Source organism: Magallana gigas, chromosome 1 (genome assembly GCF_963853765.1).
Source record: "Magallana gigas chromosome 1, xbMagGiga1.1, whole genome shotgun sequence".
NCBI classification, from domain to species: domain Eukaryota; kingdom Metazoa; phylum Mollusca; class Bivalvia; order Ostreida; family Ostreidae; genus Magallana; species Magallana gigas.
This window is the reverse complement of record NC_088853.1, coordinates 67,736,458-67,851,223: the sequence shown is the minus strand read 5'-3', so window position 1 is coordinate 67,851,223 and position 114,766 is coordinate 67,736,458. Positions and strand designations below refer to the sequence as shown.

The following is a 114,766-nucleotide window of genomic DNA, read 5'->3' as shown; positions in this document are numbered from 1 at the left end:
CCCTGCGGGTTTTTTTTAGTGCCGTAGTGTTTATTTTATACAGATCATGCATGGAAGTGCCTTATGATGTGTGCAACACAAAATGAGAAATAAAAAAATAAAAGTTCTTTTGACTCATGGGGAGATAAAGACCATGCCTCCTTATGATGTTCGAATAACAGTTGCCATAGGTAAACACTTGGACCAGATGTTCATTGAAAGATCATAGAATATTGCTGATATAAAAATGCAGGTAAACTGGAAAAACTCTGTAAAATAATAAAGCTGTAAACAAAGATATCCGTATCTAGTGCATGGACGAAGGTTTTGAATCTGAAAAAACTATTAAAAACTGTCAAAATTAATCATGATGCATTAGCGCATAGGCATCGGAACCGGGGGGTAAGCACCCCCCTCCCACTACTTTTTTTGCATGTCAGGATTTCTGAAAAGCCTAGCCCCCCCCCCCCCTCCACACACACACCCACGCATTCTCTCTTTCAATTTGCTTCCGACGCCGCTGTAGCGTATAGTAAAATATGACTCGTCACAAGCGACTGTTTACAATATTCACTTCTCTTTTATAAAATACTTACTCATACCAATCCTAAAAAGTATTATTATCTAAATATGCGCCATCAGATATATTATGCTGTGAAAAATAAAACTTTGATTAATTATTCTACATGCAGATCGTTTAGTCTCCTACGTTGCGATATAATTTCTAGAGAAGGCATTAAGTTCATAAATAACGAAGTTGTGTTTATTTATATCATGATTTTACATCACTGTTCCACACTAATATGTAATATAAGAAGGAATCTATTTTTAGTAAACATTTTGTTTTGTGTGCTTGCAAGCGTCCGACATTCACAGGTACAAAGCAAAATCAAGATCTCCAAAACGTTTAATGTAATTTCTCTACACAAGGCTGGCCGGTGGGGTAATACTGGATGACTTAAAATTAACGGACTACTTTTCATTCAGAGCTTCATTTGAAAAGCAGTAAATATCAGTTTAATTGGATGGAATTCTTGACATAAATAGACCGTGCTTCTACACGTGGCTTATTAAAGCAACAACAAATTAAAAACCATAAACTATATTTGGGCAGGTTGTTTTTAATTATATTTTTCAATATTACATACAAGTCGCGTAGGGTTTTCAAGCATCAGGAATGGAATCGATCTCTATTCACACAGAGCAGGTAATATGTATTATTTCTATTTTATGAGTCATTTTACACTGTACATGGCTTTACAATTCTCACTGTATGTCATAATTTTTAAACGGATGGATCAACCTTTGTAGAAATATATACATACATACATGGGCTTATCGGTGTTTTTTCTTTTTTTTGTTGCAAAGATATGCATAACCATAAACAACCTCCCCCCCCCCTTTTTTTGGGGCTTGTCAAGATCTTTGATAAGTCTCTCTCTCTCTCTCTCTCTCTCTCTCTCTCTCTCTCTCTCTCTCTCTCTCTCTCTCCCCCACCCCACACACACACTTTAAATTTGCTTCCGATGCCACTGTAATAAAGTACTTCTGCTACAAACCTTATGATGATCTACTAAATTCATTTTTTTATAACTTCAAAAAGACACTTTTAAATTCCAATCAGAACTGAATTATTTTTTTTTATTTTTTATGATTTAACATAATAATAAAATGAAAGTGTTACTGAATGCATACCTCTTTTGAAAAATGATAATTAACAAATCAATCGAGAGAGAGAGAGAGAGAGAGAGAGAGAGAGAGAGAGAGAGAGAGAGAACGATCGCCCAATATCATATCGTGTGGAAGATTCTGGTAGTACTGATTGTCGTCTGCTGTAATCATCGCGCGCGGTTCTCCGGACACTGTCGTCTGCTGATACTCTGGAAACCATTTGGCGCCGTTTTAGTTTAGCGGAAAATCGATCGCTTGTAGTACAGACCAGGATATTACAGCGGGCGGGATTCCATACACATCCAACTCTCGTTGTAAGCCTTGGTGAATTATCGTGCTTTAAAAGGTTAGTGTTAGTTTGTTTTTTTTATTTCCAAATTATTTATTTTTTCTGTTAAATATCTATTATTCATAGAAATAATAATGTGCTTGCGGGCTCTTAACTGCAATAGTATAATGTGATATTTGTTGTAGATTTGCTAAATCACTGATTTGTTTTGTCGGGAAAAAACATGCAAATAAACGCCTTAAAAACAACTAATTATTGGACAAATCCTTAAAAAAAATTACGTCTATTTCCTTCTTGACATCATCATCATCATCATCATCATCATCATCATCATCATCATCATCATCATCATCATCGTCAGTATTATCATCACCATAATCGGCATCATCTACAACGAAATTTCTTTTTGTAAATAACTGTACAATCAATAGAAATGATCGAAACACATATATTTAAAAAACACTCCACAGCGTATCGAACGCATGAATAATGCATCTGTTGAAAACATTTATATAATCCGCGCGATACATTTTAGATTAATAAGAGAAAAGTAGTAAAACGTCGATATGTTTTGACTTCGTCAAGGTAATTTTAAAGAGGTTCTCTGCATATCTTTCCTTATTGGAGACGATTCCTGTTATCTTTGTGAATTTTTATTAGTCCTCTGCCGGTGAAACCGGGGGGGGGGGGGGGGGGGGGCTGTAGTTTTTATCGCGGTTTGGCTATCCTTCTGTTCGTCTTTTCAAGAATATTTTCGTTATAGTTTGGCGAAATTATTTTAAACTTCCTTTGTAGTTGAATTATGATTCTATACAGATAGTTGTTACTTTTAATCAATAGGTATTGGCGTATCTAATTTCAAAATGGGACTTATTTACAATCGGGTTCGGATTATATTCATTCATTTCAATCTCAAAACCACTTTATTATGGTATAAAGAGATTATGAAATTTATTAACTTTTAAGATTTTCTAATTAAAAAAAAAAACAAAGACATACGTGAAATACAAGTAAAAAAAGAGGTAGTGCAAGGCACAATCATGAAGGTGAAAAAAGAGGCCGGGGATTCGATTTACCCAAATGGACCTAAATAAAACCAAACTCAAATGGATCCACGGTGATAAAGAAATTAATTTTAAACGACTAGCTCCTTTTAATTGATAATCTTCCTGGGGCCATAAAAGTTAGATGAGCTCACTTTTGATCTCAGTCTCACTTTTACAAAAGGAACACATAGTGGAAAAGTAAGACTGAGATCAAAAGTGAGCTCGTCTAAATTTTATGGCCCCGGGGCCTGGTTTGTTCTTTAAAAATACCGAATTTTCTCCTTACTTATTTAAATTAAGCACATCAAATGAGAGAGAGAGAGAGAGAGAGAGAGAGAGAGAGAGAGAGAGAGAGATTGCAGCTAATAATGAGCTTTATCTGACAAGGGAATAATTTTTCCGTTTGTTGTTAAATAATACGTGTTATTTGTCCTAATCTTTAATTTTGTCTTTGTGTTTCAATCTTTTGTTAGATAATAAGTCAAAGGTTCTCCCGTTGCATGTTCTAAGGGCGCGACAACGCTAATGATGTAAGGGGCGCGACAACGCTAATGATTGTAATAAGCGGCTTGAAGGGAGCTTAAGCCGTGGTATATATTCTGTCTAGATCTTCTTAACGCTTGAACAATCGATGAAAGGTTAACAAGACGCTTTGTCTTTGGGAATGATGAACGATAGACAGTTTGTCAATAAATGCTTCTTAAGTATGATGTATAATGAAGAGCTTAACGACTATAATCACAGGGAAGTCTCAAGTCTTTAAGATTATCGCAAAGAAGTTTTAGCTAGTCAATATAATCGCAAAGAAGTTTTTAATCTGGAAAAAAAATCGTTTTTCTACATGTACATGTAAGTTTTGAAAATAATCGAGAGTTTAATAATTGAAGAAAATCGTAAAGACATCCTACGCCTTCATTGATCGCATAAATAGTCTGAAGTTTACAAGATCATGAATATCGGTTATAGTTTAACGTTTTTCATTGTCATTAAATCCGTGATTTTTTCTCATAAGACTTTGTTATTGTTATGTTATAAATTTTGAATTAACTGGGTGTAACTAGTTGTCATGTCGTAAATTTTGTATTTACACCCACCCAGCGAATACAATAGCTACAACATGACAATGTCACATTTTGTCTTCCTTGCAATCTTTTTTTATTAGAACACAGCATTTTTTATAATTGTTCATTTTTTTTTCGTTATTTGATGAACAAATAAAATATACAGTTAGATCGAATTTAAATCGTAAAAGTTAAAAACATGTCCTGCTGGAATTTTCGAGAGATTTATTCATTATGCCTATATTTAAAATATAAAAAAATCAACAGTGAGAATCCAACCGATGAGTCGACAATAAGAGGGATAATTTATACTGCATGTTGGGAAAGCAACGGAAATCGATCGCCGTGCGCGCCTGCATATATATGTCATTCAGCAGAAATGAATAGGAAAACAAAAGGAAATTAGGTCGAAAGAAACACAAAGCGCACAATCTGAAAATACAATTACATCAACTGATTGAATTAATTAATGTCCGGGGGAAACGAGCAAGCTCGAATTTCCTCAGCTGAGACGCTTGCAGTTCGGAATAATAAAAAGCAGTTCCGCTTTGTGATGAAATCGTTGTGCATTGCTCACCGCTACAAAAGGGTGTCCTATTTACTTAGATGTTAATATAGATTTTACATTTCTGAACTAACATGGGTTGGATTTCCGCATTAGCATGCGGTGATGCTATGTTCTCTGTAAAAACAAACAATTTTCTACGACAGTTCTCGATTTTAAAACCTTTCATCTATTTCACTCAATCTGCTGTATTTTAAGTGATAAAAGGCAAATATTTAGAAATCAAGAATTTAAGAACATATGTATTTAAAAGGGAATATTAAAAAAAAAAAGATTCATTACTCTTCTCAAAAAGAGATCACTATTCCTTGGGGAAATTAGTTTAAAATGGTTACATTTAAGGAAGTATCAAATAAATTGATTACAAAAATCCTCAAATGGACGATCGATTTTATTTAAGTAGCTGTGCATTACTTGCAAATCATATTGAAACCCCAGCGTTAATCATGCATGCATTTCAGATAAATTAGCTTTTACAGATAATGGTTTCTTTGGCACAGTGAACCCTTCCACTATTCAGTATAGAGAGTGAATATTCTTATTTAGAATAAATTGAAAAAAATGTATATTTTCACATAGGCCTTGCATCGCTTCATGGGCGCGCACAAATGCGTACGATTTTCTTAAATCATTTCGTTAGTAGCCAATTTTAAATAATTTAACATTAAATAATGTTACATAACATACAAAAACATATTGATTTGCCTTGAATGCATGTAAAAAAAAAAAAAAAAAAAAAAAAAAAAACCCTCGTTGATTTTGTAGAATTTACATTGAAGTTGTTCAAATAAAGTCGGTAAAAATTGTATATTTAAGCATTGAATGATTATTTTTTGAAAGATGTGGTCTCATAACTGCAACGGTGTGTGCATACAAATTGAATAACGCGCGCTAGCAACATTTACATTGAACAACTTCAATGTCAATTCTACAAAATCAACGGGAGGTGTTTATTTGCAGGTATGAGACCACATCTTTCAAAAAATAATGATTCAATGCTTATATTTACGTTTTTAAACATTTATTTTCTTCTCGCAAATATGATTTGTTTTTAAAAAGCTTTACTTATTCAAAGAGTAATGCGAAATTAACAGAAGAGCCATTGGAACAGCCGAATTATGCTGACAAAAATAGTGCCCAGCGTTTTAAATTCTAATAACTTAATTTTATTTTTCTTTCTGTGATTTAATGAATTTACTTTTGGTACACTAAGATATTAATCAATTGAATTCATTTAACCGTCAAAATATATTTACATCAATAAAATATTAATCAGCGTAAGTATAATATTAGGTCGTGATCCGGTTTGAAGTTCGAGAAATACTGAAGGAATACTGAATGCATTCCTACGCAGCAGATTTGGTGATTGGGTCTTCTGTGTTATGCGTATATATCACTCAAATCTGCCAATGCAATTTAATAGAGGGAAAAGAAAGAAAATGTAAATATTTATATGTATTTCGATAGATAATTTAATAAAGTTTGGCTTCAAATTTAAACAATGATAATGATTTTTTCTTAGATGATAGACTTTATAAAATTCCCATTTCATTTGCTTTCTTCATCCTTCTTAGTTGTATTTTCAGCGAACAAATAAACATTTGATTGATTTTGCAAATGCACAGTTGTTTTTTTAAATTCCAATATCCCTCTTAGCTATGGTACAGAAAATTCGTTTTCGAACAATGACAGTTATTTCAAAATCAATATCCGGATTAATTTCTTTGAACTTCAGTGTCGGAGATAAAACCAACAGTTTTGACAGATCAATGGCTTTCTCTTTCCATTTTCATGTATTTGTTTTTCTTTAAATGCTAATAAATTACAGGGTGCTTCAAATTATGACTTCAAAAATTGTTCATTTACAGGTGCACCAATTTTTTTTTCAAATTATTTCGTTATAAAAATACTAATACCCATGCATTTATAAGACACCTTCCGAATTATCTCGGTGCGTTTTGAGAAGCACTTACTTTAAGGGTATTCTTGACATTTGGAAAAAATTGTGCAAACAAGCCCAAACTTCTATATTCCTGAGAATTTAAAATTCTACAAAATACTTTACTTAAAAATGACAGAAATATCTACAATTTGGGTGAAAAAATCAACTTCAAAAAATGTTTCGCCATTCATAAGAACAAAAGTCCCTGCTTTTTTTAAACTCGGGACCTGTGGGTCAGTTGTCCGAAGCTTTAGCCATAAGCTACACACATTCGATCATGAAGACAACTAAATTTTGCGAAATAGCAGTTGGGGTGAAATCGCCATGTTGTGACATTAATGTCTTTGAAAGTAAAATTCACGGGCATAAAGAAAAATAGTTATAAAATTGACTTTATATTTGTATTTTTCTTTTACAATGTCGTTGTTATGTATCGGTGTGGAGAGCCCTTAGGGTAAGTGCTTCTCAATATGCACAAAGGGAATCCGGATGACGTAACATAAACGCGTGCGTATTAGTATTTTTATCGAGAAATAATCCCTCTAACGTGTGTGGATTGATTTAAAATAAAATGAATATGAACTGTTCAAAATAACGCTCTCCGTTTTGATAATAAAGCCACTGCAAGTTTCTATTGAATTTATGTTAGAAATTGTTATTACATATTACATTTTTACATATTACACTGTTTTCATATAACCAAAAATAAAATAGGTGGACAATTTGTACAGATTGCGCTGATGTTATGGCATTACTGATAATATGGCATAGCTGATTTACTTAAAATATTCATTTTGCAAGTTAGCCGGTAAAAACAGGTTTCCATTTACAAATATGTCGGCCTAAAGGTAAACTTTTTATTTAAAAGAGGATTAGCATATTAGTCATCTAGAAAATGCAACAGAACTTTCATGTGCATGTTTTCTTTTATCACTTGTTGACCTTTTTTGACCTGTAAAGAATCGATCACGTGTCACTGTTCTCTGTTGTTCTTGGCAATACACGTCCTGTTTGTCCTGCAGTCGGAGTATCTGTATTCCACAGATCTATTTTAAAATGATTTATCTATACTTGTGGTTTCACAGACCAATGGATCAATGCTAAATGCAACGACTTCATCACTTCCTTTAAAGATAACCCAAACCCCAACACTCGAGTTTACATGAAAACTGTAAACTGTATTTTGTCAAAACGGGAAATTGTCACGTTGTTTGCATATCCATTATCATTGAATGACCCAAAACACACAACGCACGCGATCTGTTTGATTGTATTGTAATCATTTTCATTTCTGTTTGATTGACGTGTACAACATGACCAATGAGTTATCCGTAATCCTGCTCTGCCTCATCCAATATATACTGCACATGAGAACATTGACAATTTCGATTCCAGATTTTTATTATATATATTTTGCCCCCCCCCCCCCTTCAATAACTTCAACATAACTATATAGAGTAACTGTATTGATTAAAGTACTCAATGTAAATTAAAGGGTCAATATTATGTCATTTGGTTTCTGATACGCACACCACTACATAAATCTGTTTTTTTTTTAAAGGAAAAAAGTCTATAAATCTTAGTAATATCAGGAGTAAATATTAAGTGCAGTAGTTACTTAATATTCTTTAAAAAGGCCAAAGATCAGTTAGGGATGGAAATACGTTATGTAGCTACCAGCTAGACTAACTGTGTTCATTAGCATTTCTTTCTTACTTATGATACCAACTTAACCTGTTTTTCCAACACAAAACATCCTTCCCCTTATAACAATTTTAACAAGAGCTTGGACTTTAGGTAGTTGTGTCAAACAGCAATGTGACGTAGGTCTGTCTATATCATTGTAGGCACTCAGCCATGGCTCTTTGAAATCAACAAGATTTGTCTGGCGTTTGAGCCAGAACTACGCAATCGCTTGAAACCAGAGTCATTTTAACTTGTTTTGACGCAAGAAATAGATATCTACGTCCTACTGAAAGTCCAAGGCTTTGTTAAAATGGTTCTAAACCCAGAGTTCAGATCGGTTAAAACACACTCCTCTGTATGTCCTTAAGACCTCAAAACATGACCTAGTTAGATGCAACAAGAGTCAGGTAAGCGACCTCCAATTACGGGAGTAAGTATCTTTGTACGACATCAAATTCCGCAGGTAATGAAGCAATAAAGCCCCCGTAAAGACACGACAAAGAAAGGAGTTGCAGAAGACGGCAATAAAAGAGAATCATATAAACAGGGCAGTTGTATGTCTTTGCAATAGAGCCAGGAAAGCCTTGAAATTTAAACGATTTATTACCGAGTCGTGTGTCTACGTAACGTTTATGATAAAAAAAAATTCCGAGTCCTGTACCATTATCTTTGAGGTCAAGGTCTGTGAGTACATATGTACCTCCTCCGGTCTTTTCGAGAACAATACGTACAAGTAAACATCTTAAAGCAACGATTTTTTTTAGCCAAAAAAAACCCAAAAAACAAACAAACAAACAAATGGAGAAAATATTGAATTATGTAACAGTTAACGATCTAATACATAATTATACATGTAAACATCTAAAATCAACGCCTTATTTCTATTAATAACAAATACAGGAAATATATTCAATTCATAGTAGTTTAGAATTTACATTTCTTATTGCAACAACGGTAAATTTGAAATTTGGAACAGGAATCAAAATTCCCAACTGATAATTCAAGCTGGTGAACAACTTTAAATACTGGGTGTGACTGTCTTGACCAGTATAAGATTATGTGGGTTTTTTTTTTTTTTTTGGTTTGGATTGGTTTGTCTTGTTTTTCTAATAACATTATTATGTCTACTTTCTGACCTATCTAGGTGAATTCATTTTTTGTCCAATATTCTTCAATTATGTAAATACATAAACGATGTGTTCATTCAAAGCTAGTCTGAACTTGCATTGTGTGTTTTATCAACTCCTTTTATACATTTTTTTTTAATTTCATGCAATACGCCGAGAAGAAAACAAATTGTTTAATCAAAAATTTATAACAAAGCTAAAATGCTATTGATTTATAAGGTATCTAAGGACCTTTAAGGAGTTCCAATCTCTGAAGAAATATCAGAGATACATGTCAGTTACGAACAAATGAAACGATGTAAGAAAATAGACCCGTTTTTTCTCATTGACAAGTTCCTTTGTTAAAATAGAATCTGTATTTTTGATCCATGCAGAAATTCTCAAAACACATTGAAGAATGTCTTTACTTTATCATCCTGGCACTTTTACGTGACGTGCAATGCGTAATTCCCAGAATGTCTATTTTTTTTAGCAATGTATTTAAAGATGACTCGAAACAGTGAGCGTTCTAAAATAGAGTTTATGAACTTTGTACATTCAAGTAAATTAGTTAGTATCCTTTTAACACGGCGATTTTAATGGCTTTATAAATATTGAATAAGACAATCTGGAAAAGGAAACCTTGGATTGCTAAAAAAAGAATCATCAAGCTTCTGGGTTGCTGTTGGCTCTACAAATCTAATGATAGCTTTTGTTTAATTTACAAACAATTGCCTATTCATTTATTTTATTCAAAGGGGGGGGGGGGGTATTAATTAATTTCTATCTTGGTGGTTGCCGGGAGGGGTCAGTATTTTATAGCTTTTTATAATATCGTTCTTACATTCTGCATTAAGAATTTCGTGTAATACAGGTCAACAAGTTATTACATTCTGCATTAAGAATTTCGTGTAATACAGGTCAACAAGTTATTACATTCTGCATTAAGAATTTTGGGTAATACAGGTCAACAAGTTATTACATTCTGCATTAAGAATTTTGGGTAATACAGGTCAACAAGTTATTACATTCTGCATTAAGAATTTTGTGTAATACAGGTCAACAAGTTATTACATTCTGCATTAAGAATTTTGTGTAATACAGGTCAACAAGTTATTACATTCTGCATTAAGAATTTCGTGTAATACAGGTCAACAAGTTATTACATTCTGCATTCAGAATTTCGTGTAATACAGGTCAACAAGTTATTACATTCTGCATTCAGAATTTCGTGTAATACAGGTCAACAAGTTATTACATTCTGCATTCAGAATTTCCTGTAATACAGGTCAACAAGTTATTACATTTTGCATTAAGAATTTCGTGTACAATTATAAGTGACCTTTTTTGGTGCAGAACATTTTTTGATCAGTCAAAGAGCGCTTTGTAGCTTTGCTGTTTCACAGATAACACAGCTTTAGAACAGTTTCATAGAGAAACTTGTCGACAATTTTGTGTGAAATAAATCGCTATTGGATAGTAGATTATCTTCTATTTATCCTAATACTTCATATCTCGAATTTTATTGAGTTATAATGCTTCTTTCTGCAATAACCACCTGATTATAACCCGTATGATCATAACTAATAATTGCGGTATTTAACAACCAAAAAACACGTAACATGAAAGAACGTTATACCATTAGATATACAAGGCAATGTATCTTAATTTGATGGGAGATTATATTTTATAGAGCCTCGCTCAATAACCATAAACATTTCAGGTATATCAGCCTCGATCTGGATTGGCTCAGTGTGCAATAGGTCGGAAGGTAGAAATGCGAAGAAAGAAACCTCAAGCGCTGTGATCGCCCAACAATTATAATCATTTAATTCGATCTCCTCCACATGCAATCAAAAAATTTCGTTCCAACGATCTCGCCTTTAATAAGGACTCCCTTTAACTCTCGTCTGGTAATTGATACGCCTGTGGACTATATCGGAATCGATACCGTGTTCAGTTCTAATATTATCTTACCAGTGTAATTATGTCGTACTGTGACTATTCATCATTCTCCGATGAAAAACGTTTTAATGCGTTTGGTCTGTAGATTACAGCACTCTAGGTTTTTCAGGTGCTTGAATCTGTCTCTTAATGAACAAAACTTCCCATCTGTAGCATTTGTGATATCATTTAGACGTTTAGACTGTCAATTTTAGAAGTGGCCTCGAGCCTTCAAAAATGGCGGCTGTAATGGCCTCTGTAATGCACTCGCCCCTCTTAGGACGTCTTATCAGAGTTCTATTCGAAGCGCTTCAGGGATTTTCTATAAAAAGAGTACAAAAGACCGATCTTTGATTTGTTTATCGAAGCTCGACCGAATGTCCCAAGAGGATTATACCTTATCTCAACGCCAAGGGAGGTATCGGTGTTAGAAATACCGACTCTGGTCTATTTCAGGATGAACCTGTTTTCCTTGTGCTCACGGAAAACTTAGTCTATCAGTGCATTGACAGACTATATAATTTATTATTCAAAATATAATACACATGCCAACAGCTAACACGTTTGATTCTTATTGTTTAATCTTATTAATATATACATATATATTATTTAACTAAAACATATCTTTCTTTTTTTCTGTTATGTTCTTGGTTACAATTCCTAAATCATTCCTAAATCATTCCTCAATCATCTCATTACCATCAGCAAAAAGTGACATTGGATTGACTTTGTTCTTCAGTGCGTATGAATATTGAATCATTAGTCATTGTAAAAGAATAAGTTCAGATGCTCATCTCACAACGCTCGATTGATTGATCGATTGATTGATTGATTAATTGATTGATTCTAGTCGGTTGGAGAATAATGATGCGTAGTTTATCGATGTCCAACATGTATGAGCGTAAAACGTCATGGAATTTATTGCTAATAATTTTATGACCCAGTTCATCACAAGGAGAATATCTAAGTTGCTTACCGTGTGTGCATTTTCGATTACCAGAGTTTGTGGACAACATTCGTATTGAAAACATTGAATGTTGCATACTTCTAAGTTATTAAATTGTAATTTGTCAAAATTTAAGTCATTATTATTGTATTGTTAGGTATTTTAAAATATCTATATTATCGAGTAAATACAACAAAAATAATGAATAAGTTACCTGATTAGTAGCACGAGGCATCTTTTTCTTGTGATAAGTTAACATTTAGTTAACAAAGTTACATGTATATGGAATCCGGATAGGGGCATGTCGTTCACTATCGCATCATCGCACCATCGACGTTTGAGTTGATAGTGCGATGACGATGATGCGATAGTGTGATGTCGATGATGCGATACCGCAACTCAAGCGTCGATGGTGCGATGATGCGATAGTGAACTACATAGCCCTATCCGGATTCCATACTGTAAATGCCTTATTTTAGGCGAGTACTTAATTCCGCGATTCCGCTGTTTTGCATTAAATCGCGAGAATATAAAATCGCGAGCACCAATGTCTTTTGTCATGATTTCATATAGCTCAAAACTGTCTGAAAAATAAGAGTGAGATTTTAAAATCAGCGAAGACTGCTTCTCGCGATTTTACGCGGAAATTAATTCTTCGCGTTTAATTAGGAATTTACAGTATAGTCAGCCTAGGGCGTGTTTTTGTGTGGAGCTTTGTCTCTACAATTTCCTCTGCTCTCATTGAGCAAAACTATGATTCACTTAAAACTTAAACTTAATACTACCTCTAGGGAAAGTTTAAAGATTTGTAAACTCTCCCATATTGTGTAGGGGGGATGCTATAATTACCACTTCATATTTTCTTAATGTTCATGATTTTTTAGCTTTGCAAATCACCACTAGACAATGCCCTGCTTAAAGTTGGCAGTGCGTACCATGGGGATGCTGCTGCATGCAATATTACTTGTCTGTAGTTTACAATCATCCACCCACCTTCTTTTCCAGTTTACATTCCTTTTGTAACTTGCAATTTAAAGTGTAAAGCCAACCACATAGTCATAACCGTACGTTTTGCATGTAATTCACACGGTAATCTATGTCCAAACTTAGGTACAAAAATTAGGGGCCTTCGTGCTGCATACCACTCTTAAGGTGGATCTCTACACCAAATAAGTGTAGGAGATTTTTGTTGCATGCATTTGTTACCAATACTAGGCACAGTATTCAACAATAATAGACCTCAAAATACAATACACTATTTTCTAGAGAATTTTTAAAATATCAGTCTGGTTCCAGATAATCCCTTATTTATCAAATTTTTAAACATTTCTGTTTTAAAATTCTTATGAAAGTGAAATGTTATTAAGTTTAGAAATGAAAAACAAAAAAATCATGAATGAAGTTTGTATGATTTTTATTGGAATCCACATAAATATGAAACTAAAATATAAAAAAATTCTTTTTAGGCAAACTGCTGGACAAAATCCCACAAAAACCTGAAAACATAAACAATATTCGTTGGTGAATGGGATGAAGAAAAGAAATTGAATGAAATTGAAAAATTAAAGGAAATACTTAATTATTGCAAAAATCTTGGTATGAAAGATCCTGTTTAAGAGTCGTCTTTCTTTATTTTACATGGTCTCAAATATCTTGGGATCAATGTTTTAATTAATAAAAATCACGAAGAGAAATTAAAAAAGGAACAAATCTATGCTAAATATGTAGATATAAGATAAGTAGTGCTTATAATAATGTTTGAAGCTGAAAAATTATAGTATTGATGAATGCATTATATATATTTAACTCTTCAGAACAAAATATTAATAGTTAATTATATTATAAATTGCCTTTTACTTTTTTATATACAATAGCAATTATAAACAACAGCCATACGCATATTAATACATACATTAGATGTCCATAGTGAAACACTTGCATGTGTGGAAATGAAAAACATGCTCCTTTTCAGAATTCTGTCTTTCCCTCATTTGGCTTGCAAATCCGGGCTTCCACTGCTATTGCTACCTAGCTGTATCTATTTTAATCAAAATACATTAGTTTAATGTCAAAGTTTCAGTGAAAGTCTTTTACTGCAAATGTTTTTTTTTTAATTTGGGAAGTTAGGATCAATTCAAGAGATCGTACTACGGTACTTTCGTTTTATATTCATCATACATATATAGTTTGAATGAAAATTTGACATCTGCTTACCTATATCGATAATCCGCCACATATATATGATCGTCTGTTGCAGATGACATGACAAAAATGTATTGCCAATAGCAGCAGAGCAGGGAAACGGTATATTATTTAGATTCCATGTTTTCCGTACAAAACAGCTGATAATCAATGTTAGTTAAAAGCTTTAAACAGGAAGAAAATTGACATATTTTCTAAGCGTTTTGCTGATTTCATTCCTATCTCACCTCCTTAGTTAGAAGAGTTCAATTAAACGGTGTATAGCTATTTTGTACCACGACATAATGTTATCAATCCGGAACACAATGGCGTTTCGAACGGAAGTCAGACATGTTTTGACGATGTAGCCTTCCACCTTAAGAGGAAAAATCCCTTGAACTAATGACAATCATTAAAGTTCAATCTAGATTTATTCTATGAATTTTAGGAACCTATCGAAACAAAATTGACTCACATTATGTGTGTCTTTTCCAACGCAACAGGATAATCTTATCTTTGAAGAAATTTACTTTGATTCTTTATTTCATTTTTCAGGTATCATTCGCTCAATTATGGCAGAAAATCAACTGTCCGATTTCCAAACAAAAAAAGTTCTTCGAGTCTTCAATATTCTTTATGGTAAGTGTTCGGAGAGAGAGAGAGAGAGAGAGAGAGAGAGAGAGAGAGAGAATAATGATATAATTTGCTGCTTCAAACTAAGCGGATTAAGTCCGTTATCTTTCTGTGGTGCACGCACTGGATCAGTCTGTCCAACTTATCGTTGAGCGATCTCTCTAAAGGCGGGACTTGTTTCCTATGCCGGTGACAGTGACCTTTCAAAGATCGACCAGCAAATACACGAAGATCGTGGTATTGCGCAATAAATACGATCGAGTCAAATCCATTTGTTTCTTTGATTCTTGGTTAATTGAAAGTAAAGAAATTCCATATCGTAAATAAAGGGCATTGAAAAACGTTAAGTACATGTATTTCCATTTGATAACACAAAATTAAACAATTAAAGATAAAAAGAGTATGCTTACTTTCCTTAACTAAAATCAATTTCTATATTCAGATATATTTTACTGAAAAGAAAATAAGCAAGCAATTTCTTGCAAATATATTAATTTACATGCTGCCCATTGAGTTTTCGTGTTCATTCATTTAGGTTTTATGAATTACAGTACAAGATCGCGTTCGGGAAGTGAATCGTTTCGTTGTGTGATATATAGTTTCTTCAATATCCCAAACCAGTCAAATAAGATATTACAGAGAGCTGTAGAAGCTTATGATAAAAGCAAACAAAGAAACGATTCATCTGTCAGAGTAATATTTAATCGGAGAGAAACGAGTCGTACACACAATCACAATAGCACGGAAAATTCTACTCACATAATCAAAGTATCGCAAACTGAAGATTGGAGGGAAGATGAATTCTCCAGATCTGATTTATTGTTAAGATTGAACAGTGACGGGGAGCGGAGACTAAGACTTTATTACGAAGCTCTCACAACCGTAATTACGATCAGTACAGGGAAATATTATGCTGTTCATTTCATTATTTTTCTCCTCGATTCGTCTTTGTAATTAATTGGCAATATTTGCAAGGATGTCGGACAACAAATGAAAAATCTCTGATAGATGTAAATTCTGAATCATCTTTTTTGAGTTTCACTCGGATTTGTTACGAGCTTGACTCGTTCTTTTCCTGAATTCAGGGATAGATAGAATCCTTTTATAAATTGCTGCAGAGATATTAATGTTTGTATAAGAACCGTTAAAATAAGAGCTTGGACTTTCTGTGGGATGTTACTATCTAGTTTGCTCATCAAAACAAGCTGTCAAATAATGACCTGTTTTCTTCTAATTCGCTAAGTGAAGCTCATTAATATTCATAGACTGTAAAAACCGGAAAGTTGTTTGCCAAGATCTCTTCTGCTGTGTGAAATTGACGCTGTTTCAGCAAAATATACATCTCTTGGTGAAGTCTGCCGAGTGTCATTGCCTTCAATATATTCATATCTACATGTATTAGCCAATGACTGGACAGTTAACCGTGATTAGACCCCGCCTTCGTAAAAATCGGAGTTGGTCCCGTACTACCCACAGTACAAGCTCTTTTTAAAAACGGTTCTAAACAGAGCCTCTTTGTTTGTACTTGTTTTGAGTTAAAATAACCTTGGATTTCACTTTCTTGTATATTAAAGGTCAATGTCATTGGTAGCGTTTGTCCGATCAAAATTAAATCTGCCAGGCCCATAACGGAACCAATTTCAGAACCTGGTAAATAATTAACATTTTATGAATGTCATATCCTGTTTGTTACGTAAGTTGTCGAAGTTACCGTAGCAATAAAATGTTGGGATTTTCGTTTAGTAAATACACGTGGCATTTAAGAACGAAAACACCCGAATTCGTGGCTTATTTTTCAGTTTATCTGATTGATAACATAATTAAAGGGTCGCCACCATATTTCCTTGGAGACTGTACTTTAGGAATTTAATCGAAAATGACATTCAACAGAACCATGATATAATGTAACCGAATACTCAGTAGTCTATGCATTTTTACATAGATTTTGGCCTTTGGGTATTTCTAAAGTATTTTATGGCGGATATTTTATACACTACCAGCTCTGAAAGAAAAGTTATATTGAAATATATGGTAGGAGAACGGTATATAACGAGATTAATATAAATGATTATAGCCTGTCCGTAGATATTTATGCAGCACATTAGGTTGATTTTTAATAAAAAATATACATACCTGTGAAAGAAGTGCAATTAAAATGGACGAAAGGGAAAATTTCCTAGACATCTTCATTGACACATTACCAAATTTACTTGAAAAAAATCATAGGATCGAAAATATATATTTTTACGGAGAATTTACAAAGGGGAATGCTTACATCTTTTTTCCATTCGGAAGTCACACGGAATACCTCGCGCAATTTTACAACGTTATCATCCGGGCTTACTGCAATACGCACTCCCCGTAGACATAATATTTTTAGCCGTGTATTGAAACCTGATAAGCTAACAGGGGCGTTTCAACTAAGAAATCTTTAAAAATTTTCATACTTTTGAATGAATATCGTTTGAACCCTGAGGTGTTTATAAATATAGAGTACTTAAGTTACATGGGAATCGAAGATATCTTGGGACAGGGTATGGAGCAATTTACGTCACATCCCCCATCTGTGCATCACGTTCAGGAAACTGGATAGTTAAGTTAGAACCATTATAAAAAGAGCTTGGACTTTCGGGCAGTTGTGTCAAATAGCAATATGACATATCCTTGTCTATTTCATTGTAACCAACAATATTTGTCTGACTTTTGAGCAAAGACTGCACATGGTTACATCACCTCAAACCAGCCTAATTTTTGACTTGTTTTGATTGAAGAAATAGATAGATACGTCCTTCAAAAAGACCAATTTAAGGTTTTGTTGAAATGGTTTTCTTCGAAAGGAAAACGATTGACCACGAATACCTTGCCCTTTTAAGACTTAAGTTTAGCCTTGAGCGCAATGTCAATAAATTCTGGGGATTATTCTGTATATCGTGCTAACGACGGCATTGGCATCAGATCACGGCTTTTACGGAGGTATTTACATGACACGTCCTTATGATAGCAACAAGCGCCGATTTATCATCACCGCACGATGGATGTGCTCGAGTTCTGCGGTATCCAATGTCACTCGGTTAATTCTAAGTAATGCGTGGACGATAGACATGGAATCAAAGCCAGTTTTTTATATGTTGTCGGATTCTTTAAATGAAATGATCAGCATCACACACTAATCGCAAGTGATACATGTACATTTCATGAAAAAATTCCGTCTGTATTATCTACTCAAGTAGTGCTTAGTCCATTTGTCTCCAAACTCAAACTCAATATGGTGGCGTAGATTACATTGTGTATGCGTAATAACATTAATGGTCATATCTAATTAACATATCGTGACAGAGACAAACGTTTTATTTGTTAACCTTGTAGAAGGCCACGTCCAAAGGACGATTTCACTATACCTGTACTCTGTAGATCGAATTCTCGTGGAGCAAAAACAGTTGAAAACGTACACTTTTTTTAGTGTATGACTGCAAACTATTATAGTTTCTGTTGTTCTGTTTCATATGCTATTTAATTTTTTAAACTCAGGGGTCAAGGTCGTAATCAACTATTGACCGGTGACCAGTTCTCTCTAGTATTTTTTATGATAAATGCTGACATTATTTTAAGGATGCACTGTATCAACTGTACGTAATATGTATGAAAATGAATATTTATTAAATCTGATCATGACATGGCAGTACTCATAACATTGCATGCTTCTTCTCATTTTCAAACCTATTTTTTCTTTGATTGAGTCGTCTTGGAAGCCATTCCTATGTTGTGACATATGTCTTCAGACATTATGTCACGTTTTCAAGCTCCCGTCAGGCGAGATGACAGTTTTTAAGTAGTCTGGGTCTCTTGAAGGCTTTGAATTATGATGGTAATAGCTGCGACCATTGTAGCTTATTGATCCACGGGAAGAACTGACAGGTCTTCGTGTCAGGGAAATTCTCACTGGGATTTTGTTTGTAAATAATGTCTTTTATTTTTACTCTGAAATGTTGATCCACAGTGAGTTGTATCTCTGTTTTTATTGACGATGGAATCAATGCAGTGCAGTGATACGGCGAATGTTCACCAGGACTGAGCAAAAAAACAACATTAAAAGTTTATTTTTATCCCTCGAATTTAAATGTTATTATAAATACGCAAGGGATTTTAAAAGAGCATATCACATATTTATTCATATGAACAACAAACTGATGATCTCCAAAACTGGTCAAAATATTGCATGCACGTCTATAAAATTTAGGGTTTGTAAACATAGCTCACACTATGGAATGAAAAGAATAATTATTAATTTGAACATGCAATCCTTGTGTTTCCTAGTGTGCCTAATGTATACAGGGAAATATTAGGCCCCGTTTAATTTTCGCCATTTTCGCCCTCGTTGTCAGCGGGCGAATTCAAGACTTGGCGAATTCAAATATGTCTAATTATCTCTCTTTAAACACAACTGCTTCTGGGCAAATTCCATGCAGACGGGGCGGAACTGTTTGCAATTGTAGAAGAGCGAAAATTAAACGGGGCGAAAAAACCCTGTATATAGTATATACATGTACTGCTTTCTGTCTCTCACTGTAAACATTGTCATACCAAAGCTTTCATGGCTGCAGCCACGTTTAGGTTCGGGACCATCTGGAAATAAATCACTGTATATTATTGGCAATAGGATCAATGCAATGCAGTGATACGGCCAATTTTTACCATGATTTAGCTGAAAACAAAATCGAACTTCTTAATGTAATTGGCTATTGCTAATACGCAAAACAGAAAAAGAATTATTTTAAAAGAGCTTATCACTTTTTTCATTTCTTTGAACAATTAATTGATAAACAACAATTTGAGGATTTCTTTTCATTGAACATTAAATCAAGGGTTTCATATCTATGAACAAAAAATTGAGGATTTCATTTCTTTCAGCCGCAGGATTACATTTCTATGAAAAGCAGAATAAGAATTTTACTTCAATGAACAACAAATTGAGGATTTCCAAAACTGATGAAAAACACATTCTGCAAAATTAGGGGTTCACTAAATTAACAAACAAATAAAGACAATAATTTCGAAGAAATTATCATGATTGAAAAAACCCTTATTCATCCGTTTTTAGAACGATATTTGATAATTACTATTTAATTACATAATTAAAATTTTAAAGATTATAATAAAAGAGCATATCTTTATATATTTTTTTTTGAACAACAAATTGAGCATTTCTAAAACTAGTCAAAATACTACATAGTTATTACCTAGTCTGTAACAGTAGCGGTTCTAAAACTAAACTAACAAATAAATCAGATCGGTAATATCGTCTGAATGATCTTGATAGGAGAAAAAACCCTACCACTTCCTGATTAGAACGGTCTTCAATATTTACGTATGTGACCTCTCCTTTTTGAAAATAAATATGTATTTTACAGAGATAATAATCCACAAAACAACCGTGTAACATCTTGATAACAGTAAACATCAAACACTCTAAGGAACTATGTGTCTTTTTATCGTCCTTTTTTCAATGAGTAATTAAACAGATTTCCCATAGTTCCCCTGATATCAGCCGATGGCGTGGACGGGCCGTATAACGCTATAGAGCAGATCCTTATCGCGATATTTTCCGCGTGCCTGTCATATAGTGTTAGCCAATATGTACGAACTGGGCCTACTCCCACGCATTTGATCTAGTTTTTTGTTCTCTTTACTTTTCTCTTTCTTCGATTGTCAGCCATGCACACTCTCTTGCCAAGAACAATATTATATAAACAGCTCGTTTATTATAGTTTTTTTGTGACTGTCCGGAATCTAGGACAGAGTAGTGATAAACATTTGTAGATAAGGCCATCACTGCCGGGAGGTCTCTAGACTCAGGAGGGAGGAAAGATTTTTTTTTCTCAAACGTGAAGTTTAATAAATTAATAATTGGTAAGAAATAAAAATCTCCATATGAAAAAAGTTCTTCATGTTTGTTGATAAAATTCACCTGGGGTATCACCTGGGGTATTTCAATGAGGCTGGAGGCTTTTCTAAACGAACAGTAATTTTATTTTAGTCTTATGATAGCTTTAGCAGCTCAATTGGGTAATGATTCACATTAAAATTTAATCATTGTTTTTACATGCAACCCTTTTGGTTTTTTCCTGTTGTACTTCAAGATATATATATATCTCTCACCGCAAACATTGTCATACGAATGTTTATATATTGTCAGTCACTTTTCTTATTTTCTGGAAAGAAAGCACTCTTTGATATCGGCGATGAAATCAATGCAGTGCAGTTTTCGTACCATTTGGGAAATAGACTCTGTATGAAAATATACGACGTTGTACAAGTTTTAAGCTTATGCTGGGTTGTTTTCCATTATTAAATATGTGAAATGTTTATATTGATTGTCGAACAAACTAAAAAAACTATAATAAAGAGCTGCTTTGTTTACCATATTAAAGCAATATGAGCTGCAATTTTCATGAATTTTTTTTAACGAAAATGTTATTTTCTACTACAATGACACAGTTTTGTATTACTTGTACTTATCTTTACTGCAAACATATTTTAGTAAATATCACTGACAAGCTTATATACCAGGTAGCCTACTTAAGCCCTTTCAATAAGAGACAAAGTCCAAACCAATGGCGTAATATTCTTTTAATAATATGTCTCAGAAGCGAAAACTACAATTTTAATATTTTACAAGATAAAGGGTTAACAAGCACTGTAGACTGCATGTTTGGAAGGCTGATAAAGGTAAAAAAATATCTACATCAGCATTCGTAGCTTTGTATATCAAAATATTCGATTTCAGCGATGCATTCGAGTTTATGACACTTAAAAGATGTTGAGACAAACAAATCAAATATCTAGACCACTGGTATAGTTCTCTCTAAGTGAGATGTCTGGGGTGAACAAGAGGTCAGCCTGTTCAATGCTTTCTAGCTATCCGTGGATCTAGAGAAAACTCAAACTTGTTCAATCCACATAGTAGAGTTACCGATTTTGAGCCTTCCCCGTTGCAAACAAAGTCATCCCTTGGACCCCCCCCCCCACATTGAAAAAAAAATTCTGGACACACGCATATTCTAGCTGGGGTTTTTTTCGGGGAGGGGGGGGGGTGGGGGATGACAGTACTACTATATCTGATAATTGTATTAACCCCCAATATCTAATAACTGTATTAACCCCTATATGTTGATCGATGATATAATTTTGTCATTTAGAATACTAGTATCTGATCCTTAAAACAACTAAATCAATGTTTGGACGCCAGCTTTTTTTATGTGTAAGTATACCAAAATGTAACTGTCAGTCAGTGGTACCTAGATTATGGTAAAGTGCCTCAGTACCTGTACATGCGTTTTATTTTATCCTGCTTTGTTTTCCAGATAGAAATGATGACGGTGTCATTGCTAAAGACGACTTCCTCATAGCCATAGACGTGAGTTGTTTTCTTTCTTCTTTTTTTAAAGATAAACACGATATAAAGTTTGTTTACATATCGCATCTTTAACTTCCCCACATTTCCTCGTCATCATTCTGTCTTTCAATCTACTTTTTCTCCCTCTTCCCCCATTTCTGTTCTTGTCGATCTGCATCTCTCTCTCTCTCTCTCTCTCTCTCCTCTCTCTCTCTCTCTCTCTCTCTCTCTCTCTCTCTCTCTGGCTGTCTCCAAAGTAACTGTAGGCCCAACTTAATTCATGTTTGCTTCAGTGAACGACATTAAACAAATACTAAATCTATTAAATTGACAAACGGTCGATACACAAGCGCTGATAATTAACTCAATGGAACTTTATCCTTAATGGCGTATTTAAAGAAACAAAATAAAAATTTCTATAAATAGATGGCAAGGTGTCAGCAGCAAAATTGTGTTTACTACCCCTTACCACAAACCGCAAGCAGAAATAAGATATGAATTATTAACAAGCCATTACGACGATAATTCGATGGAATGTCACACCTTATTCTCAAAGGATAGAAAAATAGAAAATTCAACCAAGAAGATTTTTATTACTATACTATTATTTGCTTTGAATAGATCAGCGAATATCGTTTTTATTATAGATTTTTGTTTGTTAAGTTTTATAAATTAAATTAAAATCTGCTATAAAGAAAAAAAGCTCATTGAGATTTTCCTTTCTCTTTCCCCCTCTCTTTATCTCTCCCCATATTTTTAATTGTTTTTTTTTAATCTTCATAAATTAAGTTAAAATCTGCTTATAAAGAAAAAAACTCATTTTAAATATCCCCTCTCTCTCTTGCTCTCTCTCTCTCTCTCTCTCTCTCTCTCTCTCTCCATCGTTTTTGTCAAGTATTTGTCATTACTTTCCCTCTCTATGTCTTTATGCATTCATTTAAAATAATGGATGTCTAAAGAATAGTTTAGTGAAAAGATCCATATTCTTTATACATTATCTGTCGTACAAGATATAATATAAGTTATCTAATATTATAACTGTTAATATTTAGATCATTGACTTTAAATGTTTTGAACAATATCCAGTGCATGTTTGTAAGCATTGATTATTTTGAAATGGTTTCAGATTAAAAAAACAAGAATATACGGTAGAAAAACTTTTTGGTTTTAATTAGGAATCCATTATTCCTTTAAGCCTTTATTGCAATGTGATCTAGTTACATTTAGTTGCATGCCGTATAATTGTATGCCGAAGTCGAATTCACATGGGAATTCTAGTCATTAAGAGTTCTGGGGTTTTTTCTCGGGAAGTCGTTTTTATCTCTTTTAATAAAGATGGTTTATGGCTCTTGGTATTGATCGATTGACCTATATTTCCTCGATTTTTGCTCATTAATTCCGGAAAATTGAGAAGCAAAATTCGTAATTAAAAGTTTTATTTATAGTACTGTACTTTGATATTAGTCTCAAAGAGAGAGAGAGGGAGAGAGAGAGAGAGAAGGGAAGGAGAGAGGGTGAGACAGAAAGAGTCAGAAAGATAGAGAAAATACAAATATATGAAATGGATGTTATACAATGTACCATTAACTATGTGTAATACCGAACGCCATCTCTATTTCACTTAAATATATTTTTTGAAGTTTCTACAAGTCTATTCTTCCCTCTCTTTGAGTCGTAATATGCATACATAAGTTAAAAAAGTGACAAGGTACATATATCCTAATACAATAGTATATGTTTGTAGACTTACACAGACAATTTAAAGTCATCTCTATAAAGACAATACAGAAAGTAGAAGTATGAATGAAATGAAGTGAACAATGAACTGTTTTATTATGATTGTAGAAGTTCGTCAGTGTCCTTGGCTGGCCCAAGGACGGGGACCAGTATAATAAGGGCAAGGACACACTGTTACTGATCTGGGACGACCTAAAGAAGTACGCAGACGAAAACCAGGTCAGAGTTCACAAAGATCGCCCTAATTACCGAAACTAGTTTTAAAAATCCTCTGGGATTTTTGATAAAAAATTCTAGATCTCTAAATCCCCCGTCTTTCATGTACATGTAGGAACTGCTTTTTATATCGGTACATACATACTCTATACAGGGAAATATTCATCCCTATTTTTTTTTCGCCTCTTTCGCCCTCTTTATCAGCAGATGATTTTAAGACTGGGCGAATTCCAAAGTCTCATATTATCTCTTTTTAAACACAACTTTCTATGGCCGTATTCAAGACGGAGCGAATCCGTTTCCAAGTGACGAAAGGCAAAAATACATGTAACATGGGGAAAATTAACCCAGTATACAGTATTTCTTTCTACTTGTTTGTTATTTTTGATGTTTCAGGATGATAAAGTCTCCAAGGACGAGTGGGTCCAGATGTGGAGTGACTGTCTGCAGTCGGTAAAACACGGCAAACCTTTCCCGGAGTGGCAGCAGAGGTTCATGCAGTTCATGTTTGAAGTCAATGACAAATCAGGCAAGTGATAACAAATGTGTATCAACATAAGTCAACTTCTGTTTAAAAAGCACAATTTGATTGGTTTAAAGTATTAATTATCACAAAAAAATAAAGTTGTTTTTGTATAGTATATTATATTCATGTTCGAAGTCAATGACAAATCAGGTACGTGTTAACAAAAGTGTATCGATATAAGACAACTTGTATTTGTAACGCGCTGTTTGATTGGGTAAAAGAATTACTTTACACAACAATTAGATATTCTTATCGTATGTTATATTAAGTATTATTATGCTTCAACACTGTTCTTATTTTTAGAGGATAAATTATTCTATGGCTGCTACATTAATTCTTATTATTCGTTGGTTGGAATATTCGACGTATTTAATTTATATACTCCATAATTTGTGCATTGAAATGCGTTTACTGTTGAGCATAATGGGATAAGTCGGTCCTGTTAAACGCATTCCTTTATATAAAACCCAATATATGCCTGGAAATAACCTTTAACGTAGTGTAAATGGATAGGATCCTTTTTATTAGACAGTTTTACTCGAACAACGATGAAAATATAAAGCGTTTCACAAAATTATACGTACATTAGTGTGATTATTTCATAATTTTGAGCAGATACTATATTTTGGACTCTTGCAATGCAAACTGCGTTATCAATTTTTCCAATTCCAGATAATATCCTTATTGCATCCTAATCCATACTCGAGAGACTATGATAGAAGTAATCTTTGTCTGGATCACTTTAACGCTTCCCTAGAAACTGTCAAGATTCATAAAACAAAACGAACACATGACACTTATTAGAAATGATATAGAGGGCGCGATTTTTAAACAGCCAAGATAGATAAAGGTCGAATATATATCTATATATAATCTATATTTTAGAATAACATGTAAGTACGATTACTTGTTCGTAAATTGTGAATTTGGATGATACTACAATTTTTTTTAATCGAGATTTATCACAGAATTTCCAGGCAAGGAACGTGTTTGTGTGAAGGGGGGGGGGGGTTCTTCTATAAAATCTTATCCCCCATCCCTCTGTATTGATCCGCGCATGATATATAGGGCGCGCTTGATTTTGCTGAACTTGGTGTACGCCGGTGTAAACATTTTGTATTGTATATCAAGTGCACTTAATGGTGTAGTGTTCATGGTGTAGGGAGTTAAGAATAAATACGGCGGAAAAGCATGCAGATTTAACAGATAATATGATGTTCAAGGACATTTTGTTCCTACAGCAATCAATAACTTAAACATTTATTTCAAATTTAATAGCTTTCATTTAAAATTTAAACTTATATATGCGACTTCCAATATGTTATATAACTTTCAATCATTTTTTTACCCCCTGACTCAGTGTAGAAAAGTGTACATGTACACTCGGTGAAATCATACTAGTAAACATTACACGACTACACTTAATTTACAAAAGTGTACACGGTGTACTCTTTTGGAAGTTCAAGCGCTCCTGTAGACGAGGACATGTATATTGTACTACTGGCGTCGGAAGCAAATTTAAAGTGGGGGGGGGGGGGGCTAGACTAATCCTCAGAAATATTGAGGATAAACAACTAATTCCCAAAATCATGGAAATCCTAATCCGTGGGGGGGGGGGGGGGTATACTTCCAAAAAAAAAATCTTACCTACCTAAAAAAATTTTCCTCCAAATTCCTAATCCGTTGGGGGGGGGGGGGGGGGGGGGTATATGCCTATGATTTCAACTTCTCAATCTTTTAAGGTAAATTTACAAACAATTATCTTTCCTGCGAGACTGGGGGCTGAACCCTCTATGATGCTATGTCCCTAATGGTTAGGTCTAACTTTACCAAAAAAAGTGGGGGGCTAAGCCCCCCCCCCCCCCCAGCCCCCCGGTTCCGACGCCTATGTGTACTACACGCATGAAGGAATATTAAAGTAAATTTTTTGCCAGTCAAATCAGTGTCCTGAGAGCGTTTTATATCATGTTGATTTCAGGTGATAACGAGATTGACATAGACGAGTACACCACGGTCTGGAACAAGTCGTACGGGATCCCAGTCGAGGAGTGCAGGGAGGCCTTCCATAAAATCTCTGACGTAAGCAGGTTTTATTAAGACCACTTCTGAAATGTTATATCAAAGTACATGTATACGATATCTGGGAAGGACTAGAAATTAATTTTGTGGTTGACAAAAATGGGGGATGTTGAATATATAAGGATAATACAAAGAAGGATAACTTTCAAGATAACTTTAACGTCGAATGTAAAGCATGCCATTTGTTAGTTTTAAGTTTACAGCTGATAATATGTGTTTTATATAAATTTTAGTGGAACAATGATCAATGTAGGCGTAAATTACATTATGTATAATAATTTCTCCTTCCGTCGTTGCAATTAGAGAGAGAGAGAGAGAGAGAGGAGAGAGAGAATTCTTAAAATATTGTATTTTTTTTTTCAGGGTAAAAACATTACGAGAGAAGTGTTTGAAATGCTATGGATAGAATATTTTGTTTCTAACGAGAGAGCCGCCCGGGGAAACTACTTGTTCGGAATTCCGGATTTTATCTGAAAATTGTTGAATTTAGATCAAGAGTTTCTCCCCTTTGGTTACCGAGAGAGATCTGACAAAGTTTCTCCTAGAGTTATCGTTCTTTACAAAGCAAAAGCCGCATCTTTATGTATTAATTTTAAGCTTATTGACATATCTTCATTAGTTTTAATAATTCTGAATTGGTTGTGAACTAAAATGAAAAATAATATATATATTATGCAGCTACAAATTGAACAAGCTTTAGTCTCAATGTGCATTTTGAAATAGTCTGCATTACATATTTTATAATGTATATGTAGATTACACCGCCTGTAAAAAAGTATAAATATAGCAATTTAATAATAATGAAAATAATTTATAAACGGTTTTATGTTTTTATTTTAATGTAAAATTAACTATTAATATTTTTGCTATTAAGCTAAGTAGATATTTGCATAAGTTTGGACTGAATGTTTAATGCAATGTGAGTCTGTACTGGCTGTTTAAAGAATTGTGGATGGGTATTTAAATGATTTAGCTTAAAAAAAAAGAAGGGGCGTCAACTCTTGGACAGGACCGTGAAGTCCGAGTTTGTCATTTTATGTGTTATCAATTCGTTGTAAGAGAATATTTCGATGTATTTAGGTCTTTTTACTTTTATACGTTTGGTAAATTTGTGACGGTATGTTGTAGAAATCTAATTAGAATAAATTTTGAAATATAGAATACTGTGTTTTTTCCTCCTTTTATTTCATTTTCGAACAAAGGATTTCAAGCTACTACATTAAAAGAAATTCCAAATCCTATACTGCAGATACACATTATCAGCCGATATAAACCAAACAAGAATACACGAAATTGCACGAATCTGGAATAAATGCACGTTATAACGAAATGCATAACCCAGATTTGTTTGTTGGTGCAGATACATTAATCATGGCGCACATGCGTTAATCATAAGAGCAATCGATAGTTAGAATCTGAAAAAAATGGGAATGTAAGATTACAATCATGTCAGGTATAGGCATAGCCCATCGGCTGTCATTTTTATTACTTACCTTATCAGCAATATAAATGATGTGGAGATCTATGACAAAGAAACAAGCGCGAATCTAGGAATTAAAACGGGAATCCTTTGATATTTAAAATGATAAACAATAAGCTCGTGGAACACCCATCCACAAAAACCATCCTTGGATCTGCTTCACTCCTCATCAGGAAATATAGGTAGTACCCCCCCCCCCCCCTCCTCCATCATAGTAAATATACAGTCGTTGATGTTTCGGAATCGCTATCGCATAACCTACATGTATATCAATAGTGTACAGAGCTTCTTGAAGGATGGTGGGAGTATGTTATAGACCATCTAGATCTTGTGGGTATATTTAAAATCAAAAGAACCCGATATTCTTAAAGGGGCGTGGTCACTACTTTTGTCAAAAATTAGTCTTCCGATTTTAATGTTTACACTGCATCAGTAAGGCATTTATAACAGGCAACCAAAACTTGAGTGTCATTTGTTGAGTTATAAGCGAGTTACAGAGCTTACAATTCCTCGCTATGTAAACAAAGCCTTTGTTTACATTTTGAATGTTGAAGTGAAAATTCCAGTTTTAGAACTAAAATGAATTCAGTAAACTTAGGAACTGTTTTTTTTATGCTTAAACTGAATAAGAAGATAGACACACCACCTTGAAAGAGATTTTTTACTGGTCCGTTGACCTTATGTACAATTCACATGCACATGAAATTAATGCTGAAAATAGGCCTTGGACCTTATCTCCTTTAAATTCCTGGCAAACAAAATTATCCATCGGTTTTCGTCGATCGAGTTAAAAAAAAATGTCTGGATCCGCGTATGACTAGAATATCAAAATGTTGTGATGCTTGCAATAAGCTGTCTGACGAATTACAACACCCTTATCAAGATGTTCAAACTTTACGGGTTTAAAAAAAAAATAAAAAAAAAATAAATCTTCGCCAATTGCAGAGAGAAGAATGATTTACGAGCTTTAAAAACAAAATGGCAAATCAATCTCGTAAATACAGAGCCAACATGCACGTCATGTCGACTATATGCAAAGATAGTCTCTTGTTTCTACATGAACGACGGTTTAACTCAGAGAGAAATAGGTCGGTTTAAAGGCGTGAGTATTCGTTTAAATTAGGTCATGAATTTTTTCTTTAAAAATCTGAATTCTTTCGGAAAAATCCTTGAAAGTTTCACTGTGTGTGTATCAAACAATTCATCTGTCCTTTTATATTAATTTTCCATCTAAATATCTTTGTACTAATTTATTAAATAAATTCACAGATGTATTATTTCTATTACTTTTAAAACTTTTTTTTAACACTTTTTTAAAAATTTATACTTCACATAGTATATATGAATGGAATGATTGATTTAGATGTAGCTAAAAAAAATTTGCATAATTTTGCATTAATACATATAATTAAGGACTATCTAAGACCATCAATAAATACATCAATTGATAAATCAATCGATATTCTATCTATAAATACAAGTGAAAGTACTTGATACAGCTCCTTAAGATCCAAACTTAAGGTTCACAGGTAACTTCTGCAACTCGATTTGAACTTGAATATATAGAGTAGGTAATCCCCATAGGTTATAAAATCACCTGATTGTGTATACCTTGACATTTGGAAATATACATCTAATTAACAACAGGTAAAGGTTACTAATTAACATAAGCTACAATTCAGTGCATTCACTAGACAACGTTTGTGTGAATTTTCTCAGATAGATACAATCTTTAAAAGAGCTTTTTAAAAAGGTGTTTAAAGTGAAAAAGACCTGAATTCACTTTGATGTATTGGGATTACGATGCTCGGGTTGTAAAACTGTGCTTTAACTTCAACATTTCTGAAATAGTTTTTTCACTGTTGGATTATTCATGAAATCTATCATTTTAAAAGACATTCGCAGTCGTGTTAATAAAACTTAGATAGTGAAGAAATCAAAATCTCAAGACCTTATGTAAATCAATGTCGCGTCCATTTTGAAACCCCCACCACGAAACCCTTTTAGCCCCTGTTGAGTGAGCTCGGATCGGAAACGGAACAATTTGGCACAATCGGATAAAACTTTCGCTATGGGCAAAGCGGAATCGTTTGATTTCTCAGACATGGCGAAGTACAACAGCGAGGCAGAACTAACTCCGGGTAGTGGGAAGAAGGGCTGTTTTATTTCAATATTCGTGGGCGTCCTGATTCTCTGTCTTGTCGTCTGCTTGGTCATCGGCGTAGGACTTCTGGTGTACTTTGCCGGAAAGGGGACAACCTGCTCCGATGCCCCCGCCGATACCGACAGTTCCACTGCGGGATTAATTGATAAATGCAAGGAAGTTATAGATGATGGAGACACAAGCATATGTAAGTGTTCTCTCTCTCTCTCTCTCTCTCTCTCTCTCTCTCTCTCTCTCTCTCTCTCTCATTTTCACCTCATCGCAATGTTATGAAATCATTTACAGTTTCCGACCGTATATTTTTGTTTTACCTACAATTAAAAGCAACTTTAATGAGGCATTTACGCGAGGTTGTTCATTTGAATACAACCGTACACAAATAGCACTTAATTTGATACACATCTTTCCCTCCTACTAGCCGATACACCGGGGGCAAATTAGTTCTTGTTTTCAACAAAACTCCCTTAGGTGCAAGTGCATAGATCTCTCTTCTTCTCTCCATCTTCCTTTCTCCTTTTTTCTATCCCTCTTTTTCTATCTTTATCTCTCTCATACGGTAAATGCATCCACGGTTTAAAGTCAGTTTTTCCTTAACTCTCTCTCTCTCTCTCTCTCTCTCTCTCTCTCTCTCTCTCTCTCTCTCTCTCTCTCTCTCTCTCTCTCTCTCTGGGGAACTTGTTATATAATCCAGATCCTTACCAGCTCGCGATGCTTCTAATTTTCTGCCCCATAAATATGTCATATCGAATTAATTTCTCTGATTCCTAGTCTTTTGTTGTAGTCCGTTGATGCAATGCAAACTTCGTCTTATTTTTAAGAATTAAGAGCTGATAGTGGTTGCATACTCAAATATAAAACAAATCTTAATAGACACATTTGCACTTTGGCAAATTATTTGAAATACGATAGGAAAAACATCGTTACTTTTCGCCCATTTATTCTTAAGTTTCGAGAACAGAAATTTCATCTACTTTAAACCATTTCAATTCTTGTTTAAAAACATTTTTTTAAAATAATAAAATCAATGTTATTGTGTGGAGGAAATATTTGGCAATTACAACCATTTTAATAAGACCTTGGACTTTCGTTAGTATACGTACACTATCTATTTCTTGCTTCAAAAATGAAAAATGGCGCTGGTTTGAAGTAAAATATACACTGATTGCGTAGTCTTAGCTCAAAAGCCAGACAAATCTTTTGATTTCAATGAGCTATGCCCTAGTGGCCAGCAATTGCGCTTTGACACAACTACCCAAAGTCCAAGCTCCTGCTAAAAATGGTTATATCAATGAACGCTGCTTTTCAAGGACGATAATGCGACAGTAAGTATTGTATCATGAACAGTCGTGAATGTATGAATGCATCACACTACGGAATATTAATACAGTGTATGTCGAATCTAGGTACATTGTATTTGTACATAACTACTGTCTAAAACAGATAAACTAGCGTATATATCAACAAATACTGAAATATCTTAAAGCAAGTGTTCATTATCATTTTTTCTTACTGAACGGTTATTTGAATTGTTATAAAGGTAAACGTCTCTGTACAAATTCCCATACATGTACATATGCAAAGCGTTTGTGATCGTGCATTTATACGGTCTTTAGAATTTAACCTTTTACCTTGATCATTTTATTCCCACGTGAGGTGTGTGTGTGTGTGTGTGGGGGGGGGGGGGGGGTAATATTCATCTTTCGTTCTATTTTTTTGTCGGGGGGGGGGGGGGGTTAACATTCATCTTGCATTCTATTTCTTCTTATCAGAAAAGATTCAAAATACAGAAATCCTGAAAATTAAAAAAAAAAATGTATCCGAGTTAAAAATTCACAGACTGCGTATATCTGAACTTTACAAATAAAACACTCAAATAAAGAAAGCTTGTAAAGTGATATGCTAAGGTACTTGCTAGAAGCTTAAGACTTTACAACGCAATATATAAATCAATCGGTGATAAGAATAATTTACTACAGGTAGTAAAGGCATCGCAAGGAGGGAAGCGATTGAATATTACGACTGGCATATTTCGGATATGATAATATATATTCTGTTATCCGTCTTAAATTTAACAGTATACATGTATATACGGGGATTTTCCCCGGCAATTTTTGTTCTAATAGTTTGTGGACATCTGATAAAATGAAATTAATGAGTTTCTCCTAATATCTTCAGCAAACCGGATTTTTGTTAAATAATATGACGTCTGAATTATTTAAATTTTCTTCTTTTTTTTCAATTTATCGTAATGATGGTTTTTCCCCAATCAATTCATTTCTCGCACAACATTTATATGCAGTCATGTACTTTAGACGCTAACAGTCTGCGAGGTAAAACTAATTATTCCCATTCACTTTTAAAAAAAATATTTGTCAGGATAAGCAATATGTGTGCGTACAATCTTCAAACCTCATCAATCAGTGGCCATAATGCACATAGGTGTAAAACACTGTCGCTACCTTGCTCTTAAATTACAGTTCATTCCATTTCTTGTTTCTGCTTAAAGCATCAACACTGTAATTAAATCTACTTTCCAAATCTTTCTAAAGAAAGATTATTAATTTTACTGATTGAAACATTTGCTGTTTGATTTTGAATTATTTTTCAAAATATATATATATATATATATATATATATATATATTGTAATGCAGTGTACTTTTATATAGGCGTGTGTTCTGCTTTCTGTAAGCAAAGAAATGAAGCTATTTCATGTTTTCCCCCTGTACGGTTCTTGTCAATTCCTATATGATTTATAGATAGGTTAGATTAATAAGTCAGGCTGATATAGACTTATACTTCGTTATTGCAGTTCTGTGATATCAGTGGAGATTTCTATGATAAAGTGATTACCGTTGTGATAAAATGTACATGAATGCAGAAGTTCGCCTCCAAGACACAACTGGTTAGAATATAATTAATTTAAACATCATATCAATGTATAGATCGTCGGCTTCTCGATAAAATTTTCCACGGTGAAAATGAAGCAGAATACAGTGATGCGTTTGTGTCAACTGTGATAAAATTTTCTGTTTTTTTAATCGCTAATCTCTATTCGGATTTTTCCAGATACCTAGACACTTCATCATTTTTACGTTTCCGAGATAGTGAAAATGTATTGATAATTCCATCATTTATTAATAAGATATTCTTCATTCTTACCTAGTCTCTCTCTCTCTCTCTCTCTCTCTCTCTCTCTCTCTCTCTCTCTCTCTCTCTCTCTCCCAAAAATGAGGATTTCCTTTCTCACAAAGGTCAATGACCTATTTTTTTTTAACAGTTCGGTTGTTAGACCCAATTCACCTTATTTTAAAACATTTAAATACATAAGAGTTTATATCGTTTACTGCATCAACGTGTTTGAAAATAAAATAGAAATGGGTATCATTGTTAAGTATTAAAAACAAGTGGAATCTGAATAAAAGAAAGCGAAATTGTAGAATTCAAATTATTTTCACTGTTTTGTTAGATAAAGGTTGTAGATAAATTATGATTGTAAATACATGTATGTGCTTTAAACACTATAAAACCACTGCAAACTTACAAATCTATGCATAGAAAATACAATATAACTTTCCGGATTTAATAGTTAAAAATATTACGTGTATAAACCTAGGGCCAACATTAACAAATAATGACATTTTGTTTTGTGCAAGACACGCATAAAAAGTAACAAAGAAACGACTGTTTTCTTCGAACAGTGATTTAAAAATGTAGAAATTAAGAACCATATAGCTATGATAATCTTTTAATGGGTAAATTTAGTAATGCTATCATAATTAACAAAAAAGGTGTCATTTTAATACAAGTCCCGAAATAAATGAAGAAAAAGTTTCCAAATCTAAATCTATGCAATGCATGTGTTTATGGTTGAATTGATGGTTTGTCTCCTTAACATGCACCTGCATTTTTATTTTTGACTGTACAAAGTCCAATGATAATTACTATATGAACTCTAGTCTAGTATGTATAAAGTCTGTTGAATCTAGTCTTCATTTCATCATTGACATGGCGTCTCTGAATAACTTTCTGTTGATGGTTGTTTCGATTTTGGAATCGGTTGATTGTAAGTACTGTTCGTTATATCATTTGAATCAAGTAATATTCACAAATATTTTTTTCATCCAGAGCATGCTAATGAAATGTACTTTATTTCAAATAAGAACTTAATGACCGAAAAGTGGTTTAACTCGTAGCACAGATTTTTGTTCACTCTAACACCTCTTTCTGGTGTTAGAGAAATTAAACAGAATTGCCACCCTCCAATTTTCAGAATCACTAAACGGACCCATCATCCTTTTTTTAACGTTCACATCTTAAATTGCACTTTCTCCTGTGGTAGGTGATTTTTAGTTCTAATTTCCTTAAAAAACTATACTTACAACAGTTTACAATTCAGGTCTTTTTCGAAGTTATTTTATAGAGCAATTGGATAGACTCGTTATTATAGTGAAAAAAGAAAACATTCACAAACAGAGGATGCAAAGCGATGCCAGTTGATATCTGATCAAGATAAGACATGGAAACAGATTTATCTGATGCAGTATTCCTACGGTGCAACACGCGCGAAATATTACACGTGCCGTGTTTTACAAGATTGCAGGAGAACTAGAGACAGCTTGCATAGGGTTAAAATAATAGTATTAGCGTTATTACGCGGTGATGATAATACACCTAAAGTGTTCGCCTATTGATATAGGGTGAATATTTGATGTATGTAAATAATATATATTATTTGTGAGTGAGATAATCAGAAGACTAAACAATAAGTATATCAAGGTAAAATCGGAAGTCAGTAATGTCTGCCCCATTGCATCAAAAAGTCGATCTAACGACTTACCAAGCCACTATGTTAATTAGGTAATAAAATATGTAATTAGCTACGCAATACACGCATTTTTTGGAGAACTGTATTGTAAAGCCTTATTCTAAACTCATAAATAAATGTTGGTGTTTAAAAAACTCTCACTTTTATCAGTTTGTACATGTGTAACATAGATTTAAAAGACCTTGAACATTTGTATGTCATGCGGTTGTTTCATTATGTTCATAGTTTTAACCAGTTCTAACCGGATATATTAGTTTTAATTGGATGTACTAGCTTACAGTTATTTAATGTTTGAGCAAACGATAGACCCGAATATTTTTCCCGAGGTCAGGGAACAGCTCAGTATGATCTATTGCCCGAGGCTAACGGCCAAGGGCAATAGATCATACTGCATGAGCTGTTCCCTGCATAAAGGTTAAAGTTCAGGTCTATTGACTGTTCAGGCATTAAATAATTGTTTTATTACCTAATTCTGTTTCTAGTATTTTGTGTTCATAATTATAAATTACAGAAGGTTTTCATACCATTATGCAATCATGTCATTGTTAATCAATAACAAGATGACCTAAAAGATAAATTTTAAGAACAATAGTAAAATATACATGATAAAGTTATTTTTTTAATCTTGTAGCAATTAAACTTTTTCTAAAATACGTTGCCGGTCCAATAGATCGCAGTCTATTGACCAGCGGACTAATAGATCACAGTCTATTGACCGGCGGTCTAATAGATCGCAGTCTATTGACCAGCAGTCAATAGATCACTTTCAAACCTGAATACACATACAAAATAAACGAAAATATTTAATATGTAATAAAACAACAAAATCCCTTTAATTGATTAGGTAATAAAATCCAATATTCAGCTAAACACACCTTAAACCCTTAATAAGTGAAAGGGCGGCGATATTATTTATCTATTTTATGATATCAAAGTGGATAATTTCAATTTGTGTGTAATTGATGAATTAACGATGACAACTTCATACATTTTGCAATTTTTATTTGTAATTTTATCAAAACTTATATTTTAAATGAGCAATACCAAACTATTGATTTGGTACTGAAAAATGAAATCACAAAACTAGAAACACTCATAGTTTTTATTAGACAAATACAAATTGGAACTATTTATTTTACGTGCAATAGACAGACGTGTAACTTATTCAAACAAATAATTCAACCTAAATCAAATTTGTTCAAACACATTTTTGTAAAAGTTGGAAGTTTTAAAATATCTGAGATAGTTTGACATAAACGTCTTGTAAAATAGGATTCTCATAAATTTGATCAAATTTTGAATGTCTGATATCGCTTTAATATCTTTTATTTTAACATTCTCGCAAATTCATTTAAATACGATATTTTTTGTTGAGTGTGCACTTTGCCTTGACATAAAGACATAAGTTATTGTTTTCATATTATGCGAAGAAAATAATTATCATACTTAAGCATCTAACAGTTTTTTAAATATTTTATTTAATGTCAGAAATTTTTCCCCCTCCCGTATATTTATTGAAAACCCCATAAACTAATATCATTTATGCCATTAAAAACGATGAAATCTTGAACGCGCCGCAGGGAACTGGGTAAAACTAGTGAATGAAAAATCAAAGGGCGGCGTTGCTTGTAACCTCTTTTACACAACCCCGCATTCCAAACAATAACATAAAAGCTCTGAAGAATCAGATTTCATGCAGAGAAAACGGCATCAAATTCGCATTCATTCTTTACACAATCTATTATTAAAGATGATATTAAGGAGGGAGGTGTTTTCCAGATGTTACGAATTATGAGAGTTTTGTGATAAGCAAGTCAAACGAAAATTTAGCCTATCGCCGTTATCATAATACAATATATATCACACATTCTTCTGTCAGAATTTCTCTTCTGGTTAAAGTGAATGAGAAAAAAAGAAAAGAAAAGAGAAAACTAAGGAAAGTGGTTTAACGATTTTTGGGAGTCAATGTCTCTTCAACTTCTATCCAAGCATTTAATCATGCATGCACAATACAAATAATTTCACCGACCTTAGATTTAAACGTTGCCTATGATGCGGCATTACTTTCGAAGTAAAATATATCACAGGTCTGTCCAAAATTTAATCATGCTTGCAGAAGGTTATATTTTTCAACAAGTAACACCAGAGATCGAAAAAAAAGTAATACATCAGAAACGAATTCAAAGAATTTGTAAACAATATACATGTACATGTACAAAACAACAAACCTTCCCTAGCTGTAAATCTGATTCGTCACGTGTATTTGTCGCTATTCTTTAAATTCCCTATTGCCACATCTTCCTTTCATAGATATTGAACGTGTAATATATAAGTACTTAAAACTGTTCAGAAGGTTAACAGGAAATAAAAAAAAGAAATATTCAATGTATAAGTAAAATACATTTTTAATTATTCTATCATCATTTTACTTTTTATTTCAAACTGAGCTGTCGTTAAAGTAAGGGATTTTTGGATGTCGTCGGTCCTATAACATACCAAGCGGTGCAGACAAATTGAATACCGTGTGTTAGCACGGTATGATACTTTATCTGCACCCCTTGGTGTGTTATAGGACCGACGACAACCAAAAAAAAAAAGCAAAACAAAAACAAAAAAAACAAACAAACAAACAAAACCATTCAATGCTTATATTTATATTCACTGATATATATTTGCATCATATATATGTGTATCATCGTTGTAAAGCCATATTATATTTGTGTACGTAATGAAAAAGGCTAGAGGTCCCAATTCATAATTGACCGATAACTTCTTTTCCTTTGCTGACTCTAGGTAACGCCTGTAGAAAGACTACTACAACCATTCCATCCACTACGCCTGCGCCGACGTCCATTTTACAAGATGTCCGCCTCCCTCGCTCCGTACTTCCGGAACTGTACACCGTGGAACTACAACCAAATCTGTATGATGGGCCCCCGGAAGAGTTCACTTTTAACGGTACTGTCCGCATCCGGGTCAAATGTCACCAACCAACGAACAACATCACGCTTCATAGCAACCAACTCAACCTGACAGAGGAAATCCGGGTTACATCGGCTGATTCGTCACACAGCGTACATTACCGTAGTCACGAGTTTGACACGAAGCGCCAGTTCCTGATTATCTTTACTAACGTACCGCTGCAGCAAGGTCATTACTATGACCTTGACCTTGCATTTATAGGTCCGCTCAAGGATGACCTGCATGGACTGTACCTGAGTTCTTACCAGAGAAATAACAAGACTATGTACGTACAAATCATTAATCATTCCTTGCCCATTTTTTGTTAATCAAAATCATGCATGTAGGAAATTATCATCATGTGAAAGATGGCATTTAATAGGAACTAAATTTTAATTTATAACTTGAGCAGCTATTTATTGTAGCTAAATTTATATAAAACAGACAGAAGGTTACATATGGCGAAGTAGTAGGATAGTAAAAAAAAAGCCAAATTCATTATGGTTAATATATGACCATATGTATATTGTAACAAAGGCTCGGGGATAGAAAACACACAACTCGTTGGACAAAAAGCAAATACCATCGCACATCATAGGAGATTCTTTTTATCATATAACTATGTCTTACCACATCTTTTGTTAAACCTTAATCTTTGCCTTAAAAATATGATTGCGAGTCGCTCAACACATTTACTGCAAGACGTCAACAACTTTACGCATGTAAAAAAGTTCCTTGAAAATTTGAGGAAAAACACGTTTTATTTCTGAACATATTTTTATCAATTAATGAAAAAATAAAATGAAAGAGCATTGATATTGAATGCTTCTTATGTACAACTGTACACTTTTTAACTAAGTTATTTTTGTACTTTTTTCATGCTAATCAACCGCCTTAACATACGCAATGCTTAACTATGACGTCGGATGGCGTAAGAATACACAGTGCAATATTAAAAAATGTATCCCATGAGTGATATCAACCGTATATTGAGATAGACGGGTGATAGATATGTTACATTGAACCTCAAATTCCATCTTTTAAAATAAAGTAATATCCATCAATTTCCTTTCTTGATATTAACAATTTTACAGAGTGTGATCCGATTTACTGGATTTCACGCTACGGGTTTCCCATTCTGTAACACCAAATTCTGAATCTGATGATGTAGTACACATTAAATATCGGATGTATTTTAGCTGTATAAGAGAACATCATACAACTAATTTCAAAATGTCATCAGATCATTGAAACATCGCCTCGTTTGATCTGATGATCCGCGCCTGGCACCTTGACTTGATCCGACCCTTTGAATCAAGTTATTTTTATAGACAAATGTATATATATGGTATCGGGTAATAAACTGAGTAAAAATGTGATTTTAAATGAATTTAGAATTAATCATAATATGGTCAGTTTATATACATGTTTATATACATGTCGTACAATGTATGCATTAAAAAAAGAAAGATAATTCACGCTTTTGCATTAGACTACATACAGTAGCCATTAACTTATAAATACAAGAAGGATAACGTCATTGTACAAAGCTGTCATCATTGCCTACGTAAGGGATCAAATCATATGGAGGATACACTTGTTTGAATTTTTAGCTAGTATTAGTTGACCGAGACCTGATGGAGCCAATCTCCTCGTGATTTCTTTCTCCTGTTTTTTAATCCAGCTTTTATATTTTTTCCATATGCCATCATTGCCTTTTTTTCAAATTTTTAAAACTATATTTCTCTAACATAATCTAACCGTCATGACATCATCACTAATAAATAGTGACATCATCATCTTCATTTTCTATCTCGTGATATATACACTTTTATTCTTCATGCGCAACTTTTAATTTCTTCAAATTCCTTGTATCTTTCGATTAACATTACGATGAAGACATCATCAATCCACACCGATACGTCTTATCCTAATGCTTATTAATTCTTTCACAATGTACTCTCTCTCCTTTCACACATAGAGCGTGTTTTACAGATACGCAGCTGTCACACAATTTCAAGCCACGGACCTTCGGAAAGCCTTTCCCTGCTTCGACGAACCTGCAATCAAAGCAAAATTTAAAGTCACATTAGTACGAAAAAGCAAAATGACGTCATTGTCGAACATGCCGATATTAAACTCCAAAGATAGGTGAGTGTACATTGTAGTGTTATCTTTAAATTAATGTGACCTGATTTCTGTTTCAGATATGCAGCCGTATCCTTTTTAGCTCCTTCGTCTGCAAGAAAGGTACTCCCTTGTTTTGATGAACCCGCCATTAAAGCTGTTTATGACGTCACATTGTTGCGAAAAGAACAAATGACGTCAATATTTAATACGAAGCATATGCATTCAGAGGAGAGGTAAAATGTCAGCTATTATAGAGCTACATGTATCTGTCAATCTGAATAATAAGATTTAAATAGTTTATATGATTCTTCAATATTAGAGAGGTTTAGCAACCCAACGTGTACGCGTACGTGTACGTGTAGAACGGAAAATATGTGCATTACGTCATCAGTTTGTGTAATGACGAATTTCTACACGTATGTACCCGAATGAACATACGTGTAAATTGCAGAGTACCCGTAAGGTCGAACTTGTAGCCTCTGTTTCCCTGTTGTCTATTAATTTTAATAAACATGTTAACTTTTCTTAAGCCTGGATATTCAATGCATATACTGATATCTACCAACATAAATTTTCATTAGCGTTTAATATGTATTTGGAGTTTTATTTCACGCATCTCTTCCTCCAAAACATGCAATGGCTCCGTTATCTTATTAATTTGCGATAAATAAAAATGTGCATAAAAAATTATATAATAATTGATGTTTAATAAAATTAACACATGCAGAATTCCTACTTTTCGTTTATAACTAACATTTTCAGCTTAGTTGGAGAGGATATCCATAATTACATTAAAACATTTACACGTACAAGTACACGATAAAACTGCTAAACAAGAAAAGTAATTGAGCTGGTACGCGTAGTTCTTACTTGTAACCTACACGTACAAGTACACGTACACGTTGGTCTGCTAAACCTCTCTATTTTCTCTGCTGTCCTGAAAATACCCAGCATATTCATTTTGCTTTTTGTTTTCTTTACATGAGCTTCGCAGGTTGACTGCAAGTCAAAATATTGTGAAAGAGAAATATGCATTTTTTGGTAATATTTAGGGGTAATAATGACTGGCGGCCTTATGCTTCCCAAGGAGCGAACATAAATAAGTCAAAGTCAAGTCAATAAATTGTCTAAACTTGTGAATCAAAAAGCGCGTTACAACCAGAATTAAATTATTAGAAATTACAAAAACCCATTCAGAATCATAAAGATTGAAATTTTAAAAGATAAGAAAGCTGTTGCTCGTTTTTCAAATATCAAAACGACGAGATAGTTTTATCATAGTTAGCAAGATATCGATGTGTAGGCTATTTGCACCACGTTGACCGATTTATTTAAACACAGTTGAAACAATTTTCCGATATCAACCAATTTGAGACATTAAACCTCAGCCCATGCTTGGCAATTCCAACAAAATGTATCATATATTGTTGCCTTCTTTTATGCTTTCATACATGCATATCATCTACTATTGATATTTATACATGTATATTGACTTTTCAGGGAAGTTGATAATCCATGTGTTTCTTATCTTGTCTAATGTGTGTATATTTTCTTCACTCTTATGTACCAAAATTATGCTAATTATACTTTAATCATACATCTACCCAAATTTAATCCTAGATGCAAATTTGTCTTTGCGACATTTTTTGGTGCATTCATTCTTCAATAAACATACACAATATAAACATGTATCAAATTGCTATTTTTATTGTAAAAAAAAAATCATACAGCTACATGTTTGGAATTTAACCAGCACTTACAAAGCATCTTTTTCATTAAAAAAAAAATAATTTTGTTCCCCTTGATAACCTCCCTTCAATATATGCGCAGAGGAAATGGTTGGATTGCTGACAGCTTTAACGTCACGCCTCCCGTGTCCTCCTACCTGCTGGCCTTCATCATCTGTGACTTTGACTACAAAGAAAATATGACGTCAAACGGTATCAGGGTAAGAGTCGTCTGCCATTAATATATTCTGACCAACAGGAACGTCTATCTTTCCTGGTCCAGAGTTATATATAATTACCAATATTAATATATAATAAAAGGTTATAGAGATTATAATGAATAATCTTATTTACATCACATCTAATTACCGATTTTACCACTCCCTTTATACCACTACAGCTAAAGACTGATTTTACCCCTCCCTCTGTACCCTTACATATAATAACTAATTTTATTTAATATGCCTCTGTACAATTACCTATAATCACTGAATTAACACTTCCTCTGCACAATTACATTTAACAATTAACAGATTTTGCCTCTCTTCATGCATAGTTGTTGTGCACATGACTGCTGAATTTACCATTCCCTTTATACAGTTTCATTTAACAAATAATTTTACTCCTCTCCCTGTACAATTACATAAATCAATATATTTTACCCATCCTCCATTCCATATCATTACCGATTTAACCACTACCTCTGTAAAGTTTCATATAACAACTGATAATTTCCCTCTCTCTGTATAATTACATATTAAATTAACTTATTTTACCCTTCTCCACTGTACGTTACATGTAATAGCTTATTTTACCCCCTCCCTCTGTACAGTATCGGGCCTGGGCCCGCCCCGAGGCGGTCAGCCAGACAGAGTACGCCCTCTCTGTGGGGACCCGGATACTCTCCTACTTCGAGGACTACTTTGGCATACCATTCCCACTGCCTAAACAAGGTATGTCATCGTCTTAGAACCATTTTAACGAGAGCTTGGATTTTGGGTAGTTGTGACAAACAGCAATGTGACGTGGGCCTGTCTATTTCATTTTCATCCACAAAGCCATGGCTCTCTGAAATCAACAAGATTTGTCTGGCTTTTAAGCTTAGACTCGCAATCGGTGTATATTTCGCTTGAAACCAGCGTCATTTTCAACTTGTTTTGAAGCAAGAAATATATAGCTACGTCCTACTGAAAGTCCAAGGTCTTGTTAGAATGGTTCTAAACCATTCAGTTACAACTAATACATAATACACCAAGACATTTTTTTTCTTTAAGTGTTTTTTTTCTTCAAATGTTGTATTCAGTTTATAAGTACTTGCACTGGAATATAGGTCAACTGTGATTATATTGGCCTATACATTTTAAAGTATTTGCATATTAAACATTTTTCTATCATTGTATCATTTATTTATTTAATCAACCGATGAACTAATGACCTCTTCTAGAATAACTTCTTCATTCAAATAAATTAATATGAAAGCTTTTGTAAGGTCAGCAAGCTATATTTAACTGACTCTCTCCCACAGATATGATCGCCGTGCCGGACTTTGCAGCCGGAGCCATGGAGAACTGGGGCCTGATCACCTACAGAGAGACTGCCATGTTGTACGATCCCCAGGAGTCGTCCGAGTCCAACAAACAGAGGGTAGCCGTGGTGGTCTCCCACGAGCTGGCCCACCAGGTGGGTAAAAATAAAACAGCCACAGGTAACAATTACTGTAAACGTACATATTACAAACCCCTTAACCTTTTTTAAGCATTCTGTGAGTTTCTTAGTAACAGTGTAGGTCAATTTCTTCTCACCTGCCGATCACTTCTTTGTTTTACCAGTGGTTTGGAAATCTGGTGACGCCATCTTGGTGGGACGATCTGTGGCTCAATGAAGGGTTTGCCAGCTTCATAGAATACATGGGAGTGGATCACGTCCACCCAGACTGGAAGATGGTAACATTCCTTTACCTTTAGAAAGTCAGATACTTATATACTCTGTCCCAAGTTCTGCTTTCACCACTTTGTGCGTAGCATCTCGATAATACTAAATACCTTTGCCCCCAAACTACATCCATTCATTAGATTGAGAAACAAATCCAGATTATCCAGATTATCTTAAAGTTTTCTAAAACGCCCCCTCTACCGCTTCCTTTTGAAATAAAAAGTCTGTGGGGATATGACATTGCAAAAACATAAAAGTTACCCGGATGATAACTTTAAAAAGTTGTGCGAGTGGTCCCGAGAATGGAAAAAAGATATAAAAAATACGTTTTATTTTTTCCTTTGAAGTTCTTCAGATTAAAACAGATATATTAATGAAGAAATCCCGCTTTTTTTCCCTTTTATCGACTAGAATTGTACTTGATTGACAGCTAGGTGTGTTTATTTTAATTAAAGTCATCAACATTTGCTTAAAGCATTACCTTAGGACAGACTTTCGAAATCAATTAGCTGAGAAACCTACTCCTTACTTTAAAGTAGAAATGGCGTGTTTAGTGAACACTAATATTTTACATGGAAAATGAGTTACTGTACACAAATAGATTTTGATATTTTATACCAAAATATTTTATACCAAAATATAAACGAACGAATAAAATTGAAATAACTGTTCTTACATGTATGCTTTGTGAGTGTCAAATTTTATATTAAAAACAAATAACATACCAAGATATCATTTTGAATAATTAGTTAAAACAATTTTCTTTTTGCTGAGGGAAGAAAGTTTTAACAAAATATATTAAATATTTTGATATTGTCCTTTTAGTTTGACCAAATAGTCGTGGAAGATGTTCAAGATGTGTTTAATTTCGATGGATTAGTGACGTCACATCCGGTCTATGTACCCGTATACCACCCGGACCAAATCAGCGAAATATTTGATAGAATATCCTACGGAAAGGTTTGTATATTTTTCAGCGCCTTGGCATAGCTTTCATAATAAACAACGAAAACATCATAATTTTGTTTCCTTAATTTATAACAGGGTTCATCGATAATTCGAATGATGCGGTTTTTCCTTGGAGAAGAAACATTCAGAAATGGTTTAAAGGTAAATATATTTTTGCAAGTCACGTGAAAAGAAAAGGAATACACAAATCATTGTATATGAATTTTATAATCGTTGAGATCACAATATACAAAAAAAAAAGATTCTGTGGAATGTAGCATTTTATGTTCTAAATTCTTAAATTTCAATATTTTTTCCCAGAGATATTTGAACAACTTGGCTTATAAAGCCGCCTTCCACGACGACCTCTGGTTTGCGCTCGGCAATGTAAGATTACTTTTCAATTTTTGCACAAAACCATCCAATGTTTTAGTTAAATATTTTTGAAAACAGCTGATCAAAAAGCATAAAACTCGGTTGAAAATGTTTTAACCATACTGTAAACCAACATTTATTAGCGTCGACTTTATTTCGCGATTTATTTCCAATAAACTGGTTCGCAGCGTCTAATGTTCGCGACCAAGCCTTATCCAGACCCGTATTTCGTATAACAACAATACAATTAAAACTGGTTCGCGGCGAGAAATATTCGCGACGACGAGGCTCTCGCGAACCTCGCTAAAATTTCACGCAAGCAAAATAAAAGTTGGTTTACAGTATTCTGTTTATAAGAACGATAAAAATCGATGGACATACGTGATTTTGTTGGACCATTAGAAAGGCAAATCCATTGTAGCAATCTGCCATAGAGAATAAAAACCTCAATGTGAAAGCGATCATGGACACCTGGACGCTTCAAATGAACTACCCTGTCGTCAACGTTACCGTAATGGCGGACGGCGACATACAGATAACTCAGAAGAGATACTTGAGGGACTATCACGCGGTGGACCCACTGACTTATGTGTCACCATTCAAGTGAGGAGAGAGAGAGAGAGAGAGAGAGAGAGAGAGAGAGAGAGAGAGAGAGAGAGAGAGAGCTACATGTACATGTTAGTAAAGGAAAAATTGATTTTAAACCGGGGATGCATTTACTATAAAGAGAGGTAGAGATAGAAAAAAGAGGGCATAGGAAAAATTATACATGTTAACATGTATATTTTTCTTTTGGCATATTTAACAGCTATCACTGGGAGATCCCATTTACTTACACAACGAAATCTAACGCAGATTTTGACCTCACCGATGCTGATATACACTGGATGCACAAAACAGACAACGGTACAGGCTTTTCTATATATTCTTATTTTAATCAACAAAATCATTTTATTGTCTGTTAAAATAGTAGAGTAGAATTTAGATTTTTTTTGTATTGTGCATTCGTTATAATATGAAGTGACAAATGTTTGCTCTCTTATCAGTTAATTCAAGACTTGTTTTATTATTCAAGAGTCGAGAGTTTCATAGGATATATATTATTTACATTTATGAATTTAAAGTATAATTCAATCCTGTATATTACCTTGTAGAAGTCATATCTGCGAGTGTTCTACAATCCGATTGGATCCTTGGTAACGTGAGGCAGTATGGGTATTATCGCGTGACTTACAGTGACGAGAATTGGAACAAATTAATCAATCAACTGAATGAAGACCACACGGTTAGAAAATGTCAACAAAATCTAATATCAGTTAAATAAATAGATACAACAAAACAAAATTTGGAGGTCTCTTCGTGTTAATGGTATTCATCAAACACATATTATTTTACATACTGTTTTAGGTTATCCACCCAACCAATAGGGCACAGATGATAAACGATGCTTGGAATCTAGCTAAGTATGAACATTAATATGTGTTACAATGTAATATTTACATTTTTCAGTGTATTTGCATGTGATAACACTACGTATCAATTTTGTACTATATAATCCATAACTTCAAATGGCGCCAAATTGAGGCGCAAGCGGGGTTTGCTTATTTATATTTAAGTATTTAATCGTACGATGCTTTAAAATCATATAAATATAAGTAATAAAGAATCATTCTTTGAATATTATAAGGTGATAATTTCGATCGGGGCGTGATCAAATCTATTATAAAGCCCTTTAAGATTCCTTATTATTTAATTAATTTCTTCTCGACTTCAAAAGACATGAAAGACAGATTTTTTCCTAATTTCTTAGCTAAGTTTTCTACATCATATATTTGGATGCTTATTTTACTCGTAAATAACATGTATTTTTAATATGGTTGAAGGGTTGTACAGTGTGTATGTTGTTTTTTTTTTTTCAATAATTCCAAAACGATATCATATGCTCTTTTTTGTGGGCTTTGTGTCTGAGTTGTTAGGGTTTTTATTACGCTTTTTTAAAATTGCATTTTTTTTTTTTTTTTACAAATTTCAAATCTTTCATTGTTTCAACTATCTATATCATCAATATTAATTATCAATACTGATGAATTTTAGTGAAATAAACTTATTTTCGAACTCGTCTTTATCAATAATAATAATTTTGGATAGATCTGGCGATGTCAGTATGACAATAGCCCTCAAGACTGTCAACTACCTAGACAAGGAGAAGGAGTTTATCCCGTGGAAGGCCTCCCTAGGAGAATTAGGTTACGTCGACTCAATGCTTGAAAGGACAGCACTTTACGGACCGTTTTCTGTACGTAATTACCGATTATCCGGTAATTTTTGCGATGATCTAATTTTTGCTTTATTCGTCATCACTTTTACATCGCAAAATAATCTAACACACGAAAATTATATCAGGTATTTTTCGCTATCAATAAGAAACTTTTTAAATTGCAAAAAAAAAATGACTAAAGAAAATTAAAAGAAATGTTAGTATTCACATAGTCCCCCGTTTTCGCAAATTTTATGACCCACGAACTGGGTGTACGGGTAATTTCCTTTAATTTTGTGGTTTGTTATATCTTCATTTCGCATAGATGTTTATCTATGTCAAAGCGCAAGTTTTTTTTTTTTAATAAGATGATTCTTCAATGAAATATACTAATATTTTGATTGCAATTAAAAACTAAACATTACTTCAAATTATACAAATAATGATTTACGTTTAGTAAAGAAGCACTCGAAATTGTTGCTTAATTATGCATGTTTTCTTTTCAATTCAAGAGATTTATGAAACACAAAGTCAGTGGAATTTTCACTCCTTCTGCTCTCAGCAGTTCAAACTTCACCCACCTCGAATCGTGAGTATCCATTGTTTATCTGTTAATGATGAGTCAAAAGAAAATATCAGCCTCTAAAAAAATTAGGCGTATGAACTGCATAAAAAGATTTGTCAATGCATAAATGAAAATAAAAGAAATGTATTGTACTAGTAATTAGTGGAAAATCATCCTTTTTTGTTTTTTTTCCTTTTATTCTTAATAGGTATGTGAACACACTGATAGCGGCTGAGGCGTGTAAGTATGGGATAGAGAGTTGTGTCAGCGAGGCCTCCCGTCTGTACAAACAATGGATGTCCGACCCGTCAAACAACCCGTGAGAATCTTTGTTTTATATGAACTTATTATCATTTATTTTTATTACAAGTTTATCAGTTTCAAAAACATAGATAAAGAAAAATACCCATTCTAAATGTAAAAAAAAAAAAAGTTTGTTGCACATACCATGATTACACCGTACTTCGCATTTAATTTGTTTGAAACAACCATTTATATGTGCGAGAACATCTTTTGTATAAATGATATTGCTTGGGTATTGATGATTGACTCATCTTGTTTTGTCTTTTATTTCCGTCTATAAAATATATTATTTTTATTTTGTAAGCTGCGTGCGCATGGATATTTTAAATAAATTACTCTAAAACTGGACAATCTTGAAATAGATAAGTTTTTGGGGTTCCATATTCATTATTGACTGTTATAATGTTACATGTATGTTCATCCTAACCAGACAAAGAATATTCGAATGATAAGCTTAGATGTGGTTAGTTGAGTAATAAACTGCATCTATTTTGTCTGTTTCAGGATCCGTGCGTCTGTCCGTTTGACCGTTTATTGTAGTGCGATAAGACACGGCGGTACCGAGGAATGGGACTTCGCCTACAGGATGTATAAACAGTCCAACGTAGCCTCGGAGCAGTCTAGACTGATGTTAGCCATGTCTTGTAGCAGTAAGGTCTGGGTACTAGGAAGGTAAGCGCATGCGCTGTTTACAGTGAATTAAACCATATTAATGCAAACACATGAGATACAACAGAACAGTATTTACAAATGTGCAAATGCAAGTTCTAGTTAGGCATAGTAAATAGTAAGGGGAAGTTGAAAGGAAGCATTAAATGAAAACACTGCGCTATAAAAAGATTTGATATCATTGGTTAATTTATGACAAACCTTAGGTCCAGTTACCTGTATTTATTGTTAAGGTGAAGATTATAAAGAAAACAGTCTGAAATGAAAGATTACACACACATCTATGGTTTTACAGATATTTTCCATATAGGCATACTCTTCATTTTATCAGAACAAAATCAACAAAAGTTTTCATGTTTAAATTTTAATGTAATTTTAATTTACATTTTTAATCACATTATCCGATGTGTGGAAAATATGTAATATGACGTTATATTTTAACATTGTATGTTTTTTAAAAATCAAATTACAGATATTTACAGTATTCAATAGATCCAACTAAAATCCGAAAACAAGATGCCACTAACGTCATAGTCTACATCTCGGAGAACGAGATCGGGCGTGGGCTCACGTGGGACTTTGTCCGCGAGAACTGGGAGAGACTCATGAGAGAGTGAGTGTATCCAGAAATTACGCTTGAGATTTTTTTATGTCGATTTGTAAATCTGCTATGAAATTATTTTAAAAAAATTTGCGTCGATCAATTAACGTTTGGGCATAATGTAATTTCATTAATGATTGTATTGAAATGATCATTGCACATGTACACACATTTCCATAAACTATCATTGAAACTGTGATTTTCATTAAATACACAAAAATGGAGCCTTGGAATGATAATGAAACCACAATATGAAAATCTTTATAGAAATTTAAGATGCGTAAGCATAAACAGTTTACGATAGATGGGCAGCATTAGGCTCATTCACTGGGTTTTATTTTTTTCAACAGGCAAGATAGGACTTATCTGACATATTAAAAAAAGAAAATATAGAATTGTCTTTGGTTATCCCATTTTACGACCAAAACAAATTTATTTTTCAGACAAGGGAGTGTGTTGTATAAGTTCGCTCGTCTTGTGTCTGGAATTTTAACTAAATTTAACACCAGATTTGAACTGAAGCAGGTATTTTGCACGTCAATATGACGCGCATGCGCATGTGGGCCAATATTGAGCCTATCAAAATCTCAAAACTAATTTTTAATAAATTTCGAAGCACATTGCATCTACAGCACTTGTTACCATGCTAACAGCTCAATACACCCCGGTTAATTATTTCGCATGTCGATGCTACATATAATGTTCAGTTTGATTATCTATTTGACAAGTAATATTTCATTTATTTTTTAGTTTCAAAGAGTTCAAAATGGCTCAATTTCCCTTACTGAAAGTAAGAAAACCGATTAGATGCTCTTTCTTTTTTCATTGGACCTAGACATAAATTATATATGCAATTCATTAAGAATGCATAAATGATGATGTATATTGCATATTGAACGTTATGTATACGTGTATGTTTGTAAAATGTCTCGTCATTGATACATAAGATTTTTAAAAAAAAATAATTTCCCGCTGCTGCATGCATCGAAGAACCTACCTTAAATTATATATATGTGTACTATATATTTGGATGCCTAAATTATGCATAAACACTGTTTTATGGTGCTATTCAATTCGTTAAACAGTTTCTTAAAGTTTAGATATACAAACCCCATTACTCAAATGACAGAACAACGGAAAACTGATTCTTGAAAACAAGATGTGTCCGATGATTATGATCATGGCATTGGCATACACTGTATTCAGTCAAATGTTTTATAAAACAAACAAAACATTTATTTTGATTTGAGCCGTCTTGAGGATGTTTTAAGGTAGATCACTACACCAAAAAATATTTTGCAAATCAGCAGAAAATTATTTGTTAGCATTACGGATAAGAAGTATGTAAGCTAAACCGGCCAAAAAAGTGTCCATATTTTGATAGAAAAAAATATATTTAAAACAATTTAATTCAGTTAATGTGAACAAAACCCCAAGGGGATTCAAACTCATGATCCGCGGTTCAAAGGCCCGATACTTTAACCACTGAGCTATGACGATATTCAATTGATACAAACAATTTACCAACACAAATAAATCGCCACCGAACTATGTTGTCCTCTCAATGTTTTGTTCTTTGTCTGTGCACGAACTGTGGCATGGTGTACTTGTTTCACCCGATGCTTCGTTTCAGATTTGGATCATCCTTTTTCGCCTTTACTCGGTTGATTTCTGGAGTAACCGCCCCTTTTAACACAAATTTTGAACTCAAACAGGTATTCTTATTTTTTTTATATATTTTCATAATGGCGACGTGAACGTACAGTACTTTGCAATACTTACCACTTAAGGTCAAGATCTAGTGAATGAAAGGTGCCTACAGTTTTATGATTTTCAAGATATATATTCTTTAAATGATGCTTCATAACAATACCTTTGTTTCATAGGGTGTACCGGGGCTTAAATTTTATGTAAGCACAATGAAAAATCATGTTCAAACAACCATTTTCTATGAAACATGAAGAATAAAAGTAACAGATCGCGGAGTTTTGTCCATTTTTGACCAAATAAATATATCTAGAATGCCTACAGTCTCTCCAAAAACGGCATCAAACAAGCTCTTGAACTCCTCTTTAAAATAATGTCAAATTGAATATAGGTACCGGGATTACTTTCCCGTTATTAAATATAGAATGTCAAAAAATTGTTTTATTTTCTACATAATTCCTTTAAAGCCGTAAACTACGGGAAAAAATTCATCGAATCAATTATGATTTCATAATGGTTCTAGCACCAAAAAGACACTCTGGAATCATTTACTAGATCTTGACCTTAAAAAATCATTTTTTAAAAGAAAAAATAATGAATTGAAAGTAAATTTGTCATGATGAATTTAGAAGGGAAATGTATTATATGAGGAGGTGGTTATGAGGTCAATTTTCTACCACTACATGTAAGTATGATTAGATAAAAATTGGGCAGTTTTTAAGAGGGTTCGATGGTCATATAAATTTTTAGATCATTTTAATCTCCTTGAAAGAAAAGCTCCATATAAAGTATAACAAAGCCCCCTCCCCCTTCTTAAAAGAAAAGTATTGCATACAGTTAGCATGTCACTGATACATGTTCAGCATGTAGTTAAAATATACAAACAGGTATATGATTGTTCTGTTCTGTTAACGACTGTTAAGGTCAGACGACACGTTCCTCAATCTTATATGACATTTTCCAGGAATTTGTTAATGGTTTACTACTACTCTGACAAGCTTTCTTGCAAAATACTAGGATACCTTACCGGGCATTTCAGCAAAATACAAGAGATTGCAATTTCCTATGTAATTTTCTTGAAAATACACTTGAATTTCTGATATAAAAATAGATAATACAGCACAACGAATGTCACTAAATTGGGCCGGGCTTCGAACTCACAACCTCAAGAACCTACGCCTTGGCAGAGAGCGGCCACGGTTCTAACCATTCGGCCATCTAGGCATATATCCATATACAAGTAAATTTTAATCATTTTTAAAATCATTATAAAACTAATAATTTTTATTGGAACTCTTTATTACGAGGAGATACAAAAAAATGCTCGAGGAACGTGTCACCTGACCTTAATATGTCTTATGTACCGTTGCATATGTATAAATAACATTTAATCGTGCATTTGTCAAAATTATGTTCAAGGTTATAATGATATGTAGACTTAATGACTCCTATTATTCTCCAGTACGTACCAAATCAAACATAATTCATACAAATTATCAAAAATTTATAAAGTTGATTTCTTTCCTTTATCATTTATGTTGCCTTGTTTTCTGAATACAGTTAGAAGACTTCGTAAAGCTCCATCCAAATATGGGTTCAGGAACCCGTGCGTTCCAGCAAGCCATAGAAAAGACATTGGGGAACATCAACTGGATGGACCAGAACTACCACATCGTCAAACAATGGTTGGCAGATCAAGGTTTCTTAAGCGCTTAATTCCTTGAAGGCGGGAGTTTTGAGTTTCAAAATGCAGGGAACGATGAGGTGGTTAATTGTACAACAAACAATAAGTTTAGAAACAACGGCCGGCAGATGAACTGAAGATCATTTATAGAGGATATTATAGTTCTACTATTGGTTCTTAAATATGAAGAAAGTTTGATGTTTTAAAATGACATCTATTGAAAAACAGTGTACAACATATTGATTTTTCATATCTGTTCAATGGATTCAAACTTAAACTACTAATATATACAAATGTAGCATTGGTGTAACACCAAAGATTTAAAAATGTATGCTATGATACAAGCAAAAATTGTTACAGGCGATTATGAAAAAGGGCATATTGATAAGATAAGCTTTATGCGATTTCTGTTGAACTTTTAAAAAAATTATGAGTTCAGGGAACTAAGAATATACTGTTTTAGATTTATATTTGATTCACATTACTTTCCGTGTTATATTACGGAGGATACAGTTGCAACATTCCCGAGACAACCACTGTCAACGGACACAAAACGTAGGTTGACAATGGTTATCAAGGGTTGTCAATTTCAATTGTAACCGTCCCAAACAGACACAATTTATTTCATTATATTGAATGTCTTAATTGTAAGGAAAACTTTATTGATTTTTTAAGATTATTTATTCACATTATTTCTTTAGGAATGGCGCGATTTAAATTTACGGGTAACCGTGTGCGCATAATTTACGCGCATATAATAATTCGTTAAAACCCTTTGCCAGGTAGGTTACTAACGGATTATCGACGCATCAATCAGGTATTCGTTTTTCTCATGAAAGAATAATAATAATACCAAATTACACTTGAATTTTTGATACTATTGTTATTTTCTTCGCAAATATACATGAACGGAGGTTACTGTATTGAATTCAATTTGCCTGTCTATGATAGCTGGATGATTGGTGCTATTTTAGGTAATATTTAACTTCTTATGAAAAAGAGCTCTGGAAAAAAATCTAGCAAAATACTCAAATTCTAAGGCAAAATATTTGGATTTTTAGTAAATTAAATTTTACTTTATGGCCAATTTTGTCATATGTCAAAGTTTAAAGTTAATCTTATGGTACATTCTTCACCACCCAGCCTCCTCAAAATGTAAGTTAAAGTAAAAGAAGCCATATATGTAGTTAATTATGAAAATAAATGTTTCCAATAAAAAGGAAATTATGCGTGTAAGTAGACGAAAACGTATCTATCAATAATGTAGAAAGTAAATGGAAAGGCACCTGAAAAGAAATTAGATGTAGTTTATACTTTTGTTTATTCCTGTTGCTCTTTATTAACATTTGAATAATAGTCGAGTGAATAGTTGATTGTTTTTACTTTCTTTCTTTAACATTAGTGAAAACATTTTTTTTTCAATCAATAAACAAGTCTATAGATAAAGTGCTATAGCAAACGTTTTAAAATTCTAAGCAATTGAAAACATTTAGAGCAATGTGTTTATTTTTTATTTCTACATCAACAATGGTTACCAAAGCCCATAAGTTATATTTTAACATAAAAATGAAATTAAATTATAGAACTATTTCATGCATGTTGAATGCTATCAGTCGATATTTCAAATTATTATCAACTACAATAATCTTGATAAGACATGTTTTTGTGAATGAAGTTTAGTCGATATAAGATTACATGTATTTAAGGATTTATTTATTGTGTATAAATATTATTTGCAAACCCCCAAAAAGTATTGTTAAAAGTCAAGAATAGTTGTTTATATCTATAGGTTTTATTTTGTTGTGGTGTATTTTTCTGAGTCATAAATTAAAATATCATATTGATTACTCTTCTTATGTCTTCATTAATTATTTTTTTTTTTGGTAGTTTAAACCATCCGATCGATGAAACACTAAATGTATTTTATATTAAATGGATTTTCTAACATGGTTAAGACGTAAACTTAAATGGCATCTGATGATTCTAAGTCTGTTGGTAGTACAACTATATAGACTTTTTTGTAAAAGTCATAAAATCAGAAAACGTATTTTTTTTTCACCAACTTTGATGTTTAATTTCTTTTATTTCTTCAAAGTGAAACAAATAGAGTTGTTAGAAATTTGATATCTGTTTCTAGTTTTCAGATTCATATGTTAAAAGTTATCTTCAATAGTCACACTTGTCATATCACCCCTGTACAGTTTGTATATATAACATTGTAGTAATAAAGTGTTACATGATACTAATTAGATACTGATTATTCACAAAAATATGGAATAGTAAAGAAATAGGGAACCCTTTTCAAGTAACTAGTATGTGCGATTTAATGGGCGTTAGAACTTGGAGATTTCCTTGTTGATATTTATGTGTTAAATAGCAGTTTTGACGAAAGGTACTAAATTAATAAATAATAAATAAAAGAAAAATAGGAAAAATAAGCACGTTTCATTTAAATGCATATATTAACTGCCTAAGCAAACATGTTCATTATATTTCTTTACAAGTAAAGAGTTAGGTATGAAAATCTTAATTTACATATTTTGGGTTTTTTGTGTGCGTTTTAAGACAACAAAACGATATCACTAGATGTAATTGTTCTTTAGGAGAGGGTGTTTTCAGAGACAGCAGAATAGACTGTATTTCATTAGTAAGTACTTTTTATAGGTGTTTATATCAAACCATAATGTTTGTTTCCATTAAGTATTTTCGTATTCAGTACCAAAAGCTTTTCCTACAAGGAGACAAACTTTGAAGCATTACTATATCTATACAAACGGTTGATATTCTTATAAATATAGTTATAGTGATAAACAATGAACTAAAACTAATTGGGCATATGTTGTATAACTGTTTTATTATAAAACGATTGCCTACTTAAACATACATATACACCCTGTTTAAGCAAATGTTTTTGAGCACAAATGATGTTTACATTTTTGGTAAAAGATACAATGAAACACAATGATTATATTAAAGTTCAGATATACAATTTGAGAGGTATATACATCAATTGAAAATTAAAATAAATATTTGCTCAAAATATTAAAGTGACTTTGGAATTCATGTTCGTGGATTGTTGCTTTGAGTTTATTTTCTGTCATCTGAAAGTAAAAATAAAATAACGTATTGAAAGATGAGAACTGATGATATTTCTACTCCAATAAGAAGTTATTGAAGATGATATTTAATAATACTAAGTTAAAGATATTTATATATTTTATCTTTATAAATCTAAAGGTGACCAATGAAATTACAATCGAAGTTAAGTTTGAGTATTTTACAGTGCTTGATGTTTGTGGTCATTTGTTCACTATTTTAAATTTATTCAGAAGAAAGATAAACATATAAGAAAATACTTATACTCAGATATCAAATTTTACAAATTTGGGAATTTTTCTTTACTTTAATATAATTTAAAAAAAAATGTCAAAGTTTTAGGGTAAACATGTTTGTTAATGCCTGAGTATTCAGCTCCCTTAGGTAAAGATAAAATCAGCAACAGCAACTCACCATTACTACAAATGTTATTTGTACATTCCATGTTGCCATTTTGACGACAGGTACATTCGTTACAGCCATCTTGAGATGGAGTTGTCTCCCCGACGTTGTATGTATAGCCATTGTGTTGGCATCTTACTGTTACATCTGAAAATGAAAATAGAAAAAAAATAATGAATTAAAACTGTCAAACTGGAAAGGTTGTTCAATTATCATAAACAAAGTGACAAGAGGTATGGTCGACGAATGTGTGTTGTTTCTTTTTAGACAAATCACTTCAACAGACTTTTGTTTTAAGAGTAAACATACATTCTTTCGCTGAACATAGTTATTAGTTCAAGGCTTTAAAACTTTGACAAATGTCTCAAGCTATTAGTTTTATAACGACGTATATAAAAATAACAAAAATCGTTGAATACCTATATAATTCGGAGTTGGTTGAGTAGGGAGTGGGATATACGACTGGGTGGTGGTCTGGACCGGAAGACATGACTCCTTCCCGCATGTGACGTCACCAGTCACAGTACAAGTGCACGTATTACAGTTGTCCCCCTTAAGGAAGGTCTCGCCGGCCTTGTAGGTTTTTCCTTGATGTTTACAATCTTAGAAAAAAATATTCAAAATTCATTAGAACCAGTTTCTTTAGATTCCGCTCTTGATTTGATTCTCAAAATGAAAAAGTCAATGAAATGCATTATCTTATAACACATTGTATTGATAGAATAATTTATCATTGGTTAGGTATCACTGAAACATAATCTAATATAATTTCCCTCAGATCGTCAAAATCACTGTATAATGATTTCTTATGCTTACCTGGGTAACAAGACATGTCTGTGCAGCTTAGATCCCCGGTAACCATGCACCAGCACGTGTTACATTTGTCTGGTTTGAAGCTCTGACCGGCCTTGTACACAACGCCATTGTGACGACAATCTGATAGAACAACATAATAAGACATTATAATTTTTTGTTTTAAATGTTTAGTCATTTTCATTAATAAGAAAAAGAAAATGATAAACAAGCATTAACTATAGAAGAAGAAGAAGTATTTACTTGAGAAACAAGATTTTCCCGAGCATTGGACGGTGCCATCAGCAAGACATTTACAGGTATTGCAGTTGTCTCCCTTGTCAAATACATCACCACTCATATAACCTTCTCCCAGATATACACAATCTGTGAAAAAGTACACAGAGGTTAACATAAAGTCTTCGTTTTTTTTTGCCTTGTTTTAAGGTATCAATGAGTTTGTTTAAGATTCTGACAATTCTTACTTATCATTAACTTTGAAAAAGTGTTGCTGCTAACGCAAATAAACTTTTTAAAAAGAAAGTAAGCAAGTTATTCAACAATTTACTCACCTGGTTTGCACTGTTTGTTGGTACACTTTAGAACTCCCCCATCAACGCAGGTACACGTATTACAACCATTACGGAAGTAGCTGCCCACCTCGTATTGTCTACCCTTAAAGTCGCATTCTGTTGGGAAGAAATTGAAAAAATAGTTAACATATGCAAGCGACAAGCAACAACATTTACAAACGTTTAGCAAACAATAAGTTTTCATGAAAGGCCTTATTCACAAGAATGTAGGGTTTTTCATAATCATAAAGATTTGACTTTTTTAAAAATATACATGGATTTGAGTTATAAATGTTTGCAATTTGATTATTTTGTCTTACTCGGTGCACACGAGTCTTTGGTGCAAAATGCAGTTCCGGTGACCATACATGTACACCTGTTGCAGTTATCTCCCTTGGGAAACACAGCCCCGGCTTTATATGTCTGCCCATTATATATGCAATCTAAAAATAGACACATCAAATAAATTAAATGATATATAGATTCGTATACACAGAAAACCTACTTTTCGATATAGTCAACACCAACATCAACTTTTTGCCGTTTTAAGTTATTCCTTTATGATTACTACATACATTTTAAATGACATTTTGTTGAAAAGAATTTGACAAGACAGTTTACCTGGAAAACACTTGTTCTCCGTACATTGTACTTTTCCTGTGTTCATACAAGTACATGTATTGCAGCTATCTCCCTGAGAAAACGTGTTGCCGGGTTTGTAAATCTTTCCCAAATGTACACAGGCTGTTGTAAGGAAAATATTGATTAATGATTATGAAATAATACAAGTCTTGGTTTTTTTTTAATTCAAAAAAAAAATCTTTTAAAGGTTTTGAATTAAAATGAAGAAATGATTAGGTCGGGGTTTCTTTTAATTTAAAACGAGTATTTAAAAAAATAAAACTTAAAATGTTGATCTTTTTAGGTTGTTTATAAACCTGATTAAATTCTATCTTTAATGCAATGAAACGGTAATAATTCAAAGCGTGGAAAAGAACTCACTTGCGGCCTGATAGCATTTCTTGTCTGTACATGTTGGTACCCCTGATGCTTGACATTCACACGAGTTGCAATCGTCCCCTGCTGGGAACCTTTCGCCGGCGTTGTAAACCCTTCCCAGGTACTGGCATTTAGGGACTACAACCGTCTTTTTGACCGCTGAAATATCAGATGAATACTTCTTATAATTCAATCAGATGACGTCACATGTTAAACTTATGCATTGTGGATTTTCTTAATTATTTTTATCATGTTGTTTGTAGTTGAGGTTGTAATAAATACTTTGTGTCTCACAACCACAGAAAATGCAACTGAAATATGTTTGTCATCATGTAGAAGAAAAAATGATTTTAACTTTTTAAAATGTTTTCAATGTATCTTCTATTTCAGTTCAAGACAAAAATACATGGATGGTTTGTGGCTAACACATTGATACGGATGGGCAGCTTTTGTTTGATTATTACTTTGAAAAAATTATTCACCTGTTATCTGAATTTATTCAGTTGAAAGTAATTAAATATTGACTAGAATTAAACTTAACATCATTGATGACTGTAAAGTAAATATATTTATTCTTGTTTTCACACAAAGTTAAATTCGATCAACAAAATCAGGGCAAATATATTCAATTTTGCTAATTCTTTTCTATTCTTTTGCCATATAAAGATAGATTGTTATTAGAGGAGAAAAAGGTCAATAACTTGAAATCCCTTATTGTCTGACTTACATTCGTATCAGACATGGCCATTAACCTCTGACGCTTGACTAATTAGAAGACATATGATTAATGGCACACCTGTTCCAGCCCGTTCGTTAACATGACACAAGGTATTCTATTAATACATATCGACTGTCAAGATTTAAATTTATTGAAAAATATGCTCTGTTTTTAGAAAGTTACTACAAATAGTTTAATACTTTTAAATAGTCCCCACAATATTTCTTAAAATGATCTATTAAATTAAAACAGTACTCCTCATTATCATTTTGAAATAATTATTCTTTTAACAGATGATTCAGGAAATTGTTATAATAGTGACCATGGGTGATCAACTAAAACATATCTTAAGGCAAGGTCGTCAGGATCGTTAGTTTGACACGAACCATTTATCCTTTTTTCGTTTTAAAATTTCCGTTCATTTCATTTATTTCATTATGGTACATATGTACAGACATTTACTAGACGTATTTATCTTTAAGGCGCATTCCCTCATTTCCCTTTTATCATTAAACAAACGAATAGTTTACATTCCTTATGACAGACAACCATTCTATTTAACTAAAATCTTAGTATCTTCAGTACCCTCATATCATTGCAAAGAAAAAATATCTTTAGTTTTCATTAGAATACTATACACAGCAATAATTATTGATAATAGCTCACACAAAAACTTCTTAAAAGTTCATGGTACGAACTAATTCCTTTTGTAAACCAACTTTTTATTAGCGGACAGTTTATTTTGCATTTAAACAGTGACTATCTATTTACTGTGACAAATCTTTAGACGCAAAATGTCATTTAGTTAAGACTTAAGACTCGGATTTGTTTTGTTTGTTACAAAAACGAATCTTGGTTTTTTGTCACAAATTAAGATTTACAATACAACATCTATTGCTTGCACAAATTTAACTTGATGTAACAAAAACATCAAAAGATAAATAATTAAAAAAAACATTTGCAATCAATTTTTACAATAAGATACGCGATCTGATATTTAATAAAGACTGTTTCGCAGCGTAATATTTTGCGAGAAAGAATTTGGAATTTTTGTCACTTATTATGTTTTACAATATAACATATATAGTTCGCACAAGGTGAATTTAATGTAGCAAAGACAAGGCGAAAATAAAATTAAAGATATATGCAATCAACTATTTCATGTTTGAGGAAAGAACACAAAATTATATGTTAAAAGCACATACCTGTTACTTCTTTACACCTGTAGCTGCCGTCCTGTAAACATACACAAGGTCTTCCCGCCGTATTCGTGAATGTCTGTCCAACGTTATATGTATTAAAATTGTATGTACACTGAGGATCATCGGCGACTGTAGGAAAAAGAAAATTAAAAAGTTGAAGGAGTATCTATTAATTTAAAACAAACAATTATGAAAATGAAACGGTTTACATGATTAGCGTTTAGAAAAAAAACAATATCTATCAAGTATTTGCAACGTGGTATACTTTATACTTTATTAAAACTTTTATATTCCTGTACACTAGCAACATAATAATACTCACCAGTCATAACTAGCTGCATTGCAAAGCAAGACAATCCAAAAGAAAGAAAAGTAAACATCTTTGAGAAAAAAAGTACTTGAGGTGGAAAGTGAACTGAAAAAAACCCTAATGTGAATGTCAGATGCACAAGAAATCTTGAACTAAATTATCAATGTGGAAAGAGGGTTCTTTTATACTACACTGATAAGTTCCGGATTGTTAGGGCTTCATTAAGGAGGCGTAATGATGCCGAACACGTTTGACAAATAGGAAAAAAGACAGAGATTTATTTTCATAAAGTGGTTTGTTTTTAATAAGTTCTGTGGTTCAAGATGACTGTCGTAGATGTTAATCTAGCATGCAAAAATTATAATTAGCATACTTCATGAATTTAAAGTATTGTGTAGGACGCGTGAGATGAAATGACAGAATGTGCACACTTATTAATGGTAGATACATGTACATGTTAATAAGAATTATTATTTTCACAAAACATTCGACGTAACTGGTGACAAATTTGATAAACAAACAAACACATATAGGATCCGGCTTCATGCTGCTTTGCAATGAAACAGGAATGTTCTTAGGAGGCGTATAACAATTGTTCAGATTAATGTGGTGTTTTTCGATTATCAAGTTAGAAAACAAATTCCGCGCGGAAAAAAGGGGAATATATTATTTTTAAAATACTATATCTATCAAATATTGAAATTCAAAAGAATTTTTTGGATAATTATTGATTAAGCTGCAGTTTGAGCACCTTGCCTATAACAAAGCAGCATTTGTAAAATACGATCCGGATTAGGATGTTTACTGAAGGCGTAATTAAAGTAAAATGGGTGAACAGCAAACCACATTTTGTTGAAATGACCTAGGTGTGGGTGTTGTATAGCATGACCTTGCCTTTTATTCGGATACCTGTGGTGAATGGGGTGTGCCTTGTTCGTTAATCAAGTCTAAAAGCAAGACTCCCACATATCATTCAAGTATAACTATTATTCATTTGTTGACGTTATCGATTCATTTGAAATCATAAAATTTCTAAACCGTTGCACGATCCATTTCTTCAAGTTTATTTGGCAAAAACTTTTTTAGAAGACGGAAACGAACCATTCATGTAGTTGTTTAAGGTCAAGATCTAGTAAATGATCCCAGACTGTCTTTTTGGTGCTAGAACCATTATGACTTCATAATTAATTTCATGAATCTTTTCCCGTATTTTACAACTTTAAGGAATTACGTACAAAAAAAGACCATGTTTTGACATTCTATATTTAATCACTGGAAAAGTAATCCTAGTACTTATATTCAATTTGACATCATTTTAAAGAGGAGGTCAATAGCTTGTTAAATACCGTTTTGGAGAGACTGAAGGCATTCTATATATATTTCATTAATCAACATGGACAAAACTCCGAGATTTGTTACTTTAATCCTTCATATTTCATAGAAAATGGTTGTTTTAAACATGATTATTTCATTGCGTCTACCAAAAATGTATGCCCCGGTACACCCTATAAAACAAGGTAATGTTATGAAGCATCATTAAAAAAAATATATCTTGAATTTCATTAACTTGTAGGCACCTTCATTTACTAGATCTTGACCTTAAGTGTGTATCAATTTAGCTATATGTAAAGATTGGTTTTAAGGAAACATGCACAGTTTAATTTTACTTTCGCAGATCTGTTCATCACACTAGATGACTCGCAAATATTCTGTTCTATGATAAAGAATACTTAATAGGCTCTTGTTCTCAAGATTGACAATTCTGTTTGTTTGAGGTATACCACATCAAATCCCAATAGAGTTTCTTTTCGATTAAACAAGGGCTAAAATTGAGATTTCCACAAGAGACGGTTTGAAATTAAAAGCAACTAATTTTTTAAGCAAAACATTACATTGTGCGGTTTTTATTAATGCGTATTGATTTACATTTTATCTTTGGAGGGCCATACGTTTATCTAGATTTATGTTTCGTTGATTTATGATATTGCTAATGACTTTTAAATGTATGCATGCACTCTTAAATGATCTTCTTAGAAACCAGAATCTAATTGGGCTTAACAATTGACTTTTTATATAACTATATAAAACAAAAAAAGAATCTATATATCAATCAAAGCAATAATTTTTTTTTGTGGATAAAAGAAAAGATACAAAGAAAATTAAAACCTATATTTGATAATAATTTTTATGAAAGATGAATAAAAAGGATATATGTTAATTTGATAAATTGCGAAAAAAACTTTGATAAGTTGAGACGTGAACAAATCCATCAAAACATGTGTTAAACACCCCTGAAGTCGGCCTCTTGTTTCGTATTACGGTTATAAAGACAGGATCAGTTTTTGGTATGCAAACAATCGATGGAAAGGCGTTTTCATGATTAAAAATTATTACCTAACCATAACTTTCTATGTTTTCCTGTAGTGTAGAAATTGCAAGCCGGACATAGATTTAATTAGGTGATAAATTTAGAGTCATAATAATAATATTTCTCTTACGTGCATTATTTACAGAAAATCGCCTTATTGGACTATGCGTAAGCAAAACATGACATATTTAATGCATAGAATTTGATTATTCAAATGAGGACTTCATAAAGAGTGAAAAAAAGATATTGTGTTTGGAAATTCTTTAAACTTAAGACAGATATAATAACAAAAATCACAAGATTATAATTTGTTGAGCTGTTGTGAAGTTTATCAAAACTAGTAACATATCAAATATCCGGAAATGAAAAGTGTTTAATAATTGAAAAAAAAAGGTTAAAGCAAACCTCATTCTAATTACTCTGTTATATAAAAAATATTTTTTTTAGTTCTGAAATGCTTAAACATATTTCTTACTCTTAAAGTAGCCGATTTTAATAACTAAATTAAGATGTGTTGCGAATAAGAAGAAGTAAAAAAGATCGTTTAACGACAAAAAACTACCAAAAACATGTAAATAAGTCACTTGATCGCTTTCAGATTTGCACTGTTTACAGGAGAATGAACATATAATTGGTTATTGAACGCTTGATATTTTCCTTATATAGAGAAAAAATCAAAAATCACAAATTTTTACAATCTTTTTTTTTTTTAATGATTGTTGCATTTATGTAAAATACCTAAAAATAAGGTGTCATTCAAACACACCTAAGATATACCTGTCATTTTTTAAATAACTGAATAAATATGTACCATAATCAGGAAAGATTAAAAAAAAAGAATTAATGGTTAATATTTCATTTTACAATGTGACAGAAAAGACAAATTATATCACACTATCCATTAAGAAATGGCTATAAAATATAAACCCTACATGTACATGCGACAAGAAATCCCACCAAAAACATTAGTTGTCATTCATATTGCAATAAAAAAATCTGAAAAATCATTCATTATTATCAAAGATTATTCAAGACAAAAATGCATTTATATGCATGGATATTCTATAAGAGATAATAGCATAAAAAATACAAATGATAAAATTAGCATTGTCTGAAGGAAGACTGCAACCGAAATTGATGAAACATTTCAAGTTTGCTCTAAAAGTAATTAAGAATTACACACAATCAGTTGAAGATTAACATATTTTAGATTATTAAAAACCAATAAACGTGCACAATAATCAAATCTTTTTTTTTTTCTCAATTCGTCGACTCGATATATCCCAGTGAACTTGAAATAAAAGATACCACAGAGTCTGCGTCATCTGTTTCATGTTTAGATATTTTACTGGAAATGGACATTGATGGTAGCCTAACAACAAAACTTTATTAGAACATGACTTCAATTTTCCTATAGTCAACTTTCCCCACTTATGTAGTAATATACTTTCATCACCTGCATATGATGTTTTTGTCTCTCAGTTAATTCGATACGCAAGGGCATGCTCTTCGTATCAACAGTTTCTAAGCCGAGGCAAGCTACTGACAAACACGTTGATAAAACAAGAATATCAACAGTCTCGTTTGTCGTAAGTTCTATGGTCGATACAACGACCTTGTCAGTAAATACAATCTCCCATTTGGTCGCGTGCTGATTGACGTTTCTCATACTAATTGTTAGACCGTAATTAATCACCTATTTGTCAACGGACTTTTCTGTTTTTTCCCGATTACGACAAAGAGCACACGGCGGGTGAGACCGGTCTGCAGAGAATACTCACTCCGCCTAGGCAATTGATCCTACCTCTATTTATTGGAGGTCCGTGTTGCTCTGCTTTGAATTTGTTTTTCGTTTTATGGATTTGTGAGATGGTTGACGGTTTGTTATTGTCAATCATTTCATTCACGCTGGAAGTAAATGATCAGTGGTTCACAATTTATATTACCTTGAAATTTAATAAAGCATTATTAATATATACACCAAAGGTAAGTGTTTTTTTTCTAGGCCATAGGATGCTTGTGAATTGGCATTAACTTTAAAACTTCTGGCTTTTGTTTTATATGAATATTTAACATAATCATATTAAAGTTTACTACTTAAGAACTTCGCATCCCTGTCATAAAGAGATAATGAAAATTAAATTAGTTAAAACACTTTCATTCTCTTTTTCAGTAAGAATGGACTGGTGTAAATTGTATATGCTAAGTCGACTGTTGATACAAGTTTTATCCAATAGGCAATAAGCACACTTATATGCATGCTTACCTTTTTAACTAAATCATGAGCCTTGATTTTCTTTAAAAACAGTCTCATTATCTTCTTATTACCAAGACAGTTTAATGAAGCATAAATTAGAAGGAAATCCTGGCATATAAAACACAATGCTTTATATAAATGATTATCATAAAGTGTGTAGTAAAAATATGTGTTCGTTATGGATTATCATATTTTTATGTTCTCTTCTCTAATAGTATGTTGCATAATACAACCGCTTGATGGACGACGGTGGAGATACATAGAAAGATATACAGTTGAAAACAGTTTACAACCACGTTTTTACGTATAAATAATATCATAAAAACAACGGTTTGCACTGCAGTTGATCTTAATTAGCATTGTTAAACCAAATTAACCTTTGTGTTCCAAGGCTAACGCCGTACAAGTATAATAGAGGGAGATGTTGTTTGTTTTGTATTTATTTTTTCATATTTTTTTCCTAAGAAAAAAAAAATATAAATGTAAAACTATTAATACATTGAATAAATTGTTTAACAACTGTAGTAAGAAGATTGCATGATTTTTGTGACGTAATGAAATGTTTGCAATGATTTATATAAATCCACAAATTCGTATTCTCAAAGGTAAAGGTAAATATACGATTTCTTTTATTCATACTATTATGTTTTTAGCATGATAAAAACCAGTAATAAATATAAATCTAGCTATTTCGACTGCTGTTTGAAATGTTTTCTTCAAGTATATTATTAAAGAGAAATGTGGGGGTTTTTTTATAGCAGATTACTCTAGTTATAAGATGAACTAGAAGAAAATGAATATTAATGTATTAGAAAGGCAAAACCGTTAGACACTGTTGTGAGGTCTGACAAAGCGTTTTGATTTATATAGATAGCTTGATTAACGTTAAATTATACAAGATATAGATTTCTTTTTATCGCTTTTAATTGCAGACAACTGCCAACAGCAATTGCTTGTAAGTGATAACAACAAATAAAACAGAAATGAACGTGTTTCACAATATTAAGTAGGCTGAGTGATAAAGACAATAAACCATCAAATATATCTTAATGTTTTATATATGCTATGTTCAGCTATACATTATTTTAAAGCAAAAAAAAATCCATACATTTTAGCTTTTTTAGGTTCTCCCTTCCTCAGCCTCAAAGTATTTTTATTCATTATAAGAATGATATTTGTCTATTCAACTTTGATAATAGAAATGAAATAAATTAAAAACGTTAGCTGATATCCATGCATTTTACAAAGTAATTGTAAATTTGCCTACGATGGATATAATGGGATCACGAAAAAAGTTGAGTTAAAAAAAGGTTTCAATGCATCGGTGGCTCGAACTCTTTACTAACATATATATAAGGGGGGGGACCTTTGTGGATCCACTATGCCAAGCATGTAGTGGTATGATTGCTGGTTATACTGGCAGTAGATTAATAATTGAAATTGTCCGTATCAAAGTCAGATTTATGGTAAGAATAAAAGAAATCCGGATAATTAAGAGTTATCGAACATTGCTGAGTATTTGAGACCGTTAAATCTAAGTATTTTCCTTTGTTTTTATAAAGAGCTCTTCTTCCAAAAGACAGATTGAGTCTTAAAGTTGCTAGGACCATTCAATCTTTTTCAGCAAAGAGACAAAAAAATGTAGAAATGGAATTAAAAATGTTAGGGACAGGATTCAGATCTCCTATTTGTCATTATCTGAAGAAGAAAAAATGGATAGATCGACTTTTACATATGGATATTGAGGAATTAGAAATCGGTTGCTTAATAGAATAAAGATGTAAAAATAAACAGAAGGGGGACTGTTTTTGTTTTATTATGATTTTTATATTACTCGAATTAAATTTGTAAATCACTCATACTTCCTTAAGTTTCAAACTTCTTTACATAATTTGTGTCATCTGGTCAACTGAATTGACATTTCAAGTCCCTTCTTAAACAGGATAAATGATACGACTTCACACACACACGGGATTTGCATGGTTTTTACCTTTTAAGCAAGGGCAGTCGGTACATCTTATTGTTTTTGACAAATGCAAGAGTTACATCCGTCATCGGCTTGGACCACGGTACCGGAAGTATAATCTTTGCCGTTGTAGTCATACGATACAGTAACAGGTCCTATCAAAAAATGAATTAAATGTTTAGTTAAATATATGATGATTGTGAAATCAATTGAAATGTAATGCTTTTAATTAAACAAGAAATGTAACGATAATTGTGTTTTAATTTTATTTGAAGCCATAATTCTTGATTTGTCCTCTTTATATGGCTGCCTGCAATAAATTCCTTATGCAAAGCACTAAATATTTAGTTTTATCGTAAAAAAACATTGCCTTAACACTGCTTACTGTTATAAAAACTGAGAAGTGCCGCATTAGTTCTGTAGTCGTATGTAGGTTGTTTTTCAGTTCTGTAGTCGTTTTCTGTGGTCACAGGATGGAGCTGTGGCATTCAGTCAACTGAAATATGACTGAATGGTTATTGTAAGGTGACTAAATGGCATATCTATGCTATTCAGTCAGCTTTCCAGACCATTCAGTTAACATTCAGTTGACTGAATGGCAGAACTTTAACCTGTGGGTTTTACACAGGTGGCCAGTTTTCACACCTTGCCGCGGTCACCCTATCGTGTGTATAGTCCGAGCGCTGTCTGTTAGATTTGAGGATTTTCTTAATCCACGACACACAAAAGACCTTTTTTTCTGCATGCTTTTAAACGTGGACATTAATTATATAATAGTTGATTTAATAAAGGAAAGAGAGAGAGAGAGAGAGAGAGAGAGAGAGAGAGAGAGAGAGAGAGAGAGAGAGAATGAGAGAGTTTACAATCTCATCTCTGTTGCAATCGGCGGTTGTTATGCTATAACGGGACGGAGAATTATAAGCATGTTAAGCTGCAACTTTTTTTTTACTATATTAAGTTGGTGTTCTTTGTAGTTTAAAAAAAGTCTGCACTCGAAATCTATGTTTTAAATGGCCGAATTGAACTTTGTCGTGCTAATTTGAGTCTGCCATTCAGACTCGAAAACTCTACTTTTAGCACTAGATAGTACAGTGTATAAGCGTGCAAGAAAGAGAGTGAGGGAGAGAGAGAGAGAGAGAGAGAGAGAGAGAGAGAGAGAGAGAGGAATAATTAATTTTATTTATCCAACTCTATCATACGCAAAAACTAAATGATGAATATGAAAATAATTCTAATACGTTATTCATATTGTTGTCAATAAAATACTTTTGATTAAATATACTTAAGATCATGGATACCTCTAAACGGATATTACGTAATGTCTTGCACAGGGTATCAGACTGACAATTATTAGGTTGAAATGCGACATTCAAACCTCCTGATCTGCTGAAAATAGGTATACTATACACAGATTCTTCCTCGCTTATCTTTCTGTGAAGTAAAACCTCAAAGACATTTTGAAGTGCTGACCAGGTATCTTCTCTATTTTGAAAAAAAAACAATGTTTAGATATGGATTTTTTTATTGTTCAAAAAAAAATTGTCGATCGCATTTAAACATGAAAATTCTTGTGGAGTCTGCCTTTAGTTACCAATTTTTTAATCGGCTTTCTAATATTATGTCTAAAATGTGATCTGTGTGCTTCCGAAGTTCAAAAGAAGAAGCTATATATCATATGAATAAAAAGAATATATAATTATATAAATGAATAAAACTCAAAAGAGTTGTGTTATATCTGAAATATGTGTTATTTAATAATCAGAAGACAATGTTTTTGGGCCTTAAAATATTCTCAGTAAATGACATCAATTATCAGTACAAACAGTAAATCTCAGTAAATATCTGTTCTTATCAGAAATCACAGCAATTATCAGTAACAACAGTAAAATTATCAGTAAAATAAATATCTGTAATTCTCAGCAATAACCGTTCAATATCAGTAAATATCAGAAACTATCAGCAAAACTGGCACTTTCAGTTCTTTTCAGAGCCAGTAATGGTAATCGTATATGGGTTGTGTCGCAGTTCTGTAGTCGTATGTGTGTTGTTTCTCAGTTCTGTAGTCGTATGCAAGTTGTTTCGCAGCTCCGTAGTCGTATGTGGGTTGTTTCTTATTTATAAAGTCGAATACAGGTTGTTTCTCAGCTCTGTAATCGTATGTTGGTTGTTTTTCAGTTTCGTAATCGTATGCAGGTTGTTTCTCAGTTCTGTAGTCGTATGTGGGTTGTTTCACAGCTCTGTAGTCGTATGTGGGTTGTTTCTCAGCTCTGTAGTCGTATGTGGGTTGTTTCTCATTTATAAAGTCGAATACAGGTTGTTTTTCAGCTCTGTAGTCGTATGTTGGTTGTTTTTCAGTTCCGTAATCGTATGCAAGTTGTTTCTCAGCTCTGTATTCGTATGTGGGTTGTTTCACAGCTCTGTAGTCGTATGTGGGTTGTTTCTCAGCTCTGTAGTCGTATGTGGGTTGTTTCTTAGTTTTGAAGTCGTATGTGGGTTGTTTCTCAGCTCTGTAGTCGTATGTAGGTTGTTTTTCAGCTCTGTAGTCGTATGTGGGTTGTTTCACAGGTCTGTAGTCGTATGTGGATTGTTTCTCAGCTCTGTAGTCGTATGTGGATTGTTTCTCAGCTCTGTAGTCGTATGTAGGTTGTTTTTCAGCTCTGTAGTCCTTATAGGGTTGTTTCTCAGTTTTGTAGTTGTATGTGGATTGTTTCTCAGTTTTAAATTCGTATGTTGGTTGTTTCACAGCTCTGTAGTCTTTATAGGGTTGTTTTTCAGTTTTGTAGTCTTTATAGGGTTGTTTCTCAGCACTGTTGTCGTATGTGGGTTGTTTCTCAGTTTTGTAGTCGTATGTGGGTTGTTTCACAGCTCTGTAGTCTTTGTAGGGTTGTTTCTCAGTTCTGTAGTCTTTATAGGGTTGTTTCTCAGCTCTGTTGTCGTATGTGGGTTGTTTTTCAGTTTTGTAGTCGTATGTGGGTTGTTTCTCAGCGCTGTAGTCGTATGTGGGTTGTTTTTCAGTTTTGTAGTCGTATGTGGGTTGTTTCTTAGTTTTGTAGTCGTACTTGGGTTGTTCGTTAGATTTGTAGTCGTTATTACAGGACATTTCGGTACATCTTACATCACCAGTAATAGAACAAATACATGTGTTGCATCTGTCTCCCTTTGGGAAACTCACTCCAGACTTGTAAGTTTTGCCTCGGTAGCCACAATCTAGAAAGTGATTTATAGAGGGGAATACACAAAACAGAACTGACCTCTTTTATATACAAGCTTAGCTAAAAAATTCAAGTAGCTGATGTAATATATACAGCGAATGAAACGATTAGACTCAAACGTAATTGGTTTAGATCTTCTAATGATCAATGAAAATATAATATTCTTAATATCATTATCTTATGAATCGTTCAGATACCTGGGTTGCAGTCGAACTCTGTACAGCTGACGTCACCGGAAACTGTGCACCAACATGTATTACACTGGTCTGGTTTATAGCTTTGACCGGCTTTGTATACAGTGCCATTATGACGACATTCTTATGTAAAATATGAAAAAGACAAGTTATAACTAAAATGAAGAAGATGTTTTTTTCTTCAGAAAATGTGGAACTAAAGCAATGAAAGTCATTTCTAGCATACTTTGGAATGATTATATTTCGTGGTGGCTCAATTTTCGTGGAATTAGTAGGTATCTTTCATCCATGAATTTTAATCTTCTTCACGAATAATAAATTTAGGGTTTTAAAGTCATATTTGTTTGTAAATACCAGATATCAAACACTATAATCGTATAAGAAAATGCACAAAGTTACGTCCTCACGAGCCTTTAATACATGAGATCCACGACGATTGGCCCCGATGAATTCTAATGTGTTCACGGCAACTATCTGTGTAAAACGTTTCTATTGTTTCATTTTCTTCTTTAAAAAACCAAGTTGTAATAATCAGTGCCATTCGTGAATGATCATTTTTCCTTACACGGTTTAATCAACCACGTGATGTTGACGCGAGCATTTGTCTATTGTGTTACTATCTTACGAATATTACGGTGGAATCATTAGAATTCGCGGTGGCTCATTTTTCGTGGTGTTCTACAGTACCTGAAGAACAATGTTTTTCGGAGCACTGGACCGTGCCATCTTCCAAACATGTACAATTGTTGCACTTGTCTCCTTTGTTGAAAATATCTCCTCTGTTGTACGATTGTCCCTCGTACTTACAGTCTGTTGCTAAAATAATAATGATTCAAGTTTAATCCAATGTCCCCCCTTTTTTTTTAAGAAAAAGCCATTTTTACTAAAATATGGCAAATACCTACCCTTTTGTTACAAAATTATGTTACATAAAATTTTGTTTTAAAAAAAAGATTAAATGCACGAATAAAGTTCTTATTAATAATTAAATACTACATCAAGCATAGTTATTTAAATAATTATTTAATTTACTAAAGCAATTATAAACTCAGATTTTTCATTGCATCATGACTTTGGAAAAAGTAGGTATTCCACAAAATTGATTTTCAAAGCAAGTTAATTTGACAGTACTTATCCCTCCCCCCGAAAAAACATTCTTTGAATAAGAATAATTTTAAAGATTTGAAAAAAAAAATATCTAAATTGTGTAATAACCCACCTGGATAGCAAGGTCTGTTTGAACAATGGGCTTTTCCACTTGGTAAACACTCGCATTCGTCACAACCGTCACCTCTCCTAAACTTCTCACCAGATTTATACACTTTTCCGTTGTAATCACAATCTACAAAATAAATTTTGTTTAAAAAGTCATTTGACAGAGTCTATTAAAAGTATATGTGGCATATTGGATTAAGTCAAAAAGGTTATATAGTTATTTCTATACCATGGTAAGAAATGTCAGTAAATTTTCTGACAATTTTATTAGCTGTACTAAAAAGCAGAAGTAGCCGTGTATTATATATATAACATATATAATAATTTGAGTGAGAGAGGTAAAAGAGATTAATGGAGACTCATACAAATATCAATGAGGGAAAGAACTAGTATGTTCTCTTTTCTATGAGGGAGGGTGGATGCTCAACAAATGAAGAATTTTAAGAGAGAGAGAGAGAAAGAGAGAGAGCAATATAATAAAAGAAGGCTTACTCGGCTCACAAGAGTCAGAGGTGCAGACTGACTTCCCGGTCACCATGCACGTGCACCTGTTACACCCGTCTCCCTTAGGATACACGTTACCGGTGGTGTATCTAGCGCCTCCATAATAGCAGTCTGTAGAAAGCAGAGAGGATACAATGAATTATTTCATACATATGTTGCTTCCTTGACAGTTGGCTGACAAATTGAAGTCAATGGTGGAAAGGAATTTAAGAAAGACGTATTACTGCACAACAAAATGGACAATTCAATTTTACATTAGATACCAGTTAACTAACTGCAAAATACCAATTTTGATAAAACAGATCTATAAAACCATACATGATATATTTTTTGCAACATTCTATTGGCTCAAAAAGTAGTACAGACAATATCTTTTTTAGAATTGCAGGCCGCATATCTAAAATACGTAACTATCAAAATTAAAATCTTAATTGTGAAGTCGTAATTACCCGGATAACACCTTTTCTCGGAGCACTGTACTTCCCCCGTTCTCAGGCATTTACAGTTGTTACAGTCATCTCCCATGGGAAATATATCTCCAGCAGTATAGGTCACTCCTAAATGTCTGCATCCTGCAGAGACAGAAAACATAAGCAGTGAAATGAATAATACCTAATAATGAAACATTTAATAAATTGGGATGTGGCTAATATCTCATCATTTTCTTGACATTGCTACTTTGTTAATTCGTTATCACCAAATATTGTATTGCATCCACTTATTTTATCTTTCATTCTCAAAAACAGCATTGTATATCAAAATATAAATAGCGTTAATAATTGACGATACGATCATATTTGTTAACACATTCTCAATAGCATTGAGATTCCAATGCTACGCTATGAGATTCCAATGTTATGCTATGAAATTTCAGTTCTATGCTATGCTATGGTGTATGTTGTAAAATATATAATTGAACTGACGGTAGCAAGTTCCCACTTCAAGGTTTTATGATAATGTTAATATATTTAAGTAATAAACATTTTAAAATTGTTAATTAATGTTTCGGTTTTAGACAAAACAAGTACCTGGATAGCATGGATTCTTGGTGCACTCCACCGTTCCGTCCACTCTACACTGACACTCATTACATCCGTCTCCCGCCGAGAAAACCACGCCCACCTTGTAGATTTGACCCAAATAATCACAATCTGAAAAAAAAAAAATATCTCAAATGTTTGAAATCCACAAATGTCTACGTGAAAAATGGAACTCATGGAACAGCAATCTTTATTCCATAAAATATTTATAATAATATGAATATTACCCAAAATGTACATATTTGCAGTCTATCAGGCACATATATCATTTGAAAAATATACTAATACAAAGATGCACATACACTTTTCTTAATGTTATGTTCATAAAGATTACAACTTTATCATTGTCATAAAAAAGGATCCAACTGCAAGTTATTAAAACAATAGTATTGAATTAAGTATCTGACATATATCTCCACGAAATGATATTACATTCATTATTGCCAAGGTAAATTTATGAAATTGAACCGATAACTATTTACACGCAGGTGCAAAAAAATGAAGACACCTATTGATTACGGGTAAATATCATTTTAAAAAGGGAGCTGAGCAATAATGAGATCGCAATACTTACACTCTTTGGTGTCACAGACAACTTCATAGTCATGTGAACACGTACAATTTCTGCCGACTAGATCGATAAAGGTCTGACCTCTGCTATAGCTTTGTATTCCATATTTGCAAACTGTCTCTGATGCTATTAAAATATCGTGATTAATATCTTTAAAAAAAGAGGATAAATCCTATTTAAATGTTATATGAATGTATTCTTTATATTTCTTTATAACTTTTCGTTGTGTGTCGAAATTTTAAACCTCTAAAACATTCGATTGGCATTTCTCTTATTAAACGATGGTTTTAAACTGCTATGATTATTTGGTGAGCCATTTTTTACGACATCCCCATTTTATTTATTTTTTATTAGATGGCCGTCTACCTTTTCAAATACATCAGTGCAGTGTCATACTTTGGTTGTACACTTTGTAAAGACCAAAGGTATAATTAAATAATACTATGCGATTGTAAACTAATATACAAACGTACATATAGTCAAGATGATGGCGTTTTTCGATATTCCGAAACATACGTTCATTTTCTGTATTTACATTCAGCAACGAATCACAGATTGTGAAAGAATGTGCTAGGAATGCAATATTGCATTGCAAAATATTGTTTCCGTTTAATATATATTTATATTTATATTGATAGCTTAAACCAATTTCTATTACAAACTTCATTTTGGTTAAAAAAAAAAAATAATTCATTTATTTGCAAAATATTAAGGACAAAATCGCTTTGTACCAAATTAATGCATTTAAACGTTGTAATAACTGTTTTTGTTGTATTCTAATTCTCTTACATTAAGTCACTTTTTATATTAATCTTAGCTGTAATACAGTTTGTTTTCGTCTTATTTGTAACTAACATATCTGTATATTGAAATAAACATAAATAAGTTTAAAAAAAGTTGTAAAGGAAATAACGAATAACGAAATAATGAAGTTTTACATATGTAATTTGAAAATAATAATAATTTAAAATAAAAACCACACAAATGATTTGCAAGGTTTTTTAAGCAAGAAAGGTGTTACTTATTTGATCATATGAAAATGTCTGTACTTACAATCAGCCACACTACTCGATGATAAACTAAAATAAACAAGAAATATAAACAAGCTTTTCATCCTTAGGTCTGCTGACTATCTCCCTTGGAATTTAACTTTGTTATGTCACAGGTTGGCAGTATGTATCGGGTCGAAACAGTTTGCGCTTACGGACTCAAAAAATTCCGTTTATATAGAAAAAGGCAGCTAATACGGAACTTTTCGGGGAAATGGATTGTTACAGTTGGGCGTTTAAAAGACAATCTTTTTTTATCAAACAGGTGGATATTCGCAATCATTATTTATAATCATTCGCCACTGACCTCATATTAATCGCCTTAGCTTGACAATTTTGTGGTATTTTGTACTCTGGTTTTGTCTTATTTGCTCGGGAAGATTCGTGAATATCCATTATTTACGTTAAACTGATTTTTCGTGGAAACAGAGTGCAGGTGAAACGAAGAATAAAGAACCGCCTTATCAATAACTTTACGCTAGTTTCAACAACAGGAGTCATTGATTTATAGATATGGTTTTTTCAGATTCACTGAACACACTGTGGAATCATTAGCTTTTGTGGTGGCTGTTAATTATCCACAAATCTATTAATTGGGGTTTGAAAGGCATGTTTCCCTAAACATTTCGTCACCTTAAACCTGGTTAATTTCATCAATCCACAAGAAGATTTATTTCATTGATTTCACAGTATTTCTCCTTAGAAAGTAATTGTTGTATTTTTACAAGAAATTAGCGGTAATTGTGCTTTTTGACGGAAGGAAAACTAATTAAGTTTTAAGTTTAAGTATGGAGGGGACATCAATGAAAGGTTTTTGATGATAATTAAATTTCTGAACATTAAGACATAACTATACATATAGAATCACATGTAGAATAATTGTATTTTCTCAGAAATACCTTTTCCCTTAAAAAGCCTTGCTTTATGCTTTCTTTATGACATTGGCATTGATTTCTACCTTCATCTCTCTCTGTATGTTCGTCTATCCTTCAGTCTGTCAGTCCGTCCTTCCATCCGTCCGTCTGTCTCTCTCTCAATAATTTTTCATAGATGAATGAACTAAAAATAAAGTATTTTCATTATCTTGTTATAAAATGAACATTCCATATGAAAATTCTGTATTTTCTTTTTTGCAAAATAATTAATCCTGCAAAGTGAAAAAAACACATTTATTATTCATAAAATTGAAAACTAAAAGAATGCTAAAACACGTACACTCTCTCTCTCTCTCTCTCTCTCTCTCTCTCTCTCTCTCTCTCTCTCTCTCTCTCTCTCTCTCTCTCTCTCCGTCTCTCTCGTTCCATCGAGTCATCGATTCATCGACTTACATCATCGTCGTGCCCTTTCATCATCAACAATGCCTTACTGCCTAATCATCGATGATGCGTTGATGTGTTTTTTTCATATTTATAAATTATATTTCGATAAACAGTTTTTAATTATTTTCCCTTCACACATTCACATCAGTAAAGTCATATGCTTTTAGTTTTACACAGATCAAAGGAAGATAAAAAAAAACATATGTTAATTGATTACTGCTGTTGATACTGAAAAAAAATTAAATATTACACTACGAGTTATGTTTAAAAATATGTTTTCGAGGGCGACCACTGGTTATCAAAAACTCACAATTTTGAGTTGTGCATTTGCTACGCACCTTTCAATGTAATATTTTATTTTTAAATGACAAAGAAGGCCATACAAATTTAAATTCTGCTTTGCAACAAGCGTAAAAATATACTGTTTGCAACATAATGTAATAACATTTATTACGGTGATGTGCTAATGAACTACATGAACATGTCTCATCCGGGCTCCATAGTTTCAGAATACAAGTATTATTAGCATAAGTACTCTTTCTTTGATCAGTAGGATTGTGAAAAATACACCGAACATAAACTCCGTATTATAACTATGATACCAACATGCTTTAAGAAAGTCCGTTAGCGCAAAATATTACAAAAATAGAATGTAAACTAGTTTGTTATATTCACAAAGGTTATTTTAAAATCAACACTTATGCATTTCGACAATGAAATCTAATATAAAAGAAAAATCACTATTTTAATATGATGATTCAGAATGAGAAATTATGCTCTGGAAGTAAATGCTCCATGAAAATTCGATCAGCAATACCATCTGTGATCGTTGAAAAAAGATTGCAAGCACAACAACTGGCTAATTGCATTTTACATTGCTACAAAACAAAAATGCACAAAACAATTCACTAACCGCAATCACTGAATGTAAAGGTGGTTTTATGAGCACTCGGAAAAATAATGTATACGAAAAGAAACATTGTGTAAATCACATTTACTAGACAAGTGCTTTAAAATAAATTTCAATATCAAACGTAAATTCCAGAGTGTATAAAAGACTTTTATTTTGAGATTATATTTTTTGTCAAAGAATAATACACCTTTGGTTGTTTTTGATGAAGAATTGTTTTTTATAAACAAATTCAAATGTGTACTTAAATCCAATTTTGCATGGTAAATTATGTCTTATGTAACGTTATTCATCATTTACCCAATATCAAATGCTTAAAATCAAAATGCATCAATTGCATATTTGCCTAAACGTATCAAAATACAAATTGATAGCGTGTTTAAAAAAAAATCAAGCTAAACAGAGAAAATGAAATGATTTTTCCATAAAAGGATAGTTTATAGAATTTCTGGAATTTTTAGATTTATTCAACATTTATAATAACGTCACACTCAATCTGGATTCTTAAAAATTGTGATGAAAAATTTGAAAATTGTTGACAAGCACATTAATTTTGTCTTAAGTGTGTGGGGTTTTTTTTTTTTTTTTGCTTGTTGGTTGTTGCCTTTAATATATATATTTTTTTCATGTTGATACTTGGAAATAGCCAATTATTTTAATTGGATTTTTTTGGTATTTATATAGGAAATTTTGCTGATCTGCTAGCACAAACCAGTTGGATCCGATACTGTTATCTTAACAGCTTTAAAGTTAATTACAAAGGGAGATAATCAGCAAAAATATGAAGAGGAGCCTTTTTATATTCCTTGTTTTTCTTGGTTTGACTTCGTGTTGTGTTACCCACAGTAAATATAACTTTGTTTTTATAATCATATTTGTAGCATTGTTCTAGAAAAATATTTCAAATTATTTTATCAATTTGTTTCTTCTCAGTTTTTTCTATACCTGGTTAAAACATTACATGTGTATTTGTTATAAATACGATAAAAACAATCAGCATACATATTCAAAATTTGAATAAATAACAACATCATGTTAAAGAATGCAAATGATTTATAACATTTATTGTATCATTTTATATGTATGTTTATGCTATGAAGCTTGTTTTTCATAACATATTTCAAGTAAATGAAATTTTTTTGTCGCCAAAAAAAAACACTTTTAAATTTTAAATGGTTTGAATAAACATCAATAGTAACATATGCATGTACTTTTAACCATGTTAACGAAATTGCGTTTCTGAAATATTTGGTTAACAATTTGAATTGGTTGCTGCATATAAACTCAACCTGAATGTTTTTTTCTCAATAAAGAAGCATGTTATCATCTCTTGACCGTACATGTATGTTTATATATAAATGTGCCGTTGCATAGTACCGTTAAGTTTTTATCTTCTCTGATAGTATGCTTAAAATTAACTTAATTTGTGGATTCATGATATGGTGTTCCAGTATTGCGCTCTTTGATAATGCCAAATTTTCCTGGTATAATTTGATCGATATTCTATTCATTAATAAATTAAGATTTCCTTGGTCAAGCAAACGAGCATGTGTCCTGAAAAAAGGGATATAATTGAAAAACAGGAGCACATCTCCGGAAAAAAACCCCACAGTTTAAAATAACATTCACTTGCACTATTTTAAATTTGACTATATTGCTCTCCAAATTCTCCTATTTGGTACGATTTCATGTGAAATTTTGTCTTATAATAAACCTATTAATCTTTACCTGACATTTGAAATTCTTAAGTTTGAAAATAGTCTTCTTTTTTTTTTTATTTCAGAGTCCTTTTTACGATATATTCAACCAATGCAAACAACAACATGGCACAAGCTTTGTTTACACAATAAAAAACTGTCAGCTGTGTATCTTGCTTATAACTTTAAATACCGACAATCAAACAAATGCCTCACTTAAGTATTGGTACCATAACAATACGGAAAAAAGTTTGACATATATCGTGACAATGCCATTTTAAAATTGTAAGAAATGATTATCAATCCAATTTTTAATATTTTGTAACATAGGTAGTTCAAATTTGATTTAAGAGAAACAAGATCTTTAAAAAGATCGACTTTGAAAACGAATAACTTTAATTCTATGAACAAGATTTAATTTACTGGTAAGCAAATAAGCCTGCATTGATTTATAAAAAAATATGCATTTGAATAATATGTGTTTATATCTTTATCACAAAGTTTTATTTTTTTTTTCTATTTTTTACGGAAATTCATAAGAATCCATAGCTCTGTAGAAACTGGCATGATTAAAACCTACACTTACTATTAATCGATTGGTCGAAAACATCACGGACTGCAACAATTAATCATGATAATGACTCGAATGCCTATAGAAAAAAAATGACCGTTTCTTATGTCAAACGTACAACAATAGTATTGTGAAGTTTACTTACTTTTTACGATTAATTATCAATTTGTTAAGGAAAGATGGTAATATAAACAATAAAATGCAGATAATTTATAAAATACATTGTGTATTTATCTATAACGCGGGTTATGTAATTTTTTGGAAAAGCCACCACCTTTATCTCCCGCAAAAAATACCAAAAGCATTTTATTGAAAAAATAACTTTCAGATAACCTTTAAGAAAAACATGAATCAGTATTGAAATTTTGTTTCAAGTTCTAATTTTTAGCTCACCTGAACCGAAGGTTCAAGTGAGCTTTTCTGATCACCCGTTGTCCGTCTTCCGTCCGTCCGTCCGTCCGTCCGTCTGTCCGTCCGTCTGTAAACTTTTCACATTTTCAACTTCTTCTCAAAAACCATTGGGCCAAATTTAACCAAATTTGGTACAAAGCATCCTTATGGAAAGGGGGTTATAAATTGTTAAAATAAAGGGCACAGCCCATTTCAAAAGGGAGATAATTGCGAAACAGTAAGTTTAGGGTGCATGTCTTTAAAATTCTTCTTCTCAAGAACCACGGCACCAGAAATGCCAATATTTACACAAAAGCTTGTATATATAGTGAAGATTCTAAATTGTAAAAATGGTGACCCTCGGACCAAAACTGGGGCCCCAGGCGGGGTTCAAAGTTTAACATAGAAATACATAGGAAAATGTTTAAAAAATCTTCTTCTCAAGAACCACTGCACCAGAAATGCCAATATTTACACGAAAGCTTTTATATATAGTGAAGATTCTAAATTGTAAAAATGGTGACCCTCGGACCAAAACTGGGGCCCCAGGCGGGGTTCAAAGTTTAACATAGAACAACATATGGAAAATGTTTAAAAAATGTTCTTCTCAAGAACCACTGCACCAGAAATGCCAATATTTACACAAAAACTTGTATATATAGTGAAGATTCTAAATTGTAAAAATGGTGACCCTCGGACCAAAACTGGGGCCCCAGGCGGGGTTCAAAGTTTAACATAGAAATACATAGGAATTTTTTTTTAAAATCTTCTTCTCAAGAACCACTGCACCAGAAATGCCAATATTTACACAAAAGCTTGTATACATAGTGAAGATTCTAAATTGTAAAATTGGTGACCCTCGGACCAAGACTGGGGCCCCAGGCGGGGTTCAAAGTTTAACATAGAAATACATAGGAAAATGTTTAAAAATCTTCTTCTCAAGAACCACTGCACCAGAAATGCCAATATTTACACAAAAGCTTGTATATTTAGTGAAGATTTTAAATTGTAAAAATCGTGCCCCTCGGACCAAGACTGGGGCCCCAGGTGGGGTTCAAAGTTTAACATAGAAATACCTTAGGAAAATGTTTAAAAAATCTTCTTCTCCAGAACCACTGCACCAGAAATGCCAATATTTACACAAAAGCTTGTATGTATAATGAAGATTCTAAATTGTAGAAATCGTGACCCTCGGACCAAGACTGGGGCCCCAGGCGGGGTTCAAAGTTTAACATAGAACTACATATGAAAAATGTTTAAAAATTTTCTTCTCAAGAACCACTTCACCAAAAATGCCAATACATACACAAAAGGTTGTATACATAGTGAATATTGTAAAAATCGTGACCCCCGAACAAAAAGTGGGGCCCCAGTAGGGGTTTAGATTTTAACATATGTAGGAAAATGTTTTAAAATCTTCTTCTCAAGAACTATAGTGCAACTGTTTGGGATATTACTATGCATACATGTACATCCTTAAATAATGTAGATTCAAAAAATTGTAACTCCCGGACAATTGATGGGCACCAAGAGGGGTTCAAAATTTAAACATTTTAAAAAACATAAAGGAAAAGTATAAAAAAAATTTTCTCAAGAACTACAATGTTTTAGTTTGTGGAATTTCTATGCATGCATCCTTCGATTATGTAGATTCCTAATTGGTAAAATCGTGACCCCCGGACCAATACTGGGGCCCCAAGATGGGGTCAAAATTTATTAAAGAAATATAAAGGTAACATGTTAAAAAATCTTCTTCTCGAGAACTACAATGCTTCAATTTGTGAGATTACTATCATGCATACAACCTTGGATAATGAAGGTTTGACAGTTTTAAAATAGTGACCCCTGGACTAATACTAGAGACCCAAGATGGGTTTAAAGTTAAATGTAGAAGTACCGGTATATATGGAAAATGTTTAAAAATCTTCTTTTCGAGAACTACAATGCATCAATTTGTCAGATAACTACGTCAGCACCCTCAAATAGTGTAGATTCGAAATTATAAAAGCCGTGATCTCAATCTAATACTGGGGCCCCAAGAGGTGTTCAAAGTTTAGCATAGAAATATAGAGGGAAAATGTTGAAAAATCTTTTTCTAGGGAACTATAATGCTTCAGCTTGTGAGATAACTAGGCAAGCATCCTTAAATAATGTAGATTCCAAATAATTAAATCTTTAGCACTGGACTAATACTGTGGCCCTAAGAGGGGTTCAAAGTTTAACATAGAAAGATATATTGAAAATGTTTTTAAAAAGTTTTTCTCGAGAACTTTAATGCTACAGTTTGTGAGATTACTATGCAAGGATCCTCAAATTGTGTAAACTCTAATGTAGTGGAACCAAGAGTTATCTTTCTTGTGCTCTGTACAGTCTGAGAGTTATTCCTCTTGAAGTGGAACTCTGCTATGTTCAGTTTTTCAGGTTGTGTACGTGCGGTCCCACCGCAGTGCTTCACATTTTCATTCCTATGTTACTATTTATGTTGTTCAAGCCAACCATAAACCTCGGACCATAACTGGGTCCCCAGAAAGGGGTTCAATGTTTAAAATAGAAAAAGCATATGCTACGAAATGTAATGTTACAAGGAACTGCTGTTCAGGTGAGCGATGTGGCCCATGGGCCTCTTGTTTAACAAGAGATTGTATGATCTAATTTTTAATTTCTAGACATGAAACGAGAAAGACGTGCGAACTTAGTAAAGCTAGTTAAAGGTTGCTGAGTGGTCAAAATTTTAAGGTCAGAGGTGACATATTCTTTTTCATTTTGTAAGAACAATTACTTATCTCCCCAATACGAAAATTTCCATTACAATAAGCCATCATCATTTTTCATGTTGTATAATATTTTTCTCGTTGGCGATAGTTTCAATGGAAAATATATTTTATAACTTAAGGTACTTTACTACACCGAGGACTTATACTTTTTAGACACTACGTCAAAAGATGGCTATTTAAATGTTTTGTTAAACTGTTTGTATCAATCGATTCAGATGTATATCGTTATAGCTCAGGCTTGTGAACCGCAGGTCATGAGTTCGAATCCACCTGGGGCTTTTGTTTATGTTTACTGACTGAAATTTTTGAAAATATCATTTTTTATCTAAAATTGCACATTTTGTCGCCTATTTGACATATATACTTCTTATCTATCATGCTTTCTATCATAATCAAGTAATTTTCTGCTGATTTGAGAAAACTATTTCAATGTGTAGTGAGGCGCCTTAACTTCTATTTGCATTTGCATACAAAAATAATCTAAATTTTCATGAAGAATTTCCTGACATTAAGAAGCGCCTCGTGTGCCCTCAAACTTCAGAAGATATACTGAATCAGAATCGGTTTTGAAAAAAAGGTACAATATTCGGGTAGATGTAAATAAAAGAAAGTATATGTACATAAGTACGAAAGCCGAGAAGGATCATTCGAGATTCGAGATTCAAAATACGAGATTCGAAATACGAGATTCGAGATTCGAAATTCGAGATTCAATATCTAAATTAACCAATAAAATCATGGATCTGAAACCTGTATCCTAGCAACATCAAACTGTTCTAAATAAAGATCATTCGTACATGCTCTTTCCTACAAATAAATGCTATGTTCACTTCTCCCTACCTAACTAAATAATTATTTGTATTTACTTTTACACAGAATATCTAAGTAGACTAGTAATAATGCAGTGTGCTTCGCGGATCTAAGTGATTTTGTTTGCCCTGGTGCATTTCCACCTGATGCGTTTGAACCCTGGGGTATTTCACCACCAGTAATAGTTTAAAACCCGGGTTTATTCACCCCTTTTGTGTAAAAATCCGGTTATGGTAGAGATCTTCATAAGCGTAGCTAATTTTTTCTGTAGGGGGTCCTAGGCCAATTTTAAAAAAATTTACTATGTTAATTTAATAAGCTCCAATTTTCCCGAGGAGGGGGTCCAGATCCCCTGACCCCCTCCTTTCTAGATCCCCGCATGAAGATTAGTACATGTATCTAAATTATCTAAATATAAATAATCTGTCCTGTTTCACTAATAAATATAAGCATTACTTATCGTTTTTATGTATGCATACAGTGATACACTAGTACTATGATTATAAACAAATCATTGAAATATTATCACATCATACGGAATTATTAATAAATACATTTTTTTTCCTTTTCCTCAGTAAACAACTTATTATGAGTCTTACTTTTGGAATTGTTTTCAATATAGAAGGATACCTACTCTCTACAATTAAAGGTACGGATGATAAGGTTCCAATTTGTTCACATTGCCGATTTCTTGTGCAGAAAACAGTAAAACTTTTTAAAAATTTGATTGTGCATGAATATTTCAAAATTAATTGTTGTACATGTATTTTGTTATAATTCATTTATTGATATATCAACAAGAAAGAATAAAAGCATATGTTTCACAGCCAAGTTATGTTTCTCTGTAGTTTCCTACCCCCCCCCCCTCCCCCCCCGCACCAAAATTGACAATAATTACATATAAGTCATACAAATGTTTACTTTTTTTGTAAGTAAATCTCTAAAGATGTAAATAAGCACTGCAAACAAAGTTATTTGTATTTAATATACTACTACATTACACTTAGCCATATAAAATGTAATCAGGATGAAGCTACAAGGGGTGAGTGGTGCAAATTTACCAATTTGTCGCCATACACACAGAACACCAAATAAAGAAACTGTGAGTGGTGTGGAGTGCATAAAATCAGTTCAAAAACCCACAAATAGGCTGTTATTTGTTACCTATCCTGCAAAAACATTGATAAAAAATGTTATCGTCCCATAACATAGCCGATTAAGGATGACGTTTACTCAGAATGAAAAATAATTCCACTGATGATAATGAAAAACCATCTATTGTGTGTTATAGACCTTTTATTCTAGTGTTATTTTTCATTTTCCAAAAAGTAGGTCAATGACCTACTTTTTGAGTTAATGGCCATTGTATATTTTTGGAAAATTAAAGGAAAATCACTTAAAATTTTACACTATGATTGAGATTTTTTTAATTGTGAAAATAATACAAATTGCTCAACACTTTTGAAAATGAAATACAATTTATGAATGGCAGTGACACTAAATACATACAAAGCATTAAGTTTTCCTTCACAATTTTTATAAATATTCCAGTCCGAATTTCCTCTATCACTTTTCAAATTCCTACCCATTTTTGATCCAATTTTACAAAAAATTGAATGATGATAATACAAAAACATTTATAGTATTAAACTACTTATATTGATCTTATTCTGTTGGCATATAATTTAAATGAGGTCAATGATCAAAATTTTGAGATATGGTGTCTTTTCTCGTTTTTAAGCATATTTCAATATTTTTTAAATTCATGCCATACGGTTATTATAATGAATAAATGATGTAAAATTACCAGGAAATATGCAAAATTATATAGACTAAAATATAAAATCTTAACTTTTAATTTTAGAGTACTTCCAAAAATGTTTTAGTAGAAAACAAAATCTGCAAAATTTAGTCCGAATTTCCTCTGTTTGGCTAAAAGTCTAGTTTTGTTTTGCCATAATTCCATAATATAGTAGAAATATCGAATGTTATGTCAATAATAATTCATTTCACAGATACTTTTTGTGTTTAGAACAAATTTTACTCATGACATTGAACTTTATAACAATCCGAATTTGAGAACTCAAACCCTGAGTAAACAACACCCTTAAGTAAATGTGTACATATGGTCAACGTACATGTAATTCTAATATACAAGAAGGCGGACGTATCAGGCGGGGATCCAGAAAATTAAATTTAAAAAATGATCGGTTGAATTACATTAAATGCTTTGAAATTTGTATTAAACTATCGCACGGGTCAAAATGCATGATAGAAGCTATGTACAGTGTAATTGGAAACTTTCATTTTATATCAATATGTAGTATTACCTATTATAACAAATGAGAGTATAGCACAACTGCCACAAGCAATACATGTCCTTTACCGGCACCACCTCCCTCCCCATAAAAAAATGAAACAATTGTCGTTTTATTTGCTAAAATGTGTGTGGTTCAAGATTTTTCTAAAGGACATACCCGATTAGAATTGAAAAAGAGTCGTACGTTTAAAACTAATGTCAAATTTTTTAGATTCATTTGGTTATATTTTGGTCCATTTGGGTAAATAGATGCACCAGCGCAGCTCTAATTTATATATAATCAGGCCATAAATTCAAAATATTTTCAAAAATTAATAGCTGAATACCTGTGTTGAATGAATGGTACAGTAGGATATGCGCAAAAAAGTCCCGTCTACTCTTCCTACCCTTTATTTATTGGAATATTAAATCCGATTATAAGAGTCAAATTAAAAATATGTACCTGTTTATCAAAAGTAAAACTACTCGTAATTTATCTACAGTGCATCGTTATGGAGCTACACAGAAAGTTTTATGTTAATTTGCCGAGCCAAATAAAAAAAACCCTGGAAAACGAAGAGAAAACAAAGTGGGGACAGAATAACGGGCAAACTAATTAGGACTATAAAGCCCCCCCCCCCCCCCCCCCCCCCCCTCTGGAAATGTATTATACTGAAAACAGATTATTGGAGTACAACATCCGCATACAATTTAAAGAACATTTCATGTTTTTATTATCATTTTGGCTAGCTAAAGAAAGACATCACAAATACCCAAAACCCCCTCACGGAAAAGGAAATGCTAGGTGATGAGAGAGAGAGAGAGAGAGAGAGAGAGAGAGAGAGAGAGAGAGAGAGTCGATCTAAAATTAAATCTTGCTAGTTGGTCTGCCCTACCCTAGCTACCTCCTCTCTTTTCTCCTTTTAGAGGCTTAATTATTGTCTATATATGCTTGTAACAAATCAAATTAATTTCTAATTCTAAATCAAAACTGAATTTGACACTACAAAACTCTCTGTCTGTCTGTCTGTGTCTGTCTGTCTCTCTCTCTCTCATCACCTAGCATTTCCTTTTCCGTGAGGGGGTTTGGGGTATTTGTGATGTCTTACATTAGCTAGCGAAAATGATAAAAAAAAAACATGAAATATTCCTATTCCTATCTGGATTGTTGTCGTTGAGGTTGTAAATCATTATATCTTCTATGGTTTAAAACTTTATGATAACCTATATTTTGACATGTCGATTATTTCTTTGAATTTCGTTTCATAGCTAAAACCACACTCAGTTGATCTTTCTTCGCGAGCCGATTTTTACACAGTTGGGGCGAATACACAACGGTTTCAAATGGATCGGGGGGGGGGGGGGGGATACATACAGGACAAACAAAATCACATAGATTTGCAAAGCCCACAGTGTTATCACGAATTTAATTGTTTATCCTGTGTGGGGTCAATTTATCAATGTTAATTTAACCATTTTATAACCACAATATAAGAGCTATTAAGACATTAATTTGTAGGAAAGAGCATGTACGAATGATCTTTATTTAGAACAGTTTGATGTTGCTAGGATACAGGTTTCAGATCTATGATTTGATTGGTTAATTTAGATATTGAATCTCGAATTTCGAATCTCGAATCTCGTATTTCGAATCTCGTATTTTGAATCTCGAATCTCGAATGATCCTTCTCGGCTTTCGTACATAAGGCAAAAAGAAAGTCTAATGTTGAGCTGTCCATGGTTCCAACATAAAGGGCCATAAAAATTATAGTAATTTCATAACAAGACAGTATAATTCAGTATTGCTTTTAATTGCAGACGATTGTCAACAACAATGGTTAATGAATGATAATAAATAGAATAAAAATGGATATGATTAACAACATAAAGCAAGAATACAAGAAGTTAACTTGGAATTCAAATAAATCTGGGACCGGGTTCAGGTTTCTATTTGTCATCATCTGAAAAACAGACGGGTTATTGTAAGTAAACATATGAAACAAAATATTGATCAAACGATAGAAAAATTATGATATTCTTTTTAGAAATATAAACAGAATGAAGGAAAAGTTTTGTGATTATGCCACTGAGCACACTGCATTTATCTTAAAATCTGTTATATTCTGTAAACCTTTAAAAAAAATTCACAAGATCCCCGTGAGTCATTTAATGAAGTACTGAAACATAGACAGATAAAAAAGGAGTTTAATATGATTTAATATGAGCAAATAACTGCCCTAGCCCAATTTTTAACTAATTTAAAAAAAAATCGTATCAAATCTGGATTAAACATTTACAGATGTGGTTTATGACATTTTCTTGATATTAGCCAGTATTGTCTAATACGTGTACATCTACAACGTTACACAAATTGGATATATCTCGCAATTTTACAAAAAAGAGAAAATTTAGCCTCAATTTTTCATGATCTTTTACCTTTTGAGGTAAAGAGCGCATGCCTACTCAAGGACTTTCTAACGTATAATTGCATGTTCTTGATATTTTCCAGTAAAGAAAACCGTCGAAAATTAGCCATATTTTGCGCCAAAACATAAATCTATGAAAACAACAATCCTAATGGTGTTATCAATGTTCTAGGACGTCACTGGCATGAAAACTTTATACAAACTTATTTTAATATGATTTCAATTATCTTGAGCCTTTGTTTTAAAAGTCTCTATAAAATTTTAATTTTGAGGGCTAGAAATGCATATCACCGCTTATAGTCCTTTCAATTTTTAGTTCATCGTTCAGTTTCTTCTGAAATAAATGTAAAACATGCTTTCTCACACTGAAATGTCGTCTTGGTGTTTACCTCTTAGACAAGGAAAATTGGTACAATTCATTGTCCCGTCCGGCTGACAAGAGCACGTGTTACATCCGTCACCGGCTGGGACCACGTTACCGGAAGTGTATCCTTTGCCTTTGTAGTCACACGATACAGTTACGGGTTCTATTAAAAACATCAAATGCTTTTATTAACGGTATAATATTTTTCCTACACACTTTGCTGTGAAATCTAGTTCAATGATCGAATCCATGGCTACTTGTATTAGCAGTCTAAGCATAAAAAGTCTACGAGTACGGCTTCTTAAAGTAATAAACACCCATAGGCATTAGCCCCCCACTTTTTTTTTGCAAACATAGACCTAACCATCAGGCACATAGCAACATAGAGGGGCCAGTATCCCCCAAGTTTTCTCCAATAAGGTAATATTAATAGCGATATTGAATTTTGGAGCTATAGGTATAATACCCCCCCCCCCCCCCAAAAAAAAAGGATGATTTTGGGAATTCATCTTTTTTGTCTGCTTGTCGAGATTTCTGATGATTAGTCTAGCCCCCTCCCCCATCCCCCCTATACTTACAAATTGCTTCCGACGCCACTGACGTCACGAATTTAATTTAATGAATCATATGACTGAATACTTACTGTCGTACGAAATTGTGGGTTGTTTCTTAGTAATGTAGGACTGTGGCTCCTTAGTTATATAGTTGTCAACACATGACATTTCGGTACATCTTACTTCACCAGTAATAGAACAAATACAGGTGTTGCATTTATCTCCCTTGGGGAAGCTCTCTCCGGACTTGTAAGTTTTGCCTTGGTAGCCACAATCTATTGATTAATATAAAATAATTCTTTTTAAAAATCGGGAAGGAGCATTGACATGTTTTAAAAAAAAAATGAGCTGAAAATTGAAAAAAAAAAGATGAACATTATGCATCAAAGGTAACAATAGGACCAGAACGGGTATACATTTTAATGTGCTTATTAACACTAAACTTAAACAGTATATTTAATCATATTGTTAAAAACCTTTAAAATACCTGGGTAACATGAGAATTTTGTACAGCTGACGTCACCGGAAACTGTGCACCAACATGTATTACACTGGTCTGGTTTAAAGCTTTGACCGGCTTTGTATACAATTCCCTTATAACGACAATCTAATGTAAAAAAAAAAAAAAAAAAGAGAAGTTAGAACTTAGATTATCGAAAGATATTTTTTCTTCAGAAGAATGTGAAACCAAAGCAATGAATGTCAATTCTAAAATAAATTCCTTGCATTAAATGTTCCAAGCAGGTTTTTTTTCCTTTTCCACAATAAACTTGATGGAATCAAATTATAATGATATATGATATGAAAAACAACTTTGTGCTCATTGTTTACTTCACCAAGCTATTCGAATATGTCGATATTCATGTTGAATTTCTTGCAAGGGTTACCTGGGAAGCATTGTTTTTCGGAGCACTGGATTGTCCCATCAGCCATACATTTACATGTGTTGCAGTAATCTCCCTTGTCGAAAATATCTCCTCTAGTATAATATTGTCCTTCATAAACACAGTCTGTAAAAAGGTAAAATAAATTCAAATTTTTAATTTTGGTCAAGCATTATGAAATGGAAGCCACTTTTACAAATATTTATCTTTTTGTAATGACATAACAATGATCCGATGGAATAACGTTTGAAAAAGCAAAAAATGCATAGATAAGAATAATGATAAACATATTATGTAAAACATAAACTAAATTCGAGAAAATCCCAATGAATTTAATTCGTTCATTTTACTGCAGCATTATTTAACTTGATACAATTCTGTCATATATGTCGAATTCGTATTAGTGAATGCTTCAAAAAAATATTTTCAGAGCAATTGCATCTGACAGTGTCAAAAGAAAAAAAGAATGCTTAATATGAGATTAGTTTTCAACATTTAAAGAAAAGAATATAATACTTTGGTCAAAGCTTACCTGGATAGCAAGGTTTGTTTGTACATTGGGCTATTCCACCTGGCATACACACGCATTCATTACAACCGTCCCCTTTTCTGAACTTTTCACCAGATTTGTATACTTTTCCATTAAATTCACAAGCTACAAAATAATTTTTTTTTAAAAATAATTTCACAGAGTTTTAATTCTTTATTTTTTCTGTGGTATAATGAATCAAATCATTGCTTACAAAGGGATGCCTGATAAAAGAGGCTTACTTGGCTCACAAGAGTCCAAGGTGCAGACTGACTCCCCTGTTACCATGCACGTGCACCTGTTACAACCATCTCCCTTTGGATACACGGCACCTGTGGTGTAGCTAGCGCCTCCGTATACACAGTCTATTGAAAAAAGAAAAGAAAAATATGCCTATTATATAAATCTCCATAGCCTATATGTTGCTTTTATGCCAGTTGGCTGACAAATTAAATGCAATGTTGCAAAGAAAGCAATTTGCAATTGATAAGGGTGTGAAATATTATTTTGTTTTTGAACATATAGATATTTTTTTACGGAGTACAAGTTTGAAAAAAGCAGGCTTGAAACCATGGATGTCATATTATTTGTAACAACCTAACAGCTCAAGAGGCATTAAGAGATTTTTTTCTTAAAATGTGTATCTATTAGAGACAATTTGTTCTGGAATGTTACCATAATCCAAGACAAGGAATTAGCGAAAAGATAAAGTCTTGTGCATTCGTATATACCTGGATGACATTTCTTCTCGGAACATTGAATTTTTCCAGTTCTCAGACATTTACACGTGTTACAGTCATCACCCATGGGAAATATATCCCCGGCTGTGTAGGTCACTCCCAAATGTCTACATCCTGTAGAGACATGAATAAAATTCAAAGTGAGCAATGATAATGATTAATCGAATCATAATGAAATATACTGTGATGTAGCTGATTTTTTTCTTATCATTATATGTTATAAATCCATTTTAGATTTTTCCTTATTATCATTTTTAAAATAGTGCACTAGAAATGATATAAACCACAACTTTTATATTTATCTTTCATTCTTTTTCAAAAAACAGCATTGCATATCAGAATTACAAATAACGTTTTCCATTGCCGATACGATCTTCCTGTGATTAATATTTATAGGTAGAAGGTTACAAAATTTTAAAGTGTTTAATTAAAATTAACACATCTAAGATATAAACGTTTTAAACAATGCAGCCAATATCTCAGTTTTAGCTAAAACAAGTACCTGGGTAGCAAGGATCCTTGGTGCACTCCACCGTTCCGTCCGCTCCGCACTGGCATTCATTACATCCGTCTCCTGCCGAGAAGACCACGCCCACCTTGTAGATTTGACCCAAATAATCACAATCTGAAAAATATGTATATCAAATGTACCTATAAAAGTAAACACCAAATGAGTACATGTACGAGTAAATATCGATTTTGAAATGAGACGAAATGAGATTATAATGCTTACAATCTTTGGTATCGCAGACTACTTTATAGTCCTGTGAACACATGCATTTTCTGCCAACTATATCAACGAAGGCTTGTCCTCTACCATAGCTTTGTAGTCCGTACTTGCAAACAGGATCTGGTGCTATTTAAAAAGTATTTATACCAATTACCAACTTTTCCTAAACAATACAGAAATTGTATGTACATGTAGGTTGCAAATATAAAAATTTCCATTCTTCTCCATCTATACAAAAACATATTTCATTGTAATTTTTTTTAAACTTTTTACCGTAAAAATGAAATGAAATAAAATATGATATATATTGTTTTTGGATGGGTCATTCAATTTCCAACAAATGCATTAAAATAAAAAAAACTCCAAAAAAATGTACCGACATTTGTCTCGGCAATCGTCATTATTTATGATAGATTAAAAAACAGATTGCAAAAAGACATAAATGTTTGGAAAATATCGTTCTAGCCATCTTTTTGTAACCATGGCCCGTTTTTATTTTTAATCGGCATGTACTTAATCATATTCAGATATAAATTAATGGTGCTATGCGACGATTCAATTTTATACATTCAGACATATAAAGTCAAGATGATGGCTTGTTTCTACCTTCAGAGAGTTACATCCACGTTGTATTCATTTGAAGCAATGAATTAAAATTTTTGACAGAATATGTTAAGAATGCAAATAAGCAGAACTATTTTACTTTTTAAATAGATGTATATTCTTCTTTTATTTCTCTTATAAATCAATTTGAAATGCAAAATTCCTCTCGACGAAAAAATATAATGGATTTATGTCCAGTATGTTTAGGAAACGTTAGCTAAATAGCAAATACATGAAACAAAAAAGTTATAATAAATGTTTTTTTTTCTTTCACATAAAATCACAATTAAGTTGAAACCTTCAATATATGCAATTTTTTGCGGTCTTATTTATAGTTAAGACTATGAATACCATATTAAAAAATAAACAGATGTTTAAAAAGTTGAGAACATACATTTTGAAACATTTATAAAAAATTAACACCTATAATTAAATTTCTTTAAGTGATAGTACTTAGGGCTTATAAAAATGTTATACTTACAATCACCAACACTACTCGATGCTAAACCAAAGAAAACAAGAATTATAAAAAGGCTCGTCATCCTGAATCTTTCTGATTATCTCCCTTTGATTTAAAACTTTTAAACTTTTTTAAGGATCAAGTTAACAGTCTCAGGCCAAAACGATTTGTGCCTACAGACGATCAAAATTCCGTATATATAGACGAATGCAGTAATTACGGAAGTTCCGGAAAACTGGTCAACAACAGTGAGGCGTTTGAAAGACAAACCCATAATTTTGTCAAATAGGTGCAGATTTGCAATCATAATTAATAAATAGTTGCAATTTGCATCATAATCATCGCTATAACTTGACAGATTCTTGTGGCTTTTTTGGCTTGGTATTTCATTTCTCTCGGTCTAGACTGCTCATGAATACCTATGATTTACGCTTACCTTTTTTCACAGAGGCAATCAACAGGTGAAATGGCCAATTAAAAGTTGTTAGCTAGTTCCAATGGAAATCAACTTCCTATCGATCATATATTTTCAAAATAAATACAAAAAAAACCCACGAATAACAATAACAAAAACAGCAAATGATGAATTATGACGCATGGGAAAATTCCGTTTCTTATTAAAAACTCTCGTTTTTTATGCTGTATCAGGGCTAATTCTAGAAAGTAACGTTTTATTAAATCGTGAAGAAATCCCCCCCCCCTCCCCCTAAAAAAAAGAAAAGAAAAAGAAATGAATTAAACATTAAAACTGATTTCTATTTTTCTAAAATATGTAATCGAACCTGTTATTAAATTCTATAAAATTGACTATATATTTAATGAATATACATGTACAACTTGGTTTTAATGGTGTTAAAGAATCATACGTTTATAAATAATGCACTTTTGATGAATTTTCATTTTTCTATATAATTATATTGTCTTTAAATATAATCGATGTATACATGTATGATGATTGGTGAGGACAAACAAAATATGTGACTTTTAACAGTGCCAAATTGCAATTTGTAATATGTTTAGTAAACAAGAATATATTTAGAAAACCTATAGTTTATCAAAAATCTTCTCTAAGTGTACATCATTCGCAAATAGAAATCAGGGCAACTGTTTATTTTTCGTTACATATATCTACACAATGTTTCATTTCATTTTGTTTATTTTTTCCAGAGTTTTCCTATTTGCAGACAAAATAACATTAAATTGCTCTGTTTATTTTATTGTACATTTTTGTTTTAAACAATTCCACATGCAGAAAGGTAACTAAAGCTGGATCTTATGCATGCCTGCTGAATTCAAACACCGCCGATGACATTGCAGATCAAACAATTATTTGGTAAGACACTCACTTGCATAGTGCCGTTTTTTTAATCGTCTTATTAATAACACGACAATGAGAATTTTCTATCAGGTTAGGATTAACAGGAGGATTGCGTTATTTTGTTGATGTTAAACCAAACTTTGTGAATACAAAAAATATAGTTTCCCATTATAATATTAACATATATTCGACTTAAAAACTTTCTTAACGCATGTTTGTGTCAATCATTTAATACGGGATTTCTTTTTAATGTATGTTTATATCTTCCTGGTCAAGTAGATACTACAATGAAATATTAGTTATGACACTTTTCTTAATACTATTTTCTCCTGACGAATTATTCGCAAATGATATGCAGGGTAAAAAGTATTCAGTATAATATTATTTCTATGATAGTTATCGTATAGCTCAAATTCAGCAGGTGAAATTTGGAAATCAAAGTTTATTAAAATTAAATTTGATTGATTATTCGGTAATGTCATAAATGCAACTAGGATAACTATAACACTTGATTTTAAAGTGTTAAGTACCAAGTTCTTTGCCCCATGACAAAAATGAAAATATGATTTATGATTTGAAGTCATAGCGTTAGAATTAAACTTTCATCATAACCCAGATTCGTCAATCTTGATTGTGTGTTAAGTAATAAGTAAAATCGTCAGTGTATCAACGTTTCAACTGCCAGCACAAACAGAAAAAAAACAAGAAATAGTAAAGAACTCAAATCCTACATTGTAATACGATTCAGATTGTAGATTTTGAAATTGATGACGAAGATGCATATGAATTTAGCTAATGTCGTTAATATATAAATCAAATTGTGAGTTATGCAGAATGCCTTTGTAGCATTTCACTTATACATGTACTCATTGATTTCTATTGTCATAATCCTTTTGTAAATGTTAGTTGTATTTCACTGTAGCCTTTGTATGTTGACCTGGATATAAGATAAAAACGAATTGAATAGACGGAAATGGTTCAAATACGTTCGCTCGTCTCCTTGACGATGAAAAATATATACATGTATGTTTAAAAAACACAAATTCGAGACTTAACACTTCAAACTATTATAGAAATGTTATGACCAATGTCATAGTTATGTCATTTAGTGAAGTATAAGTGACATTTTAAATCTAATAAAAATTATCATTAAAATGCAAGTACAATGTAATAAACATATTTCTATAGATCTTAATTATAAGTGGATTATAACTCTGAAATATCGCAGCACAATAAAGTGTATCCATTAATTATTTTTTTCGTGCGTTAAAAAAACGATGCTAATAAAAAATGTGAGTAAATAAATCTAACACGCGTGAAAATATCAACGAAATAATTAGTAATGGCATGCGTCAGTGCATTGTCTAAAGTCAGTTAGCTCCGGGTTTTTTTTTTTTTTTTTTTTTGGTCTTATGTTAACAAGCGTACTGATTGTTTCGCTAAATGTCTTGGTTTTTAATTGAGGATTAGTAGGTGTTTTTATAATGTTACTCACTAGGTCAACACAGACAGGACGAGTGACATATGTAGAATCAAGGTAGTTTTACTATTAACAATAGAGAAGTCAATTCTTGCTTACGTGCGTAATACCGATCATTCCTCGAAAATTTTGTTTGCAAAATAATTACTAAAAAACTGTCAATTTTATGAAACTTTTTGGGTGTTTTTTTTTTTTTCGATGCTTTTTGAGACTAGATGTGATTTTGGTGTTTACTGCTGATACTGAATACTAAAATTTGCTCTATTCAATGCGTTTATATTGGATATTCTTTGGTGGGTCTTTTTTGGAAAGCAAAATTGCACAACATTTCATGATGATTTTCTTTGCACTTGTAGTCAAGGATATTGTTATAGTTGAACAAAAATAGGACTGTAAAAGATTAAGAGACACAATTTCTGTATTTATCTTGTAGATATTGCTGACTACAGCTTGTATTTATTAACACATCAACAGAAGGATGAAAATGCTGACATATACAGGACTCAAAATGTGACAGATATCATTCTTGTAATAAATTTTTGATATTACACTGTGCATTCGTACCCAATGTGACATCATTGTTAAACGTCACATAGGGTTAATATGGAAAAAGAAGTATCAATGTAGCGTAGAGTTAAAAATGTAAAGCTTTCAATCTTATATCTAATGATACTGTTTTACATACATTGATAAGAAATGATAAAAAATGTAAAGTTTGTTTGTTATGCTTTGAACCTTTTTACATTAACAAAATTGTTGGCACATTTTAGGATATGCATCGTGGAGCTCACAATTTTGATGTCGAAATTTATTTAAAAGACGCGTAAAACATGTAATAAAAAATATTCTAAATGTAGAAAATAAAAACAAGCATATCGTTGTATAGAAGTCCTATATCATCGAAAATGAGGAGATTATTTACATTTATCAAATACCAAACATGTTTGTCAAACATTTCAACACTGATCCTTAAGTGTGTGCAGACAATTTGTTTGTTGTTTGACCAAAGAATGTATAGACGTATACTGCGAGTTTTGTTTTGTCCTTTACTTCGCTGAACGTCCAATTTCTAGTTAAAAAGTAGCAATGATTAAGTAGGAGATATGATATCTTTTTTGACGTTACACACGGGAGAACAATGGAGAATGATTTTTTTCCAGTGATAATGGTACGTTTTAAGTTTAAATTTACCGTTTGATGACGTCAATGTATTAGCAGCCACATAGAAGGTCAATTATGCTACGCGTACTTCATTTTTAAATAGATTTTTTTTATCAATTCAAATTCATGAAACTGTAATTTGATAAATAATTATTCTTGTTTCATGATCCGATGGCACAATACAATATAGATTTAGATCATTTGAATTTTTTTTTTAAAAGTATATGTGTACTTTTAATTTTATTAAATTAACTAATCTATCATATTCCTTATTTTTGTGCACGCAAGGATGGTATTATATCATAAAAGTTTTTTTTTTCTATTTTAAGTATTAAGTATATATTTTTTCTCTCATAAAATAAACTATTTATAGATTTGACGTTTTGTTTCTGATTGGTTTTTTTATAATAGTATTCTGGATCACCACAAAATCAATCAACAAAATTTTTATCCTCAGTGTGAAAGGGTAGTTGGTTTTTGACTTAAAATATTATGGGCTAATACAACCCTGCATAATATTTGCCTAAAACAAATAACCTTTCATATAGAACTCTAAAAATATACAGTTCCAATTAATCAAACAGAGTAGAAAAAAGGTACTTTAAAATAAGACAACGTTAAAAAAATGGAAGCAATTTGAAAATCTCCGTTTGGATTGACGTCATAAGATGCTTTTTATTTTTATTTTATTTTTTTTGAAAATGGTGGTTTCTAAATATATTTCTGGATGTAAAATCCGGATACAATTTATTTTATTATGACAATGTAAGGCATGTTTAAATGGCAAGCATATCATAACAGCACCTTGTTGTGCAGTGGTCTGTTATATTTCAGTAAAGGTGCCTGTTAAGTAAATTGACACTTTACATTACACTGAACTTACTGGTATAATCACTGGTATTCCACACACTTTTTACATGATTGATGAATGACAAACTATTATTTTTAAAGCTGTGTAATTAAACATCCTTGTAAATGAATGTTTACGTAAATCATTAAAGTTCCTCGTGGTTATTTTTAGATATCAAATGTGACTGATAATATACTTTATTGATCTGAATTTTAAATGAGATGCTAAATATAGTTCTTTGAATGTTGCAAACAATTCACGTACATACTTGTTCTAGGTTATTTGTTTGAAGTATTAGTACATGTACGCGGACATTTTTATACATTTCTTTTTCACTGAAAGATATGCTAACTGATAGATGCAAACTGTATATTTTGTTTTATTTAGTATCAGAGATAACAGTTTTTGCCTTCTGATTAAGACGACAATTGTCAGTAGATCAGTGGGTTTAAATAGTTGAAGGCATCTCAGGATGAGGATGTCAGCTTTAAAATGTAACAAGTTAATATAGTTTCTTTTTTATATAGTGTAAGGGTGAAACCAAATGTAGTGTCAAACAATGTACCGCGCTTCCTAGGAACACTGTATCATATAAGTTCAAGAAATGTTTAATTGAATTTTCTATTAAAATTTTAAAGCAATGAGTAAATCATGTTGAATAATTAAAACGTTATGACTTTATATAACATGACATGTACATAACATCGCCGCTAAAATAATTTAAGTTTTTTTTAAAGTTTTTATTTCAGAGCAACGTATTGCTTTAAAAAACCGAAATATTTTGAAATCAATTTAACACATACATTTTAAGTGTGTAAAATAAATAAATAAACGTCACTATTCATTAAGTAACACAATCGGTGATTTACATTTCTAAATCAAGGAACAAAAAAGGCCAGACAGGCACATAATGAAACGATGCATCCTTCTATATTTAACAAAAATGTTAAAAAGAAAATAGATAAATTAAATTGTATTGGTTGCTGCGATCAGAGAACACATTGTTTTTGTTTGCAGACGTTGATATATAAGAATTCTAAGGAACCTAAACAAAATTTGAAAACCAACAAATTTACCGAAATCAACAGCAAAAAAAAAAAAAACCTGACGACTACACTATATACAATATCCCCAACGTTAAGTGAACATCCACGCTTTCTGTAAATATACATTTCTTGTCGTCGGTCATTTACAAAACTATTCTGTGGAATAGACGCATGTCCAACACACGATATTTTATTAATATTATCGACATCGCAAACTTCGCCAACATTCAGTCGACATTGTGTTTATATCAGATAATAATTTGCAGCGTACCCCCTACATCGTCGACATTGCAATGTAGATCGATATCAAGTCGTCATTCTGTCTGCATCATACACATGCACCTCTTATATTCTGTTTACATCGTCGATATTGTCAATATTGCAATGTGGACCAAGGTCGAGTCGATATTGAGCGTCATTTTTTCTTGTTTAGATCGTCGTCATCCTCAACATCGCAGTGTTGATCAACATCGTGTCTACATCGTGTCTACATTGTACCTTTTTTATCCTGTTTCATAGACGACCACATTCCAATGAGGAGATGCATCAAGTTGACATTGTGTCTACATTGTATCTCTTATATTCTATTTTTATACGACGCAGAATTGATTCAAATATGTGTACATCAAAAACAGTTACTCGCTGGAGCATTAAACTCGGCATTTGATAAATTAACAATTGTTACTTTCATATTGATGTCGACTCGATATATCCCAGTGAACTTGAAATAAAATATACCACAAAGTTCGAGTCATCTATTTCACGTTTTGATTTTTTTTTAATTGAAAACGATATTGATGACTAACAAATTAATCAGCATTACAATCTTCCGTTAGGTCGAATGCTGACTCACATTTTTGCATACTTGTTGACAGTTCATTCTTAATCACCGGACGGAGTTTTCCGTTTTCCCAATTAAGACGTAGAGTACACGTTGGATGTGACTGGTCAACAGACAATATTCACTCCTTCATGGCACATGACCCTATCTCAAATATTTGTAGAGTTTCGTGTTTGCTCTGTCCCTGTTTTGTATCTTTATTTTTATCTTAGATTCATAAAAATTACTAGAAAATGTAGAGAGAAATTGAAAGATATTAGAGTATCCTCAATGTGAATTCAATGTATGCAATGCTAATAATAAAGTTGCATAGTTAGAGGACATAAGGTTAACAGAATATATAAAGCTTGGGTATCATGTCATCCGTCATATTGTAAGCTAGAGTTATGACTATTAGAAGGAATATACTAGTGGATGTAACTGATCGCACATAAGATAATCCAAAAAAATACTCAACAGAACACAACCAAAGAGTACAAAGTAAAAAAAAATAATTAATGAAAATAAAAACAATTTTGAATAGAACATTATGAAAATGTCTTTGTTTGGGACTAAACTGTGAAGTTATTATAAAATTACAGCATGACTCCAAGAATCCAGAAATAACGTCGCTAGCGCGCGACAATTATCCCTAACCTACACTGTATAAAATACTGTATTTTCAGAAATAATTATCTTAATGCATTTTTCGATCTGAATTTGATTAGATAGATATTTGAAGGTGTGAATTTTTGTTACTTTACACAAAATTTTAACGATTTTATCTTTGACATTATTTTCTGATCAACCTTCAGACTCAAATTGTGTTCATTCAATTTCATGCGTAACGCATGTTCAAGAATAACAATTCCGAACCTTAAATTTCTAATTCAGAAATACGGTCAATTAATCATACCACTATTTTTAAATGTTTCAAACGGTTCAGAGAGCAACAAATACAAAAAAAAAAAAAAGGTTTCTAGGGAGGTTTCTACAAATGTTTTTGTTCGGATAAAGTTTCATTAGTCATTGTTCAATATTTCCGTATATCTTTTTCATTTTTAGTTTCTCATTATGGGAAATATAGGGGATTTTATGATGTTGTAAACCTAATGTGTGCTGAGATAAAGAATTCAGAAAGACGTCTATGAATAATATATTAAGACCACATTCTAACTTAAAATAATATCTCTGTTATTTGCCTTATGGGTATTTCTTATCAGGCTATTAATTGCAATGATCAATTTTTAGCTGTCTGTAATTAAATTTTATAGTTTTTCATATTTTATAATTTCCATTCATATTCGCAAAAAGAAATCAAAATATGTATTTATAGCACGAAAGACTCATCAATTCATTTAATTGTTATGACTAATGAATACTCTAAATTTAGTGCTAATTGGAAGATTTGATTAGTGTGAAATTAAACAGCAATTAAATATTAATGACAATTCAAAGTGGCCATTTAAGGATTTGTAATACTTCCAATCGTATATCAAGCAAACTTAAAGGAAACGAAACATATCTTCTTTTTTGATAATGCAATATATGCAATAAATTATATAGAGTTAACAAATTACATTTTTCAAAACATACTAATGTTATACAGTCTACTGTTTATTTTTCAACATGCAACTGTTGACATATCTGAGAATATTCTCTATTACTCATAGCATCATGGCATGAGCTTGATTTAAACTCAATTCAGTATATGCATGCTGGATGTAACAATGTTTTAAAAGAATATTATAGTTTATCGTTAAACAGGATTCAATCTTAAACAGATGTTACAATCGATCAAGATAAAAACAGGCTGACCATTTTAATTGTTTTATATCTACAAATACCGATTATGATCCCCTCTACTCTTACGGAAACTTAGTTACAGTTGAATTTCGGTATCTCAAACACTGGTATCTCGAATAAAATGGGTATGTCAAAGTAATTTGTAAGTCCAAACCACTTATTTTTTTGTTACTATATTACCCTCGATATCTCAAATACTCGGATATCTTGAATTTTTAAAACAGTCCTATCTAGTTCGAGATACATGTAACGAAGTTTGACTGTATTTTAAACCTCTATAGAAACAGACCGACGACAGTCTAAACGCTCCGATAATCGATTTGTCGATAACTACAGCAACCTTATAAAGATAATGGGTATATACCATAAATTATAAAGAGCCAGGTTAAAGTAAATAAATGAAATGGAATGTACATAACACAGGAATAAAGTCTTTATTGAACTGCCGCTAGTTCTGACGTGCAATACGACTGGGATCATAGTAAACTGACATCAAGACACTATAGTTTTAGTTTTTATTTAATTGTAGACGATTGTCAACAACAATGATTTTGTGAATGTTAATAAATAGAAAAAAATGGTAATGATTAACAACATAAAGAACAGCGTTGACATTTTAACTTGGAATTCACACATATCTTGGACTGGATTTAGTTCTTTTATTTTTCTTCATCTGAAAAAAAGACGGATTACTGTAGGTTAAAGAAACGTGTTAATCAATTAATATGATAATGATGATAGGTTTTGCAACTATAAACAAAACAAAAAAATAATTAAAAAACCCCATCAAATTCTTTTGTTAAACATACATTATTTTTTTGTACACACTTTGTTGTAAAATCTAGTTCAACAATACATTGCAAGCAGCCATGTAGAAAAAAATGTTTTTAATAACGAATCATGTTTCAAATTATAAATCTGAATATTTTTTTTTTCATTCTAATGAGAATGTTTGAATGTAAAAATAAAGTTTCTATTGATATTTACATGACGTGCAATTTAAGCATGAAAAAGTCTACGACCTTATAATTGAATAAACACCAGTTTTCATTCTTATGAATCCCATGATCTAATACTTACTGTCATATGATAAGGTGGGTCGTCTCTTAGTAATGTAGGATTGTGTTTTCTTAGTTTTATAGTTGTCAACACATGACATTTCGGTACATCTTACTTCACCAGTGATAGAACAAATACATGTGTTGCATTTATCTCCCTTGGGGAAACTCTCTCCAGACTTGAAAATTTTGCCTTGGTAGCCACAATCTATAGATTGATTTAAAAATAAGTCATAAACATTCGCGAAGCAGCACTCACATATTTTAAATAAGCTGAGCTGGAAAATTGAAATAATAGATGTAAAATATACAGCGAAGGTAACGATAGGACTTGAAGGTAAATGGATATGGATGTGTTGATTATTACTCAACATATACATTACATTTAGTCATAATTATATTAATATTTTTAATACCTGGGTAGCACGAAAACTTTGTGCAGCTGATGTCACCGGTAACTGTGCACCAACACGTATTACACTGGTCTGGTTTAAAGCTTTGACCGCCTTTGTATACAATTCCCTTATAACGACAATCTAATATGAAATATAAAAAGAAGAATAAGGACTTGATAAACGAGATATATTTTTTCTTCAGAAGAATGTGGAGCTTTAACAATGAATTTAAATTATGTTGAAGAAATCATTGGGTCAAATCTTTCAATCATTTTTTCTTTATAAAACGGAATTATGATATCAATTTCATTTGTTAAAATTACGTTGTGCTCTATAGTTCAATGCACTACGTGTCAAAAAAAATGAATGTATGATTTTGTATGTTTGAATTACCTGGGAAGCATTGTTTTTCAGAGCACTGAATTGTGCCATCAGCCATACATTTACAACTGTTGCAGTTGTCTCCCTTGTCGAAAATCTCACCTCTTGTGTAATATTGCCCCTTATATACACAGTCTGTAAAGAAATAAGATAAATGCAAATTCACTCTCCCCTCAGGTTTTATTTAATGAAAGCCAGTTTGACTAGTACTAAGATTTTGGCAATGACACAACATTGCTACGTTATAATAAAATTTGAAAGAAAACTACCAAATACATGGATAAGAATATCAATGAATACACAGCATTAAAAATGAATATCTTATTTTTGAAAATCTGAATGAATTCAAACCTTTTATTTTACTAAAGGAATATCCAATGAGTACCGATTTTGTCATTATATGACAAGTTCGTAAAAAGTGAATATTTAGAGGAAGATTATCAGAGCAATTGCGTATGACAGAGCCAAGAAAAAAAATGCTTCAAATGAGAACAGTTTCTTTTTACAATATCTAAAGAAAACGATAGTTTAATATAGAACAGGCTTACCTGGATAGCAAGGTTTGTTCGTACACTGGGTTACTCCGCCTGGCATACACACACATTCATTACAACCGTCCCCTTTTCTGAACTTTTGGCCAGATTTGTAGACTTTTCCATTGAATTCACAAGCTGCAATATTTTTAAATTGATCGCTTAGAGTTTATCAATAGTAGCTTAATATTTCTGTGGCATATTTGGGTAAGGTTCTTAAGTTATGGCACAGAGATGTGTTCAAATATATGGAAAGAGAGAGAGAGAGAGAGAGAGAGAGAGAGAGAGAGAGAGAGAGAGTAAGAGAGAGAGAGAGAGTAAGAGAGAGAGAGAGAGATATGGTTAAGGATGGCTTACTTGGCTCACAAGAGTCCGAAGTACATAAGGAGTCCGCGGTCACCATGCACGTGCACCTGTTACAGCCGTCTCCCTTAGGATACACGTTACCGGTGGTGTATCTAGCGCCTCCATAATAGCAGTCTGTTGATGGCAAGAAGGGGACAGTAATTTTAACATACATGGATTTTGCTTTCCAAATATATTGAATTGAATGTTAGAAAGTCGCTTGATAAAGGCGTGATATGGCAAAACCGTGGACATGTTCAAAATCATTTTAGATAAGTACATGTAAATAAACTTTTTGCAGAGTTTAAAAAATGGCTTAAAACCATGGATGTCATTTTTTATATCAATCAAACGGCTCCAGAAGTTGAAAATATAATTTGTTTTGAAATGTTGAGATAGTAGAGATAATTTGTTTTCAGATGCGAGTCTGTGAGAACAATTTGTTTTGGAGTGTTAAGGTAGTAAATACAATTAGATTTGGAATTTAAGCAGTATGCAACACAAGTACTTTCAAAACTAAAAAGTCTTGAGCATTCGTAATTACCTGGATGACATTTTTTCTCGGAGCACTGAACTTTTCCCGTTCTCAGACATTTACACGTGTTACAGTCATCTCCCATGGGAAATATATCCCCGGCAGTATAGGAAACTCCTAAATGTCTACATCCTATAGAGACAAAAAATATATTAAATTTCAGCGGTGAAATGAAATATCACCTCATATTAAAATGGTTTATATCCTGTGATAAACATGTAACTCGTTTCATTTACTTATTTTTCCCCATCATCATCTTTACATAGATCGGTAGTTCTAATTCATATTCCAAATATTAGATTAATGTTAATTGAATAAAAAGAAACCAGCATGGAATATTAAAATACAGACACCTCTATCGATTGACGATACGATCAATCCTATTTAGGCAATTCATAGCTGGTATAAAATGGACGCATTTAATTTTGAAAAAATGTAGGTGAATATTTTAGATTTAGATTTTAAAAAAAGTACAAGATGTTTTAATAAAGTCACAATATGTAAAAACTAAACGTTTAAAATATGTTAATTATTGTTCAGTTTTAGCTAAAACAAGTACCTGGGTAGCATGGATCCTTGGTGCACTCCACCGTTCCGTCCACTCTACACTGACACTCATTACATCCGTCTCCCGCCGCGAAAACCACGCCCACCTTGTAGATTTGACCCAAATAATCACAATCTGTAAAGTTAAAATATGCATCTCAAATGTTGCAGACATCTTAATTTTACGTATAAAATAACACCCAACAGAAGCAAAAAGCTTATATTCATTTTCATATGGCAATCTTCTATTTATAATATATCGTATACCCGTTAAGTACGTAGGGGACTATATCTAGTTTAGAACAAAAAAAGAATTGAAATTTATAAAAAAAAAACAACTTCGGGCTCAGTTAAAAAATTGACAAAAATCTAAATTAAATGATATAATACTGATAAATGTTAAGGTGTAAGTTTTGACTTTGATCATATGAATATTAATACAAAGATAAAAGTAAAACTTATAATGTAGACACCAAATAAATACGATGTCAATATGAAAAGTGTGATGAAACGAAAGCAAAATATTTACCATCTTTGGTGTAGCTCTCAGGTCCATGATTGTAGACTGGATCTGGTGCTATCAAAAAACATGTTTTAATTAATAACATATCTTTTTAAATCAAATAAATACGAGTAAATGTCAATATGAAAAGTGTGATGAAACGAAAGCAAAATACTTACAATCTTTGGTGTAGCTCTGAGGTCCATAATTGAAGACTGGATCTGGTGCTGTCAAAAAACATGTTTTAGTTAATAACATATCTTTTAAAATCAAAATTACAAAGCATATATTGCATGTACTTGTTATTTGTATGTGTGCTCTATATCCCTTTCTAATCTTTCCGAAAGACATTTTATTGCGATATATTAATAACAACATGTTACAAGAAAGGAATTATCAACACACTAATATGCACTTTTTCCGTCATGCATTTCAATTTCTAACACTTGCAAATATGCCACGAATTTGAAGGCCGTAAACATTTTATTGTCATGGCAAATATCAGTGCTCTATATGAATATAAAGTTATGGTTTTATGATCCTTTTTATGATTGTTTCATTTTTATTGGTCGGTCGTCTGTCCTTTTTAATATATCAGTGCAGTACCAAAATATTTTTCTACACGTTATAATGCCCCACAATATAACTTAATAATAACATGATACAATACACTTATATGCAAGCAAACATGTAGTCAAGTTAGAGATATGTTTTATATCCGGAAAGATACATTCAAATTGTATTTATACACAGCAACGAATCAAACATTATGACAGAATATTTTAGGAATGCAAGATTGCAAAAATGATTTACCTCTAAATTATATGCATATACTATTTAGATTGCTTATTCAAATAAATTTAAAATGCATTTATTTGATGACAGAACAATAAATATTGATTTATTTGCAATAATTTAAAGTAAACACTCAAATAAAACCAAATACATGAAAGAAAAATTCGTAACTTTACATTAAATCACAATAGATTGGAATCATATGTATACTTGAGTTTTTTTCATCAAATTTATAGCAAAGACAAATAAACGTCATAGGAAAAAAATAAATCATTTATTTAAAGTTGAACACTTATAATTTGCAAGAATTTTGAATGATTAACACTGATGATTTGAAAGACTTTTTTTCATTCAAATATTGTTATTTTTTGTACCATGTTCTATACTTACAATCGGCAACACTTCGTGAAGCTAAACTAAGAAAAACAAGAAGCATAGACAGATTCTTCATCGTTAGTCCTGTTGAGAGTATCTTCCTTTAATTTCAACTTATTAACTTTGATATGCACCAAGTTAACAATAATGGATCCAAATGGCTTGTGCTAACGGACGAGCAAAATTCAGTTTATATAGACCAAATCAGTCTATACGGAAGTTCCGGTAAATTGCTGCGCTACAGCGAGGCGTTTGAAGGACAAACCCTAGTTTTGTCAAAAAGGTGTAAATTTGCAATCAGAATTAATAACCATTCACAAATTGCATCATACATGTATTCGTCGTTACGGCTTGACAGATTTTTGTGGGCTTGTTTTGTCTCTGTCACTCCAGACGATTCATGAATACCTGTGATTTATGCTTACCTGTATTTCTCATGAAACAGTCTACGAGTGAAATAGAAAAATATCCAATTAAAATATTCAGGCTGCATCCAACGGTAATCAATTTCCAATCGATCATATATTTTCAAAATAAAGAGAAATGAACATACAAACAGCAATAATAAGAGTAACTCGGGACGGAATAAAATTTTTCTGATTGTCAACAACTTGCATGATTTTTTTTTATTATGATATATCAGCATCCATTTTAAAATGTAGTGCTTTGATGTATCGTGAAGAAATTTTCTAATATTTTAATAAAACGTAAAACACTGTTTTTTCTTTGGAAAACTAAGAGATTTCCTTATCAAAATTTCATGAAAGTCAAATAAATTTATGGCGGCGATTTCATGTGAATTTTTATAATCTTCATACGCTTAGAATTTATGTAATTGATGAGTTCGTAAATTTGTATCAATATCAAATGTTTATATATACCAGCCATTAATTGGTATTTGTTATATACATACGTTAAGAAAAAGAAGTGAATGAAGATTTTTGATTTTTTATATACTTTTTCCATATACATTGGGTACGTTTGTTGAATGATGTTTGGCGAAAAATAATATGTGACTTTTAACTTGCAATGTGTAATAGGCTAAGTACACATCTGAATTTGGTGAAATAAACCTAATGTGTATCAAACTTCTTCATTAAGTGTACACTTTTTTTCCAATATGGATTTCACAAATAGATTTTGTTTGCACTTACGAATTTAACGTTGTACTTTGTGTCCGAAATTTCTTTACAACATTCGCAAATAGGAATCATAGAATTATTTTTTTTTATTTGTATATATTCACACAAAATTTATTTTCGTTTTCGTTATTCTTAAAGTGTCCTATTTGCAGACACAATAAGAGCAATTTAATATCATAAGATGATGTTTGATAAAGTGGGTTTTTTAATATGTTTTTTAGATTTATATTTTGTATCAAATCAAAAGCAGTAAGGCGAAGTAAAATGCTTTATGTTAAACACTTTATTAAATATTCAACTAGCTTATTTTTGTACCTAATATAAAAAAAAATTGGTTAATTTTGATTCAAAAATATGCTTCTGTTAACTAGTCATTGTGAAAAATCTGAACAAGAATCCCTTTAGAAATATAATATTTTTCGACAAACAAAAGAACGCAACCAGGGTCAAAGTTTTTTCGTCCATGCTGATCTTGATAAGAACTCTAATCTGATTTGTCATGAAAAAAGGAGGTTTTGGTTTAAGAGGCTATAAAAATTCCATTTAGTTTACTTGTACCTGATGGAATCCTCACTTATCTTATAAAAGAGTTATTTTGTCAAATAAAAGTTTATGGTTTTCGGTCTAAATATCAAGAACAATAAGTAAAGATATAACTACGCGTTCGATTTGGGCGTGGACATGCTTAAGTGGAACAGAGAAGCTATAAATGTTATTTAATACATTTTTGGACATTTATGTACAGCATGGGCCCTTTTAATCTCCATCACCATTAAAGGAACACGTTCTGATTGTTTAATTATCTAAACAATTGCCTCTTTACGTTTACATACAACATTTGATTTAATGAATTGTATTCAAGTATGTTAAATCAACAGATTTGTATCATTTTTTAATTGATCTAGACATTGATTTGTTTTTTACTCACTCCTCCATGGCACCTGATCCTACATCTTATTTTTTGAAAGGTCTGTGTTTGCTCTGTTCTTTTTTTTCCTTCGAACTTTTGATTTTGAACACTGTTCGTTGTCATTGCATATAACAGACAATAATGATTGTTTTTTTTACTATTTATAACATCATATTTACATGTACAATTAAACAAATAAGCTGATAGGTTTAGAATATCTTTTAATATAATCAAATGGAAGTTGAACTGTCAATTGCTCACCAATTGTCTTAATTCTAATATTTTAATAAGTAATATTGTTAGACTTGGTCAGTACTGAAGTCATACAGAGATTAAATTTTCTGATGTTCTTATGATTTTTTGTTTTTACAATGATAGATTTAAAGCATAATTATCGATTTTCACGAAAAACATTAAATAATACATGTATTTGTCTAAGGAAAAAAAGATAATATGAAATATGTTATCATAGAAGAATTGGTGTTAGCTGTAATTGTATATAAGTTGGACGCAATACTCTTACAACTGAAATGTACCTATTCACAAGGTACTATGAAACTTCACTGATTTTATAATAAAATATGCAATTAAAGCTAATAATGTATAAATAATACAAGAAAAATGTCTACTTTGATTCGAAAATTTATTTAGAAAGGTAATATTCTCTGTATGGACACTTTTTATAATATTCTGTTTTTATTAGAGAGTTGACAGTTTTATTCGTCATTAGCCTTTTGTGAATGTTAGAAGTAGTTTACTAGACTGATGTTGTAGCATGTAACTAATGTCATTGTCTGTTTATGATATTTTAAGATATTGAACATAATAATCGTGTTCAACTATGTTATGCCGTCAATTTCACGCAGTGACATAGATAAGTTTAAAAACATAGACCAAAAACTTCAAAACATCATAGATATGGTATGATCAAAGATGTTTACCAGATATTAGAATGATATATGAATGGAATTTTGAATCTTATGGAAATTGTTTTTATCAAAATGCAATTCATTTATTTTATTATAATTTATCCTGATTTGTAAGGAAAGCATTTCACTCGGAAATGTCAGAAAACGTGTCTCAATTTCACTGAATTCTCCCCCTCTAACGCAATACGTGCATTAAAAGTAATGCTAAAACAAGGGATTGTTAAATAAGTGTGACATTGGTGTAAATATCGACAAAATAATAATCACATGCGTAACTGCATTTATTTTGAAATGTTAACAAGCTAACTGATTGTTTCGCCAAATGTTTTGTGGTTTGAATTTATGATTAGTAGGTGTTTTTGAGACATTACTCATTTGGTCAACTTAAACGTGATGACAGAGATATGTAAAATCAAATGGTGTTTTACTATTGACAGAGGCGTTCAGTCATGTCTACGTGCGTTACACCGACAGCATTCCTCGAAAATCGTTTGCTATTTAATTGCACAGAAACATAATAAAAATGTGTACCCTATTTGCCGATATGTAATTAATGTAGTGCTGTTTTTATGTGTTCTTTTTGTGTTGATACTACATGTAGATATTATATTAAGCTTGGTTTTTTCAGTATAGATCAAAAATTATGTTTTTGATAATTTACAAGGACGCCGTTAAAAAACGAATTTCATATTCAATATACTTTTATAGCAATTCCAATGTAATTTGTTATTTTTATTACGATATTATACATCATAAAGATTTTAAATGTATAAGCAAAAACAAATATTGCCTAAAATAAAATAGAGAATAAATCGAATAGAATATTGAGGAAAATTGCGTATCATGCATGAAATATTAATATATCACTTCGACTTCGTTAATTCTAATAATTGATTATTCTCTCTCTCTTTCTCTCTCTCTCTCTCTCTCTCTCTCTCTCTCTCTCTCTCTCTCTCTCTCTCTCTCTCTCTCTCTCTCTCATGCATGAGCAACAACTTTTTTTTCTTCAGATATTGGTCTGTAGGTCATATAGAGACAAATATCGGAATATATATTGTAAATATTGCAGGTTACGACATACACTGATAAACAAAGGATGTCGATGCTGATAAATACAAACATGGATTTTTTTTTGAATTTTTAATAATATACTAGACGTGTTTGTCAAACAATAAATAAATAAAGTGTTTACAGAAAATTTAATTTTTTATTACAAAGAGAATATTTAGATGCAAACTGCTAGTTTTTTGCAACTATTTCTACGTTGAACATCCAGGTTTTTAGTTAAGAGTAGCGATAATTAAGTATGAAATAAAACTTTTCTTTGTGGCGTTACAGAAGATAGAACCGTGATATACAGGGGTAAGTTTCATGGCATCATGGCGCCTTTTTTAATTAGCAGTTCCATCAAACGTACTTCATAATATGCGTATTTCATTTCCTGAAATAGATTTCATCCATCAATTCCTATCATAAAGCTATAATTTTTTATAGAATCTTTCTTGTCTAAAGCATAGTGCACTATTCTATTTATCTTTAGATCATTAAAATATTTGTTTTCTATTTAGGATAGTAAGTATGTACCTTTATTCTTAATTTTTTACAAGAAAGTGATTAACAAATTAATTTTTTTTTTCAGAATGTTTTTTTTTTCATATATGATTCCTTTGTAAGTTAAAGCATGAATTTTCTTACTAATCATGGTTCTTCCAAAAATCTATTCATATTTCCCTATTTGTTTTTTTTTATTTGATAAGAGTATTCTAGATCTCCAAAATTCAATGCAAAATAAATACATTTATCTTGCAGGTAAAATGGTTATTAGTTTTTTTTTTACTTAAAGTATGACGAACAATAAAAATCAAAATAGTGAGTAATAAGAGTAAACAGTATGTCATTCACATTTTTTTTTTCAATTTTAACAAGCATTACGAGAGTATTGCATATTAAGCAATACACGTCCCCTACCGGTTTGTTGAAATTTTGAAAATAATGCACAGTTATGCAGAATATCGAACCCGAACATTTAAAAATTGGAATATAGAAAATTAATTTTCTCGAAAATATGTCAACCAGACACTACAAAACTGTAAACTTGATCTGTAGTTTGACTTTTGAAGCTGTTCAGTAAATTTCATATTATTCCTCAAACGCATAAAGAAAAATAGTGTGGAAAACTGAAGTGGGAGAGACAGACGGAGGGACAGACGGACTGACGGACGCAGAGGAAAGCTATAGTCCCCTCCGGTCAAAACCGGTAGGGGACTAATAACAGGGCCCGTCAAGGGAAATTTATCCCCCTTTTCATTTCTCATTATTTTAACGATCTGAAACGTTTCTGATCAAAAATGAAATCAGTTGTTTATGGAGTTTTTTAATGCATCTAGTCATATTTTTCTAAGCAGGCCATACTGTAATATTATGCAAGTTCCGAGTGATCTAAATCTTGTTCTAAACGTTTTCTCTGTGCACTGTGAAACATGGAAACTCCATGTTAATGTAACAAAAAACTAAGTTTTCATTTTTTCAATGGACCAACAAAAACATACATTCAATTTAATGGAGAAGTTAAAAAACTGTCAAAGAATTTAAGGATCTGGGTATTTATTTTTAAAGAACAAGATCATTTTGTCGGGAAAAAATAAATGTAAGACCAAGTATAAAAAGCATTGTAAGTATCATTAGGAAAATTTGATTTTGTAGTGTACCATTTGGCTGTCAACTTCGTTTATTTACTCCTGTCTTTTTTCATGGATTTCAAAAGTTCTGATACAAACGAAAGTTCATACTTACGTTTTTTGAAATATGATTTTAAATCTGATATCTAGTATTCAATGATGCACAGAGAAAACTGAACCAATCCCTTTTATGTATGCATTTTTACAAGAATTGTGTCGTTTTTAAAAGAATGATATACGGAAAAGATAAGATTTTTTTTTATATACATCTGTAAAGCAGACAAACCAAAACAAACGGACCACCAACACATGAATATCATGTATACATATTAATTTAAAAAAAACCCAAAGGAACTCTGTATATTTATTAATTCATAACTAAAATTTATGAGATTTGCTTTCTACAAGTAAAACGATCCAGCTCTGCTCATTCTGACTATTTTATATATGTGAATTTGCGGATTTGTCTTGCATATCTTGTACCATTATGGTTTTGAGAGAATGAATAAATCTATCTTACATAATACCTGCTTAGAAACAAATTGCCTTTCATATAGAATTCTAAAATACGACAACCCCAATCAATCAAACTCTTGTTAAAATAAAAATTGTACGTTTTTTTTCAAAACAAGGCAGTGATATATTGAAGCAACTTGCAGCTTTTCGTTATGAACTAAAATCCTTTGGTTTGACGTCCTGATACTCTATTAAGATTTTGTTTTAATGGTAAACTCTAAGTTTATATCTAGACGTCAAATTTGGTTGTAACATGACAATGTTAGGCACGATTCTGCGACATACATATCATGACCCCTAATTTTGTAGTAGTGTTATATGTGTATGTATGTATTTAAGTAAATGAACTTGTTTAGTAATTTGGCACTTTATATATATTACAGCAATAAAACCACTGTATTATCTTTATGATAAAGTGACTTTTGTGCATGATTAATGAACTGCAGGCTATGGTTTTAGCTATTTTTATAAAAATTCTTGTAAATGATTGTTTTTGTCAACAAAATACAAATACAAAATTTGACCACAAATTCACTTTATAAAACTCAGATTAAGATAAGATTTTACATACAAGTCTTGGCTATTTTGCACAAGTCCACATCTGTAATTTTCGACGTATCTCTTTTTTACTATGATTTGTTTGTAGTTTTAAGTAATTACCTGGAAATGTTAAATATACATGTAATTGTTATTCACTGAAAGATAAGGTAACTGACAAATATAAAGTATATATATTTTTTTCATCTGATATCAGAGTTAAATGAATAGTTTCTTGTGTTTAAAAGGAC

General features: G+C 32.2%; 5 protein-coding genes and 1 long non-coding RNA gene across 10 annotated transcripts; 2 read left to right on the top strand and 4 right to left on the bottom strand.

The window, feature by feature from the left end:
• Positions 1 to 1,857: 1,857 nt before the first annotated feature.
• On the top strand, positions 1,858 to 28,161 carry LOC105346635 (calexcitin-1). 2 transcript variants are annotated; one of them, XM_066068126.1, is made up of 8 exons: positions 1,858 to 1,996; positions 14,972 to 15,055; positions 22,411 to 22,463; positions 24,288 to 24,398; positions 24,792 to 24,904; positions 25,052 to 25,071; positions 26,900 to 27,000; positions 27,364 to 28,161. In XM_066068126.1, exons 2-8 carry the CDS (start codon positions 14,989 to 14,991, stop codon positions 27,472 to 27,474), a joined length of 576 nt encoding a protein of 191 aa, XP_065924198.1. In that variant the 5' UTR covers positions 1,858 to 1,996; positions 14,972 to 14,988; the 3' UTR covers positions 27,475 to 28,161. The 2 variants fall into 2 exon arrangements, with proteins under 2 accessions (XP_065924198.1, XP_034321546.1); XM_034465655.2 differs by lacking the exon at positions 25,052 to 25,071 and having other exon boundaries at positions 24,792 to 24,924.
• On the bottom strand, positions 13,633 to 14,799 carry LOC136274095 (uncharacterized). Its single transcript, XR_010712390.1, has 3 exons — positions 14,450 to 14,799; positions 14,148 to 14,273; positions 13,633 to 13,731 (listed from the first exon to the last, which is right to left on the bottom strand). It is a non-coding gene; the product is annotated as an uncharacterized lncRNA (long non-coding RNA).
• Positions 28,162 to 30,173: 2,012 nt separating the features above from the next.
• Positions 30,174 to 55,170, top strand: LOC105325301 (aminopeptidase N). 3 transcript variants are annotated; one of them, XM_034465653.2, is made up of 21 exons: positions 30,174 to 30,831; positions 38,265 to 38,718; positions 40,640 to 40,795; positions 42,393 to 42,510; positions 43,122 to 43,242; positions 43,815 to 43,969; positions 44,119 to 44,232; positions 45,047 to 45,181; positions 45,266 to 45,331; positions 45,491 to 45,556; positions 45,966 to 46,147; positions 46,353 to 46,450; positions 46,699 to 46,829; positions 46,952 to 47,007; positions 47,693 to 47,840; positions 48,314 to 48,390; positions 48,575 to 48,685; positions 49,174 to 49,341; positions 49,811 to 49,951; positions 51,573 to 51,654; positions 53,207 to 55,170. In XM_034465653.2, exons 1-21 carry the CDS (start codon positions 30,552 to 30,554, stop codon positions 53,360 to 53,362), a joined length of 3,015 nt encoding a protein of 1,004 aa, XP_034321544.2. In that variant the 5' UTR covers positions 30,174 to 30,551; the 3' UTR covers positions 53,363 to 55,170. The 3 variants fall into 3 exon arrangements, with proteins under 3 accessions (XP_034321544.2, XP_034321545.2, XP_034321543.2); XM_034465654.2 differs by lacking the exons at positions 40,640 to 40,795; positions 51,573 to 51,654 and adding exons at positions 40,428 to 40,583; positions 50,383 to 50,464 and having other exon boundaries at positions 30,177 to 30,831; XM_034465652.2 differs by lacking the exon at positions 40,640 to 40,795 and adding an exon at positions 40,428 to 40,583 and having other exon boundaries at positions 30,180 to 30,831.
• A 1,003-nt stretch (positions 55,171 to 56,173) lies between these two features.
• Positions 56,174 to 61,573, bottom strand: LOC117686938 (kielin/chordin-like protein). Its single transcript, XM_034462836.2, has 11 exons — positions 61,434 to 61,573; positions 61,115 to 61,240; positions 59,195 to 59,350; positions 58,814 to 58,936; positions 58,513 to 58,635; positions 58,193 to 58,309; positions 57,885 to 58,007; positions 57,645 to 57,764; positions 57,248 to 57,430; positions 56,841 to 56,975; positions 56,174 to 56,431 (listed from the first exon to the last, which is right to left on the bottom strand). The coding sequence occupies exons 1-11, from the start codon at positions 61,489 to 61,491 to the stop codon at positions 56,418 to 56,420; spliced, it is 1,278 nt and encodes a 425-aa protein (XP_034318727.2). The 5' UTR covers positions 61,492 to 61,573; the 3' UTR covers positions 56,174 to 56,417.
• An 8,015-nt stretch (positions 61,574 to 69,588) lies between these two features.
• On the bottom strand, positions 69,589 to 94,020 carry LOC105325303 (uncharacterized). The gene is made up of 9 exons (XM_034462832.2): positions 93,879 to 94,020; positions 92,798 to 92,920; positions 74,166 to 74,288; positions 73,587 to 73,709; positions 73,126 to 73,248; positions 72,638 to 72,760; positions 72,106 to 72,234; positions 71,422 to 71,541; positions 69,589 to 71,219 (listed from the first exon to the last, which is right to left on the bottom strand). The coding sequence occupies exons 1-9, from the start codon at positions 93,937 to 93,939 to the stop codon at positions 69,997 to 69,999; spliced, it is 2,148 nt and encodes a 715-aa protein (XP_034318723.2). The 5' UTR covers positions 93,940 to 94,020; the 3' UTR covers positions 69,589 to 69,996.
• An 8,736-nt stretch (positions 94,021 to 102,756) lies between these two features.
• On the bottom strand, positions 102,757 to 108,100 carry LOC136270476 (von Willebrand factor C and EGF domain-containing protein-like). Of its 2 annotated transcripts, XM_066067883.1 has the most exons (11): positions 107,819 to 108,099; positions 106,813 to 106,860; positions 106,661 to 106,708; positions 106,145 to 106,267; positions 105,595 to 105,717; positions 105,063 to 105,185; positions 104,721 to 104,843; positions 104,185 to 104,307; positions 103,813 to 103,932; positions 103,419 to 103,604; positions 102,757 to 103,011 (listed from the first exon to the last, which is right to left on the bottom strand). In XM_066067883.1, exons 1-11 carry the CDS (start codon positions 107,877 to 107,879, stop codon positions 102,998 to 103,000), a joined length of 1,092 nt encoding a protein of 363 aa, XP_065923955.1. In that variant the 5' UTR covers positions 107,880 to 108,099; the 3' UTR covers positions 102,757 to 102,997. The 2 variants fall into 2 exon arrangements, with proteins under 2 accessions (XP_065923955.1, XP_065924020.1); XM_066067948.1 differs by lacking the exon at positions 106,813 to 106,860 and having other exon boundaries at positions 107,819 to 108,100.
• Between the last annotated feature and the right edge of the window lie 6,666 nt (positions 108,101 to 114,766).

Bases quoted from the DNA above. Each gene is read 5' to 3' on its own strand.
- LOC105346635 (XM_066068126.1), top strand. From the start codon at position 14,989: ATGGCAGAAAATCAACTGTCCGATTTCCAAACAAAAAAAGTTCTTCGA. The intron at 24,399-24,791 runs GTCAGAGTTCAC...TTGATGTTTCAG, and splicing joins AGTACGCAGACGAAAACCAG to GATGATAAAGTCTCCAAGGA. The intron at 27,001-27,363 runs GTAAGCAGGTTT...TTTTTTTTTCAG, and splicing joins CCTTCCATAAAATCTCTGAC to GGTAAAAACATTACGAGAGA.
- LOC105325301 (XM_034465653.2), top strand. From the start codon at position 30,552: ATGGGCAAAGCGGAATCGTTTGATTTCTCAGACATGGCGAAGTACAAC. The intron at 30,832-38,264 runs GTAAGTGTTCTC...TGCTGACTCTAG, and splicing joins TGATGGAGACACAAGCATAT to GTAACGCCTGTAGAAAGACT. The intron at 43,243-43,814 runs GTATGTCATCGT...TCTCTCCCACAG, and splicing joins ATTCCCACTGCCTAAACAAG to ATATGATCGCCGTGCCGGAC.
- LOC117686938 (XM_034462836.2), bottom strand. From the start codon at position 61,491: ATGTTTACTTTTCTTTCTTTTGGATTGTCTTGCTTTGCAATGCAGCTA. The intron at 61,241-61,433 runs GTGAGTATTATT...TTTTTCCTACAG, and splicing joins AATGCAGCTAGTTATGACTG to TCGCCGATGATCCTCAGTGT. The intron at 58,008-58,192 runs GTGAGTAAATTG...ACTTTTTCACAG, and splicing joins CAACAAACAGTGCAAACCAG to ATTGTGTATATCTGGGAGAA.
- LOC105325303 (XM_034462832.2), bottom strand. From the start codon at position 93,939: ATGACGAGCCTTTTTATAATTCTTGTTTTCTTTGGTTTAGCATCGAGT. The intron at 74,289-92,797 runs GTAAGCATTATA...TTTTTTTTTCAG, and splicing joins AGTCTGCGATACCAAAGATT to ATTGTGATTATTTGGGTCAA. The intron at 71,542-72,105 runs GTACTGTAGAAC...ATTTTACATAAG, and splicing joins CGAAAAACATTGTTCTTCAG to AATGTCGTCATAATGGCACT.
- LOC136270476 (XM_066067883.1), bottom strand. From the start codon at position 107,879: ATGAAGAATCTGTCTATGCTTCTTGTTTTTCTTAGTTTAGCTTCACGA. The intron at 105,186-105,594 runs GTAATTACGAAT...TGCCATCAACAG, and splicing joins CGAGAAAAAATGTCATCCAG to ACTGCTATTATGGAGGCGCT. The intron at 104,308-104,720 runs GTAAGCCTGTTC...ATTTCTTTACAG, and splicing joins GAACAAACCTTGCTATCCAG to ACTGTGTATATAAGGGGCAA.